Genomic DNA, 123218 nt, shown 5'->3' with positions numbered 1-123218 from the left:
GATCCTTCGAATCCAAGTGTCACCACCAACTTTTGGGCCACACGATCAAATGACTTACCGTCCCTGAGTCTCTCACCACCCTCGGGGCCGTGCTTTTTTCTCCGGGGCTCCTTGTTGCCAATTTGTAGGGAGAATTGAGTGAGATATTTCTGTCTGTTGCCACCTTCCCTCCCACAACGTCCCCCCAACTAGATGGTGAACTCTTGGGGACAGGGAGCTACGTCAGTTTACCATACCCCCACCCCCACCTGCTCCTCTGCCCCCTGTTCTCCATCTCAGTCAAAGGACCTCCTTCTGGAGATGCACAGACAGAATCTTGGAGCCCCTTTACCTTCCTGGCCACCTCCCCTTCCCTGAATCCAGCCTGTCACCAGGTCCTGTGGACTCCTTCCCCAGCTGTCTCTACTCTCTCTGCCTCTCTCTGACCCCACAGCCCCTCTATTTTTTTTTGAGTGTCCCCAAAGTGCCAGGAACTGAGCTGGTCTCTGACCGCTGTCCCCTCTCAAGAGGACCAATACAGCAGCGTCTATAGCAACTGCCCCATCTCCAGGCTTGCCCCCCGCCCTCTCAGTACTTACTGTAATAGCTAAGGGATGGGGCAGTGGAGCGCGTGCCTGCAGATTCTGTTGCTAAGGAAACCACTTCCTTGGTTACCGGCCTGGGTAGCATTTGTCTCACTGGGTCTGGATCCCACTGAGTCGCCCCCACTCTCCAGGAAGATGAGGAGGAAGAGGTGGGAGAGAACAACAGGGGTGGGGAGGACGGGAGACAGGGAGCAAGAGACAGGCAGAGACACAGAGATTAAGAGAGACAGGGAGAGAGTTGCTTGCACAAAGAGAAGCAGAAATCAAGAAAGAGATTACGATGGAAGAGAGAGAGAGATTCAGGGGTGGGGGGAGGGAGAGAGAGAGGAGAAAGACAAGAAAGAAAAGAGGTTTAATGAGCAGCTGGAAGAAATAAAAGAGACCACAAAGAGAGAAATTGAGAGCAGGAGGCAGTGTAAAGAAAAACAGTGACGGGGGTGGGGATGGCCAGAAAACAAACCAATGCAAGAGTGATGGGGGAAGGGAAGAAAGCCTCTAGGAGGAGCTGGGTCCCTGTAGGACCTTGCCCCCCACCATCCCCTTTGCCTCCCCATCCTTTTCTCCCACCCACATTGTCTACCAGGGATATGTTTGCAGCGGCCTCCAGGGTTCCTGGAGAAATCGGGAGGAAATCCCAGCCGTCAGCAGATGCTGGGCCCTGTTTGTTCTCCTTGAGTTCTGGAGGTGTACCGGAGGTGACAGCAGGATGAGAGCCTACGTGTCCCGGCTTGCAGGCCAGGCATGTCCCCTGCCCTGGGGACCACTGGAATGCAAAGCTTTCCTTCCTCCTCAAGTGCCAGGGTTGGGGTGGCACTTTTTGGAGAGGGCACACAGACACATCAGACACTGGGCGGTCATCACACCAGCCTGGGGGATGCATCACCACACAGAAGAGCAGCTGAACACAGAGGCAGAGACAATGTTACACACCAAGATACACAGTTCTCCACAGGCAGTTAGCCTTGCACAGACATCAAAGCAATGATGCTCCCAGAACATTCTCTGTCTCTGTCTCTTACACACACACACACACACACACACACACACACACACACACACACACACACACACACCAGAAAAACATTCCATTTGTGACCTCGCCTTACATGACAGTCTATCACGTGGTAGAATTATCAACAAAACTTCTTTTTAATGATGGTGTTGACCTGAGGAATCTTCAGACAGAGGCTGGTGGCCTGAGGTGACCACCAGCAAAGAACTGGCCCAGGTCTTGGACCCAGAGTCTCCCAGAGAGAGCTGACCTCTAAGAGGGAAGGGAGGCCAAGCCCTCTAACTGCTTCGTGAAAGAAGACTAGAAATTTGCCTGGGGGAAAGAAACACGGTACAAAATACATTCAGAGCCCCCTGGCTGGGCCCCGGGGTGGCCCGAATCCTACAGATGAGGGGCTCAGGGAAGAGAACCACAGGTCCAATCCCCTGGCCCTTCTCTTTGCATGGCCACGTTCAAAGGGATGGAATGTATTAGTCATATTCCTCTTAGAAAAATATATCTCTTTACACTCGCCTTCTCCACAGTCCCTTGGCTATCTGGGAATGAGCATTTATTTGCACCCCAAGGCTTCAGAGGTGGCTGCTTGGGGGGCTGCTCCAGACAGAATAGCAAAGAGCTGTGACCTATGGCTTTTGCACCTACATGGTGGGGGGATGGTGTAGGTGCACACATGTGGGCTGGATGCGAAATCACTGGTACCCAAGGTGGCGGGGAGAGATGGGCTCCTGGATCTCAATGCTTTCTGAGATAGATGATCAGTGATTCAGGTCCTCGGGAATCCTTTGGTTTGATGTCTCAGCATCAAAAGAGCAGCGTTTGTATGGACATGAACCACCACCCCACTCACCCCGTTCCTTAACCCCCTAAGAGAAGCTGGCCTATGACCAAAGGGAGGTCTATGGTCTGGGAAGGTAGTGGGGGTCCCTTTCGCTCAGGGTTCCACCTGATTTGGAGCACTCTTGTTCTCTCTCCTGGATAGCAAGGGACCTACTGGTAGGGGTCAGAAGGGCAGTGTCAGATCAACGTGTTGGACCCCACGGTGGGGAGGTGTGTTACCAGAGCTCTCATTCTCGCTCCGATTCTGCATGTGGCTTGGGGCCGTCCCGGTGAGATAATGGTTGGTTCCTGAGGACCCTGGAAGTGGGCCACCACCTGGATACAGCTGGGGAAGAAAGGGAAGAATTCCAGCCCTCGAGGTGGACAGGAACCGGGTCATTTCTCAGGAGCACTGTGACCTGGTAGGGGGGTGGATTGGGATGTCAGTGACCCCACGCGGTGGCCCCAGTTAACCTGTTCTGAGCACCATTGCTTCCCTGACCCACCCAGAATGTCAGAAACCTAAGGCCGCAGAGAAACTTCCCAGCAATCTTTCTTCAAACAGAAGTGGCTGGGATAAACCCTGGCGTCAGTGCTTCCTGGGCGGGGCAGAGACGGGGAAGCTATGAGTGCTCAGCTCAGCACGGAGGAGAGTCTGGGCCACATTTTTCCATGTCATTCTCTTTAGCTCTTGCACCAGGGTCCTCAACACCTGCGGTGGGGCACCCTTGTCTCTGGGACACCCATGAGCCCTCCTTCCCACAAGTGGAGCCCAGAGTGGTGGGCACAGGGACACGGGAGACAGAGAAGGGTCCACGTGGCTAGAGCTCCCTAACCCAGTTGCCCCCTCCACCTCTGGGGGCGCGGTGTGAGTAGGCGGGGCATGCCTGCACAGTCTCTTCGCCTGAGCCTCCTTTGTCATGCAGGAAACTCAACGAAAGGCAACAGCAGCCATGGGGATTGTCCCCAGATCGAAGAGGGGACTGATGGGTGTGGGCCCCCAGGGGTCCGGAGTCCCCAGGGCCTGCTCGGTCTGGACTGCCAGCTCCCCGCCCCGCTCCGACCCATCATCTGGGGCAGTAGTCGTCGGGAACGCCCGTGAGGTTCCTCCCTTTAAGGGCCGCATCCACCGTCTTGATGTAGGCAGAGATCGTCTTCTGCATGTCCGCCGTGTAGGGGTCGTACTCCAGCTTCCGGAGCCCCGAGCGCTTGAAGTTGCCGTCCTTCTGGCTCTCCACACACAGCAGTCGGTCCTCCCTGACAGCCACGCCCAGCAGCCCGACCATCCGGCCCAGCTGGACGAAGAGGTCCTGCTTCAGATCCTCAAAGTGCACCACCAGCACCTTCTTGCCGAACTTGAGCCAGTCCAGTGTGTGCGTGGCCCACCACGGGGCGTAGTTCCTTACGAACTCTGGCCACTCTGCGGACAGAGCAAGGAGGCCCAGGTCAGTGGGAGGACACAGGTCAGATGGCGTTGGCTATTCACAACAGCGCCACCACTGTTAACCCTCAGATCACCAAACTCGCCTCCCTCCTCCCACCTCGGGGCTGCTGCTTCTGCCTGGAATCATCTTAGCCCTTCCTTCTCTCTGGGGAGAATGACATCTGTCTGGTGCTTACTCCATGCCAGGCACAGACATCTATAAATCCTTGTTACTCTATTTTTATATTTTAATATATATTGATCTTAATATAGAGTGTAATAAATATACTAATAGAGCGATCAATTCACTTATTCCTCACAAGAACACTGTGAGGCAGGCATCATCGTTTTCTTCATTTACAGAAGGGGGAACTCAGGCACAGAGAGGTTAAGTAACTTGCCCAAGGTCACGCAGCTAATAACTGGCAGAGCCAGGATTTGAAACCAAACAGTCTGGCATCAAAGTCTGGGCTTTTAACTACCAAGTTATCCTGTGTAGGAACAGTTATCCTGTGTAGTAACAGTATCTTCTCACAGGATAGTAATAGGGCCTTTGTACAGAGAAGTGGAAAAAGCATACAAAATTTTCAGCATGGTGCCCTGTACCCAGTAGGTGCTCAGTAAACGTTGGCTATTATTACTGTGATTATTCTGTTCTCAGGTGAGATGTCATCTTCCCTGACTCCCCAGGCTCAGGCAGGTACCTCCTCTGGGCTGAGGGCAGTTTAAATCAGATTATTTACATTGTCATTTTGATACCTTCCTGTCCTATCTTTCTTTCTTTGCTTTCTATTGAAGTATCACACATTGTTTCTTTGTGCTGTTTGTTCCCTTGCCACGGTAAAAGGACTGGATGGATTTTCACCCAGATTGGGAGTGTGTGTTTGGGATCCCCTGACTCGAGAAAGAGACAGGCTACAACAGAATGTGGGAAATTCACCAGAGAGCCCTGGAGAAGACCTCAGAGAGACAGCCAGCCAGCCAGCCCCAGGAGCTGTTGAAACTCTGATAAAGGGGAACCCAGGAGGGGGGTCTTGGAGGATGTTGGGAACAGAGAGAGGGATTTGCAGCCTCAATTCTGAGCCCCAGCTGGAGAATCACAGGGCCTGTACTCCGGAACCCTGAAGCCATACCCCCTGCTTCTCACAGGGGCAGCACCACCCTGCACCCTCCAGATGGATATGTTTACTGAACGAGGCTCAGTGAGTCTCCCAAGCTGCGTTGGAGAGCCCAGCTGGTTCTTAATAACTAAATCCTCATCCTTTGCTGGATGATGGATACCCCTGATCTCATTTAATCATAGTAACTACCCTGAAAGGAAAAGACTACTGTTCATTTGTTACCAGTGAGGAAGCTGAGGCTCAGAGACGTGAAGTAATTTGCCCAAGGTCACACAGCCGGGAAGCATAATCCAGACCAGGCCTGCCTGATTCCAGGCCCCCATCTTTCCTAGGCACCAGCAGCCTCACCCCCACTCCCTCCCACTGCCTCACACCCAGCAGGGGCTTAATAAATGGTTGTTGAACTAAATTGAAATTCCCAGCCGCCAAGCTGTGATGTGATAAAGGGCTCCTCTTTCTTCGCAGAGCACATCAGAATCTGTGGTGAGGCTCCTGCTCCCCCAGTGACCCCCTGGAAACCACAGCCGCTTGGGAAATATTTATGCTGATGACAAAGATATATTTTCTTTTTGCGGTACGCCGGCCTCTCACTGTTGTGACCTCTCCCGTTGCGGAGCACAGGCTCCAGACGCGCAGGCTCAGCGGCCATGGCTCACGGGCCCAGCCGCTCCACGGCATGTGGGATCTTCCCGGACCGGGGCACGAACCCACGTCCCCTGCATCGGCAGGCGGACTCTCAAGCACTGCGCCACCAGGGAAGCCCCTGACAAAGATATTTTTTATCCTTCATATAGATTATTTACAATGTATCTAGCTAACTGGGCCGTACTGTTATAAGACCAGATGTATCTGTGTGATTAGGAAAAAATCTAGCATGTGTGTACTCTGCTTTACTTTTTGAGAAAGAATGTCCCCATTCCTGAGTCATCTCACAGCATCCCTGGTGATTCAGGACAACTGCCACTCCCATGGCAGAAAGCCAGATGGATGCAGAAGGCACTCAGTTACTCAGTCCATCTGGATGGACTTCCAGGCTTAGCCACTTGTGACCATCTCAAGAGGTTCCTGGAGGGTGGTCCTCAAGAAAAAGGAAGGGCCTGTCTGCATGATGGCCTGGATCCCCCAGGTGGTGCCCCTGGCCTTGGACACAGGTTGGGGGGAGATGACATGGCATCCCTGTGACTGCAAACTTCCCTGGGGTGGGAATGTATGTTGCCTGAGCACCTACTGTGTGCCAGGACTGTGCTGGGCACTTTGCACGCACTACCTCGTGCAGTGCCCCTTACAAGAAGCCTGGAGAGTAGGAATTACTCTAGCTCCATCTTACACACGGGAATGAGCCTGGCTCCTGCCCTCCTGGCAAACCCTTTAAGAGCACCTGATCTGACCATCTCCAGCACTCTTCTCGCCCCAGATCCTAGTCTACATCCGCTTACCTCACCTTCAGGTGTCATCTAAGACACGGGTCTGTTCACAGAAGACTTTGGAGTCAGACTGCCAGGGTTCAAAACCCAGCTCCTCTCCATATTGGCTGTGTGAACTTGGGGACGTCAGGAGGTCTCCTTGAACCTCAGTTTACCCATCTGCACAGTGGCAACTGTGCTAAGAACTCCATCCTAGACATGCCATACAGATGGAATGGAATAAGATTTGCAGACCCTGGCACCAGGCCTGGGACACAGGAGGCGCTGGATAAATGTTGGCCACAACTATTCTCGATGTTGGTCCCCAGCATCTCTGAGATGCCCCAAGTGGCCCACCATTTTGGGGCAGCAGATACTCGCCCCCTCCCCACCCCTTCCTAGAGCAAAGATCCCTCACTTGAAGCTCCTGAATGACTTCGCTGGAATGAAGAAGAACGAAAATGAAAATGAAAAACAAAAGCCCTCATTTAGCTCAGGATTCCCGGTAACTGATGGCTGCCTTCAAACTGGGTAATAAAGGCACACTGTGCCGTGGACCACTGGTAATGAGTGCTGGTTCTGCCAGAACCGTCCCCCACAAGGGCCCGGCGGGACACGCGCTGGCCACTCTCTGCTTCATCTTCTTGTCAAAGGGAGGAACCGGGGTCTGATTAATAGCTTAACTGTATTTAATTCTCCACGGAATCATTAAACACGGTCTCTGTTTCATTAAACAGATCTAGGACAATTCACCTTGTGTAATCGTATCACATAAAACTTTGCTTTGGGCCCACTCCAGGGATATCATAAAATCAATGTTATGGAAACAAAAGCCGGGGGGTGGGGTGGGTGGGTGGTGGTGACACGAGCCTCGACCCAGCTATAACTGGGAGGGGGACACGGGTGAGTGACCTCTCAGCAGGTGAGTGACCTCTGCTCTTAGGTGGGAGTAACCCTCACATTCCCGGCCGAGGGTGTCCTAAAGCAGTGATTCTCAAATTTGAAAGCTCACAAGAAGCTTCTGGAAGGAACCTTGTTAAAATGAGAATTCTGATCCAGTAAGCGTGAGGTGGGACCTGAGAATCTGCATTTCAAACTAATTCCCAAGTGATACTGACGCTGCTGGAGCAGGCAAGGGTCTCAAACTCAAGTGCCTACAGGGTCAGATGTTAATGCAAATGAGAGGAATGAGTGGGTGGGGTCCGTGGGGATGGGGTTCTTTGGGGAAGGCTCTCAGGCAGAGCACTTGAAGACCTGGGTCAGGCCTGGGAGGAAGCACTGGGAGAAGGTCCCTCCCAACCCAGACTAATGAGGGGGCCCCAGGCCCCCCATAGGAGGTGTGTGTCCTGAAATCTCCTCTTGCCCATCCCCTGCAGCCTCTGGGCTCAGCCTGTCCTGACACCTCCCTTATCTTTGGTTTTAAAGCTCCCAACTGTCTTGAATAAGGAAGAGGGAAGGTGGCTCCTAGGAATTAGGAAATTGCCTAAACCTGAGAGGAGGGGTTATGCCAGGAGGGGGGAGCCTCTGAATGTACCAGAATGTCAGCAACACCCCGAGGTGAGAGACAGCCTGGTAGCTAATGCCTGGGTTTGGATCTCAGCTTGCTCAACTCCTGGGGCCTCCGCCACATGACTCGCTCCCTTCCTGGGATGGTGACTGTGGCAGCCCTTCTTACCTCCTCGGGTAATTAGAAGATGTAAATGAGATAATTATTGCTAAGTGCCTGGTCCCATATGAGCTTCCCAAGTGAATTCCCTCCCTTTTTACTTGGGGCAGTAGGATGCCTGGGAGGTGGAGAGCTGGACTCTAGTCCTGCCATTATGTGCCCGAGTGACTCTGGCAGGCCCTGCCTCTCTTGGGCCTCATTTTCCCCATTAAGAGAGAATGAATCCGTGGTTCTCAGGCCTGCCTGCACACTGCTTTAAAAAATACCAGTGCCCAGGCTCCACTCCAGTGATCGTCTGGGGTGCAGCCTTGGAACTGGGACTTTCCCACATCCTGGGATTCTGATGTGCTGCTGGGGCTGAGGACGCCTGGGTTCAGCGATCTCCCAGGTCCTTTCCAGCTTGACAAGCAGAACATCTGCTCCTGGGACAGGATCCTGCCGTTGGCACCTGCAGACTTCTCAGCCTGGCCCCAAACAGTGGTCATTTTTGATTGTTCTACAAATAAATAATTCAGAGGTCTCTTTACCCCTGGGAACAAATGTCATCCCCTGTCCCAGCTTCCACCCCCTCACTGAGAGAGGAGGTGAAGTAGGGGAAGGGACAGACAGGCCCCTTGAGCAAACTGGGAACCCAGGGCACAGTTGGTCAGGCAGGCCCAAGAGTTTTCATCAATGACATCAGTGCTGAGAATGTGATTGGCTGAGTTAATGTTGTCCTGCCTGCTCCGGTTCTCTCTGGGGAGGGGCTGGAGCGTGGAGCAGCTGGGGGCCAGGGGGAGGGTTTGGAGGAGTGGGAAGCACCCCTGGGCCTAGAGGCTGCAGCAGCCTGGTTCCTTGAAGCTGGATGAGGTCGGCTGGGCTCACGTTCACAGAGTACTTACTTGGCATCAGGAGCTCTGAGCGGGGGGATCCGTAGCCACTGACGTTCAGTCTAACTCATTATCATAGCTCAGTGGTTAAGGGTGTGGGCTCAGGAGCAAGACTCCCTGGGTTCAAACCCCTGCCCCACCACTTCCTGGAAAAGTGCCTTCACCTCCCTGAAACTAGCTTGCACCATCCATGACACAGGGTGAACTGTGTGAACCTAACCCAGGCATTAGCTACCAGGCTGTCTCTCACCTTGGGGTGTTGCTGACATTCTGGTCACGCATGGAGGTGACTTTCATTATGGTAATGGAGATATGGGTGATAACTGACATGGGATTTTGAGGAGGTTGGGTCTGACTTCGGAGCTCTCCCCACTACTGTGGGCTGCTGCTCTGTACTGAGACGTTCTTCCATTCTGGAATCTACTAAGCACCAGAGGTGAACATCAAATTCAGATCATCTTAATGAAGTTTAGTGCTCAGAGACTGACACTGTCACTTCCCAGCTATACCTGGGGCGAGTCACTTAACCTCTCTGAGTTTTCCAATCCAGAGTAGTGGAGGGGGTTCATAGAATGATGATCTTAGGAGCTCATAGGTGACCTCATGGCCACTCAGCCACTGACCTTGGGCTGGATTCAGATCCCAGGAAAGGGCTCTTGAATACGAGGGTCCACTGAGTGTTTTTAAAGGGTGAAATTCTTGGATTTTACTACCTCCATTTTATAAACAGGACAATCTAAGTTCATGGAGGTGAAGGCGCTTTTCTAGGAAGTGGTGGAGTTGGGATCTGAACTCAGGGAGTCTTGGTCCAGAGCCCATGCCCTTAACCACTGTGCCAAGGTAACAACCTGGCTCACAGAGGGTGATGCTGGTGGGTATGGTGGGATGTGCAAAGCATACCTCCTCATCTGTAAGAAGGACCTGGACACTTACACACATGCCTTCAAGGATGCCCTCCTGGATTCCTGGCAGGAGACAGCACTAGCCCCTCGCACTGCCCTCTGCACCCTAGGGCTCCACCCCCCCACTCCAAAGCAGTACCTTTGCCCTTCCAATGGGCATGGGCAGCGAAGCCGATGTGTCCGCCGTACTTGCGGTTGAACTCCGCCATGAGGGCCTTGTAGGGGTTGCGGATGAGCAGGATGGCCGCGTCGAAGGCCTCGATCTCCTTCTGGCCACTCTCGTGCGTCTTGATGCAGATGGTCCTCCCGCTGCGCCAGTGGTCCCGCTCACCTTTAAACCCTTCCCACAACCAGGGGGTTAGGGAACGTGGCACTGAGCTGAGGGAGACAAGAGGTCCACCCCACCCCCTCCTGGACCCCTTCAGGAATCCTCAGACGTTCATTTGTCTACTCATTCATTTACTCACGTACTTACAGAGCACCTACTACATGCCAGGCACTGTGCAGGGAGAAAATGATTTACAGAAACATCCATGGGTCTTAGTTTTTGAGAGATAATTTGAATAGTGACATAGATGAATGTAAAGTCACTGCCGTGGTTAGAGCTACAGAAGAGGAGTCATCATGCCTACGTGCCACAGGAGGGGCCTGACAGTGATGTGCTGGAGGATTCCTCTTTGGGTGGAGTCTACATCTCTACCCCACTGATGCTGGGCACGCCGTATGACTTGCTTTGGCCAGCGGATAGGGCGGAAATGGGTCTCTGCCAAAGTCTTAGGATGCATCACATTTCTGTTCACTCTGTGTGTTTCTGCTGTCACTGTGAGAAGGACATGCCCTGGAAGCCTGTTGGCCCCAGATGGTGAGAGACCCATGGAACAGACACGGGTCCAACCTGCAGTCTGCAGCTGAGCAGCCCAGCCAGCCTGGCCAAGATCACTGACCTAGTCAGGCAGCATCCAGAAAGACTTCCTGGGAGAAGAGGTGCTTAGGCTGAGAACTGAAGGACGAGGAAGAATTTACCAATCCAAGTGAGGAGGGAAAGGTGGTGGGAACAGCAGGTGCAAAGGTCCTGTGGTGGGTGGGAAGAAATGTGTCGCACATGAGCGACTGGTACAGGAGAGCAGAGGGCAAGAGGGGGTTGTGATGAAGAGTTTTAGTACTGGACCAGAAAGACTACACAGCCCTTAAAAGGAATTAAGCAAAAGGAAGGAGGGACCGGATCAGATTCTCATTTCAAAAGCTGAGGAACTGAAAGACATTCTGGGTAGCTGGAGGATGCTTCTATAGCACTGACTCCATGCTGAACACTGCTCTGAGCCCTTTTCATGTAGTAGACAACTGATCCTTTCAATAATCCTTTGTGGGTTTTATCTGATAGATGACGAAACTGAGTCCCAGGGAGAGCAAATAACTTGCCCAAGTTACAGAGCTAGCGAGAGGTCCTTCCAATGGGCATGGGCAGCAAAGCCGATGTGTCCGCCATACTTGCGGTTGAACTCTGCCATGAGGGTCTTGTAGGGGTTGCGAATAAGGTTCAAAGCTAAGCCATCCTGCTGCCCAAGACTGTGCTCTTCTCCATTTTGGCCTCCCATGCCCATGAGAGTTAAGGCATTTGGATGGGCTCTTCTAAGCCAGTTAGAATGCTAATGTATCAATACTAGACCTTCAAGACACTGGCTGTGTGTCCAACTCAAATGAGTGATCTGGGACATCGTGTCACGTCTTTGGGCTTCAGTTTCCTGTATGAGGTGCCCAGCATACAGTAAGTGCTGAAGGAATGACTTAAATGGAGGGAAGGTCCCAGGCACATAGTAGGTGCTCAATAAGTGTCTAATGTTGACGGAAGCAGGTGAGGTACCCAGGACATGATACTCAGGAAATGTTTGTGGGATGTAAGTGAAGGGAAGGTACCAAGCATATAGTAGGTCTCGATAAACATGCCTAGGTGAGCTGAGCAGCACACAGTAGGTGCTCAGGAAGGGGTATTCCCATGCCCTCCCAGGGGGTCCTTCCCGAGCTCCTGCCCCCGTTCCCTGTTCGCCTCCGCCTCCTCACCTTTGTTGTAGAGAGAACCGTCGAAGTAGTAGCTGCCGGTGTAGAAGCCGGTGGCCAGCTCAATGAGGTGGCGAGCCCACGTGTTGCCGGCACCTGGGAAGCTGGCCAGAGCGATGAGCTGCTTGGACTTGGCTGGAAGGAACCTTCTGTCCATGCAGCGGTTGTCTGCAAAGGGCAGGGCACAGACAGGGGTCAGTGGCAGGGGCACAGCAGAAGGAGCCTGTTTAGAAGGGACCAGGGTGTGAGTCCCATCCCTGCCACCTCCCAGCTGTGCGACCCGGTGCTTTCTGGGCCTGTCTCCTCATTTGGAAACGGGAAAATGGTTATATGAGATAATATATGAAAAAGGATAAGCACATGGTAGGGATTCAATAAAAGTCAGCCAGGAGGATGAGCCTTCTCTCCAGCCTCAGTTTCTCCCCTGTCCCACTGAGTCTCTTATCACCCCCACACCTGCCTCCAGATTAAAACTCACAAATGCCGTCCATCTGCATGGGACTGAGTCCAAGGTTTTTATCTTGACCTTCAAGCCCCGTGTGGCCTGGCCCTTGCATCCTCCCAGGCTCACGCCACCCACATGCTCTCCCCTCAAACTCCCCCACCTGCCAGCCACTTGGTTCACTGTCTCATCCGTGCTCTGCTCCTTCCTGACTTGGCAGCTTCAGGTGCACTGGTCCCTCCGCCTTCACTGCCTCCTACCTGCCTTTGACTGCTTATTATCCTGCTCTCTGCTGAACTGGACCCTTCCTTGCTCCCTTCCTTCCTTCTTTCCTCCCTCCCTCCCTTCCTTCCTTCCTTCCCTCCCTCCCTGGGCTATCATTAGTGTACTATGTCCATCTCTCTTGTATTACTTTCTGCTACTGTAATTCAAATAATTATTTGTTTAGTCAGAAACCCTGCCCATATTGTCCTTTGCTGATTTCCTGGCACTTTCCATACTATCTGGCATCCACCTAACCATCCATCTACCCATCCATCCATCCAAGAAACATTTATTATCCTTACTTGCTTTCTCACAATAGCCCTTCAAGGGAAAAGTCTGAAGTCCTAAATTTAAATTCCAATTCTGCCATCTCCTTGCTGGGTAACCTTGGAAAAATGATGGATCTGAATAAACCTCAGTTTCCTCACCTGTAAAATGGGAATGCTGATAATGATGACATCCTGGGGGTTGGTTAGGAGGGTTAGAAGAGAGAATGGGTGTGAGTGTTAACACAGGGCTCACATGCTGTGAGCTCTTAGTATTGATGCTGCTAGCCAGAGACCACGTCTCTTCCCCGTCATGCAGGTTTAATCTGTTTGTTCAGAGGAGAGCAGATTTTGGAAAAAAACAAACCAAAAAGCATCTTTATCAAGCCAAGTAGGTGTCTGGGAATGGTTTTCACGGGAACACATTGCAAAAAGGAGCCTAGATGCAAAACTTTCTGGAGAGTGGTTATGTTTTACATTTTGACAGGGGTGTGGATTTCATAGGACTCAGTTGGCATCAAATAGTACACTTAAAATTTGTGCATTTCACTCTATGTAAATGCTACTTCAAAAAATCATAAGTGGGGCTTCCCTGGTGGCGCAGTGGTTGAGAGTCCGCCTGCTGATGCAGGGGACATGGGTTCGTGCCCTGGTCCGGGAAGATCCCACATGCCGCGGAGCAGCTGGGACCGTGAGCTATGGCCGCTGAGCCTGCGCGTCCGGAGCCTGTGCTCCGCAACGGGAGAGGCCACAGCAGTGAGAGGCCCGCGTACTGCAAAAAAAAAAAAAAAAAATCATAAGTAAATATTGAATTATAATTAGTGATATGCAGACTGAAGTGTAATGATGTTTGCAACTTACTCCGAAATGCAACCAAAAATAAAAATTGAGGGATGGAGAAATGGAGAGATGTATGATAAAGTAAACAGAACAAAATGTTGACAGATATAAAATCTGTAGGATAAGTCTAGCAGGTTCACTGTGTAATTCTTTCCATTTTTTTCTGGAGGTTTGACATTTTTTCATAATAAAATGTTGGGAGAGAGAAAGAACCTGGCCCCTCAATTTCCCCTGAAAACAGAATTCTCCATTCAAATACTGCCTGGGCGGCGAGGATAAAGCTGGTTATTTTCAACACTAAAAAGGAAGTTGATTTGGTTCTTAAGCTCCACAAATCGAAACAGATGCTGGAGGCAGTGTTGTATATAGTTTTGGAATCAGACAGACCTGTGTTTCGATCTAGGATGATCATGGCCTAGTTGTGTGACACTGAACAAGGCTCTTCACCTCTCTGAGCCCCAGTTTCCTCACCTGTAAAGTGGGGCTAATAAACCTTATAGGATTAGATGGATAATGCATGTGAAGTATTTGCAGTATATGTTGAGAAGCTGAGATTAAGAGTGCAGGCTCAGGACCCAGATTGCCTTGGTCTGAATCCCAACTCTGTTCTGTCCTAGCTGTGTGACTCTGGCCAAGCTCCTCAACCTCTCTGTGCCGAGTTGCCATATTTGTAAAACGGTAATAGTAACAGCCCCTATGTCATTGGACTGTTATGAGGATTAGATGAGTTAATTCAGTCTAAAGAGCTTAGACAGTGCCCGGCACACAGTAGGTACTCAATAAATGGCAGCTATCGTGGACCAGATTCTTGGCGGCCTCATGAACCACATGACTCTCAAGCCACCCCAGTGTGTACGGACTGCAAGTGTGACATGGGAAATTGAACACCAGTAATGGCCTGGGGCCAGGCACTGGGAATGAGCAAACCCATCAATCAGGGGCTATTGAAAAGGCTCCAGTGTCGGTTGTGTCCACATCAAAGCTGCTCATGGTCACAGGATAATTAAGCTGTGTATGACCCTTCCCCCAAGCTGGGGTAACACAGCTCTGCACAGAGTAACCAACACTTCCTGGAAACTAACAAACACTCATCCTTCCTCACCAGAGTGTAAATAAAGCCAAGGGCCACACTGGCTAAAGACATTTCTGCTCACTGGGCTCTTAGCAATATTCAGCTGCCATGGAAGCAGCCGCAGTTGGCCACCACCGGTACCCCCAGCAGGCCAAACAGGGGACAGGCTGTTGGTGAAGCTGCCACTAGCTCTTACAGCACCTTTGTAAAAATCAGATAAAGGTTCCCTCCCCTTCCTCTGGGCAGATGTGCTGCCATCCAGAGTGCACGGCATGACAGGCAGAGCACAGGCTGGCTTTCAGGCATTACTTTTCTTCTAGGTTATGCCTGTGCAGTGCTCAACCTGCCCGACCGTATATGGCAGCCTAGTTCCTGGGAGATGAAGAGGAGGTCTAGCCCAGTGGTGTTTTGTTAGCTCTCCAGGCTTCAGAGGGTGCGGGGAGTGTCCTTGGCACTGTGGGTAGAGGTTTCTAGCAGGGACTTTGGAGTCAGAGACCTGAAAGCAAATCACTCTTGTAGATGTGTGATTATGGCCAGTTCTCAATCTCTCTGAGTCTTGGTTCTCCCATCTGTAAAATGGGGATGGTATCATCCTGATCATAGGCTTACTGTGGGCTTCCCATCATTAAATGAGATGAAGCTTGGCATAGGACTGCACATCGCAGGTGGACAGTTTTTTCAGATATTGGGGTAATCCTTCACGGGTTTCCTTTGGGCTGAGCATCCCAGCAAGGCACCTTTCCAAGTGCCACCACCTTTCATGATGCCTCCAGCAGGAGAAAAGATTTTCATCTAGAAATATTATAAACACCATGACCTCAGGCAAGTCCTTTACCTGTGCTGAGTCTCAGTTTCCCTACCTGTAAAGACGGCATAATGACTATTCCTGCCTCACAGGAAAGCTGAGGGGAATCAGTGAGAAAATGCATACGAAGGACTCAACACTGAGTCTGGCACAAAGAAAGTCCCTAAGTGCCACCGTCACCACCACCACCACCACCACCATCGTCATCACAGTCCGGTGCCCCAACAGGTGGAAGAGGAGATAAACATTGAGTGTGGGTTCCACTAGCAAAGGAAGAAGGATAAAAGCGGAAAGGATGAGTGAGACAGAGAAAGAGAAGAAAAAGTTATAGGTAAATTTGCAGAATCCTAGAATTGGAAGGGTAACAATCTACAGCTTCATTTTACAGATGGAGAAACTGAGGCCCAGAAAGGGGACATGACTCACCCAGGATCATGCAGTGGGTCTGTGTTGAAGACCCAAGTCTCCTACTCCCAGATCAGATGTTTTCCCATTCAAGCTCACAGCCCCCATTACAGGAAGAGCCACCAAGGGGGTCTTCAGTATAAGGGATAGAGAAGAAGGTTTTCAGAACCATCCCCCCCCGGGGGCCCTCCCTCCATTGCCCATGCAGGATCTCTAAGCCTGGCTATGCTCACCAGCCCTGCCTCTGCCCTCTGCCCTCTGCTCTCTGGCCTGCACAGTCCTCTTGCTGACAGGCTGGCTGGAATGGACTGGCTGGAGCATCTCTGGGAGGGAGGCCGCTGGGAGAGCTTCTGGGGGTCTGCTGGGTCGGGGCGGACCTGGCTTACCTTGGACCTGCGTCTGATACACAATGAAGTAACTGGGTGTCCCGCAGCTCTCAAACTCCTCCGCGCTGCACTTCTGGGCACAGAGCTGTTCGTCCTCTCTCTCGTGGAGGGGAAATCGCGTAGTGGGGAAGCCACAGTGGCAGGCGGTGCCCGCAAGGGCTGCCAGTGGGTACTCCTGGGGATGAAGCAGGAGAGGAAAGGGAAGAAAGTCACCAAATCCCTGGACAGCCCAGACTCTGGGTGCAGAACAGGATTTGCGTTCCAATCGTCCCCTTCTCCATCACTCTCCCCAGCTCAAGGGTCCCCAAGCTTCAGCAGCAAGATTTTGCCCTACCTGCGTACCTCCTGTACTATTATATTTTCCAGCTTTTTTGAGGTATAATTAAGTAAAAAATTGCATCTATTTAAGATGTGCGACTTGACGTTTCAATGTATGTATACATTGTGAAATAATCACCACAATCAAGCTAGTCAACACACCCATCACCTCACATAGTTACCATTTTCTTTTTTGCTTTCCTGTACTATTATTCATTTATTTGTTTCCTTTATGTGTCAAGTCACTTTTTAAAATTAATTTTTATATATATATATATATATAAAATTTTTGGCTGTGTTGGGTCTTCGTTGCTGCGCACGGGCTTTCTCTATTCAAAGGAACTATTTATTACTCCTGAAAGTAGCACTGGTTGAGAAGTATCATTTCCATACATTTCCATACTGTAAACCCCAATACTGCAGAAAGAAAACCACATGATTAAATTCTAACTAGGCACTCTGCCTGCCAAGAACTTGAGCCTGGGGTCGACTCTGTTTTTCCTGCAAAAGGGAGATTAGTTGAGGGGAGAGAGGTGTTAAAGATACTTTAGCACTGAAAAGCAGCTTTCTCCTGGAGGTCTTGAAAGAAAACTGAAAAAGAAAAGTTTTTCTTATGGCCATGCATTATGCCAGAGTAAATCCTCTGTGTCTGACAGTGATATGAAGCCCATGCTTTGGGAAAAGCTGTCTGAATCCTTCCTTTTAAGCCAAAGAGGATGTTGATACCTACCCGTAGCCGCAGTCTTTGCTGGGAGAGCTGCTCCTAATTGTTTTATTTGTTCTATGAAAGAGCTAAGTGGGAGCAGGCTGGGCCTGAGATCTGGAGGGCAATGGACCGTCCTTGGTCCAACTTGCTTCTGCTCAGACGCATGAAGCTGAATTCTCCCTGGCAGCTGGTCCAGGAATAATGTGGTAACAAACCAAGGTCATACCGCCGTGGCTGGTTCCGGTGAGCTTTGCCATGGTAGGTAGGTTTGGTTTATTTCTCACAGGTGTTAAATATGAGCTACAGCACGTAGCCAAAGATCAGAGAGATGCTGATACAGGTGGGTGGACCTGGGCTGGGACTGATGGTGTTTTCTAGCCGGTGACCCATGTTGAAGCCTCCTCTGACACCCTAAGTCTTTCAGACCCTCCACCACTTGACACAAGCAGCTCTGGACCCCTGTCCACTTAATCCCCTCAATTTTCCTCCTGTGACGCCCTAAGGAGATTAGAAGAAACTAGAAGAGGGAGGTTTGCAGCGGGGTCTTCCTGTCGCCCCCCACCCCGCCCACGCAACCTGCCCACACCTTTGCTTCCCTCCAGTCCTATGTGCAGCTGGACCCTCTTCCATCCTGGTTTGCCCTGTGACCTCACTGTCTTGTGTTTGTCCTCCACCTCTGGCTGATCTGTAGGTTCCTCCAGAGCCCTCAGGACAGAGGAATGTCCACCTGGAGGGGATGCCATGGGAGGGGGATTCCTGCCCAAGAGAGAAAGCTGGACAAAAAGATGGTCAAACCTTCTTCATTCTTATGAACATCGCCCCTGACCTTCCAGGATGCCTCTTGGGAGCAGAGCAAGCACTCAGGAAATGCTTGGTGACTTGAAGTGGCCTGGCTGCCCTTGAATGGTTCCTGGAAGCCTCTCTGTGGGGTCTCTAGGGTAGCTCAGAAGTCAAGAGAATAGATTTGGTGTCAGTCCCAGTTCTGCCACTTGCTTGCGCTGTGAGCTTGGGCAAGTGACTTCATCTGTCTGAGCCTTGGTTTTGTCATCTGTGAAATGGGGATGAAAATTCCCAACACCTAACTTTGTTGTGAGAGGTAAACTGTGTGACCCGTGGGGCAGAGGGCTGCATGGAGGAGGTGCTCGGTAAGTGGCAGTTTCTATGATGATCCTTTCAGTCTTCCTGAGACATGCTTTGTGAATTAGGAGACCTGATGAAAGAAAAGCCAAGCAGGATGCGTCAGAGCAGGTGGGGGCATTCAGCAGTTGGGGCGCACGCTGAGCACCCAGGAAGAGCCACAAAGTTGGCCCCCAGCAAATGTCAGCATCATGGAGGATAAAGACCATATCTTGTTGACTTTGCACCCCCAGCACTGAGCACAGGGGCCTGGCACAAAGCAGGTTCTCATCAAATATTAGCTGAGTGAATGAATGAAATGGGCAACCACCTTCTTGTGGTTGGGGAGGGGTGGTTCTCCTTTGGACCCTCGTGTAATTAACTCACCTTGAGTGAAGGAGGGAGCTCCTCAGACATCACTGAATGCCAGCGATGAGCCTAGCTCTGTGCTGGGTATTGGGAGTGGTCACAAAATATTTTAGGCCACAGTTTCTGCTCTTGTGTTGTTCCCTGTCTGGTTTGGGAGGAAGGATAAACAGTCACCCATCAAGGATCTCAGGCTGAGAAAGGATCAGCCAGTTGGATCATCCAGTCCAACTGATATCCAATGTCCAAAGCTCCGTATGCCACACCTGCTCTGCCTCTGCTTGCATACCTCCAGTGACGGGGAACTCACTCTGTCCCAAGGTGGGATAGTCCTTGCCTTTACCTGGCAATCTTCTACTTATGCTTCTCGGCCCAGTTCACATGTGGCCCTCATTCCTGAGCAATCCTCACTATTAGAACAAACACACTTCTTTGGAGGGAAAGAAATGGGCCCCATGTAACTCCTACCCTCTGGATCCACATGAAACAGTCACATTCCCCCCATGTCACAGATCACAGTAATGACCTCTCTCATCCCAGCTGGGCTGCTGCTCCTCCAGCCAAGCATCCCGTTCCTCCAGCTGCTCCACACCACCCTCCCCAGGGTGCACCCTCCGTGCACAGAACCAGGCTCACCTTCTCTGTGCAAAGGTCCACACACTTGTCCACAGACATGTTGGGCATGGCAGCCGTCACGGGCAAGGCCAGGGAGAGGTTGTCGGGCCTGCGGAAGCAGCCTCGGAAGACTGCACTTCCATCTGGAGAGACAGAGGGAAAAGAACTAGTCAGATGTAGGCTGGGAGAGCCACCTTCTAGGCAAGAGTCTCGCCCAAGGTCACGCAGTGAGCCACAGTGGAGACTCATGAGCTAGAAAATTCAAAGAATGTCCTCAACCCTGGCATCTCTGTCAACAACACAGGTCACTGAGATGTTCTTGCTGGGCCATATAATCCCTTTTCTTTGTCACCACTCCTATGTCTCGCTTTCTCATTCTTGGTGGTGGCAACTTTTCATTTAGGGAAATGACAGACGCCATGGAGGATTTTCGTGATCTCATCAGGAGGGGGTTGGGCATTTGAGGACGGAGGGAAGCAAAGGGTCCAGAGCTCTCCTGCCCCTCCTTCCAGCACTGGGGTGCCCCCTCTCCCTCCCATTGTCCTGGGCTTTAGGGGAAAAACCGGGGCCTCGGGAGCCTCTGCCGCATCAGTGCTCTAAGGGACTGATTTGTTGGAGATATTCCCCTTCAGATAACCTAATCTGGAAACATCCCAGCTACGCAACAGAAAATTCAGAAGATGTTGCTATCTCTTTAATAGAAGTCATCCTCAAAACAATACTCAGAGATGTTGTCTTCAGCTGGGTTTACTTGAAGCCGAACCTGAGACAATGTTTTATGGCTTTTCAGGAGAAGCAGGACAGGGCAGAGGAGGAGCTAAGTAAGCATGTGATCTTGGCTGGGTCCCACTTCCAGCCCGGAGGGTAAACTGTACCACAGAGTTGGTCCCACTTTAAGGAAAGGGGCCGACCTTGGCCCTATGTGCCCCCCTCCCCAACGTCTGTCATTTGGAAGGCTGCTGGGGCAAGGGGGCAGATGTGAGCCATTGGTGGTAAAGAGGATTTGGGTGGGTACCCTTTGCATCCATTACAGGTGTACACAAAGACATCAATAAGGATGCTCACTGCAGCATTTATTTAAATTAACAGGTGAAAGACTGGAAGCAACCTTGCTGTCCAACAATGAAGTACTGGACAAATAAAGTAGGGAATGACAACACAATGGGATTCTATGCCCCATCAAAAATAATGGTGTTAAAGGTTACTTTAAAGAGATGAAGATGTGTTCAAGATAGAACGTTAAATAAAAACTGAGACCATGAAACTCCACATATTATAAAATATCAATTGTGTCCGCAAATTCTCTCTCAGTGTAAATCTCTGGAGGGACATAGACTAATACGTTAACAACCATGGTTATCTCTTAATAGCAGACGTGATGGTTAAGTTTTGTGTCAACCTGGTGAGGCTATGGTGCCCAGTTGTTTGGTCAGGCATTGGTCTAGGTGTTGCTGTGAAGGTTTTTTGAAGATAGGATTAATATCTACAGTTCATTGACTTTAAGGAGACTTAACAGAGATTTCCCTCTAAAACGTCGGTGGGCCACATCCAATCAGTTGAAGGGATGAGGGGAAAAAACGAGGTTTCCCAGAGAAGAAGGAATTCAGCCTCTGGATGTCAGGCTTGCCAGCCTCTACAGCTGCATGAGCCAATTCCTTAAATCAATCTCTTGATTTATATATTTGCATATATCTTACTGGTTCTGTTTCTCTGGGGAACTCTGATAGGATATAGGCAATTTTTATTTCCACCTTTTTGTAAAACGCTTTTCTAACTTCTTCGACAGTGCATAGTTATTTTTTAATGTAATAAAGACAAATTTTAAAAATTATAAGTGGCCCCTGTCAAATTTATCTAAAGACTCATGGTGCCCATTTTCAATTGGGTTCCACTGTTCTCAAATCTGAGCTGTATACACTTTTCTAGAAGCACAGCTTTCACATGAAATAAAGGACACTGTTGATGCAGTGAATCAAAATCAGGAGCACAGAAGTAGGTGCCATTTACTGAGCACCTACCATGTGTGATCCACTCTTCTGAGAACTTTGCGAATGCCGTCTCATTTTACCTTCCTGGGAACTCTGCAGGGTCCATAGTAAACTCTCATTTTACGGATGAGAGACGCAGGGCTTAGAGAGGGGAGGTTATGTGACAATACTAGGGACCCACTGTTAGCGAAAACGTGCTAAGGATTATCTCAGAAAGACAATGCTAATCCTTGGGGAAAAGTGAAGCAAGCTACAAAAATCAACAACTCTGATACAACTCTGTCTTCCCCTGCACAGTCCTGGGCTGGGGAGGGTCTCAGATCCCCCAGGAAGGAGCCCTCTTTTTTTAGCATATACGTATATATCTATATTTAAGTGCAGAGAAAAGGATATGAAATTACTCCCCGGGCAGAAGGATGGTGGAGGAGCAGGGAGGGAGTCTAGGAATGAAAATTTTAAATCTCAGCTGTCAAAGGCACCCTAGTGATTACCTCTACCACCTGGCACCCTGTAGCCTGAAATTGCTCATCGTGGAGGCAAATCTAGCAAGCTGAGAAGACATCTGGAATTGGGTTAAATGACTGATTTCCAGAGCATGCTGCAGGCTCCCGCCACCCAGCACCATCTCCTCCACTCCCCACCTCTCACTCCAGGCTGCTGCGAGAGGCTGGTGAGAAGTGACGGTGGTGGACGCTGTGGTCCAGGCCTCAGTTTCCCCACATGTAAATGATAGGGAGGGGGTTAGACTATGCAGTCTCTTCTGTGCAGGACAGCCCTCCATCCCCCAAATGAGGAACTGCCAGACCCCAAATGGCACTAGTGTCCCGTGGGGGAACACGGGACAGTCTCCCATCCCGTGGCCCAGGATGCACCGAGGGACGCGCCATTTCATCGGTCACCCTGAGGAAGAGTTAACGATGCTCAGAGAATGTGCCGTACGAGGTGAGGATGCGGAGGGGAGTCAGGCGCTTAAGCTAAAGATTTACAGCAATGAGATGAGAAGCCGGAAGCAGTGTGGACGAAACCTCACGTAACCAGAAAACTTAGTTAGCTGGACGCCCATCAGGTCCCGGGGCAGAGACGCTGGACTTACTCTCAGCAATAAGGGGACTCGCCTTTTCTCTTTGGACTCCACCAGTGTTTACTGAGCCCGCACGGATGCCAGGCTCCAAGCTGGGCGCGTTGGCTCCACTGAATCTTCGCAGCAGCCACGAGCAGTAGCTGCCACGGCTGGCTCAAGGAGGCGCTCTGGCTTCCAGGGCCACAAAGCTGTCTAAGGACAGAGTAAGATCAAAGCCAAGTTGCTCTGTCTCCCAAGTCTACGCTTCTTCCAATAATAATAATGCTACTATGATGATTAGATGCTTATAGTCATATCACAGTATCATTGTTATCATCACAGCCACCATATACGGGTCACGTGCTATCAGCCAGGAACTAGGTTAAACTGTTCACACATGTGGCCCCGTTGAACCCTTGCATCATTCTGGTGGTATAAGGATCCCCATTTTTACAGATGGAGAAACTCAAGCCTCAGAGGGCTGAAACCGCTTGACACAAGTCACCCAGCTTATAAGAGGCAGAGCTGAGACTGGAATCTAAGTCTGAGATGCTTCCATTCTTGACGATCTTATCGAATGCTCTCGCCGTACCAGGCACTGTGTAAGCACTTGATATACTTTATCCTCCTAATTCCTATAAAGAAAGTCTCACTCTCCCCATTATACAGAAGGGGAAACAGAGGTTCAGAGGGGTAAGTGGCTTGCCTAAGGTCACACAGCTGACAACTAGCAGCATCTGGATTCTAACCTGGGAACATCTGAGCTCAGAGTCCTCACACTCTGGGCTGTCCCTCTTTAAGGAACCACCCCCAGGCCCTGTTTGAGCATTTTCAAAACACTGTGACATATATTCACTCCCCTTTGACCACTAATCATTCACAAAGGCTGTCACTCTGGGGTCTCTCAACTCTGGAGTTGGATTCTGTTTAAGCACCTAAAAATGCCTAGAACTTGACACTGAGTCTCTAGAACCATATTCAAGTTGTTAACCTGCCCCTTCCCCACCAGGACCCTATTCGAGGGACCACCTTATAATCCTCCTGGGCCCCAGCTGGGGCAACGGTTTTGGGGTTGAGGCCAAGGGAGGCCCCTTCAGGACTGGTGTGGTCCTGGGTACACTGTAGGGGTGCAAAGCCCACCACCTTTTATCCTATAGGGTGGATCCTTCCTGGAGCCCTCTTCCACCACCCTGGGGGGTCTGAGACCCTCCCCGACCCAGGACTGTGCAGGGGAAGACAGAGTTGTATCAGAAGGCATTGGGGGTTTGGGGGTATGTGTGGGTGTGAGGGAACCAATGGGGCAGGAGATGCAGACCATGAGGGTAGCTTGGGCCTGGTTGTAGTGAGGGTGTGTCTGGGAGGTGGGACACTTGTGCACAGTGTGTGTGACAGGGAGGCAGTGTGTGCATCTTGTGTGTGTGTGCGCGTGTGTGTGTGACTGGGTTTGTGATGGTGTGAGTAGAGATCTACCTATTTGGGTGCGTGGATACTGAGCTCTGAGACCACAAATGGGCCCCCGTGGACCTGGTTCATCTGAGCGCATCTGGGTCTGTCCACGTGGGAGTCTAGGACCCTGTATGAGCAGGTGTACGTCCACCTGCCTGCCTGGTCTCCTGACAGTGGGCACCTGGCTGTGGCTGTGTGCTTCGGGCTGTGACTGTATGGTTGTGCACTGGACCTCTACGGGATGAGTCTTATCAAGGGGAGGAGACATAATCTTGGAGGCTCTCTCTGGGTTGCCTGGCAACCATGTACCAGAGAGAAGAGCTCCCCCTCTTCTACCAGAAGGCCTGGCTGAGCCTCAGCCAGCCTCCCACCGGACTGGCCCAATGCCACCAGGGTTGGGCATTTCCCAACAACCCCTGAACAGCCAGCACCCAGATTCGAACAAAAACTTTCGTCTCCTCAGTGCAAGGCCACTTCATGCTTGAGCCACACGAGAGAGCAGAACAGGAGGGTGGGCCCCTCTGCTGGAGTCCAGCCCAGACTGAGTCTCTCCCCAGGGTGTCAAGACCACAGAGACCCTTCCACCTGGAGCCCACAGACAGGGGCACTGTTGGTATCGGTCCAGCTCCTGCATATCCCAGAACACCTTGCATATGGGTCTCTGTACAGGAGTGTGTGTGTCTGACCGTAGGCATGTGAGAGCAGGAGTCCACCCATGGTAGTCTTTGCAGTCACCTGCTATTAGGGGCTCACCCTTGGATCCTCTTGCAGATGTGACCTTGAGTAACTGAGGGCACTGGGGTATCACTCAGGGCCCTGTGAGCCCACAGGCTCTTCATCTAGGCCTCTGGCCAAATGCTCTGCCCTCCTATCACCCCCAGCTGGATGCCCGTCTCTTGGGCCAGATCAGCACGCATCTCCAGATGGCCCCGAGGGCCCAACTCTGACCCAGGGGCTCCAGAAGAGGCCATCCAGCCTGGCACCACACTGGAAGGCCACCGTACTTCCCAGGACCATGGCACTTTTCTGGATGAGCTGCCTTGGCCAAGGAGCAGAAGACCAGTGGCTCAGAGACACGAGTTCTAATCCCGACTTTGCTTCTCCTCCCTGAAAGGTGGCGTCTTCACCTGTCAAACGGGCAGCTCTCCTCCACACAGTGCACACTGGCAGCTCCACCCTTCTTCACTGACCTTGGCATGTTTCCTCTCCTTTTGGAGGCTCAGTATTCTCATCTCTAAAATGGAGGCATAAATACTGGGTAGATCGTTCAGAGCCGGACATGAATGAGATTTGTCAGTACAGCGGAAGGGACAGGCAAAGGGCTGTGAATCCGTCTCCTTACAGGAAGTAGAATTCCTACCCTGGCTTCTCCCCAGATGATTTTCTCCTGCCTTCCTGGATGCCAGGAGGCCAGATTGCAAGTGTGGGAAGAGGAAGGAAGACTCTGTAAGCCCAGCTCTGCTGAGACAGGTCTCCCTTTGACATTTAAGCATCCGCTAATGAGTCCCTGACCCTCCCACCTTAGAAAGCAGAGCTGAGCTGAATGCCCTGAATACCAAGTAAGGTGACGTTTTCAGAGGCCTTAAAGGGCCAGACAGGGATCAGAAGCTGCTGCTGTGAGTCTCTCTTTGGTCAAGGTGTGCACTGGGGTGGTGGGGGGAGGGGAACAGGTTTGGGAAGTTAGTTCTAGGAGCAGTAAACCTGCTGGATGTGGGGTCTTCCTACAGTCTTGCCCATTCTGCTTTTGGAGGGAAACCACACGGATTCACAGAGAATTCTGTGATGTCTAACGGGAAGGTCGGACTCCCAGGGATCTGGGGAACAGTTTGCAGGCCACCTCTCTCTGCAGGTTGCTCTCCATTATGGCTTGGTGATTGGAACACTGAGAACATGCACGGTGGCCAACACGTTGAATCCTCCTGCTACCCTCATTTCCTCCATCTGTAAAATGGGTTGCGTCACCGGTTCTCCACACCAGTGGTGAGAGGTTTTCTTTTCTCTTACGTCTGAAAACAAAAGAGAAGCGGCCAGCCTGGGTCCCTTGACCTTCCTAACACTCTTCCTGTGATACAAAGAATTTTGGACTTCTACAGCAGTAGGTAGATGCCTTCCTGTTTGCAAAAAAGCTCTCGTGCCCAGCAGAAAGGGCCTTGGTTTTGAATTCAGACAGACCTGGGTCAGCAACTTACTTAGCTGTGTGTCCTTGGACTGAGCCTCGGTTTCCTCATCTGTATATGGGGATGATTATCTCTACCCTGCACAGGTGGGACAGAAGGCGATGCAGTGACATTCACAGTGCCTGAGACCTACCAGGATTCAGTCAATGTGTCTTCCTGCTCCTTCTTCATTGCTCGTTCATGATATGTGAAGGGTGGCTAGATCGCAGGTAGGAGACACTATCAGTGCCCCATTAATACACTCCCGGCACTCACCATCCCAGTACAGGCTGACAGTGACCTACTGTAAACACCTAGGGTATGTGAGGGACAGACTGCACTTGCCAGGGAGTTAATCTCCCTGGGAGCCACCCTCAGCCAATGATGGGTGAACGCTGGAGGATAAATACTGCAGCTTCCTGCTCCTCCAATGGGACATCTCTGAAGCACGCTCTCCACCACCTCCCACAGCTCCCCGGTGGGATTAAGCCTCAGCTGTCCTCAGCAGTGACCTGCTTTGTAAAGGGCAAGTATTGGCTCCTTCCCTTCCCTTTCTCACGTCTCCACTCCCCTGGAGGTGCATCCTGGGGTCATGATTCAAGTAAACCAGAGCTCACATCCTTGTCTCTGGGGGAACCCAACTTAAAATATCTTGGATCTTTGAGCATTCTTAATTCACAAGGGAAATCCTGCACAGAGTTCAGAGCCACTGCTCTTCACAGCCTGTAGCCTGTGAGAAGGGCGCTCCCTGGAGTTGTGCAGTACAGAGTCCGTGGACAGTAGCAGCAACCCTGAGTAGTGTCTTCCTAACGACCAACCCTTGCTGAAGAATAGCAACAAAGGTAATAATAACAGCTGTTTACTGTATGTCGTTAGTGCTAAGTATGTTACACATATCACACCTCAATTAATCCTCCCAACAACTTAAGAGGTAGAGGATGCTATTATCCTGTTTTGCAGGTGGAGACCCTGAGACGTAACAAGATTTGGTCACTTTTCCAGCTCATACAGCTAGTAGGGAGCAGAGTAGGGATTTGACCCTGATCTTATTTGACATCACATCCTAGGTTCCCACCTCTCTGCTATTCTGCAGGAGGCCTGCCGAATTCCAATGTGGTTGGGCTCCAGAGACCCCATGCCAGCCACCTGAATTTCCCAGAAACGCTCTGAGGCTCCACAGTAGGGGTCCAAGGATCACAAAAGCCCATGCCCCACATTCTGATAATGTCAGCTCTTCATCGCCAGGCCAGCTGGGATGGTGCATGACCTCGGAAGCTTGGAGTTTCTACTAGCAAGAGGCGAGCAGAGCAACTGTTCATCAACTCCCTTTACTGGGGGCAGATGAAGAACATCCTGGAACCAGCTGCAAGTATCTCTGAAGTCCATCATCTCTTTGTTCTGGGGCTTCACAAAGATGAGGTAAATCCCACCAGGCATCAGCTTAAAGGCAGGCGTGGAAGAGTTCTCCTTGGTTTGAAAGAGGCCATCACCCCCCGGGTAATTAGGCCAAGCTCTACTGCATTAAAGATGCTGGTGAGGAGGAAAGGCAGTGAGCTGGGAGCTGTTAATGGCTACCTATAATCAGAGAGGGATTGAATTACACAAAGAGCCTAACTGTCCGAGGAGAATTCAAACCAGCTATTTTTAGGCATCACCAGCGGCTCCTGTGAGCTGTTGGAAATTCAAATAGCTTGAGTTGGGTGCTACTCGGAGTGAGTTGAGGAATTTTCATTTCAGGAAGGAGGGTGCATCACCACTACTTCATAACAGGCACTGTGCTATGTGCTTTCTCAACTTTATCTCACTTGGTGGTCAGAGCACTCTTTCAAGGTTGGAATTGTCCCCATTTTACAGATGAGGCATTTGAGGCTCAGACAGAATGAGTGGCTTGACCAAAATCAACACAGCAAGTAAGTGAAGGAGTTGGGATAGAAACAATGTCTGCCTGATTCCAAAATCTGCAATCATTGCTCCCATAGCCTTCCTGGATTACGGTTCACGGAGAAGAGCAAACCAATTCTCCCCCATCATGATGCAGAAGGAGAAAAAATTTTCTAGCTAACATCTCCTTGGCCCTACACAGCAGAACACATGAAGACCCATATGAATTATAAAATTCAGGGGTCCCAGGCATATATCAAGGGAAAGGAGAGGCCTCCAGGCCCGGCAAAGAAGGAGCTAGACATAGCCCATCCATCCAATATGACTTTCCATGGTCATCTGAGGCTCCTCTCAGCAGAACTGGTTAAAACGGAGTATCAGTGAACAAAAACTACAAGCATTGCACAACGTTTCCCTTCTAACCTTCAAAGACAAAAAATCGCCAGAACTAGCAACAGTACACAAGAGTCATCAGGTACAGTGTGACCCACGAGTCAAGATCTACTGTTTCGGTGATAACATGAGCTTCATAATACTTTCACCAAGACAGAAAAGAAAAAACAAGAGGGAAAAGTGCCGAGTCCTGGGAGAGGCTAGTCTGCAGTCATGGGGGTTTTAGGCAGCACCAAAGGATTGTCAGCACCACGGACAGCCACCCACGGGACCCACATACATATTGTATATTTTGTGTAATTCTAATGAACCTTGCAATGCGAATCTTGCAAGAATCTTTCAGGCAAATGAAATCTCTTGCAACACCCTATAAAGCCATAATACTCTCGAATCACCAGCAGGTCTCTGCCCCTGGGAGGAGAAGCTACACTTGCTGACACAGTTAGCAAACTGCTGTGAAAAAATGTAAGCCAACCAAGAAGGAAGTCCATTTCTCGGTTCTTTTCTAACAAGGGCAAAGAGTCCGTGTGCCCGAGTGTCTGTGGCAAGAAAGAATAGCAGGATGCCTGCAGACATTTGCTCTGCCAACCTTCTAATGCTCTCACTACCGTAGGAGCATTCCGTCACCTCGGAAACACGCAGGCTGGCTCCCCACGCAAGGTGGACACCCCACCAGAGTGGTGCCTGGGCGATAATAAGCCTCCTCTGGATCTTCACAATCATGAAGAGTTCTGTGCCACTGCTCAGGGAAACACAATTAGCACACGGTGTTAATACAAACTAATGACTCTACAAATGGAATCTGGTTTCCACCATACCTGTTTCCTGGAGTGTTTGCTCATTGCCCTCCCTAATGTAATACGTGCTAGTGTCGTGTGCCAGTGGAAGGCCTCCCTTTCTGACTTATTTGCGTATAAATCAGATCTCAGGAATGGGAAGCCACTGAGTCAGAACAAAGGCACTGGATATTCTGTATGGTGTAGAGTCAGGACGCAGGGCAGAAGGAGAGGTCAGGGGTCAAGGAAGAAAGGAGGTAAGTTAAATCCAAGGAACACTCCCAAAAGAGAGGCAATGGGGTCCAAAATCCAATACAAGAGGTCAAGGTGTCCACAGCACTATATAGAGTTAGCACTCAAACTAGGAGTCAGAGACCTGGGTTCCAGCCTATGCTCAGTCCCTAAGCAGCACTGTGGCCTTGGAAAGATCATGCCTGCCCGTCACGTCTAGAAATTACCGCTCAGCTTTTGCACACTCTATTCCCTCTGCCTAGATTTCTCCCCCACCCTCTGGCAATTCCTTGAGTCTGGATATCCTCCTCTTTTACACATCTTTCAAGGCCTTAATCAGTCAGCCCTCTTCTGTGGAGCCTCCCGCAGGGCTGTTCAATTTAGCCACTTGTGCTGTCTGGGCCTCAGTTTCTAAAGCCGTAAAATGAAGCATCAGTGAGGAAGGTGCTTCCAACAGGTCATTCAAAACATCACCTTTGAGGATCCTTTTGTTCATGGCTGAATACACGACTCTCCCTTTCACCTGGAAATCTGAGAATGAGATTCAGCTCAAATGTTGCTCCCGTGGCTCCTATATATACCCGCCATGCTTGAACAGATCCCACTCGTCTTGGGTCTGTCTCTCCACTAGACGGTGGTCTCCTTGAGGGCAGGGACTGTGCTTTACTCCCCATTGTCCTCTCCATGCCTAATACACATGGGAGCAATCACGTGTTTAATGAACAGTCCCCACGCTCTCTCCAAATACCATGTTGCCAACGGGGAGCCCACCAGGAGTCCCAATGTGACAAACCATCTGTCTCCTTATCCAAGCCACTTCCATTCCCATCTCAGCCACAGTAGCCTTGAGATTAGTAAGGCTTAGCTTTCCTTCTGGAGTTTCCAGCTGAAGGTGCCCAAGCTTCCAACCTTGTACAGCGACGATTCAGAACAGCTGGGCTGGACTTACAGAATCCAGGACTCCCCTCTCAGTAGAAATGAATGGGTTCCCCGTCTTCGACATAAATACAAAGATTCCTTTCTCAGATGGAACAAAACACCACTGCAGAGGTGGGCAAGCTGAGGGGCACAGCAGCATTTCCATCAGCCTCAGGGGTTTCTCACCAGCCACCACCCAGACAGCCCTCCCACTGCTACCAGGGCAAAACACACCCAATTGTAGCGGGCTCTAGTGGTCTCGGTGTGTCAAGGTTTATATATTTCACCTGATGACTGAAAATCTTTGTTGGTCCATGAGAGTGTTATTATACCAGGTGATCTCAATAGTGTGTGTGTGTGTGTGTGTGTGTGTGTGTGTGTGTGTGTGTGTGAGAGAGAGAGAGAGAGAGAGAGAGAGAGAGAGAGAGAGAGAGAGACAGAGACAGAGACAGAGACAGAGAGAGAAAGACAGGAGAATGTTCGTATTACCCAGCCAATCTGAACATTAACCAAAAGGAGGTCTAGCTGATAGTGGCTGATGACATACGCAGCCCAATTCTTGTTATCTAGCTCAGCATCATCCACTAGAATGTTCTAGTGGCATCAGCTTTCCCTCTAAATACACACAACTTTAAGGCCATCTCTTCATATGGTCAACGTCACCATCAAAATAATGTAAACATTGGCATAAAGAAATCAGTATTGGGGATGATAAATCTGCTATCAAATTAAAACCTCATTACACTAATGGCCAAACCAGAGACTTGCTGTATGGACACCATCCAGCCTGGATTTCACACCCCCTCCCCGCCCTCTGCCAGCCAGACCTGCAGAGCTGGAGGAACTGAGGCAACGATGGGGGGGCAGAGGGTGCCTCTGTTTCTAGAAATCAGCCACTTTGTAAACTGGCGGCACGCGGGACCCCGTTGTAAAGCAAAGCTTGAACAGGGCTTCAGAAACACGGGGTTTGGAAAACAGAACACAGTGTCAAGCACACCAGCAAGGAATTCTTATAAACAATGACATTCATACGGAAAAGGCCTTTCTCTGCATGCAGACAGGCATTAAGGTTCTGCCAAATCCACCTGGGTGGGCAGGCTGACATTCTGGGCGGAACTTGTCAGCTCCATGGAGGTCTAAGGCCTTATTATTCAAAGTGTGGTCCATGGACCAGCAACCTAGCATCACCTGGGAACTCCTTAGAAATGCAGAATCTCACCGGCTGAATCAGAATCTGCATTTTAACAAGATCTCCCTAGGGTTCATTGGAGCATTCAAATTTGGGATTCTTAGTTCTGGATTCCTATTCCTACCTCAGGACTGCATCAGAAGAGTAACCAGGACAAACCTCAGCCCTCTGTCTTTCGTCAAGGCCATTAGCTCTTCGTATAGGTCTGAAGGTCACCTTTGAGGTCACAAGACTGTGTGACCTTGGGCAGGCTTACTTAAATTCATCAAGCCTCGGTTTCCTCACGGTAAAATGGAGACAATTAACCATGGTAACTGCCTGAAAAGTCTGTAGGGAAGGGAAACAAAATCAGGCTTGCAGTGGGCTCAGCACGTGCCTGGCACACGGCAGATGCTTGATAAATAGACATTAACTGCTATTAAACACCCAGAGAGGGGACAACGGGACAATATCCACAGAAGAAGGGGTGGCTCTTGTCCTCGGCTATTCATCCCCTTCCCTCCCTCAGTTTGGAAACTGGAGAGTTTTTCCAAAAAGACTGAAGCACTGGCAGGCGAGGGATACATTCTCTCTACAGGAGCATTAAAGACATAAGCTCTGGAGTTGGTTTCAATCCTCTGCTGTTTGTGTGACATCGAGCCTCAGTCTCTTCATCTGTAAAATGGGAGTGGGTGAATAACAGTGCGATTTCAAGGGTCATCGTGGGGATTAGATGTGCTCTCCCGTAGAAGGCACTTGGAAAACGATGAAGTGTTTGCTGTCGTCATTGTCACCATCGTTAGACACAATCTGCTTTCAGAAAATGAGGAAGGACAGGCCAGCTCAGGCTCTAGCTGTTTGTTAAGGAGGAAGAGGGGCGTGGCTGGAGGTGAGGCTGGGGCAGGATGGTGGCAGCCTTGGAGGGCAGCCGAGGGCTCAGGAGCGGGGGGGAGCCGTGGAAGGTACAGGTGGGCGCTCAGGTGGGCGAGGGCAGAGAGGGGAGGGGCCGACTCACGTACACCTGCGGGCTGACTCCTGGGCCAGCTGCAGCCGGTAGACGGAGAGGCGGTTGGCGCCACCGCACACGCTGCCCCGCTCGCCCTTGCAGTCCATGTCACACTCCGCCTCGCTCACGTTTGTCGCCTGGATCTTGTGGCCACAGTAGCACTCGGCGCCGAACTCCAGCCCAGCATACAGGTAACCCCTGGGGGAGGCTGCTGTCAGGCCAGGGTAACTGCCACCATGGAGACCCCAGGGACAGGGTGACTCACCTAGTGAGGAGGCCTGGGGGACGGGAGGGCTCTGGGGACCAGGAGGTCCCAGGGGAAATGGAGAGACAGAAGATGGAAGGGGGACAGGGGAGACCTCACGGGACAGGAGACAGAGGCTTCCAGGAGACAGGGGGATCCCAGAGGAGTAAGGAGACTGAGGTGGGGGTCTCCCTATCTCCCTGGAAGAGGGGAAACAAGGAAGACTTTGGGCGTCAGGGAGACCCAAGGAGATCTGAGGTACAGGGATACTCCAAGGGACAGGGGGATCGGGACTGAGAATAAGGAGACCCTGAGAGGGTCAGGGAGGCTAAGGGGTTAGAAAGTCTTGGAGGTGGGATGGGCAGGAAGCCAAGAAGGAATACAAAGAGGTCCCTGGGGGACAGGGAGACTCTGGAAGGGGACAAGACCCCAGGGACCACCTGCTTCCATCCCTGCCTCATGTCTCACATCCCCATACACTTACCCACATAGACACACAACGTCATATTCACACCCATCTACATATACCTTCAACACACAGGACACTTGACACACACACCCCTCTGGTCCTGTGGTCCCTCTGCCCCACCCACTCTCTTGCTCTTCCCTGTCTAGAGCCACAAGCCAATCATATCTGCAAAGTCCAGCCTCTTTATTCCAGGAAACATCCCCCAGGAATGATGCCTCTATGTCCCCTGAGAGGAGCTGGACCCAGGGGAGGGGGCAGGGACTCTCGTATGTCTTTGGAAGGTGGCAAAACCAAGGTCACGTATCCAGCCAAGTAAAAAATTCCTTTCCTTAAAACAACAAAAAAAATATCCAGGCACTGCAAGATTGTCAATTTTTTTTCATAGCTCTGGAATCATTTCCTAAAAAGGACTTTTAGTGAGGACCTGTTCTGTAAACAGATGAAAAGGGAAGTGCTTGCTCTGCCTCACAGGGTAGGTATGAAGTGGTGGGGGAGAGGGGAGTAGGACGACCCCTGCTCAGTCCTTTTGCCCACTGTGGCCTCTGAGGCACTTTCCAGAATCGTGAAAGCTCCTTGGGGGAGCAGCCTGCAAAATACTGGTCATGCAAGGCTGGACCTATGGGAGGTGTCAGCTCACGCCATCACTCGGGACTTCCGGGGGCTGGCTGGAGGGACAGACCCACCCAGACTCATGTCTCCAAACACCCCTACTACTCGGGTAGCGTGTGATCACACGGTCACCTGGGCAGACGCAGGAAGAGCAGCTTAAACTATCTGGGCATCTTGGAGCTGGGCCAGCCTCCTTCTTCCACCTGTCTGTCGCTGTCTCTCTCAAGCCTTGGTTCTCAGGTGCCCTTGGGGCCCGTCTCATATAAATGGACCCACTGATAGAAGGAACAGTGGACAGCAGGAGTTTCTAAAATTTCCCAGCTGGGTGTGAAAATCAGAGCAGTGGTGCTCCAAACATAGTTCCAGGACCAACAGCATCCAGTGTCACCTGGGAACTTGTTAAAAATGCAGATTCTTGGGCCCTACCTCAAACCCACCAAATCAAAAGCTGCGGGTGGGGCCCGGCAATCCTGAGAGATTCCAGGTGATGCTGACGTGTGCGTCACAGCCCAGATGGAGTGACAAGCGCTTAACCAGAAAACGCCGGCATAGTGAGATGAGGGTTGAGATGGGGTAAGTCTCAGCTTGTGGAAATGCAGAAGAGGCCCCCAACCTGCCTGGGGTGTCAGGAGAGACTTCTCAGAGGAGGTGACAGCCAAGGTGGAGCTTCAGAAGACGAGTCAGATCAACTCGCGTAATTCACTCTGGTTCAGCGCTGCCCACATGGGTTTCCAGGTGGATGCAGAGATGAGCCAGCTGCAGCCCTGCCCCCAAGGGGCTCCCCAGCTAGTTGGGGAGGCAGAAGCAAGAACGGGGTTTGGGCCACAGAATGCCAATAGCTTACACTTCCTCTCTTCCAGGCACTCAAATATTTGCTTTGCAAATATTAACTCTTCAACTCCCACAAGACCTCTCTGAGGGCATGGACTCTGAAATTCACTTCTGTCTCCCCACCGTTCAATAAATAAATTAAAGAATCAACATCCTCAAGAGCTTGGAGTCTTTCCCAAGCTGGAGATGGTCCTGGGCTCAGGATTTCAATGGTGAACTGTTATGGAAGCTGATTATAAAGGGGACAGTGTGTTCTAGTCAGGAACTGAGGGAAGAGTCCCTTGGCCACCCACTTGCCCATTTCCACTCCAGCCATGCAGTGGAGCTCCTTCAGAGCTTGTGATCAGGCTAGAGCCTGAAGATGAGCATGTTAGAGGCCTCTCACAAGCCATCACACATCAGGGGACCCAGGGCACAGGGGAGGAGAAGGTCAGCTCACTCCACAGTGCCTCTAGGGCAGCAGTGCTGGTTCCCAGGCCTGGACTGAGGGTCCCAACTCGCCAGTCCTCTGGGGCCTCATCCACTCTTGGAAAGTGAGCGCCCTCCCCGCAGTGCATGTTCTAATCAAGAACATCATTTTATTCTTAGATTGGAAAACACTGTCTGGACAGGTGAGTGTTTCTCTCTGGTAGAGAAACAAATAGTTTCTTGGCTGGTAAACCATTAAATAGCCCTGATCCCGGGCTCCCACCTCACCCTTCCCACGGGCACCACACAAGCCTCACGCTCACAGACTCACACTTGCCTGCGTGTAAACACCCACTTGTGCTTTCCCCACAATTCGGGACCCTTGCAAACATATCCACAGAGACTCCTGCACTCACAGCTACTGTTATTTAAAGACAGTTAGGTACTGGCATTAAGCTTACAAACATATGACCCTGCATACCGTACACTGCAAACTCACTCCTAGGCAGTCTCACAAATTCCCACAGACCAACTCCCTGCTCAGTTGCATGCACGTATGCATATGCACACACACGCACACACACACACACACACACACACACACACATCACCCTTTCCTTGTCCACATGTTCATCCTCCATCATGCCCTCCCATGGAAAAAGAAAGACCACCACAGGTAGGAATCTGAGAAGGAAGGGATCTGAATGCCTGGGACACTGGTGGGGCCCTACCGTTCTGCACAGTTGTCCTGGCAACGGAAGACGGTCATCTTTTTGTAGTCGAAAAAGGACACGCCTCGAAGGGCCCGGCTCTGGGTGTCATCCAGGTAGCAGCCGATGTACTTAGCTTTGGGGAGATGAGAAAAGTCAGATTTGGCAGGGGGGACAAAGCTGAAAGGGTTTCAGGAGTAACCAGTGTGCCTCTGGCTATGTGGCCTTGTTGACCTTTTGGTACCAATTCCTTCCTCTGAGCAGTAAAGTAGAAACAAGAGAGACTGAAACTCATGTGCATTGGCAGAACATGATCTATAAGGGCAGTGGTGTCCCATGGGTGAGGCTGTGGGCCCTGGAGGTCAACAGAGAGGAGGGAGGGACCTTTCCAAGGCCAGGGTTAAGGTCATGCCCCTGGGCTCTACTGGTGACAACTGGGCACCCAGTAACCCAAGCCAGCATCATTCCCTAAGCACCAAGCAGATGAGACCTGTATTAGGACAGCTCTGAAGAGCCTGATAAGTTGACAGCCTGTTATCATTTCTGCAAGATGGCTTAAGGTGTTATTTTCCCTTGGAAGGAACACTGGCCTGGGATATCTCAAGATCTAGGTTGTCGTATCACTTTGGTAACATTCTCGTGCTGACCTAGTGCATTTAGGCCAGTTACCTCCCTGAGGCCTACTTTTCTTCATTGTGGGGATGAAAATGTCAGCCCAATGAGATTAACATGGACTTATTTGTATAAACGTCTCTACCACAGTGTCTTGAATATAACAGGCACAAAGTTAAGGTGAGTGGAATAAAAAACCAGCCATTCACAGTGCTGTATAAGTACTTTACAGTTTGCCCACCTTGTGGGCCAAGGTGAATGCTTTCATCCAAAAGGAAAATTTTAAATAATGTAAAACAACTATCCAAGTACAAACCATTCACTTAGTTTTCTTAAAGTAGTACACGTGTTCCTGTACTTCCTGGTAAATATTACACAAAGATGGTACTTTACAGTTTATAAAGTCTTTTCCCATATGTTCTTATAATCATTAATTTGGACATGCACTTTGCTAACTGCTTTACACATATTGTCTCAGCGAATCCTTAGAATGACCCCTATGAGGTAAGTATTAATATTCCCACTCAATGTAGAAGAGGAAACTGAGGCCCAGAGAGGCTAAGTCACCTGCCCAAGGAAACACAGCTTATACCTGTGGAGTTAGGTTTGGACCCAAGCAATCTGGCTGCAGAGCCCATGTTCTGAACTACCGCTTGTTTCTCTTTGAATCCGAGGATCTTTGCAATGACCCAGGTGCAATGACCCTTGGCATGCTTAAACTGTTTTCTTAGATGATTGAACAGAGGCCCAGAAAGGTGAAGTGAGCTGTCTGAGACCTGAAACTAATTGATGGTAGAACAAAGACTTAAATCTAGATCTATGGGACCCCAAACCAGTGCTCTTTCCACCCTTGCACTTGGAAATAACTGAAGGTTAGACCGAGGACCCAGCCAGCCCTTGGAATTAAACGGCCCTCATAGGGAACGACTGAGGGAAATATTACATGCCACTTGATCTGGTTCATGGGTGGGCTGCTATCTATTTAAACTGTGGGCTTCTTGTCCCCCTCACTCATGGTGGAGAGCAGGGTCTAGCAGAGGATACAGGCTCATTATGGAGCAATTGTTTCCCTCAACACCACCCTGGTAAGTGCAGAATTTGTTAGCCTCGCTGGAGATGCGTCTCATCCCTGATCACCTTGAATTTCTTTCATAAGACAGAGGTGATTTGGTCAACTAAGAACAGTCCATCCATCTTTAAAAGAAACATTGCCTCCCTGGAGCGGGCGCATCAGATGGTGACAGCTCTGGAAAAGCCTACATCTTGTCACTGCTTGTTCAACAATGTATGTCCCTCCTGTGTCACAGAAGGAACCACGGCCCTGGGGCATGGATGCTTGCTTACATCTGGGCTGGGAGTGAGAACTTCCATGGGCCATGGTGGTGACAGCTTCACACCAACTTCAGCTCAATAGGTCACTAGAGGACAGAGTGTCCAAGGATGGGCAGGAGGAGAAAAAAAAGGAGGAAGGAGAGGGAGGGAGAGGGGAAGGGGGGAAGTGGTTGTTTTACTTTGTCAGCATGAGGTCACTGTCATCAGATCAAAAACTGTGTCTGTGTGTGTGTGTGTGTGTGTGTGTGAGAGAGAGAGAGAGAGAGAGCGTGAGCGAGCAAGAGAGAGCGAGAGCGAGAGAGAGAGAGAGAGAGAGAGAGAGGAGAGAATATGTATTGAGTGTCTACTATGTGCTATCTACTTTACTAAGTGCCATGCCTTATTTAAAAAAATTCAGTCCTCACACCCTTCTTATTAACCCATTTTATAGATGAAGAGGCTGATCCTAATGACTATTACATCTCTCTGTCTTAGATGCAAACCTTTCTTTTGGCATATGGTATATGTTCTGACTGGTAACCACTCATGTTACTCCATGTTACTCGTTTTTATGTAGAATTCGAAACTATGTCGTCTGCCTATGTTACCACAGCTTGGAAGTGTCTCACTTAAAATTTAAGCCCAGATCTGTCCTCCGTCCATTTTACATTTGGGGGGGGGGCTTCACTTCCATTTGGCCCACAGACTTCAGGATCACAAGGGGCCACACTGAGTTCTGATGGAGAGTAACACTCGTGACCCAGAAATGCCAGGCTTGGAGTTGGGTGTACTATGACCATGGGTGGTCTCACCTTAGGGTGAGGGTAGGTGCATTTGGCCATATATGGGATAGTGGATTGTGTTAGATGAGATTTTTATAATCAAATTAATAGGAGTGCGAGTGTATGTACACATACGTCCTCTGCGGGGTTAAGGGGTAGACTGTAATGGTACTGTTTGTACCTTCAAAGCACCCCCTCTTCCTATTTTTCTGTTAACAGATCTTAGCTGCCCCGACCATGAGGAGACACTGACCTTGAAAGAGCCAATCATGTTGCACCTGCCACCAGCCAGTGATTGATGGCTACAGGGAAGGGCACATGACCCATTCTTTGGATTTTTATAGATTAAAGCTGGGAGAAAGAAATCTGTTTCCCTTGGGTTATGACACTGGCATTCTCTAAGCCCAGAGCTACCAACAGCCACAATCCCTGACATCAAAGTCAGTCTGTACAGGAGAAGAACCACACTAAGTCAGAGGTGAGCAGAGATGAGAGTTAGGAAGAGAAGGGCACAAATCACTCATTTGAAAATCTAGCCCCTTTGGTAGTTTGGAGACAAGACACAATACATTTTCTTCTTTAGCTTAAGCTGATTCAAGATGGGTTTTCGTCCCTTGCCACCAAAGGTGCACTGACTAATATGCTGATTGTCAAGCTAAGTTGCTTAAGTCCACCCAGCTTGGAGGGTCTAGACTATACCATGTCTAGGCTGCTTTTTCCCATGTACCACATTCAGTCTCAGCTTGGGAGAAGGGCTTCTCCATCCTCCAAGAGAGGCCTTCCTGGAGGGATGATGGGAGAGGGAGAGTCTTTTGGGAGAAGAGTTGAGATTTGACCATAGGTCCAACTGCCCCTAAGCCTGGGCTTTTAAATGTTATACCACCCCTTCCCTAACCCTTCCGCAGGCCAGGCATCAGACTGAGATGTCCTACATAACAGGTGCTCAAAGACTTGTTGGGTGAACAGATGACTTTCCATTTCCTCATCTGTCAACAGGAGGAAAAAAGAGATACATGGTACCTTCACTGATGCTCTGGAGAAGAATGGGTGTGTTACATACTGTGACCTGATGGACGGGCTGAGCTCTTTGGGTCAGGAAATGGATATTGAATCTGTTTCCTCCTTGTCCTGGGCAAGTGCTGGTGACTCTTTCCCCACTGACCCTTCAGTGCAGGCTGTGGCCAATGTAACCGGTGACCCTGTCCCTGGAGTTCTATCACCCTGCTAGCAATGAGCTCATCAGCAAGGGTACTGTCCAACCCACTTCCACCATTTTCCAAAGGCCCGCCTCAAGTTCTGCTGTGGTGGCAGAATCTCCCGGAGATGAGGTGGAGATCGAATATGTAACACAGGGACAAAAATCACAGGTCACTCGAGGGTGAATCAATGGCCGAGTTCACATAATCTATCAGTTTATCTCTGCAGCCATCTAAATATTGCTGAAATGGCCAAGTCCTGTCCCAGTCCGCCTATTTATCTCAAGCACAGAAACCAGTGAGGGGTGAGCCCGGGAGAGCACAGGCATCTGGAAAGGAGCTCTCCTGACTGTGTTTCTTCCCCTTTCGTTTACTTTTTTTTTTCTTTTGCTTCAATTAATCTTCCTTTTCAAGAAATTTTGCTCTCTTCAATGAAAGTAATTCGTTAAAAAGATAGCTACACATATGCTAATTTGTATTCCTCTCATTTACCGTCTGTGAGTAGATTCACAGACAGGAGGCACTACAGTGTCCTACAAGAACAGTTTTGGAGTCCACCAGATCGGGGTTCTAATCCTGACACTGCAGTAGCCTTGTAGAATTACTCAAGCTCCTGCCTGAAAAGTGGGAATAGTTATCGGTTGAATTGTGCCCCTCATCAAAAAAAAAAAAAAAAAAAAAAAAAGATAGGTTGAAGTCCTAAGCCCAGTACCTCAGAATGTGACCTTATTTGGAAATAAGGTCATTGGTGATGTAATCACCTATGAGGTGATACTGGAGCAGGTGGGTCCCAATCCAATGTGAATGGTGTCCCTGTAAGAAAGTGGCTCTCTGAAGACCCAGAGACACAAGGAGAAGGCCATGGGAAAACAGAGGTAATGACTGGCGTTATACAGCTGCAAGGAATGCCAAGGGCGCCTGCTGATGCTAGAAGCTGGGAGAAAGGCTTGGGACAGATTTCCTCTTAGAGCCTTTGAGAGCCCATCTTGATTCTGGACTTCTGGCCTCCAGAACTTCAAGGTAATACATTTCCATTGTTCAAGACACCCAGTTCATGGTATTTTGCTATAGCAGCCCTCAGACTCTAATACAAGGGTAATTTTAAGATTGATTGTAAGATTGATCTCTTCATGGAGAAGAGAAACTGTATATTCCTGCTGAGGATTCTCCGCCATCTTGGAAAGTTGTCCTTCAAGAGGATCACTCCAGTGCTGTCTGGGTTTCCTTGCAGAGAGAATGGAATTTCCTGCTCATATCTAGGCTTCCCTGGGGTAGAAGGGATGCATCTTTCACTTTGGTCAAGGCCCATGGATCTTGCAGGCTCAGCTCAACTATCACCTCCCCCAGGAAGGCAGCCATGATACAGCCCCATGACCGAACAGGATCCCTCCTTTGGGATCCCAGAGTCCCCTGGCTTACCCCACCTTAACACTTTTCTGAAACAATTTTCCAAGTATTGTCCATTATTTTTTCAAATTAGAAATAATTTAGGCCCATTGGGGAAGAATTTTTAATAAAATGAAAAAGTGCTATCGTAGGGGAAAGCAGGATATGATGCTATATATACACCATTCTATTCTTTAGAAATACACACATAGAGGAAAAAGACAGGAAGGTAAAGGTGATACACCAACAGTGTTGACTGGGACTGTTGCTGGATGGTGGGACTCTGGGCTATTTTTATTTTCATCTCTTTTTTGCTATGTATTCTAATTTTTCTACTTTGATAATCAAGAAAAAAGTTATTTTTGAAAACATAATTTATCTTTTACTTGCCTGTCTTCCCCCAGGAGGGTGTGAATACTCCTCAGAGGAAAAAAAAAACACTGCTTGAATCATTCTCGTGTCTCCACCTCCCAGCACAGGGTGGGGCATACAGACGTGCAGTAAATATGGAATGAATGAATGAATGATTGCAGTTGGGGATTCTATAGCTCAGTGGTTAAGAATAAGAGCTTTGGATTCAGACAGAATTGGGTTGGAGTCTGCTCTGCCTCTTAGCAGCTGTGTGACATGGGGGGCAAGTCATTTACTCTCTCTGAGCCTCTGTTTCTTAATGTATGAAAAGAGTTTAATACTTCCTACCTGATGTGAGGCTGAGTATGAGCACACAGTCTCCGACACAGAGCAGACCCTCCGTAATCTGCAGAGATTGCATCTTCAGCTGGAGGAGATGGGGAGTGGGTCCCCTGCTGCCCCTTCCAAAAATGCTGACTAAATATCCCCGTGTCCTTCTTTACACCCAGCCCACCCTTTCTGTAATCTGGGGGGAACAGAAACAGCACAGACTTTGAAATCAAACTGGATTTGGCTCCTGGCTCTGGTCCCAACAACTGGGTTACCTAAGGTAAGTCAAATCATCTCTGTTTTGTCCTACAGAATTACAATATTAATAATAATAACCAGCACATACTAACTGCTTACTGTGTGCCACACTCTGTGCTGAGTACTTGTGTGCTGAGAAGGGAGATGATGTAGTGCTTAAGGTTCAGGTGTAAGATTCAAACCACCTGGGTTCAAATATTGGTTTACCCACTCCTCCAGCTGGATAACCTTGGGCAGGTTACTTAGCCTCTCTGTGCCTTAGTTTCTTCCCTGTATGGGGGAGTTAATAACAGTGTCTACTTAACTGAGTTGCTACGAAGATTACATGAAGTAATAGATGCAAAGGGTTTAGAACAGTGCCTGGCATTCAGAGAGCATGCTATTGATTTATCTTATATAATCATCACATCAGTCATCTGATGTTAAGTACTTTTTATCTCCCAAAGGAAACTGAGGCTCAGAGAGGTGAAGTGACCTGCCCAAAGGTGCACAGCCAGCAAGCTGCAGAACTGGGATTTGAACCCTCATTTGGCTGCTCAGAGCACAGGATTTCGCAAGCCTAGCAAGGTGACTGGCACATTGTAGGTGCCAGCTCCACCCAGGAAGTCAGACTTCCTGCCCAGCCCCAGCCCAGCCTGGGAGCAGCTCCACCCTCACCAACTACGCCATGATGGGCTCCGAATCCTTTACAGCTTAAGTCTTGCATCACTGAATCAAGCAGAGCCCTTGCCAGCTTCAGAGAAAAGTCAAATGGGTGTAGCATCAGGTCAAAGAAGTGTCTCGTTTTTATTAGCGTTAATCTAATATGTTGTATTTCCTTGCTGAACTTGGAATAAGTTAATCAAGGACAGTCTGAATTTGTGTTTTCTTACTAAGACCACCTGATTCTAAAGCTGCCTGATGAGAGCTCTGGGGTCCAGGCTTCTTTCTTATTTTCTCTTCCTTCTGTCTTTATATTTTATAAAATACATAAGATTTCCAGAGGCAGCGGGGATAGTGTGGTAGAGAAGAAGGCTCACAAGCTTTGGAGTTAAATGGACCTTGTTTCAAACCTCAGTTCTTCCACTCACTATCTGTGTAACCTGGGGTAAGTGACCTCTCCCTGAGTTTTAAATTTTCCCATTTGTAAAATAGGATAATAGTCTCTAACTTTTTGAGTTGCTGTGATAATTACATAAGGCAATGAAGCACTTATAACATGGTCTAGCCAATAATGACCATTCAACAGATGTTTAGCTATTATTTCTACTACTAACAGCAGAAACTATTAAGTGACCTATTATTATAAACCAGGAGGTGTAATAAGCATTTTACATATATCATTCCATGCAAATAACATATGAAAAGCAAGTGGGACAGTGACTGGCATGAAGCAGGTGCTCAAGAAATGGTAATAATTACTCGTGATAGTGGCAGTGGGATTTCATTCTCATAACAAATGGGGGGATGTTGTTATTGTCGTTGGATAGATCAACTGTGCCACTAGGGAATCATATTCTACCAAAGGACCTTGATAAACACAGGCAATTACCATTTACATAAGGGCCATGACAGGGAGTAGAGAAGAGGAACCTTCGATCAAGCCTGGAGGTGGGGTCAGGGACAATTTTCTGGAGGTGAGCTAAGCTGAGATCTGGAGGAAGAGTAGAGCTAAGCCTGTGGAGACACTCCAGGCAGAGGGCTGGCCATTCATTCATTTGTCCATCCAATCACTCATTCATTCAACCCGTAGGTATTGAGTGCCATCTTTGTTCCTGGTGCTGTCCCAGGTGCTGATAGAATGAGGTGACAGGACAGGCACTATCCCTGCCTTCTTGGAGCTGACGGTCTAGTAGTAGAGACAGACTATAAACAAGAAAGCGAGTAAAAACGAGATACTTTCAGAGAGCGGTAAGTACTGTGACAAAAATAGAGCTGGGGCATCTGGTCCTGACCAGGCACAAAGTGGTGCTACTTTGGGACAGTCCAGGAAGACCTCTACAGGGTGGCCAGGTTTGACTGAGGTCCAGGAGGAAGGGAGGAAGGGAGCCATGCAAAGATATGGGGAAGAACACCCCAGATGGACAGGACTATCTATACAAAGATTCCAAAGTAGATAAGACTTGGTGTGTTCAATGACCAGCAAGGACAATGGAGGGGAGTGTGTGGTGAGGAGGGGTAGGAAATGTTATAACATGAGGCTGGATTGGTGGGCCATGGTGGGGACTCTGGAATTTATCCTAAGTACGATGGGAGCATATCCTAAGGCACAGGCTTGTGGCAAACTTTGGGGTTTGCAAAGTAGCAGAAGGAGTTTGGTGTGGCTGGGGTGAGACGAAGCTTACTGATTGGAGAAGGTAGAGAGGGAACCCACATCATGATTTCTCCATCAGTGTAGCACCTCACACCTCAACTGTGCCTACAAGATGGGGTCCCTTACCCAGGTAGATTACAAGAATTTCCTGATCATCCCTAAGGATTTACTGTGTGCAGGCAGTGTGCTAAGTGTTTCCATAACCATGTCTCATTGAACTCTCCGGAGAAACCTGGCGGGGAGGGGGTCATTATTCCCATTTTACAGATGACAAGACTGAGGCATGAGAAGGTAAAGCCACTTGCCTGGACCACACGGCTGGTTGGAGTGGACCTGGACTATGAATCCAAGTCCTCCAATCCATTCTGCCACCTCCCACAATCCCCTTCACCTCCCTGTGAAGTTTTCGAAGAGGCAGAATTCTAGGAAATTCCTGAGGGTGAGACGGTAGGGTCTTCTGGAGGCTCCTGAGCCAGGTGCAGGGTGGGACTGAAGCAGGGAAATGTGCTCCCCGGGATGAGTCCCCTCCAGTAGTCCTGCTTCCTTCCGCGGTGGGAGAAGGGGTTTTTCATAGGTTGAATCACAGCAAAAGCGTGACACGTGGCAGGGAACACAAGGGCCAGGGAGGGTTTCCTTCTGTCCTGATTGGATGTAGATCCTCCCAAACCATCTGTCCCAGATTCTGGAAACATCCATTCGTGTTAATCTCATGAACTGCAGGGGTTGTGGGGTCCTCCCCAGAATGCGGGTTAGATGGGGAGACATCGGCTGACTCTGGGAGGTAGTCATAGAGCCAGCATCCAGGCCAGATGGGTCTGATTTGAACTTACCACTTACCAGTTATGTGGCCCTGGAGAAGAGTCTTCACTTCTTCAAGCCTGTTTCCACGTCTGTTAAATGGGCATAAGTTCATATTCCTTGTTTAAGTCCGTGGAGTGTAGTGAAAATCAAATGAGGTAATGCATTTACGAAGAAAAGCCTTTTTTTTTTTTCTTTTTTTTGCGGTACGCGGGCCTCTCACTGTTGTGGCCTCTCCCGTTGCGGAGCACAGGCTCCAGACACGCAGGCTCAGCGGCCATGGCTCACGGGCCCAGCCGCTCCGCGGCATGTGGGATCTTCCCGGACCGGGGCACGAACCCGTGTCCCCTTCATCGGGCAGGCGGACTCTCAACCACTGCGCCACCAGGGAAGCCCAAGAAAAGCCCTTTTGGATTGTGACAGGCTAAGAAAATGCAACGAAATATGCCCAGGGCGATGAGGTTCCCCAAGTGCCATCACTGAGAGATCCAGCAAAGTGAACTGAGAAGCAATGCAGTGGAGCAGAAGCTCTGTCACTAGCTAACTGTGTAAACTTGGGCTCTCGGTGCCTCAGTTTCCTCACCTTTAAAATGGGAATAACAGCACCTATCACATAGAGTTGTGGTGATAATTCAATGCATGTCAAGTGCTTAGAAAAGTACTTGGCCCTTAGTAAGTGCTCAGTAGATGCTAGGTGTTTTGATTTTCAAGTGTATGTAACAAGGGCTAAAAACGCCTGCAGGGGAGGGTCAGACTTTGGACTCTGACAGATTCAGGGTTCAAATCTAAGCTTGGCTGTTTACAAGCTGTGTGACCTTGGGCAAGCTACTTAATGTCTCTGAGCTTCAATTTTCTCCTCTGTGAAACCTCTTGCATGTATGATGACTGGTTCCTATTAAACACTGAACACTGGCAGCTGTTATTACGTTATTATCATCATCATCCCCCTTCCCTTCTCCTCAGCCACCTTCCAAGCCCAGATGCTTACCCCTCTTACCTCGCTCCTCCTCCTTCTCCCGAATGACCCTCCCCTTGAGGGCCCGGCTCCAGGCTCCCCCGTAGTCCACCAGCTTGGCTCTCTCATTTCCGTCCTTGCCCTTGAACCAGGGTCCATACCTGCGGGCGATGCTCGAGGTTTCACCTGTATCCCGGAAGGCTCTGCCCAGATTTAAGTCACCCAAAAAGGGCAGCTCAGCGCCCTCCACTGGGGCCCCCGCAGCGGGGTTGGCCTGGTTCTGGGAGACAGCAGGCTGACCCACAAAACCAGAGTGAAGGAAGACGAGGCTTCCAGCTGTCAGGTAGAGCACCAGGAAGGTAAAGAAACGTACAGGTTTCCTGCGGAAGTACCGCTGGAATTTGAACCAGAGCTTGGCCATAGCGGGATCATTCCGGACTGGATCGTTTCGGCTCCACTGGGGGCTGAGGGCTGTGATCCAGGGAGGGAATGGAGGCAGGGCTCTGCTTCTCAAGCTTCCCTTAGGGATGGAGCCCCTGGGGGTCTTCAGGCTTAATCCGTCTGCGAAGGTGACTGCCAAGATCAGAGCAGGAGGGCAAGTCCAATGCCTGGCTGAAGCCAGGAGAATAGAGGACAGAGTTCACCAGCCCTCCCGGAGCCAAGGAGAGCTTCTTTGGGCCATGAAAGGGGTTCTGAGGCTGGGGACACGCAGGAGTTGGTCCCATTTTCCTACATCTTGTTCTTTGCCTCAGCGTTCCCGAAGAACTTTGAAAACAGCCATCGGAGGAGGATTTTGGGAGGCTTCACCAGCAGCTGGAGTTCGCTTCTCGCCCTTTCTCAGCTGCTCAGGCCTATAGGGGCTGGATTATTTCACTGAGGGCCGTGTCTGGCCTCTTCCCCAGCTGGGGACCAAGCTCAGCGTGTCCACCTGGCAGAAACAGAAGCTAGCGGGCTTTCATCCGGTCAAGCATTCGGGCTCAGGGCTGTCACCTGCAAAACAGCACAGGTACAGGCATAAGAAATCTCCTCATAGAGGCCAGAACTCGAAGCGTTCTTGAACATTCTCAAGGGGGGATGCAGAGTCAGAGAGGGGAGGAAACCAGCGGCTCAAAGCACCCAGCAGTGCTGGGTAGAAGCGAATCCTACTGGGTCCTGGTTTGAGGGCAAGCTTTATCTTGGACAAGCACAGGTTCTTATGCCCCACACGTCTGCATATTTGTCAAATATACACTGATTCGTGGGTTACTTCAAGGCCAAAAAGTACTTCCTAGGTCCTTGCTGAACTGTCTGCTGGACCTGGCTGGTACTGAACCAGATCAAATTCATTCATTTTTTTCCCCAATAAATGTTTAGCGAGCACCTACTGTGTAGCAGGCACTGTCCTAGGTGCTGGAAATAAAGCTGTAAACCAGAGAGACACAGTCCCATCCCTCACAGGGCTCACATTGTAATGGGAGAGATCAAATCCATAGCCCCCCTCTTCTATCCAAGGAAGAAAAGAAGGAAGGAAAGCAGAATTATTTAGCAACATACGCATTCACTCAGTATTTATTGAGTGTCTCTGGTATGCCCTGCTTTGTGCCAAGCCTTCTATGTGTATTAATGATTCTTCCCCATGTTCCTGTGGGAAGTAACTATTTCCCATTTTACAGATGAGGAAACTGAGGACACACAGCTGGTGAGTGGTGGAGGTGGGATTTGAACCCAGGATGGTCCAAACACAAAACCGCAGCTCTGAACCCCTGCCTTTTTGACGCTCTTTCTCCAAGTGATGGTCTGGGCATCACTTGGGAATCCAGAGACAGCCCCTGAAGCAGCAGCCCATCTCCACTGCCTCCCAATGACCAGCAGTGGCTCATCCTTTGAGGGTCCCTCAGAGTGTGGTCTGAGGAGCATCTGATTCAGAAACACTTGGCAGCCTGGTTAAACATGAAGTTTCCTGACCTCTCTAACCAGAATCTCTGGTTGAAGAGGACACCTACAGGTGTGACAAGGTGCCCTCAGGTGATGGTAATGAGCACAAAGGTTTGAGAACCACGGCTTTATGAGTCAACATTCAGAATCATCAGCCAGGAGGAAAATAGAATCTAAATTAGAAAATAGAAGACTCCACTTGGCCTATGTTGTTTCATTTTACCACCAGCAGGGGGCCTCATGACAATCTTGGCCAGCGCAAAGAATTGAGCTGTCAGCCAATGGGTGATTTGAATGGTAACAGCCCCTACCAATCCAGACAGCAGCATGGGAGTTTAACTGTGGTTCAAGGTAGAGTCCAGTGTCCCTCCATATGCCATCCTATTAATTCAGGAACTAAGTACTGAGCACCTACATGCACCAGCTACTGTTGCAGGCACTTGGAAAAATTAAATGAACAAAACAGCCCCAAATCCATGCTCTCGCGGGGTCAGACTATCTGTTCATCCATCCATCCATCCATCCATCCATCCATCCATCATCCTTTAATCTATCCAGCAGTCCACCTACCCATCTGTCAAGTCACAATCTATTCACCCATCCATCATCCATTCTTTAATCTACCCATCAATTCACCTACCCCTCCATCCATTCATCATTCATCTATTCATTAATCCATCCACCCATCCATCCATCTATCCATTCATCTGAACTGTAGCAGCCCACTCATCCATCCGACTCTCCACCCATCCATTCATCCACCCATTCTTCCATTCATTTAACAACATGTGTTGCTTGCCTACTGTATGTGTGCTTGGAATGCAGAAATAAATAATTCAGAGTTGCTGCTTTCAGAGAATTCAGAGTCTACCGAGGGAGCCAGCAATTTAAACAATCACTATACTAAATCACTATACTACACAGACAATGATAAATCCCATAGTAGATGTATATATGATATAGAGCAGCAATTAATATTAATAGCTAATGTTTACCAAGCACTTATTATGTGCCAGATACTGCTCTAAATGCTTACATACTCTGATTTAATCCTCATAACAATTCAGTGAGGGAGATCTGTATCTACTTTACAGAGGCGAGGAACGAGGCTCAGAATTATTAAGCAACTTGTCCAGGGCCACACAGCTATGAAGTTGCAGCTGGATTGTGAACCGAGGCCCATCTGATTTCACAGCTTGTATTCCTAACCACACGCCTATTCCGGACTTATATCCCTTTGAGAATATGGCGAAAACTACAGACATATGCCCAGAAAAGAGCCCTTGCACATAAGCTCCCAGATTTTGGCTTACAATGTCAAGGGGTTTCTGGACCCCGGGGTAAGAAGCCCTGGAATGCAGGAGCCCAGAGAAGTGAGGGACTGTAGCTGCCCTGAAGGGCTTCTCCCAGGAGGGGTCTTTAAGCTGGCAGGTCTTGCAAGGGGAGTCAGCTTTCTGTGTGAAGGGACAGCAGAAGGACACCTTAGGGAGGAGGAACAGCACACGCGGCCGGCCGGCAGGGCACAGGGGTGGAGGCAGCCAAGGAGCTTAGGCCATGGTGAGAATGCAGGGAAGCGTTGGGTGGGGTCAGACCATGGGGAGCCTTGAATGCCAAGCTCAGAAGTCTGGACTGTGCTCTAAATGAAGTTTCACCAGTCTCCTATCAGCTAGAAAACCTCCAGGCAGTGGGTTGTGCCCCACGGTATTTCATGTAGATCACACACATGGCAGAGATTTCTGCAGCTGGGACAGGATGAAAAAAGGCCAGCAGCCCTCAAGGGAATGCGCAGGGGACACCAGCCCTTCCAGAGACAGGCAAGCAAGAGCATGGACTCTGGAGGCAGACCGACCTGGGGTCAAACCCTCCCTCTTCCGCCCGCCACCTATGTGATTGGGGCAAGACACCTCTTCTCACTGACTGAGGCTCCTTTCCTGGGGAGTGGACAATAAGAAACTTGACACCACCCCCGCCCCGCAAATACTGCCGGCAGGATTGCATTAAAAATTGTAGGAAGACTGCCTGGCACATAGTAGGTGCTCAAGAAAAGCCTCCGGCCACTGTCCCTCTCGTGAGCACATGTGAGCTGCCATCAGAGTCACTAGCTACAGCAGCACATTTGCTGCGGGCATGAAGACAGCAAAGATTTCAGCTGTTCTGTTCCCTGTGGCTTTTTGTCTTTCTGAGGATATTTCTGGGTGTAGTTCTTTTTTGTTGTTCCCTTCTCATTCTTTTATATTTCAACACATCTTTCCTCTAAGTGGGTGCCAAATGGGTTTTAAGAGGATAATGAGCTCATTAGAAGCTGGCAGGGAACAGAAAGAGACTGAGGCAGCAGTGGTGGGAAGAGCGAGCGGGGGAAGGGGGGTTCTGACTTGAGTCACCCACACCATCCTGCCAGTGCCAGGAGGTGGGGGGGGTCACCTGGACGGAGAACACTCTGGAATCTGAGCCCTATGTAAGTGGGACCTGACCTGTGCTCTCACAGTGTCAGCCCCAGCCTCTGGGACACAGTAGGTCCCCAAGAAACACTAGTGCAGAAAATGAGTGAGAAGACTCAGAGGACTGACCTCTCCCTGGGGCTTAAATCTACACCAATGGGTCCATGCCATGTGCCAAACGCCCCGTGTGACAGCCTAAGGGAGCCGTAAATTCAGGGCGCTGTGGAGGCAGCTCTGTGTGGTCCTGGGGTGCAGGGGCCCCCGCTGAGCCACAGTCCCACTTCCCCCAGGGAACCTTCTCTCTCATGCCCATCCATCATCCTTTCTCTCCTGTCTCTCCCTCTCTCTCTCTCCAAGTCTCTCTCAATCTCTCTTTGCCTCTGTCTGTCCAGACAGAACTGGGGAATGAAGCTGACTGCCATTGGCTGAAAACCTACCATAGGCTGAACACTGTGTTTAAAGGTTTTACAAACATCTTCTCACAAACTCCTCCCTCCTGGCAACCTGCAAGGCAGGTGTGATGGTTCCCCGTACTCCACAGCTTGTGTCTGTCCAACCCTGGGCAGGGGGCATGGCTTGGCCTCCAGAAAGCCCCTTCACCTCTCAGTTTCTGTTTGTTCATGACATGCTGGAAGCCAGAATCACATTAACATCCTCTCCCGTCACCTATGGGTGTGAGAGTCGGGAAGGTGTCTTCACCTCTCTGAGCTGCCGATTTCTCTCTGCAGAGTGGGCGGCCCATAGAATCTCCCTCCCGGGGTTTAGGGAGGATTGAGGAGATAACCCATAGGGGCGGAGTTGACACTCGCTAAAAGCTGGCTGTCATTGCTTCATATCTCTGTGTTTTACATGAGACCGCCCTCTGAGCCTCAGTTTCCCCATCTGTTGAAAGTGGTGGATGCCCCCTACCCTGCCTCCAGGGTAGTGTGAGCTGCCACGAGGGTGAGGCTGAGAGGCCCCCTTTTGCGGGCATGACAGTATTTGGTTACCGTAGTCTGTGTTTCCAGCCGGAGCCCTGGAATGTCTAAACACAGCCTATTTTTAGCACCAGAATGAACCTCGGGTGCTGAGTTGCCAAGAGAATGATGGACAGGGCAGAGCTGCCCTGTGGGAAGGGAGACCGGGAGGTGCAACCTGCCCCATGGCTCCCTCCCTGGGAGGGGCCGGAGATTCTGGGGAGCAGGTAAGTCTGGCTAGAAGCCCAGAAGGCTGGGCAGGAGCCGGCTCTCCCTCCACAACTCCCTGAACTTGACTTGAGGGCATAAACCCAGGCACCAGCTGACCCCTTGACCATCTAAACTTGCCGAGAAATAGCTGCTGAGAAACCAGGTTTGTGACAGTTCAGTTTCTTCAGTTTTTCTCCAAGAAACTGAGAGCCCAGGCCAAATAATAACAACATCAGAAATCACTGGTATTTGTTAAGCATTTACTATGTGCCAGGCACTGTGCTGAGCATCTTATTTCCATCGCACCACTTGATCCTCACGAGAACCCTTTGAGATGGTTATTAATCTCACTTTCCCCATCCATAAAATGAGGGAAATAATAGTACTTATCTCATAGTGTTGGTGTGAGGACTAAATATTAAATTGAATTATTAGGTACAAGTGTCACCTGTTACCTCTTATTATAATTTGTAGAGGATATATGTGGTTTTGCCTCCCAATGCCCCTTTTTTCCTGGTATAAGGATCCCATTTTCCTTCACAGGGCTTCCTCATCATTAATTCTCAGCTCACATGGCTTGGGCAGAACGGAATCCCCTCCCTGGTTGCTGCAAACACTCTCGTCCTTATCTCCTGATATATGTGTACAAGAATTAATGTAGGGTGTGTATATACCTGGGAGTGAAATTGCTGGGCCCTACTGTGAGAGCATCTTATGACTACCCCAAGAAATGCTGATTTGTTTTCTAAAGTGGCTGTAGTGACAGCTCCCCCCAGTAGTGTATGAACATGCCTATGGCTACAATTCCCATCAGCACTTAATGTCGTCACCCTTTTTCACTTCTGCCAGTCTGGTAGATCTGTAATAGATGCTGTATGTGCCCTACCTATAGACTTGGCTTCCAAATGCCATTTGGAAGCAGCCTCAATGAATGACTGATGGGAGTTGGTGTATAAATGCCCCAGCTCCCTAACCCCACTGATAGAATAACTCTGAGGCTGTGTTTGCACAGGCTCCTTGAGTTTCCCCAGCCTCAGTCACCCTGAGTGGTAACTGAGTTGACAGCACCACACTCTATTTGGTGTTTTCCCTTCCCTGTCTTCCTTGCCCACTCAGGGAAGGAAAGGGGTTAGCGTGCTCTTCACCTAAATAAACTACTTACTCATGCAATCCATTACTTGGAATATATCTTCAGTCATCCAATCTTTTCCTTATCATTAGATGTGTAAAATATTTCCAGTTTTCCTTCCTTGTAAATAAGTCGTGCTATGCTAAACCTCCCAAATGTAGATCTTAACCAGACTCCTGGAAGGCAATATAGGACCTCTCATGAATGTGAAGTGTAGGCACGATTATAACCATCTTACAGATGAGGAAGCTAAGGCTCACAGAGATTAAGTTACTTGCCCACACATACAGAGAGCAAGAAGTGGGGCATGAATTCAAGTGCAGGACTAAGTCTCCACGTCATGCTGTAATGGCACGCACGGTGCAGGCCTCCAGGAGAGCTGGTCCTTTCTCGCACACTCTGCATCTCTCAGTTGAATCCCAGCCTCAAAGGAAGGAAGCTTCCTGAGCTTGGAGACATCCCTCAAACACTTCTTCTCCAGGCAAATGAACCCCCCACTCCTTTAAATCCTTCTCATCCTTCTTGCTCCTGGACCAGTCACTTGGCCAGTGAAAGAGGTAATGAAATAGTCTGAGAAATACCATTATAATTGTCAGTCTTGTGGCTTTCACTCATGGTCTTCAGGAATCCAGAAATTAATTACCCCAACAAACCCTGGGGAAGAATTTCGCACCCCTACCTGGTGTGTGAACCCCCTCCAGGACACACCCTCCCACTCATGGGTGCGCTATAGTGTAATGAGCCCATCGTGCCCAGGATGGACATATTGTGTTCTTTTCTCCAGTTTTTGGCCACTCTGTGCAAAGCTGCAATGGGCACTTCTGTACATATAGACTTACTTCCTGGGTAAAAAAAAGGGGATTGCTTTCATCCAAGATTCCACATATTTGTGTGTGCACACAGGGGGAACCTTGCTCTGGGCTCCTGATCACAGGATGTGTTGCCTCCTGCATCCTCACCCATCTCCCAGGAAGAGTCTCCAGAGCCCCTACACTCCCTTCCCTTGGTTTCCAGGGCAGAGACTCACCTGCCACCGCCCAGCACTCACAGCTCACCATCCATGTCCATTTTCATCTGTCTTTCCCAAAACTCGAGAAAATAAATGAGAAGGCAAATTGCCATTAGCTTAAAGTCCTTTAACATCCAGCCATCTGCCATGATGTAATTAAATAAAAAAATCAGAGGGAACATATGGTGCCCATTATAAATAAATATTAAAATTTTGTTTCCCTGGGTAATGACTTCAGTGCCTCTTGCTCCATGGGCAAACTTTATGGCCATCATCACTTGTTACAGGGAATCAGGCTGAGCCATAGTGAGAAACATGGAAAGAGGTCATATCTAGTGTCAGACGTTTCTGGCTTGAACCTGCCTCAGCCACATGGTGGCTGTGTGATCTTCAGCAAGTGGCCTCTCTGAGACTCAGTTTCCTCGCTTGTAAAACAGGACCAATCTACTCTGCCTCACTGGGAATGTATAAGGGTTAAATGAGCGAATGTGTTTAAAATACATAGCACGTGCTAATATTTATTGAGCACCTACTATGTGACAGGCACTGTTCTACATATTACGTTGTTTAATCCTTAGAACAATCCTATACGAAAGGTCTCATTGGTTAGCCTCATTTTGCAGATGAGAAAACTGAGGTTCAGAGAGGTTAAGTCACCTGTGCAAGGTCACACAGCTAGGAATGGTGGAGCAGAGTTCAAACCCAGGCAATCTGGCTCCAGAACCTGCACTCTTAACCAAGGGGACTCAATAAGAGTTAGCTACAGTTAGTCCTCAAAGGTACACTACACAAAAACTAGACATCGTCTAACCAGATGATCCAGCAATCACGCTCCTTGGTATTTATCCAAGGGAGTCGAAAACTTATGCCCACACAGAAATCTGCACATAGCTGTTTATAGCAGTTTTACTCATAATTGACAAAACCTGCAAGCAACCAAGATGTCCTTCAGTAGGTGAATGGATAAATAAACTGTGGTATATCCAGACAATGGAATATTATTCAGTTTTAGAAGGAAATGAGCTCTCAAGCCGTGAAAATACATGAAGGAAACTTCAATGCATATTCCTAAGTGAAAGAAGCCAATCTGAAGAGGCTACATGCTGTGTGATTCCAAATATATGACATTCTGGAAAAGGCAAAACTATGGAGACAGCAAAAAGATCAGTGGTCGCCGGGAGTTAGGAGGGGAGGGATGAATGGGTGGAGCACAGATGATCTTTAGGGTCGGGAACCTCTTATGATACTACAATGGTAGATGCATATTATATATTTGTCAAAATCTATAGAATGTACAACACCAAGAATGAACCCTAATGTAAACTATCAACTTTGTGTGATAATGATGTGTCAGGGTAGGTTCATCAATTGTAACAAATGTCCCCTCTGCTGGGGGACACTGATAGCGGGGGAGGCTGTCTGTGGTGGGGGGCAGCAGGATGTCCGGGAAATTTCTGTACTTGCTGATCAATTGTGCTGTGAACGTAAAACTGCTCTAAAAAGTAAAGTCAATTTTTAAAAAGGGGAGGCAATTATATACTTGAAAAGGCACGGACCCAATGGAGTAGATGTCAGGGAGCCATCTAAACTCTGAGCTGGGGAGAAGGGAAAGAGTTGCAGGAAGGAACAGGGGTGGGGCAGGGGATAAAGGTCATGATAAAATGACAGTTCCCCTTGTCCAGTGGTTTGATGAAAGGGTCACCCGATCCACTGGTCTTCCCTGTCAGGCAGCTGGCAGCCCTTCTCTGAGCCCAGATCACTTTCCTCCCCAACAGGGACTTCTAAAGAAAGGCCCTAAATCCCTATCATTAAGTCATCTGGAGTCCTCCTCCTCCAGGAGATGCTGTCTTGTGGGTCAATTAGTGCACATTTGCATAGAGGTCCTTAATAGGCTGCTAATTGTCTGGGGGAGATAATGGATGACTCTACTGGTTCTGGGCAGAATGTTTACCTACGGGGCAGACCTACAGGAGGTGGCAGAGAACAGAGAAGAAGGAAGGAGGGAGGGGAAGGAATGGGATGGAAGGGAATGAACAGAGTGAATCATTCCTGACTCACATGCAGTAAGGAGTACGATTTTGTGAACCTTTTGCTTTAGTTGTGTGCGTATATACTGGATCCTAATGTAAAGTGCATTTCTCCCTGTAGGTCCATAAAAATCATTTGAGAGAGAATAGTAGGGAAGAGCTACTTTGGGTAGAGTGGTCACAGAAGGACCTACTGAGAAGAAGGCATTTGAGCCAAGACCTGAAAAATGAGAGAGAGACAGCCATGGGAAGATCTGGGGCAAGACTCTTGCAGGCCGGGAAGACACAATGCAGACTGCGAGGTGGGAAAGCGCCCCAAGCATCCCAGGAACCTGAATCAGGGGCGGGATCAGAGTGGAGAGAGTAGGGGCTGGGGAGCAGGACCCCATCCTGCGGGGGCCATGCATTCTGCTCAGGACTGTTTCTGAACTGCAGTGTGACCCACACCTGTTTCTTCTGGCACACAACGTGGAGGGTGGGGGAGGAGTCCCCTAAGGACCCTCCCTGCCCCAGTGGGCTATGGCCATGCCTCAGTGGCTCAGAGAGGCTGAGAGAGTTGCCCAGGGTCACACAGCCAGGCCAAGGCTGAGTTGGTTCCAGGTTTCTTCCCAGTGCCCATGCCTCTCCCTGACAGCCCCCATCACCTCCCACCCTACCATGACGGGTGACTTGCCGCTTGCAGGCTCCACGCTGGCCATGGAGGTTTAAGCTCTAATTTAGGAATAGTGATAGCTCTCATTAGCAACTCCTCCCAGAGAGGAATTTTCCACCAGGGGTTTCACCAGCAAGAACCACTGTCCCTACCCTCCAATCAAGCAAGCCTAGTTTTTCTGTCTAAGCCAGTGTGTAGGTGTGTATGTGTGTGTATGTGTGTGTATATGTGTGTTGGGGGAGGGGTCTCTGCCCACAGCCCACTTGTACGGGTTCAAGTTCTCTTCCAGCATGGAGCACCCAGTGCCCTTGGAGGGGGTCACCGGCCCCCTGCAGCTGACTCAGAGGAGGACTAACAGGTAGGCTCAGAGCCCATCAGAGCTGGAGGGAGGACCCTTCACAGTCCCCAGGCCAGCTTCTTTACTGACAGATGCGGAAACTGAGGCTTAAAGGGTAAGGCGGAGGGACTCCCCACAGGCATCCAGTGACTTACCCAGACCCAGACCTTAAGCCTTGGTACCTTACCTGGGGAGGAAGGAAAGTGGATGGACCACTATTTATTGCACACCTACTATGTGCCAGGCCCTTCCATCTAAACGGTGTCATTGACTGTCCCCAGTGACTCTGCTCGGTAGGTTGGTTTTGTTCTCACTGTACAGATGAGGCAGTCGAGGTAGGGAAGGTCAGCCAACTCACCAGAAGGCAGAGCTGGGGAGTGGCAGAGTGAGACTCAAACCCAGGCCTGTCTGACTCCAGGATGTTAATCATAACCTTCTGCAACAGTGCCCTCCTCTGACCTCTGCAGGGTGAGTGGTTTGATTAGGAAGCCCTCACGTCCAGGGGCCTTTCTCCAGGGAGTCTGCTCGGTAAGCTGGCACCCTTCTTGGGGCTCCTCAGCTGGGAATGAGGGAAGTGAACCTCTTCTAGAAGGCATAGGGGTCCCCAGACCCCTGGGGTATCTTCACCATGTCCTTCTGTGGCCCAAGGAGTTCTGGCATCCAACAGAAAGATGTCCCATCCCACGCGGGCAACCACTGCCAGAAACTGACCAACACGGCAGCCTCTTGGATCACCATCTGGACACCACTGAGGGGGCACACGACCACACAGGTGCATGTGCCAACCGAGACACGCGTGTGTGAACATGTGCATCCCCCACGTCCCTCACAGCACATATGCATACGTACCCATCCCTACTGGTCCATCCCCATTTACAGCACGTGGCAGGAATCCTTCAGCCCACTTCACAGATGAGACACAGAGGGCGCTCTGTGACTTGCCCAAGAAACATGTTTAGTGTTGAAGGTAAAACAAGAAGCTGAAGCTTCTCGCTTTGACCAAACATAGTTTCTTAGCCCCTGGGATTGTCAAAAGCATAAGCCAGCACATGTCTTCAAAAGTCTAGGCCAGAGTTCCTCAACCTCAGCACCACTGTTCTGAATATTGGATAATTCCTTGCTGGCAGGGGTGTGGGAGGCCATCCTGTGTACTGTAGGATGTTAAAGCAGCATCCCTGGCCTCCATCCGTTAGATGCCGCTGTTGTCCTCCCACAGCTCCCCAACCCCCCAGTTATGACAACGCAAAATGTCCCTAGACATTGTTCTAGGTCTTGCCCTTGTGAATAAACAAAGAGTGGACCAGAACACCACTCTTGGACCCATCTGACTCCAGCTTTTCAACGTTGCAGTCTCCAATTCTAAAGCTCAATTCTAGATTTTATCCTAGTACTCTTTCAAAAGATGCTATTAGAAGTTTCCATACTAGGAGCCCCGACTTCTAGCATTCTGTGCTGGGATTCCAGGGTCAGTTTCAACGTTGGCAGGTTCTCTGATTCTGAAATTGTGTTCTAAGCCCCTAAGATCCCATCTCCTCCCATGTCCAGCTTGCAACTCTCCCTGGGAGATAGCCATGCCTCGCTGCCTTCCAGCAACCAGGATGAAAGATACACCCATGAATTATATACTTCCTGTCATCTCTAAGTTGCTCAGCAATTACAGAACACCAAGGGTCATGTGCTGGGAGCAAGAACCTCCCCTTCCGCAGAGAAAAACAGCTGGATGGAAACTCACCAATGTACATAAAGATGTTACCTCTTGCAGGGTAGGTGTAGGAGTAGATTTTTTTTTTTTTCACTTGGCTTATCTGCATTTTCTCTTTTCACAATCAGCTGGGGTTTAGAGAAAGAGATGGAGAGTGCATGTGCACTTTGATGTCCGTTAGACTTGGGCTGGAATTGGCTTCATCACTTACTAGCACTGAGAACGTGAAGAAGCCACTCACCTTTTCTAAGCTGCAGGTTCCTCACTCATAAAATGGGATGAGGATGACAGTACCCACTGCATGGGTTGTTTAGAGGGTTAGTTCAAGTAACGCGTGTAAAATGCTTAGCTCGGGGTCAGGCGTGCTTGTGGGTCTCAGCATAATCACAATTAGAGTTAACTTCATTTTTGAATCAACCCAGGCAGCTACAGCACGGCTGAAGGCACATGGGTTCTGGAATATGTTAGTAGTTCAGCTCTGTCACCTTATAAGTCAAGACCTTGGGAGGGCACGTCCCTTCTCTGAGCCTCCCTTTTCCTGAGGTGTAAAATGGGCAGGAACACGCCACTTCTCAAGGTCGCCCACAGGCATCTGGCGCCAGTCAGTGCCTGACTGTTATTACCCCATTCCAGAGGGCTGGCGGGCACAGAGCCAGGCGGGGTGGGCCTGGGGCAGAAGTTGGAACAGGAGGAGGCACCTTATCTCTCAACTTATTTCTGATTCTTCTACAAGAGAGGCCTCCTCAGCCCCAACATTAATAGGTCGCTGCTGTCATGATGTCTTTAAATTTAGAATATCCCCCCACAAACACACATCCACCCACACACCCCCAGGAATAAATCTGCCAGGGTGGTAGAGAGGAAGGTCTGTCTCATTACCGACCTTCCTCATTCCAGGAGGAAGAGGGAGGCAGGCGAGCTGGCTTGACGCTGGAGGCTTCAGCAGCCAGGGCCCTGCGGGGAGGGAAGCTCCCCTCTTCCCCGCCCAGAGTGCTGGATGGAAAGCCAGGGTGCTCGGATGCTCGATCCATGGGGCTCACCAGCAAGGCTAGTTCAGTGAAGGGGTGGACTAGATGATCACTAAGGTCTGTGGCTTTGAATGTGGATACCCCTGCAGACAGGCTGGGTGTCCTGGGTGAGATGTGCAGCCTCTCTGAGCTGGGGTTTCCTCATCTATAATTGAAATTGTTGCAGGGTCATTTTCAAGGGCATGTGACCTGTGTGGTCCCACAGGGCTCTGCACTTGGTTTTAATTGTCTTCTGTCACTGTCTTGAATTTCGTGATAATTTTTGGACAAGGGGCATTTTCATTCTGTAGTGGGCCCTGCAGAGTAGGTAGCTGGTTTGGGGTAGTTGTGAAAATGGAAGGAGGCTCGTAACTGAAATTCCTAGCCCCGTGCAGGGCACCGGGTGGAGATGCAAGCCTGGTCTCTCCCTTCCCTTCCTCTTCCTGCCCCATCTTTCAAGCTCATTCTATGACTGTGTGGCCCAGGGCAAGTGGATTACCCTCTCTGTGCCTTCAGTTTCTCCTTCGTAAAACACAAAAACAAAAACTACCTTAAATTTTCTTCTGGTTCCTACTTATTGTTCCCTCTCACCCCGGCAGTTCTAATTACAATTCACTCACTCACTCACTCATTCATTCATTCAACAAACATTCACTGAGTGCCAGCCATCTGCCAAGCCAAGGTTTGCTGCACGGGCCTGGCCTGAACCAGCAGATCCACCCATGGGGAGAGGTTATCGTGCAAAAGCTTCACAAATGCATCATCTGTGGGGGAAAATGTCTCTTTCCTCATCTCATCCACAGGATCCCAGGATTCTCCCCACAACTCCAGTCTGGTGCATCTATACGAGGGAGCACTACTCAGCCATAAAAAGGGAATAACTACTTGTAGGTATTTGCGACAGCACTGATGACTCTCCCAGGCATTATGCGGAGCGCAAGAAGCCAGACTCAAAGGCTATATGGTTCATCCACATGACGTTTTAGAAAAGGCCAAGGGAGAACAGATTGGTGGTCGCCAGGGGCTAGGATTAGGGGAGGGACTGACTACAAAGGGCCACAGAGGAATTTTTGAGGGTGAAGGACCTGTTGTATATCTTGATTCTGGTGGTTTGTTACATGGTTGAATGTATTTGTTAAAAACTCACAGAGCTATAAACGACAATGGGTGAATTTTACTGTAGGCAAATGATACTCAGTAAGAAACGTTAAAAAAAATATCCCAACCCACTGTGCTTTTTCCTACAATGCTGGCTGAGTCCCGAAGGGAAGGGATGCTTCCAAGAGAATCAACACCTGCTCACTTCTCATCCCAGGGTCCTGGGATGCTCACCTGGAGGGAAGGGATGGCTCAGCCAGGGCAGGGACAGCTCCCATGAGCACCTGGGTTCCCGCCGTGACTGTCATCTCATTGTCTGCTCTGCTCCGAGAACAGGAACACATTCAGGGTTATTTTTGCTCTGAGAAGTACCAGCCACAGGGTACTTTCTCTGCAGGCAGCCGCCACCCCCTGCTGGGTTTACAAAAAAACACATTTGCACGGAGTTTTGTTTTTACATTTGCTTCAGCAGCCTGGATTCTATTAAACGTGGGAAGGGCTGATTATCTGGCTGGAAGCAGCTGATGGGAGAGGGCAGGCTGAAGGAGGATGCTTTAGGTAGGCATGCATTTCCTCCCACTCCAAGGGAGCCCTGGGGTCTCTGTGCAAAGGCGATAAAAGTGCTCACCGAAATCACTTGTGCGTGCACCAGCATTTCCCAGCCTCAGCCCCACTGACATTTGGGGCTGGATGATTCGTTGTTGAGGGGGGCTGCCCTGTACATTGCAGGCTGTTCAGAAGCATCCCCGGCTTCTGCCTACCAGCATCCCTCCACCAGACGTGACGATCAAAAATATCTCCAGACGTTGCCAAATCGCCTCTGCTTGAGAACCACTGGCACACGCGTGAAGATACACACAGGCAAGCTCAACTCAGCATCCCTCTGCCTTCCAAGACCCACCTAAAGAGAGCACTGACACTCTCCCTTGCACCTCTGCACCCCTGGCTCTTTCCGTAGTGCCTAGAATGCACATGTTGGAGGCTCAAAGGCATTTTGTGGGATGAGCAAACCATGGCAGCACGAGTGATACTGACGGCCACCAGCTGCCTTGCTTTGGAGGACAGTGTCCCGCAATCAGACTCTGGCCACCATGCGGGTTTGCACCATGAGTCAGGTTGTTCCCACATCACCTCACCTGGCCCCGGGATCGAGGTCCATGATTATCCCCATTTTCCAGATAAGGAAACTGAGGCACTGAGCTAGTGGGTGGTAGAGCTGGGATTTGAGCCTAGAGATGTCCGATGCCAGGGCCCAGTCTCTGATTATCACACTCCATTTAAGGCAGCTGCAGCCTTAAATATTTTTTAAGGATGAGATGGGGAACAAATAGTGACAGTGATTCCCTCCTTAACCAAACTCTACTCAGGCTTCCCTGAATTCTTTTACACATAGGTGTCTCTGCATTGTCCAATTTTATTAAGAATCCTGCTAAGCCAGTTTAGCAGAATTCCCATCCTCCACATCTGATCACCTGCTAAATCTAATAGGTTTTCTCACCCTTCACCAATCCCAGGTAATGTCAGGTCACCTGGTCTGCCTTCAGCACTAATCCTGTTAGGTTGGTTTAGTCAGAATCCTCCCCTATTCCTGATGTTTGCTTTTCATAATTTTCCATCCACTGATCCCCCCACCCCACCTTGCCTTTTAGCTATAAATGCCCATTTGCCCACGCTGTATTCAGAGTTGAGCTGGTTCTGTCCAGATGTCTCTTTTCTCCCATTGCAATAGTCCTGAATAAAATCTGCTTTTCCACTTCAACTGCTATCCAGCTCTGGTTGTTTTTTAACAATAGATGCAGATACATGCATCTATTGTTAGATGCATGGGGGAGGGAATGTGGTTGAAAAGCATAAAATCTGCTAAGATTTATAGAGTAAGGAGTGTGGACTTAGGTGCAAGACCTACCAGCATCCAAATGCCACTTGGCCACTTACCAGCTCTGTGAGCTCAGGCAAGTGGGGGGGGGGGGCTCATTTTGGCATTTGTAAAGTGGGGACAATGACAATAATACAGGACAGGATTTTTGTAAAGATTAAACGAAATAATGTTGTAAAGTGCTTACTGGAGCCTAGAAAATGGCCTGAGCTCAATAAATATTAGTTGGATAGATACATTCAATAGGCTATGGGGAGAATGGACCCAGATAAGGTGGAAACCAGAGGGAGAGGTGAGTTTACATCAAAACACCCAGCAAAGCAAGGGTGTTTGAATCCCAGACAGTCCCCACCACACACACACACACACACACACACACACACACACACACACACACACACACGAGCCAGAGCTGGTTATTCCTCAATGCCCTCCTGCCCGATTGGACCAAATAGAGGTCCACTGTGTGTGTGCTGACCAATGACAGGCTGCCAATTAGGTAAGTGGCCCATGCAGGCCCTTCTACCATAGGAGTCAGAAGCCTGCTAACCCCTGGAAAGTGCAGAGCCTAATTCAGCATCCCTTGACCCCTTCTCAACAGACATGCTGAACACAGGCAACTCTGCGTTCAGAGTCTCAACAGAGACTGCCTTTGTGGGAGACACCGAGAGGCACCACTGTCCCTCCAGGCCTGACCGAGGGACAGGACAAAGGGGGACCCCCTGGGCCATCAGCCATAGAAGGTTCTGCTTCTCCATGTTAATTCAAGAGCATCCACGGCTCCTGCTGAGCAGCTGAAGAGCTCCGTGGAGCCTCTTTTCAACTGAAAACAGTAATTTGCAAGAGCTCACAATGCAAGGAGCAGACGGAATGGCACAGTTGCACCACAGCCAGCCTTTCTCACAGCCCAGAGCCTGTGGAGCCACTTTGAGGACCAGCAGCTGCTGCAGGCTGGTGGGAGGGTCTGGGGACAGGAGGAGGGCACATCTCGACAGCTCCCAGGAACAAGATGGGGCTTTCACAGTAAAGGGGCAGCCAGCATGTCATGCCTGGTGGATGTTTCCTAGGGTTGCTATAACAAATTACCAAAACTGGGGGGCTTAAAACAATAGAAATTTAGGCTCTCATAGTTCTGGAGACCAGAAGTTCCAAATCAAGGTGTCAGCAGGAAGCAGGATTGGTTCCTTCTGGAGGTTCTGAGGGAGAATCTGTTCCTTGCCTCTCTCAGAGCTCCTGGTGGTTGCTGGCAACCTCTGGCATTCTTTGGCTGGTAGATACATCACTCCAATCTCTGTCACCATCTTCACGTGCATTCATTCTTTCTGTGTGTCTGTGTCTCTGTTTTCGCTTCTTATAAGGACACCACTCATTGAATTAGGGCCCACTTGAATCCACTGTGGCCTCATCTTAATGAATGACACTTACTTCCAAATAAGGTCCAATTCTGAGGTTCCATATGGATATGAATTTGGGGGAGGGGGCACACTCTTCAACCCAACATATCAGGTACTGAATTTTACTTCTGCCACTTGCAGCTGTGTGTTGGTAGACAAATGACTTAACCTCTCTGGTCCTTTCCCCTCATCTTTAAAAAGAAATCATTATAGTATTTTTGTGATGATTGGGTATGATGATGCAGTATAGCAAGTGGCTCCAGGCACAGACTCTGGAGCCAGATGACCTGCCACCAACTTGCTGTGTGACATTGAACAGGTTGCTTAACCTCTCTGCTCATCTGTTCCTCTGTCCATAAGGATGAGGAGATTGAAAGATATCATGCTCCTCCTCTCCCTCTCATAGCTCTTAAAGGTCCCCAATGGTACCACAGGGGTCCATGGGACCTCTTAGGATTTCCAAAACCCTAGAAATTATACTTTAATCCTCAAAAATGGTACAACTCTGTGCTTTTTTTGGCTGGAAATGGATTGACTCAGTGTTAGAGTCCATTCTTAAGACAAGCAGAATTCCTCATCAGTAAATATCAGTGTCTCTGATAGTTTTTTTTAATTTAGTGAAAAAAATATTATTTAAAATCATGAAGTTTGTTTGAGAAACAAAAATATTTCCAAACACAGAAGGGAGGAATAATAAGTCAGTTCTTAGGTCTGGAGAGGTTTGAGCTCTGTGGGGTTAGCTGATATCCGCTAAAGGAACAATAACAGCTCTTAGTTATGAAATGCTCACCTCGTGCCAGGCATCTTATTCACTACTGTCCACATCACCTCTCATTTACCCACAAAACAACCCTATGAGGCAGATATTCTTATTACCCTTCCTTTATAGGTGAGGAAACTGAGGCGCAGAGAGGGGCAGTGACTTACCCAAGGTCACACAGCTGTTTAGGGGCTAACTGAAGATTTGAATTCAGGTTTGTTTGACTCTAGGGCTGAAACTCTTAACCAAGCTGTTAAGTCGCCCCAGTTGACTATAAGCTTCAGAGCAGAGAAACACAATATGAGCCATACGCATAACTTAAAATGCTCTAGTAGCCACATTAAAAAATGTAAAAAGACACAGGTGAAATTAGCTTAACAATATACTTAATTTAACCCAATATATCTAAAATATTGTCATTTCAACATGACAGAAATATAAAATAACATTATCAATGAGATATTTTATATTCCTTTTCTTCATATGAAGACTGCAAAATCTGGTGTGCATTTTACACATACTGCACATCTCAGAGTTCAGTGGCCACCATAGTGGATGGTGTAGCTCAGGAGAGCTGGATACCTGTTGTGGATTTGCAGAGCTGGAAAAACTATCTAGACTCATCAGACTCCAAGTCAAGAAGCATCAGTGCTGCTGCCCCATGGCCTCCTTATGTGGGAGGGAGGGGAGCTGAACAATTTGTTTCTCTGGCATCCAGACTAGTCTAGGTACTAGGTGACTCATTCCATGTGCCCAAGACCTCCAGCCCGACCCCCACCCTCTGGGCAGCTCCAGGCCACCCCCTCTGAGGGCCCTGCTGGGGGCTGACTGAGTCCAGATTGTTCTTGAGCCAATCTGGGCTCTTGTGGACCTCGGAACCCAGCCTAAGCCTGTGGATCAGAAACAGCCCTGCAGAAACAACTTCTGCAAGCCAACAAGACTGAGAGTCTACGCCTGGCTTTGAACCGCAGCTCAGACACTCCTAACTGGGAGAACTTGCCCACTGTTCTGTAACATTGGTATCATCTAATACCTCCTTCTTCACAGGGTTGGCAGGAGTGTCAAATGAGGAACTATAAGTGTCACTTTTATCTCCTGTACACTTATGTCAACCATTGACTATGTTACAGAGAAATGCTATTTTTCTCCCCATTTTACAGATGGGGAAACTGAGGCTCTGAGAGATGAAATACCTTGCCCAGCACCACACAACTAGCAAATGATGGATTCAATGATAATAGACCCTTTCTCATAAGGTGGTTGTGAGGACTAAATGAATTAGTAAAGTAAATGAAAGCACTTCGAAGAGTGCTGGGCGCATAGTACATGCTCAGTAGACTCTGTCCCATCACCACCACCATCATCATCACCATCATCACCATCGTTATCACCACCCTCACCATCACGGTCATCATCAGTTACATCATCATCATCATCCATGTTATCACGGTTATCCTCACCCTCATCTTCTACCTCCCCATGTGTATTGTGAGCACGAAGCACAGTGTTGGGCACAGAGTTGCCAAGCCTACCTTGAGCAAGTTTCTTAAGCAGGTTAAGCAATAAATTAGGTTAAATCCAACCAAAAAAAGGTAAGGCTGAAAGATAATTCTTGTTTGAAACACACACACACACACACACACACACACACACACTCTCCCAGGAGTATTTTCTTTGGCCAAAGAACACTGCACCACACAGCTTTGAAAATGCCTTTGGGGAGAGAAAAAGTCACCCGCCACAGGTCCTGTGGAATTTATTCTCTCCTTCCCAGTACAAGAAGGCTCAGGAGCCTGTGCTCTAGAGTCCGTGAGCCGCAACTGCTGAGCCTGAGAGCCACAACTACCAAGCCTGCGTGCCACAACTACTGAAGTCCACACACCTAGAGCCCGTGCTCTGCAACAAGAGAAGCCACCGCAATGAGAAGCCCGTGCACCGCAACAAAGAGCAGCCCCTGCTCGCCACAACTAGAGAAAGCTGGCACGCAGCAACAAAGACCCAACACAGTCAAAAATAAATAAAATTAATTAATTAATTAAAAATATTCGGGGGTTTTAGTATTTACTTAGCATCAAAAAACCATTGTCTCTCTCTTTTTTTTGACATCTTTATTGGAGTGTGGTTGCTTTACATTGTTGTGTTGGTTTCTGCTGTGTAACAGAGTGAGTCAGCTATGCATGTGCATGTGTCCCCATGCCTCCTCCCTCTTGTGTCTCCCTCCCGTCCTCCCTATCCCACCCCTCTAGATGGTCACAGGGCACCGAGCTGATCTCCCTGTGCTGTGCAGCTGCTTCCCACTGGCTATCTATTTTACGTTTGGTGGTGTATATGCGTCCATGCCACTCTCTCGCTTCGTCCCGGCTTGCCCTTCCCCCTCCCCGTGTCAAGTCCATTCTTGATAACTGCGTCTTTGTTCCTGTCCTGCCCCTAGGTTCTTCAGAACCACTTTTTTTTTTTTTTTTTTTGGATTCCGTACATATGTGTTGGCATGCAGTGTTTGTCTTTCTCTTTCTGACTTACTTCACTCTGTGTGACAGCCTCTGGGTCCATCCACCTCACTGCAAATAACTCAATCTCATTTCTTTCATTGTCTCTTTATATAGCATTATGTTTTTGAGATTTACTGTATTGATAAATATAGATGGAATTTGCTCATTAAAAAAAAAAGAAGGCTCAGGAAAAACAGCCTCCAACTTTGGCTTCTTGGCCCCTCATGGGGGAAGATGCCAAGTGAAATAACCTCCCTTGGGTCTTTAATGGGCCACTCAAACAGAGGGGGCCTTGTATGGGGTATTTTATTTATTTATTGTTAGCACTACTGCCAACCAAGTTTATATAGAGTTGCTATAGGTCAAGGTCTGGGCAGAACCAAAGATGCCCTCTCTGGCTGCCTTTCCTCTCACCCAGGGAGGTAGCCTCTTGATGACTTCTTCATTCTTCCACCCCTGACTCCATAAAGTTTATCAGCCCAGTGTCTTGATCCCCTCCCCAGGCTGCTCTTCTAATTAATTCTTTAAAGCCAGTGACACCAAGGTGATAATGAATTTATGCACAGGTATTTGCATGTTAGCAGGATCTTCCTGAATTTCAAGGCTCTGGGTGGGTGGGAACTGGAGAGAGTAGAAAATGGAATTTCAAAGAAGGGAAGTAACTTAAGCACTGCTCAAACTGTCATACAGGAAGCCTCCCACTCCCAGTTCACGCTGGCCTTGCAAACTTGACATTTCTGGTGAGACCTGAGATAACTTAATCATGCAATTCTGGGCTCTCAAAACTTAATCATGCAATTCTGGGCTCTCAACAGAACTAGGGGGATTCCCTAGAACATGCTGAACTGGGACATTTGTTCAACATATTCTATTGAGCACCTGCTATACACCAGGCACATTTCTAGATAGTGAGATAGAGGAGAGAATGAAACGAAACCCCAGTTTTGTGTATTTTACATGATAAGAGAGCAGAAGCTTGATTTCACTAGCTTAATATTCTGCCTGAATTTCAGTCATCATTGTTTTAAGCTAGCATTTACTGAACCTAGCCCTGTGTTAAATGCTCACAAAAATCACCCAATGTAATTACTGCAACAACCCCATGAGACAGGTACTACCTACATTATCCCCATTTGACAGATGAGAAAACTGAGGCACAGTGAGGCTGACAAACTTGGCCCAAGTCATTCACTGAGAAACTGGAAGAACTGGGACTTGAACCCAGGAACCTGGGGCTAAGAATTACATGGAGGGGCATCCAATCTAGTTTTGAAGTGAGAAATCAGGCTGTGACCTGAGAGATGTGTAGGGGGTGCCTGGTGAAGGAGGTGGGGCAGGAGGAAAGGACACTTGGGGGAGATGGGGAGATAGTGGCCTGGGGGAGGGTAAGTGACCTACTTGAAGACTCTAGGTTCAAAGTGGTAGAGCATGATCTGGCCCCAGGACTCTGCCTCCAGGCCCATGTTTCTGCTCCTTTTTTATACCCTTGACCTTGTGAGCCCTGCTCTCTAACCAGCTAAGCTAAACCAGGGCTCAGTAAGAGCCCAAAATAGCTATGGCTTCCAGGCAAAATTAGTGCGGAGTCAATCTTGCCCCATTCATCACTCTGACTCCAACCTTGTTATTTTCAGGCAACACAGCACTGGGAATAAGTTGAGAGAGAGAGGTGGTGGGGGCGGGGGAGGGGGGAGAAGCGCCTTCAATCTTGTTACATCACTAGGTTTCTAATGGAAAATTTGTTTCTTTGAGAAAGTTTTCAAGACACTGGTTAATGCAACTGCAGCATCCTTTGACCCTTGCCCCCCTTCTTCTGGCTTCAACACCCTACGGAACCCACATCTCCTCCAGCCAGCGTGGTTTGAGTAGGGTTAACCCCACATTCAGCTCCAAAGATGAGTCCTGACTAGACTAAGCCAATCAGTGTAGCCGTCTCCCTCTCCCAACACAGTGATGGGCTCAGGAACAGGCAGATAATCTAATTAGAACCAATGAGACTGGCTGGGAGAAAGAGGTTCTGGTTTCTTATGGATTAGGGCATATAGGAGAAATGAGCTTGGGCTCCTGGGGACATCTTGCTATTATCGGGGCAGCCAAAGACCAGGGTAAGGTGGAGATGCAGAGAAACCAAGATATGATGGTTTTCCTTTGAGCCTGGATCAAGCCACACCTAAAGCAAGATACTTACAGATTTTGATGGTTTGGAGCCAAAATAAATTATTCTCATTTTAGAAAGTCCATCCGAGTTGTGTTATTGACACTTTGAATATAAAAACAGTTTTACTTGTGTCAGAGCTATTACAGGATTCTCACCCAGATTTGTGAACACCTGCGGTCTGGGCCGTGGGGAAAGCAGAAATCTGGGATGGAATTGAAGTTGGATGGTGAGGGGCTTTCTGAGACAAAGATTTGGGACGATTATGAGTCTCCAAGAGGCAGAATCAGTTCTGCAGAGAATTTAAATACAGCCTATGGCTTCCTCAAGAAAGAAGAACCGTAATAATGGTTTTTGTCTACTAAGTATCTGGCTATTGTATTTTGTGCATTACCTAATCTGATCATTCTTACCATCCGATGAGGTAGGGGTGAGTATTCCCACTTATAGATAAGCAAATTGAGATCCAGAGAGGAGAAGTGGTATACCCACTGTACTCAAGGCGCACAGTGAGGAGAGAGCAGAACTGGGCTTGGCACTCAGGTGGGTCTGTCATGGAAACCCCCGACCCTAACATGTCACCACCTCTCTAATAGCAGGTGCCCTGGGTAGATCCTGTTTACCCTCCAGTGGACGGGTTTACTTGGAGCGTCTGTGAGCAAATGACAAAGCGAGTGAGTTTCACCAGGACCATTTTCTCCACTTAACCTTGGCAGGATTCCAAGGGCAATAAACACTCCCCCAGAATGGCAGAGGACTGTGCTGAAGCTAACAGATGGCTCTGCTGAGGAGTGGAAGCCCTAACAGAATCACAATGCAGGCGCATCCTGGGCATTCATTCCTACTGCCAGCCATAAGATTCATGAGATGTCCCCATCATGATCATACCAAGATCAGAGTCATGGAATGAGTACCTTACAGGTACAAGAAGGTCTCAGGCTCATAGTCCCCAGCCACTAACAGCGTCTGGCTGGAATTGATCAACCTTGTTTTGTTTTGTTTTTTAGCATTTATAGTGATTAACCTCTATTTAGGGGAAGTCATATTGATTTTACATTCTAAGGTAAGTTCCCTTCTTAAGTAAACGGTTTTCATTTTTTAAAAAGTAAGTCAATTCAAATGAGCAAATGCGGCAAAAATCACAAAGGTGGTGTGCTGATGAGTTAAGTCTGGGAGATGTCTCTACCACACCGTCGTATGAACCCCAAACTTCTGTCTCATCAACTCAGCAAACGGGAGGGTCTAACAAAGAATGAACGAGGCCCAAGTGGAAAGGAGAGTGGGCCCCTCTTTCCTCTCCATCCTCTCCCATGTCCCACCCACCCCAAACCTCTGAGTCAGAAGATGCTCTGCTGGGCTGGGTTGTCTCGTAATTCCAGTTACCACTGCAGTATGGAGATGGAAGATGGGTCTTCTGGAGAGAAAGTGGATTTGGGCAGGGAAGGCATTTCTAAGATGAGCTCCAGGTTGGAGAACCAGCAGGGTCTATTAAGGCTAAGCATCTGGCTGGCCCATGACCCTGCGATTCCGTCCTCAGGCACACATCTAAAAGCAATGAGTGTTCTATCTACCAAGATGCTTGTACAAGAACATTCCTAGCAGCTCCCTACGGCCCCAAGCTGGAGAAACAACCCACGTGTTCTTCAACAGGAGAGTGGGTGAAAATGAAACAAAAAAAGAAATGAACTGCTGTGGATGGAATAAATATAGAGGGCAAAAAAAGAGGAAGGACTTGTGTATGATGACTTGGGCAGGGGACAAGATATTGGTGCTGTGGGGAGGAGATACAGAGGACCCCCTGGGATATGACAACCCCATTTATTCTCTTGCGAGACAAGCATTATTACTACCTTCATTGTGTGTGTGTGTGTGTGTGTGTGTGTGTGTGTGTGTGTATGTGTGTGTGTGTGTGTGAGTCTCCATGCCAGAGGTGGAAATGGAGACTCAGAGAGACAAAGCAACTTGCCCAAGACCACACAGCACTGAAGGGGCGGATACTGCACTCTGCCTCTAGTGCTCTTTTGACTACTCAGTCTGTCCCGGAGGCCCTGGGCAGAAGGACCATCCAGGGGCTTTGCTGTAGGCAGAAGGCTGGGGGCACCCTCACAACATTCTGGTTCGCATTTCGTTGCTTGGAGACTCGGGTTCTTCCCCAAAGTGAAACCCTGCAGCCACGTTAAAGGGCTGTCTTCATTTCTGGCTGTGTCTTGGCAGGTGATGCTCTGGTCTTGAACCTCCTACTGTCTCCCCGTGCACTCGTCACCACCCACTCCATTCCACCCCCCCCCCCACCCACTCCAGGGGCAATTTAATCTCTGGGTGTCCAGTTCCCTGACACGGTCCAGGAAGGAGGTCAGTAGGGTCAATTGCATCATTAGCATAAATTATTGACCCATGCTGTGGCGGCCACTGAAGGACACTGCATGTAACCCATGCCGGGGCCCACAACCTCAGACAACTGGTAGGTTCAGGTTGTGCAGAGAACGCAGAAGAAACTTGCCAAGTGTAGGATGTTGGCTGACCTCGTTCCAGCCTCAGACATCCCTACAGCTGGGTGTTTGCATGACCTCAGATGAGCCTCCCACGGATGACGGGACAATTTTCAGAGGGTTTAATTTGTGCGTGATTTCCCTGTATGTTTCTCTCTTCCCCACTTCAAGCAGGTATCTGATCTTGTTGTGACACTGGGCCTCAGGGATATATTTGCAGGGCAGGAAATAGAAGCAGCCCATGAGTCAAAGGCTGTTCTGCTCTTTGCAGGGGGCCAGAGGGTGGTCGCAAACTCAAATGCCTACAGGGGCCAAGGAAGAGAATGGGGGTCACATGTCAGTTGACGCAGAAGAAGGAATGGGAGACCCCACACCCCTCTGAGAGGGCAGCACCTGGTACTCAGCTCCAGCCCAGAGTTACCTGGGCTATTCCAATTTTTGGAGAGATATTGAACATCTGGGTTTTTATAGAAAATATTTCACTTTTTAAATCTTGGAAGCTAAATTATTAATTTAAAAAACACAGAAAAGGCAAAATTATGGAGATAGTAAAAAGATTAGTGGTTGCCAGGGGTTGGAGGGAGGGAGGGATGGAGCACAGGGATTTTTTAGGGCAATGAAGTTATTCTGCATGATTCAGGAATGGTGGACACATGTCATTATACATCTGTCGAAACCCATAGAATGTACAACACAGAGTGAACTCTGATGTAAACTATGGATTTTAGGTAATAATAATAATGTACCGCTACTGGCTCATCAGTTGTACAAATAACCACACTAATACAAGATGGTAATCATAGGGGAAACTGGGCAGAGGGGGCATGGGGGTGGGTTGAAAGGCTATATAGGACCTCTTTGCACTTTCTGTTCAATTTTTCTGTACGTTTAAAAATAAAGTCTATTAATTAAATAAACAAACATCACAAGCCAGAGTGAAACATCTGGGGGCCTCGTTCAGTCTTACAACTATTAGCAAATCCTATTGAAAGCTCATTGATGGGCCTACAGAGGGGTCTTGGGGAGGAGGCTGGGGGAGAGGAAACAATTTCTCTGTGACAGAGAACCAGGCCAGAGGTCGCAAATAAGTCCTGGCAGAGCCCCAAGGGGAGTGGGTGGACCCCTGATGCCAGAAATACCGATCTAGGCACAGATTCCCCCGTTCCAAGCTTGGCCCAGAAGTAGCAGTTTTCAGACTTGGAGGAAACAGGATAGGTGAATGGGTTTTGATGGTGACCAGGTAGACCCGGTAATGATGAAAATTAAGCTTCTTGCAACCCAGCAGAGACTCCAAGTCTAATTTGAATTCACTTAGAGATTTAAGAAAGTGGATGCTTCTGGCACACCTGAATTTGTGGCCTTAAATAGATTCCTTGATACCCACCACCCACACCTTCCCACCTCAATGGCATTCAGCAATCTGTCAAACCAAATTCTTAAATGTGCTGGCTCCTCAAATACACAGACAGGGCTGGATTGCAACCCATTCTTAGAAAGGCTCTGCTCAAATCCATCCAAAATTCATCCACTGATCCCTCTACTACTGGGTCCAGCTTGTGACGAAACTAACATCTACGAAGGTCACTTCATAAGTATCCTTTTAAACAGTTTTAGCAGCGACTACTGGTTGGGCTTACAAGGTACTGAGCCAACCCGATCGGTTAACCTATGAGTAACCCATCGTGCAGGGGAGGAAACATCTCTGAGATACTAAATGACTGTTCTGAGGTTACCTGGGCGAACGTGGCAGAGCCAGGTGTGCACCCAGCACATCTTCGCCTCCTCTTTGTGATGAATTGAATCAACTGCCTTCGTGGTATCTCCGTCTGACAATCCATTCCCACAATGCAAAGCCAATGAACAATTATATTTTTGGTTCACGTGGGATTGTTAGAGTTTTGGTAAGCATTTAGGAAGCATCTTAACAATAGTTTCAAAAATATTACATTTGAACAATATTTGAACAGCACAGATGGCTCATTGATGCAGAACGATGGGGTAGGGTGCCCTGTATTGGGGAGGGTGGTCAGTGTACATTTCAAAGAACCTAACGTGCCTTCTTATATATGGGGTCAACAACAGTCCCCTACATCCCCTGCATGGCCTGGGAAAGGCATGGGCTTTTAATGGATCATCTACATCTTCCCCAGACAATGTGCAAGGCAGGATGATAGCAACATTAATAGTTGTCATTTTTAATATTTATGGAGCACGAACTATGTGCCAGGCACTGGGCTGTGCCCTTTGCATAGATTATCTCATTTCAATCTCATCACAAACTTATGAGTTCAGTTCTATTATTATCCCCATTGAACCGATAAGAACATTGAGGCTCAGACAGGTGAAGTACCTTGCTCAAGGTCACGTAGCTCCTATGCAGTGGCTCTGGGATTTGAACCCAGGTTTGCAGGACTCAAAGAGCCCATATACTCACCACTAATTTTATGGGGGTTTCCAGTCTATGAGGGACCTTTCAGCACACGTGGACCTGTTGACACTATCCCACACATCACACTGACTTTTATTCTATCAGTCAATCAGTCATTCAACAACCAGAGAATATACTGAGTCCTTTTTCCAGGCCTGGTGTGATGGCTACAAGACTGAATAAAATAGTCTCCCCACTAAGAGCCACAATCTATGTGTGCACATGGTGCTAGGTGAGGTCCAGGAAGAATGAGTAATGCTGGTCCTGGGTTGGACGGATCCCTACGATGCCGCCAACTGTACGCCATATTCCACGGAATCCATGTCAAAACTGGCCTTTGTCATCTTCCAGTGTCTGATTACTAACATAGCAATGGGCGTAGAGCAAATCCATATCACGTCTGAGCTAGAGGGAACCTTAGGGATCGGATTGTCCCCACCATACAGATTTGGAAACCAAGGCCCCAGGAAAGAATGAGACTTGGCTAATGTCACAGACAGATCCAGATCCCAAACCCAGGTCTCTTCATTCCCCTCTGAGTTCCTTCCACAAGAGCATTGTGACAGTTAAAGTTATGTGTCCACTTGACTGGGTCACTGGGTGCCCAGATATTTGGTCAAACATGACTCTGGGTGTGCCCGAGAGGGTGTTTCTGGATGAGATGAACATTTGAACTGGTAGCTCAGGAAAGCAGATTGCCCTCTCCAATATGGGTGGTCCCCACTCTTGGGCATGGCAGTAGGAAGATTGTTTTCCCTGTGAGAAGCTTCCTAGATCCCTTTCGTGGTGGGCAGAATTAAGACCCCCAAAGATGTCCATGTCCTAATCCCCAGAACTAGTGACTGTTATCTTACACGTAAAAGGGACTCTGCAGCTATGATTAAGTTAAAGGTCTCAAGATGGGGAGATTATCCCAGATTATCCAGCGGGTACAACGTCATCACCAGGGTCCTTAGAAGAGGGAGGTGGAAGGGTCAGAGTCCAAGAAGGAGATGTGACATGAGAAGGTGGACTAAGGGAGAATTCACTCTCTGCCTGACTGTCTTCAAGCTGGGACATGGGTCTTCTGCCTTCAGACTCAGACTCAGACCGGACCTTACACCATCAGCTCTCCTGGGTGTCCAGCCTGCTGACTGCAGATCTTGAGACTTCAAAGCTTCTGAAATTGAGTAAGCCAACTCCTTACAATAAATCTCTGTCTCTTTCTGTCTCTGTTTCTGTCTCTCTCGGTTCTGTTTCTCTGCAGAACCCTGACTAATGCAATCACTGTGCAGGCAGTAGGCTGGGGTTCAGGGCATATTTGCCATCTAGGAAACCTATTTGCCCTTTCCTGTGGCAATCCAGAGTTCTCTGCCATGTGGGATACACACACTCATAGTATTCCATGAGGCACTTTAGGTGGCTCACGTATCAAGTTTCCTTACAATGTCAATAGTTATGCAATTGTTTTAATGGGAATACTTAGACAATTTGTAAGTGAACATCGAACCTTGATTTTTCCATGTATTATTACTTAGGATGAAGCTGAATAAAATAGTGAGTCGATGGAAGATTCATTTAAAGAGAAACATGCAGCTCTGGGAAAACCCCTGAAGGTAGGTCAAGAAATGCTGGAGTTGGGGAACATCATTCGTCTGAAAACGAGATGTTAATGGAGGGGATTTTGAATTCTTGGGCATGGCAGTGGGAAGGTATTTTCCCTCTGAGAAGCTTCCTAGATCCCTTTCATGGTGGGCAGAATTAAGACCCCCGAAGATGTCTACGTCCTCATCCCCAGAACCTGTGACTCTGCTCCCTTACATGCAAAGGCGACTTGGCAGATACGATTAAGTTAAGGGTCTTGAGATGGGGATTATCCAAGAGGCACAATGTCATCACGCGAGTCTTTAGAAGAGGGAGGCCGGAGGTCAGAGTCAGAGAAGGAAATGGGACATTAGAAGCCGAGACCCGAGTGATGTGATTTCCGGCTTTGACGATGGAAGGGGGTCATGAGCCAAGGAATGTGGGCAACTTCTAGAAGCTGGAAAAGGCAAGGAAACCATTTCCTCTAGTGCCTCCAGAAGGAACAGAGCCCTGCCCATAGCCTGATTTTAGCCTAGCGAGACCCACTTTGGACTTCTGAGCTTCAGAGCTATCAGAATAAATGTGTGCTATTTTAAGCCATCAAATTGGTGGTAATTTGTTACAGCAGCAATAGGAAACACATACATCCTTCAACATCTCTAAGGGGCCGCTTACATACTCTGAGGACACCCAGAGGGATCCTTCAGTCTCCCTTCCAGTGCCCCTGCCTTCCCTCCTTCAGTAACAGTGAGAACACCGTCGGCCTATTGCCACATCTGTGTGTTGAGCGTCACACGTTTGCTAGCTGAGGAAAGCCTTCCAGAATCGAGGCAGGTGGTAGCATCACCTGTCTTTCATACGCCCCTCCACACTGACTCCTCCCCTTCTCCACACTGCTCTCTGCCTTAGTTGCGGTGGTCTGCGTGGACCACATCAACGGGCTCTCTGACTTCCACTTGGGTTTGGCCAATACGAGGGCAGGAGATGAGAAGGTGGGTAGAAAATGGTCAAGGCATTCCCTCCCCCAGCACCACTCTCTCCCTGTGGGGCCACCAGGCTTGGCTGAGTCCCTCTACCAAAGACCACGGTCCCTCAGGTGGCCCTCTCCACACACTTTTCTCCAGGTTTCTGTCACTTCTCTCGCCCTCTGCCTTTTCAGGACTAGAGGTGGTAACAGCTCCCCTCTGGCACAAACCCTGACGTGCTGCACCATCCCTTGCGACTTCCCCACTTCATGATAGTGAGTCATCGCTTCCCCCTGGCTTCTGCTGCGACCATAGATGATGCAAACATGACACAGACAAGTTAAGTCACTTGTCCAGGATCCAGAACCAGTCAGTGGGAGAGACAGCACTGGAGCCCAGTTCTGTCCAAAGCCCTTGGCCAGAGGTTGCCAGGGCAGCCCATGGGCTGTGGGCTGCAGAGAGCCAGGGAACAGGTTGTATTTCATTTTCCAATCTGAGTTCACGGCTAACAGCTAATGATTTGGAGCTCTGGAATACAAACCCACAGGTCCGCTTCTCTTGAACGATAAAACGAACCAGCACAGTTTGTTCTAAGTGCTTTTGTGTGTTAGCTCATTTCATCCTCTCAATGACCCCAACGAGGTAAGTACTAGCAGTAACTCAATTTTCTATATGGGGAAACGAAGATTTCCCCATATAGAAATGGGGAGGCACGAAGATTAAATGGGGAGGCACGAAGATTAAAATCACTTGTCCAAGGTTACTCGGCTAAGCAAGCAGAAGAGCTGGGAGCTGAACCTAGCTCAGCGGTCAACTATGGTAAACTGAGCCCCACGTGACCTGCGTTAGGTCACCTGCCTGGCCCCTGAGGACATCTGAGTTTGCAACCCCTTCCCTGGGTTCTTCTTCCCAGGGCAAGAAGACCGAAGACCTCCCCTCAGCCTCCTGGGACGGGCTGGGCTCATTCCTGGCAGTCATTTTCATCCCAAGCAGTCTTGGCCACCGAGAGGGGGAATTCGTCATCATCTCAAATGCAGCTCACTTGAAAGAGCTCTGCTCACGGCTGTCTCAATTGCCCAGCACCAGTGCCGCCTGACCCAGTATTTGTCCAGCCTCGTGCATTTCTGATGGCATCCAGCGCCTCGCTGGAGCCAGTGGGAGCCCGTGGTTCCCATCCCTGTGCCCACGAACACACAGAACCCTTGTTCTCCTGGCCCCCACCCTTCCCAGCACAGGCTGGACCCTTGCCTCGCTTGTCTGAGTGGGGCCTCTAACTTTGTCCTGTCTTGGGCGCCATCCCCTATGAGCCTGCCAATGGGGAAAACAAGCCACGCAGAGGCGCTTCCTAAAAAAATCTCAGAAATCAGAGCTGGCTGGGCCTCATTCTCCCAGCGCATTGCCTTCGGAATGGGCGGTTTTCCTGGGTTTTGTTTCCTCTCTTTCTCTTCTCACTCTTCCTCCAGTTTCTGCTTCTGTGCATCCCAGGGGAGGAGGGTCTGGCTAAATGTCCTCATTGTGAGAGTAACTGAAGTACCCCAGACACCTTGAGATGGGTCCAGGAGGCCAGAAAGGGGATCGATGGCCCTCTTATCACAGAGCAGCCCTCCTGATGTCTGGCCCCAGCGTGGGCAGGGGGAGGGCAGGGAGAGAGTAAAGAGAGCTGTTGGAAAGAACAGGTAGGACCTTGGGTGGAGGGTAAGGCAATTTCTAGAAAAAAAGATGAGACGTGTCATCTGGCCAAAGAAAGCAATTAATTGGCCATTAGCCTCTGGAGTAGGTTTTCATCTCCCAAACTCCCAGAGATTAGAGAGGGAACTGGATTAGTCCCAGGGGGCACCCCGGTGGAGTCCCTGGCCAGCACGGTCACTAAATATCTATGTGGTGACTTTGTGTGTGAGGCATTCTGGGAGATGCCTGGGAGGGCCACATGGAAGGGGACACCGAGCAGACTGAGCCCTACATTCTAATCCTGACTTTGATTCTAACTGGCAGTGTCTCCTGGCAAGTCCCTTTCCCTCTGGGCATCATCAATTTCCCCAGATATAAACTAAGAGCGTGGGTCTAGGTGATCCTGGCTCATCCACCTCTGACCGAGCAGAGTTCTGGAACGGGAGGGTGGTGATGGGAGCACAACAGTATGAATGTACTGAATACACTGAACTGTACACTTCAAAGTGGTCAAGACGGCAAATTTTATGTGTATTTTACTGCGATTTAAAAATTGGGGGAAAAAGGTAAAAAATTTAAAAAGAATGGATTTACCATCTATTAAGTAGATAACACTATACAAAGAAGGCGGCAAATATGACAGTGCCTGCCTTAAAGGGGACACTTCACCTCAACGAAGAGAGGTTTTTTTGTTTTTTGTTTGTTTGTTTTATTCCAAAAGTCTGTAAACTGCACCCACAGGGTCAAATCCCAGGTCCAGCTGCCTGTGTTTGTAAATGATGTAAAGAAGTTTTTGTTGGAATGTGAAAGAAAGGAAGGCGGGGGTGGGAGGCGGGGTGGTGAGGAAGGAAAAGAAAGAAACTCTCTACAGCAGTGTGTGTAGCATACACTCTTATGTACCTTATATATATCCCCTTCCTTCTACTTGGCTAACAGAACCCCTATCTTTCGAAGGGGGTAGCGATTTGCTAATTCTCAAGGAACGCATTATGACTGATCTAAACCAGTGGTCTTAACTGGGAGCGATTTTGTCCCCAGGGGACATGTGGCAATGCCTGGAGACATTGGTTGTCACAGTCAAAGGGGAAGGTGTCCTTGGCGTTGGACAGTGCTCCAATTCTACAGTGCACACAGGACTGCACCCACAACCAAGAATTCTCCAGCCCCAAATGCCAACAGGGCCGAGGTGGAGAAACGCTGCTGTAGATGGCAGGTCAGTAGTTAGACCAGTAAACCAATAAGTGGGACCTCATCGGAGCAAGAATCCTAGGAGATGGTGTGTGATACGGTGAAGAACAGTCAGAGGAGCCCCAGCGGAGCAGCGGCTGAGCCCTGGGGGCGGGATGAGAAGGAACAGCACCGTGGAGGGGCCAGGAGCCCCGATCTCAGGAGAAACTCAGGTCAAAGGAGGGTTTATGAGGCGAGGACCCAGGGTCAGACGTCAGACCTTCCTGCCGCTGCAGCAGGAGGCTAGTTCATGACTCCAACAACGGGCTTTTCTTAAGAGCTTCTCACGGAGGTCTGCCCAGCGTGCCCACTCGGCCTGGCCACAGCTAGACACACTGGGCTCGGGGCCTGACTTCCAAGAGGGGGCTGTCTGTGTTGCTTCTGGACCCAGGATGGGTCAGGATGGGATGGGCAGAGAGCCTGCCGAAGGGAAGGCCAAAGTGAGGACCAGGACCCGTTCCCAAGCACGCACCTACTGCACCCAGGGCCCGCCCACTCCTGTCTGCATCACCTCCTCCCTCTTCTGCTTCGGAGCTACAGGCGGACCGGGTGCAGGATGCAGGATGCGACACTCCATCTCCTTGTCTGAAGAAGCCTTCCCTTGAACAGATTCCCACACATCCTTCCCATCCCCATATCCACACCTCTTCCTTGGAGAGCCCCTCTTGAACCCCTGAAATAAACTGAGTCTCCTTCCTTTAGGTTCCCATAATACGCCAGCCTTTCCCCTCGGAAACGTTCATGATGCTTCCCTGAAATTATTTATTTGAAATCTGTCTGATCAGAGGGGAAGGAGAGCAGAGTGGTTAAGAGCACAGCCTTCCACATCAGGCCAGTGCAGCCGGGCCAGGAGATCTAGGTTAAGGAGGAAGAGGTTTCACATGGCCCGGGGGCTTTGTGAAATTTACGAAGTCTCCTTGTAGGGCACTTTGAAATGCAGCCTTGATACTTAACACGTCAGTGGGAATCCTTTGATCATTTCTCCTTCGCAGACAAGAGGGAAAGGAAAAGCACTTTGGGGTGATGCCATTACCTAAAGTGTAAGGGGGGAGGGGTTGTGCATCCTTGACTCCTGCTTGGGAGTCAGCCTCAGACTCCTGTGTCAGACAGGTCTGCTCTATTCCTGGCTGTGTGACTCTGGGGAACTCACTCCACCTCCCTGATCCTCACAATCCCCACTTGTAAAAACAGGATGACGTAGTCATCTCAGGATGTTGTAGAGGCTTTAACGAGGCGATCCACCCAAAGCACAGTGCCTGGCATGTAACAAGTGCTCAATAAACAGCAGTTGTTATTATATAACAGTATCTGACACTTGAAAAGACTCTGAACTTGATTCCTAAAGACCTGGATTCAAACTTGGTTCCACCACTCATTCCTGCAGGGTTTTTACTCACATCACTTAACCTTTCTGACCCTCCTCTGTCATATGATGAAAGGAATATGAGCTCCGGAGAGGATAAACAAAAGGGCTGGGATCATCGCCATAATAAATACAATGGTAGTTCTATTTATTGATCCATTCACTTCACTATTTCCCAAACCCTTCCCTTGCTCAGGCCCCCATCATCTCACACTCACTCATTCATTCAACGAACGTTCAGTGAGCATCACTATGAACGAGCCAAGCTTCACATTCTAGGCATGGGGAAACAATGATGAAGGACACAGAAATCCCAGCACTCACAGAACGGAAATTCTTGTGCAGTAGTTCTCAACTTGGGGTGGTGTTGCCCCCTTCCCCTGCCAGGGACACTGGCTAATATCTGGAGACGTTTCTTTTGGTTGTCACCTCCTGGGGAGGAGATGCTACTGGCATCTAGTGGGTAGGGAGGCCAGGGATGCTCCAAAAACTTCCCAGAATGCCCAGGACAGCACCAACAAGGATTATCTGATCCAAAATGTCAGCAGCTCCGATGCTGAGAAACCTTGCTCTTGAGAGAAGAAGCAGAGCGTAAACAAATAAATATGTCAGTCATATGGTAGATTAGAAGGTGATAGGAGCTGTGGAGAAAAAGCAGAAAAAGGGTGCGGGATGCCAGGAATGGGGATGGAGGTGGTGAGAAGGGGCTGCATTTATTGAAAGTCGTATGTGGCGCAGGAGATGAAGCACAGAGTCAAAGATGACTCCGAGGCTTTTGGTCTGAGCATGTGGAAGGATTAATGAACAGCCCTGCCCAACAGTCTCTTTATAGCCATGCTTAACCCCTCCCTACCTGCACCTCCCACTACCAGTTCCCCCTCCATACAGCAGCCCGGGCAACCTTTACATAGAAATTTGATCCACCCCCACCCAGGTTTCCCAAATGCCCGGTGTACCACCCAGACCCAAAAGGTCATCCATGACCTACCCCTCCAGGTCCCCTAGCCCTCTCCCCAGCCCTACTCTTCTCCACCTCCAGCCACAGTTCACCTGATTCACCTCCTTAAACACAGCAGCCTCTCGCCTCTCTCTCCCATCGGGAAAACTGCCTTCCACCCTCCCCCATCCTTCAGCCCTGCCTGACCCTACTCCTCTTGAAGGGCTTGGTTCAGATGTCACCTCCTCCAGGAAGCCCTCTTGGAAACCCTCCACTGGATGAGAGACCTCCTCTGGGCTTTCACAGCCCCCATGCGTCCTCCACCAAAACACTGATGTGCTGGTTTGTAATTCCCTGCCTCCTGCACTGGGCTGTGAGCTCTGTGAGGTCAGGCGTCAGAAGAATCTTGCTCACCAGGGACCAACAATCCAGGTTTGCCTGGGACTGAGGGGTTCCCAGGACACTTAGATGTTTAGTGCTTAAACTGGGAAAATCCCGGGCAATCCAAAACCAGCTGGTCACTCTAATTCTATCCCTGATGCTTAGCAGAGTCCAGCCCAAGGTAAGCACAATTCATCTTAAGTAGGAGACTTACAAATGTTTCCTAAATGGATGGAGAAAGTTCATTGTCAAGGAGTTAATAATCCAAAACCATCAGCCAGACTTCTAGAAGCCCCTGGCAGACCTGGTATATCCTGCCTCAAGCTCCAAGGACCATTACCAATCACGGTGTTTCTGCTCTCCAGCTAGGGCCCAGGTTCAAGAGTAGGGTCCAGGCCCACCCTCCTGTCTGCACAGAAATGGAGGTCAGGGTGGTAGGAAAATATCTGGAGCAGTGAGTCCACCAACCTAATTCTCCTGGATTGGAGGCCAGCCCACCCTGGGTCTGGCACTCAGCTGCCCCACCTCGGAGCTCCACGTCCTCATTCTTTTTCCTGGCCCAGCCCTGTTATCTGACCCTCCATCCAGGACAGCTGATCCCCCATCTTTTGGTAGCCTGAAAAGCTAGAAACTTGAAAATGCTTCTCAGGTTTTATTTTTCTCTTTCTTTCGTAGTTTCTTTTTTATTTTCTTCTGGGGCCATCAACCCCCCTGCCCCCCAGCCCCCATGCTTATCACAGTCTGAGAAAAAGGGGCTAACTGTGTCCTCTGGCCTGGTGGCCTCTGTGTTAAGACAAAAAGTTACTGGGTTGTTTTTGCACATGTAAATTTGGACCCCTGTGGCCTTATAGGACAGAGAGGGGCACACCCCACACCACATACGATTTTTTTGCGCTGAAAGTAGAAAAAAACTTGCTTAAACAGGATAGCAGAGATGTTCTCTGTGCATAAGCCAAAGCGGGGTGGTCCAGATGGAGTCCCCCCAGAGGTAATTATCTGTGGTGGGGGGGACATAGGGGGTCGGTCTTTCCATGGAACCCATGACCCACAGACAAAAGAAAACATAAAACAAAGATGTACAATTTGATGAATTATTGCACAGTGAACACACACCCATGTAACCACCTTCCAGGGCAAGAAACAGAACCTGGCCAGCGCCCCAGAGCCCCTTCTGTGCTCTTTTTTTTTGTGGTACGCGGGCCTCTCATTGTTGTGGCCTCTCCCGTTGCGGAGCACAGGCTCCGGACGTGCAGGCTCAGCGGCCATGGCTCACAGGCCCAGCCGCTCTGCAGCATGTGGGATCCTCCCGGACCAGAGCACGAACCCGTGTCCCCTGCATCAGCAGGCGGACTCTGAACCACTGAGCCACCAGGGAAGCCCTGTGCTCTTTTAAAATCACCCCCCTCCCTTCCTCACCCAAGATCACAACCATCCTATTTCTTCCCTGTTTTTCTTTATAATGTGTTCACCAAGCACGCATGCATTCCTAAACTCTGCTTCTGTTTTGAGCTTTCTGTAATTAATACTGTATAGTATATGCCCTTTTGTGTCTGGCTTCCTTTGCTAGGCATTACTTTTGCATGACCCATCCCTCTGTGGCATGCAGCTATAGCCTGCCCATTTTTACTGCTGTGTACTATTCCACGTTATGATGGAAGCTCATTTTACTTGTCTATTCTACCATAATGGACATTTGGGTAGTTTCTGGTTTCCCACACTTATGACTACAACATATATAAAAAGAACATATGTACTCATTTCTATTGAGTCTATATCTCAAAGTAGAATAGCAGATTAGAGGATGTATCATGCCATTTAAGAAAATACGGTCAAGCAGTTTTCCAAAGCAGGTGTACTAATTCACACTCCTATCAGCAGCATCTGAGGGTCCTAAGAGCTCTTTTTAAATTTCAGTTAATAACCACAGCTTTTTGCTGTATGTGTGTGGCAGGCTTGGAGTGTGAGCATAGGAACGGTGCTAAATGGCTTCCAGACCCCCCTCAAGTGGGCAGTCTGGCAGAGGTGACACAGGTTAGTTAAATCATCACACAGCACTGTAATCACAAACCCTGAAGGAAAGAGATGAATCTTGTAAAGTACACAGCAGGGGAGGTCTGACCTGGCCCAGGGGAGCCCCAGAGGAATTCTCAGAAATCATGCTTCACCCAAGACCCTAAGGAGGAGTTGCAATTAACCAGGTAAAGAGGGGTGGAGGCGGAGAGGGATGTATGCTGGGCGGATGGCACGGCATGTGCAAAGGCCCTGAGGTGGAAGGGAGCAATGTGAGTTTAAGGAGCTGAGAAAACAAAGGCCCAGAGAGATCAAGAAAGTCTCCTGAGGTGACACAGCAAGTTAATAGCAGAGTTGGGTCTAGATTCCACTACTAAGGGGTCCTTGGGGCCCACGGGTTAGTGTGAATGCAGCTGGCTGCCTTAGAAGGGTAGGGCCCCTCTCAAGAGGCAGGACTGCTGGATTCAGGCACACTGAAGTCCAAGTCTCAGCTCCACCGTGTCCTAGCTGTGTGACCTTGGGCAGATCCCTTCACCTCTCAGAGCCTCAGTTTCCTCATCTGTAAAAAAGGAGAGTGATGTAAAGCCACAAGCTTCAGAGCTGCTGTGAGTAAAAGAAGGGGACTATGCTTTGAAAGGGTCTGCCATAGAGAGGGTGCTAAGTACATACAAGGAGCATGAGCCTCTATCTCCCTTTCACCAGACTGCTGGGGCTGGAGTTTTACAGGAGGAGCTAAGGTTGGTGAGTACCTGCTATGTGCCCGACACCTTCTCAGGAGGCAGGAGCTATGATGACCTCCTCAGGTTGCAGATGAGAAAACCAAGGCTCAGAGAGGTGGAGTGATTTGCCCTCCGTCACACAGCAGGAAGTGGGATGGGAGAGCCAGGATCCAACCCTCCCTCACATGGAGGGATGGCAGCTGAATTACCTTCGCAGCCTCTGCAGAGGAAGTTTTATCCCAGGAAATCAATAGAGTGAAGCAGGAAATCAGAGAGAACCTTAATAATCTCAGGCAGCAAAATGAACTGCTTCTAAGCAGCCGTTCTCACTGAATCCGATCCACGGAGCCTATTACAAAGGGTGCAGCTCAGAATAAAAAGGTCTTCCAGTGGTCATCCAAGGGGATGCTGACGGCATGCAGCATACAAACTGATTCAAACCAATGGGCTGGTGTGTTTTCCAAGGGCATCCCCAACATGTGCTCACTGTGGTTCAGAAAGAACAGGCTCCGTGTCCCCCAGATGGGGGAGACCTGGCTCTACAGCAGAGGTCCAGCTGAGCCCACAGACATGCTTGTTTGGTCTGTGCTGTGTTTCAAAACTGCCTGAATTGGTGACCAACATTTACAACCACAGAGATTTTGTGTAATACCTTGGAGTCTTCTTGGAAAAAAATCCTTGAGAGATGTGGCCACCTGGGCTCTGTTCTTGTGGGGAGACGGTGGGCTGGGGTGGGAGTGGATGCTCCCAGTAGAGGGTCCACTTGGTTTCTGGTTCACCACTGACCCTCTGTTCTGTCTCGCTCCTAAGGGACCCACCTACCCCTGGAGGCATCTGGATTTGTGTCCACTCCCTGCATCCTTTGAGCCATCACGGCTTTTAGCCAGTGAAGTGATCCATGAGGTGTGGTTTGTTAGGGGATGATGGCTTTTGGCAACCAAAATTGGAAGGAAAGTGACAGGTCCAAGGTTCATAGGGGCCAATGGGATGTCCAGGTTGAGTCTTCTGGTCATGGGTGTCTCCCATAGCCCTGAACACTTGAAGAGCCCCTCCCTGGCCTATATTATCACCATGCTAATAATAACATCGTAGTAGTAGCAGGAGCAGGAGCAGGAGCCGTAGTAGTCGTAGTAATAACATTTACTGAGTACACTGCATGCCGGGGTCAGTGTGAAGTACCTGGCATGATCAATATCATTTAATCTTCACCTCACAACAACCCTCTGAGATGAGGACTGCCAATAGGTCATTTTAGTGTGACCAGCATTTACTTCCTCTTCTTAGGTTAACTGGGTCCTGATTTTCCTTTGGGGACCCATCCTACTCCCACTTTTGGTCTTTGTGGTTCAGGAAACCACAAAGGTTGATTCACACCCTCCCCACCAGGAGGATCCAAGGTGGTCCATATGACCCCCATCTGACTGAACAGCATAGTCCGTTTCTCTGATTCCAGGAGACCTACAAGGTCTCAATTCCAGGACTTGTGGGAACAGGGCTTGCAGCCGACACCATGTAATCATGGAGTTACTGGTAGGCATCTGTGCACAGATGAAGATAGCCAGAGCCAGCTGGAGAAGGAAGCCCACTACAGAGAAAAAGGAGAGTCAAGAGACTGGGAAGGACGGAGAGAGAGAGAGAAAAAGTGAGAGAATGCCCTGAGGCTCTGTCAGAGTCCTGGATCCTGCCAAACCTGAAGCTAGTTGCCAGTTACATGAACCAATACAGTCCCTTTTATGCCTGAGAATAAGAGTGTAATGATGTTTACACTGGATTTTCTGTCACTTACAACTAGAAGAATCCCACGAATATAAATACTATCATTATTTTCATTTTACATATGAGTAATTGGAAGCTAAGGAGATTGAAATAAATTATCCAAAGCCACACAGCTGTGAATTGGTAGCGCTTGGATGTGAGCAAGCTTTCCCCTAAACCTAAAGCTGTTAGGTCAGAAATCTTGGTTTCTTACAGGGCTGTCCCTCTGCCTCTAGGAGCCAAGAGTTGGGGATTTTAGAAACAGCCTGTGTTCAGAGCTACTGGTACACTGTGGTGTGTTGGGGGAGGCCAGGAAGGGCTGAGGAGAAGCTGCATCAAAATAAAATATACAAGTATTATATAAATCAGTTCAGATGCCATAAGGAGAAAACTCAAAGCTTTCTGTGGCATTTCCCCCATGCCATCTTTAATTCTATCTTATCAAAACACAGCTGGGACTTGCTTTTCAAAAGGAAAAAACTCCCTCAAATAAAAAAGAATTCTCTGATTAAAGTTAAAATAGCCCACGGGCCATCAGGTGACAATGGAAGGAAGACAAAGGCATTCCAGCAACTTAAAGCAGATTAAAAAACTAATTTGTTGACTCTTTTTGCCAAAGCTCACCTCTCCCCTGGAAAGCTGTGTATTTTGCGTAATGAAGCTAAAATCCTGAAATCACTGCTGTCCACCCAGCTCCTTCTTTGTGGGGATTTCAACGGGCTCCCACCTCACGTGGGGGTGTGGTTTCTTCTTATTGTTCTGGTCAGGGTTTAATAGACTCATTTCACTCACTGTACTTCAAACCTTTACAAGGCTCCCCACTGCTGGAAGGATAAAGAGCAAAACACTTATGGGGCTGGCAAGGCCCTGAGAACTGTCTGCTTGACAGTGTACCAGCTCTTCTACAATCTAGAAGCCTTTGGTTCATGCCACTTTCCTCACCTCAGGACCTTTGCACACGCTGGTTCTGCTATCTTCCCAACCTTTTCACCTGATGGATCCTATTCATCCTTCAGAGCCCAGCACATTTTTCTCTCTCGAGGAAGTCTTCCTTTCAAAGGCCCTAATTTGTGCACCCCCAGTGTCAGAGACCTTCCTTCCTGGCAGTTACTTCAAGGAATTATATGCAGGTTAGTATCTTGTTTTTCTCTCCACCATCTCCACAGGGTCTGGCACACAGTAGGTGCTCAATAGAAATTTGTCCAATAGATCAATGGGTAAACCCTGGTGAAAGGGAGTGCATGGTACCAGCGTATCATGGGCTCATCGACACTGGGGGTCTTCCCTTTGCTGCATCCAAAGCCCCATCCCATATTCTCCCAGGTTGTTTCAAAATCTGCTTGCACACCCACCTTTGGGTGTGCATGGTGCTTCGGGGCTGAGACCATACTGTACGGAGAAAGGAACACAGGCTCTAGGGTCAGACCCGGGTTCAAATCCCAGCCTCTCTAGACTTTTAACTTATTTATTTATTTTTATTCTGGTAAAATATACGTAAAATAAAAATTTCTACATTAACCATTTTTAAGCATACAGTTTAGTGGCACTAATTACATTCACATTGTTGTACAACCGTCACCACCGTCCATCTCCAGAACGTTGTCATCTTCCCAAATGGAAACTCTACCCCATTAAACACGAACTCCCCATTTCCCCCTCCCCCAACCCCTGGCGACGACCATTCTACTTCCTGTCTCTATGAATTTGACTACTTTAAGAATGTTGTATAGAGAGGGCAGACAGCAGAAGCAACAAGAACTACAATCCTGCAGGCTGTGGAATGAAAACCACATTCACAGAAAGATACACAAAATGAAAAGGCAGAGGGCTATGTACCAGATGAAGGAAAAGATAAAACCCCAGAAAATCAATTAAATGAAGTGGAGATAGGCAACCTTCCAGGAAAAGAATTCAGAATAACGATACTGAAGATGATCGAGGACCTCGAAAAAAGAATGGAGGCGAAGACTGAGAAGATGCAAGAAATGTTTAACAAAGACCTAGAAGAATTAAAGAACAAACACCTAGGAGAACTATAGAACAAACAAACAGAGATGAACAATACAATAATTGAAATGAAAAATAAACTAGAAGGAATCAATAGCAGAATAACTGAGGCAGAAGAACGGATAAGTGACCTGGAAGACAGAATGGTGGAATTTACTGCCACGGAACAGAATAAAGAAAAAAGGATGAAAAGAAATGAAGACAGCCTAAGAGGTCTCTGGGACAACATTAAACACACCACCATTCTCATTATAGGGGTCCCAGAAGGAGAAGAGAGAGAGAAAGGACCTGAGAAAATATTTGAAGACATTATAGTTGAAAACTTCCCTAATATGGGAAAGGAAACAGCCACTCAAGTCCAGGAAGTGCAGAGAGTCTCCCACAGGATAAACCCAAGGAGATATACGTTGAGATACATAGTAATCAAATTGACAAAAATTAAAGAAAAGAAAAATTATTAAAAGCAACAAGGGAAAAATGACAAACAACATACACGGGAACTCCCATAATATGAATAGCTGATTTCTCAGCAGAAACTCTACAAGCCAGAAGGGAGTGGCATGATATATTTAGAGTGATGAAAGGGAAGAACCTACAACCAACATTACTCTACCTGGCAAGGATCTCGTTCAGATTCGACAGAGAAATCAAAAGCTTTACAGACAAGCAAAAGCTAAGAGAATTTAGCACCACCAAACCAGCTCTACAACAAACGTTAAAGGAACTTCTCTAAGTGGGAAACATAAGAGAAGAAAAAGACCTACAAAAACAAACCCAAAACAATTAAGAAAATGGTAATAGGAACATACATATCAATAATTACCTTGAATGTGAACAGATTAAATGCTCCAACCAAAAGACACAGGCTTTCTGAATGGATAAAAAAACAAGACCCATATATATGCTGTCTATAAGAGACCCACTTCAGACCTAGGGACACATACAGACTGAAAGTGAGGGGATGGAAAAAGATATTCCACACAAATGGAAATCAAAAGAAAGCTGGAGTAGCAATACTCATATCAGATAAAACAGACTTTAAAATAAAGAATGCTACAAGAGACAAGGAAGGACACTACCTAATGATCCAGGGATCAATCCAAGAGGAAGATATAACAATTTCAAATATATATGCACCCAACACAGGAGCACCTCAATACATAAGGCAAATGCTAACAGCATAAAAGAAGAAATCTACATTAACACAATAATAGTGGGGGGCTTTAACACCTCACTTACACCAATGGACAGATCATCCAGACAGAAAATTAATAAGGAACACAAGCTTTAAATGACGCAATAGACCAGATAGATTTAATTGATATTTATAGGACATTCCATCCAAAAACAGCAGATTACACTTTCTTCTCAAGTGCACACGAACATTCTCCAGGATAGATTAGATCACATCTTGGGTCACAAATCAAGCCTCAGTAAATTTAAGAAAATTGAAATCATATCAAGCATCTTTTCCAACCACAGCACTATGAGATTAGAAATAAATTACAGGGAAAAAAATGTAAAAACACAACCGCATGGAGGCTAAACACTACGTTACTAAATAACCAAGAGATCACTGAAGAAATCAAAGAGGAAATCAAAAAATACCTATGGACAAATGACAATGAAAACACGATGATCCAAAACCTATGGGATGCAGCAAAAGCAGTTCTAAGAGGGAAGTTTATAGCAATACAACCCTACCTCAAGAAACAAGAAAAATCGCAAATAAACAATCTAACCTTACACCTAAAGGAACTAGAGAAAGAAGAACAAACAAAACCCAAAGTTAGCAGAAGGAAAGAAATCATAAAGATCAGAGCAGAAACAAATGAAATAGAAACAAAGAAAACAATAGCAAAGATCAATAAAACTAAAAGCTGGTTCTTTGAGAAGATAAACAAAATTGATAAAGCTTTAGCCAGACTCATCAAGAAAAAGAGGGAGATCAATAAAATTAGAAATGAAAAAGGAGAAGTTACAACAGATACCGCAGAAATACAAAGCATGCTGAGAGACTACTACAAGCAAACCCATGCCAATAAAATGGACAACCAGGAAGAAATGGACAAATTCTTAGAAAAGCACAACCTTCCAAGACTGAACCAGGAAGAAATAGAAAATATGAACAGACCAATCACAAGTAATGAAATTGAAACTGTGATTAAACATCTTCTAACAGACGAAAGTCCAGGACCAGAGGGCTTCACAGGTGAATTCTATCAAACATTTAGAGAAGAGCTAACACCCATCCTTCTCAGACTCTTCCAAAAAATTGCAGAGGATGGAATACTCCCAAACTCATTCTGAGTCCAACATCACCCTGATACCAAAACCAGACAAAGGTACTACAAAAAAAGAAAATTACAGACCAATATCACTGATTAATATAGATGCAAAAATCCTCAACAAAATACTAGCAAACAGAATCCAACAACATATTAAAAGGATCAAGTGGGATTTATCCCAGTGATGCAAGGATTCTTCAATATACGCAAATCAATCAGTGTGACACACCATATTAACAAATTGAAGGAGAAAAATTATATGGTCATCTCAATAGATGCAGAAAAAGCTTTTGACAAAATTCAACACCCATTTATGATAAAAACTCTCCAGAAAGTGGGCATAGAGGGAACCTACCTCAACATAATAAAGGCCATATACGACAAGTCCACAGCAAACATCATTCTCAATGGAAGTATTTCCTCTAAGATCAGGAACAAGACAAGCCTGTCCACTCTTACCACTATTATTCAACATAGTTTTGGAAGTCCTAGCCATGGCAATCAGAGAAGGAAAAGAAATAAAAGGAATACAAATTGGAAAAGAAGAAGTAAAACTATCACTGTTTGCAGATGACATGATACCACACATAGAGAATCCTAAAGATGCTACCAGAAAACTACTAGAGCTAATCAATGAATTTGGTAAATTGCAGGATACAAAATTAATGCACAGAAATCTGTTGCATTCCTATACACTAATGACAAAAGATCAGAAGGAGAAATTAAGGAAACAATCTCATTCACCATTGCAACAAAAAGAATAAAATACCTAGGAATAAACCTACCTAAGGAGGTAAAAGACCTGCACTCAGAAAACTATAAGACACTGATGAAAGAAATCAAAGATGACACAAACAGATGGAGAGATATACCATGTTCTTGGATTGAAAGAATCAACATTTTGAAAATTACTATATACTCAAAGCAATCTACAGATTCAATGCAATCCCTATCAAATTACCAATGGCATTTTTTACAGAACTACAACAAAAAATCTTAAAATTTGTATAGAGACACAAAAGACCCCAAATAGCCAAAGCAATCTTGAGGGAAAAAAACGGAGCTGGAGGAATCAGACTCCTTGACTTCAGACTATACTACAAAGCTACAGTAATCAAGACAGTATGGTAGTGGCACAGAAATAGAAACATAGATCAATGGAACAGGATAGAAAGCCCAGAGATAAACCCACGCACCTGTGGTCAACTAATCTATGACAAAGGAGGCAAGGATATACAATGTAGAAAAGACAGTCTCTTCAATAAGTGGTGATGGGAAAACTGGACAGCTACATGTAAAAGAATGAAATTAGAACCCTCCCTACCTCCATACACAAAAACAAACTCCAAATGGATTAAAGACCTAAATGTAACCCCAGACAGTATAAAGCTCTTAGAGCAAAATATAGGAAGAACACTCTTTGACATAAATCACAGCAAGATCTTTTTTGACCCACCTCCTAGAGTAATGGAAATAAAAACAAAAATAAACAAATGGGACCTAATGAAACTTAAAAGCTTTTGCACAGCAAAGGAAACTATAAACAGACGAAAAGACAACCGTCAGAATGGGAGAAAATATTTGCAAACGAATCTATGGACAAAGGATTAATCTACAAAATATATAAACAGCCCATGCAGCTTGATATTAAATAAACAAACAACCCAATCCAAAAATGGGCAGAAGACGTAAATAGACATTTCTCCAAAGAAGACATACAGATGGCCAAGAGGCAGATGAAAAGCTGGTCAACATCACTAATTATTAGAGAAATGCAAATCAAAACTACAATGAGGGGGCTTCCCTGGTGGCGCAGTGGTTGAGAGTCCACCTGCCGATGCAGGGGATACGGGTTCGTGCCCCGGTCCGGGAAGATCCCACATGGCACGGAGCAGCTAGGCCTGTGAGCCATGGCCGCTGAGCCTGCGCGTCCAGAGCCTGTGCTCTGCAATGGGAGAGGCCACAACAGTGAGAGGCCCGCGTACCCCCCCCCCAAAAAAAAACTACAATGAGGTATCACCTCACACTGGTTAGAATGGGCATCATCAGAAAATCTACAAACAACAAATGCTGGAGAGGGTGTGGAGAAAAGGGAACCCTCTTGCACTGTTAGTGGGAATGTAAACTGATACAGCAACTATGGAGAACAGTACGGAGGTTCCTTAAAAAACTAAAAATAGAATTACCATATGATCCAGCAATCCCACTACTGGGCATATACCCAGAGAAAACCACAATTCAAAAAGGCACACGCACCCCAATGTTCATTGCCGCACTATTTACAATAGCCAGGTCATGGAAGCAACCTAAATGCTCATTGACAGATGAATGGATAAAGAAGATGTGGTAGATATATACAATGGAATATTACTCAGCCATAAAAAGGAACAAAACTGGGTCATTTGTAGAGACGTGGATGGACCTAGAGGCTGTCATACAGAGTGAAGCAAGTCAGAAAGAGCAAAACAAATATCGTATATTAATGCATATATGTGGAATCTAGAAAAATGGTACAGATGAACTGGTTTGCAAGGCAGAAATAGAGACAGACATAGAGAACAAACATATGGACAGCAAGGGAGGAAAGTGGGATGGGTGGTGGGATGAACTGGGAGATTGGGATTGACATATATACACTAATATGTATAAAATAGATAACTAATAAGAACCTGCTGTATAAAAAATTAAAAAAAAAGAATGTTGTACACGTGGAATGATACAGTATTTGTCCTTTTGTGTCTGGTGTTTCACTTAGCATAATATCCTTAAGGTTCATCCTTGTTGTAGTGTGTTAGAATTTTGTTCCTTTTTAAGGCTGAATAATATTCCACTTGTGGATGGACCACATTTTGTTTATCCCATGCCGATGACACTTGGGTTGCTTACACTTTTCCACCATTGTGAATAACGGTGCTATGAACATAGCTATATTACCTGAGAAAGGGATAATAGAGCATCTTCCTCGGAGGGATGTTATAAAGATCAATGAGTGGGACTTCTCTGGTAGTGCAGTGGTTAAGAATCCACCTGCCAATGCAGGAGACATGGGTTCGATCCCTGGTCCGGGAAGATCCCACATGCCGTGGAGCAACAAAGCCTGTGCGCAACTACTGAGCCTGCGCTCTAGAGCCCACTAGCCGCGACTACTGAGGCCACATGCCACAGCTACTGAAGCCTGTGCACCTAGAGCCCATGCTCCGCAACAAGAGAAGCCACCGCAATGAGAAGCCTGCACACCACAATGAAGAGTAGCCCCCTCGCCGCAACTAGAGGAAGCGCGCGCGCAGCAATGAAGACCCAACGCAGCCAAAAATAAATGTATATTAAAAAAAAAAAAGATCAATGAATGGAAACACAAAAAGGGCAGAGCACACGTCCCAGCACGTAAAAGCACCTGTATCAGTCAGGGACCATCAGGTAATAACAGACGGCTCACCCCAACGGTGTGACCAAGGACAGTTATGATGGGAGGGCAGAGTGTGGGGAAGCCACTAGGGGTGGGTAGTGCATCCCCTGGGGCCTGGCAACAGAGAGGGGCCGTGACCACTCCCAGACCAGAAGGGGCAGGGGAGGGAGTTTCCTGAATGCAGAGGACCGCAACAGGGGCTATCAGAAGACACCACCGCCATCACCTGTTGTGCTTTCCTCACTGCACTCATCACTATTTAAATTGAAGCTATTCAGTTATTTATTTATGCATTTTTGTTCTAACTCCCATTCCTGGAATCACCCCTAGGACAGCAGGGCCTCTCTTTGCTCAACACTTTATCCCCAGGGCCTAGACAGACCTTGGTACATGGTAGGTGCCCAGTAAATATTCATGCCTGGTGCATCTAAGCACTCAGTAAATATGTGTTGAATCAACGAATGTGGAATAATTCATTCACTTTTTTCACTGTGGTAGCCAAATAGCTACCCTCCAAAGATATCCATGTCCTAATTCCTGGAACCTAGGACAATGTTACCCAGCATGGTAAACGGGACTTTGCAGATGTGAGTAAGTTAAAGATCTTGAGATGGGGAGATTATCTTGGATTATCCAAGGGGCCCAATGTCATCATGTGTCCTTATTACAGGGAGGCAGGGGATTCAGAAGTCAGAGATGGAAATATGACAATGGAAGCAGAGGTCAGAGTGATGTTGGGCTATGAGCCAAGGAATGTGGGCAGCCTCCAGATGCTGGAAAAGGCATGGAAGTGGATTCTCCCCTAGAGAGTCCAGAAAAAACAGAGTCCTGCTGACTCATTTTAGATTTCTGATCTCTAGAACTGTAAGAGAATAAGTTTGTATTGTTTTACATCTCTGTGCTTGTGGTCATTTGTTACAGCAGCAACAGGAAACTAATATGCTCACATGTCAAAGTAGCATGGGATCTAAGGGGCTGTGGACCTGTCATGGGTTGGGATGTAGAAGGCTCAGGTTCTAACCTCAGGTCTGCCACCAACCCTCTGCAACCTCGGGCAAATCCCACTTTTACAGTGTCCAGGGGGGTGGGTGAGAGGGCAGATGGGCTGAATTTACTTAGTAAATACTCATAGCAACCCTAGAAGAAGGCACTATTATTATCATTCCCATATTACAGATGAGCAAACTAAGGCACATGCCTTCCTTATTTTATTTCCTAAGGTGGTAAACTAAGGCTGTGTCAACACTGTTGACATGTGTTCATTCTGGGGCCAGGCTGAGGAGGCAGCAGCTACCCCAGGGGAGCCCTTCTCCCAGCCATTGCAGAAACATGCAAGGCCCCTGAGGCCTAAGCTTGGAATGGACACGCTGTCACTTCCACCAGTGACCAAAGGTAGACACATGGCCAAACCCAAAGTGAAGGATCAGGAGCATAAACCCTGCCTGCCCCTTGAGTGGGAAGAACAGCAACGCTGCATGGCTGAGGGCGTGGATACAGGGAAGAGGGAGGAACTGGGGCCAGTGATGTATTTACCCCAATAACCAAACACTAGGCAAACCTCGGAAAGGGTTCCCACACTGTACTGCCGCGCTCTCCTCACCAGCTTCTGCAGCCCCTGCCTCATCAGCTCCTGGTCAAAATCTGGAAGACCCTGAGCAGTAACATTTGCAGTCTGTGGGGACCCCATCCCCATCTTCCCAACATCTGGACCTGCTCCGGGGAGCCGTTCATCTCTGGCAATTTCTTTCCTCACTTGATTTGTTTATTTAAGGAAAACAAGTTGCTCCTAATTAGAAACTGCTGTCGAAATGTTTGGTGCAGCCTAGGCTGCCTATGTTCAGACCTTCTGCCTAAAATTATACCTGTGCTCTGAACATCTGTGAGTCTGTTCAGCGACTGGCCTAAGTGCAGGCTTCTGGTGAGGGAGACGTGGGCTATTGTGGGGGCCAAAGGAGCCAGAGGCAGAGGAAGGCACGGGCTTCAGAGCAAAGGCACTCGGGAAAATGAACATCCGACATCCCAACGCTCTGCTCAGACCTGGCACCACCGATCGCTGAATCAACACTCGGAAGGTACACGCATGAGCACAGTTCAGAGGTGCAGAGCAGACAGAAGAGGAGCTTTAAAGGTTCGGAGATGTGTTCTGTTTGGACGCTCTTGGCTGTGTTTACAGCTCCGCCACCCCACACCTTTATAGCCCTGCGGACACTCAGACACACCTGCAGAGATGCACACGCTCAGAAACGCACACGTACACATGAGACACGCACAAAAGTTACACTGCCCCACGGACAGGCAAACACACGCAGAAACACACATCATACACCCAGGGACTCATAAGAAGATGCAATGCAACACCCCAGGTACACACATTCAGAAACTTCTGCACGGAGACATGCACAAAAGTCACACTGCAACATCCAGGAAGACACGTTCAGAGACACTCACGTGCACACCGAGACACACTCAAATGGACACGGGAACGAACTCACCCAGAGAAACACATGCATATACACAGAGATACAACCAAGCACGCAACGCTTCACATAGGTACACACACTCAGAAACACGTGTGTACACGCAAAGATACACAAGTTAACACTGCAAGACACACAGGTACACACCCACAGGAACACACACATACGCAGACACAATCAAATGTACCCTCTACCGCTCAGATGCACATGCTCAGAAACTCACACGTACACATAGAGACACTCACAGGGGCTGCACCATGGCAAACAGTCACACACACATACACAGAGAGAAGTGTGCAGTGCTATGCACATATATGCATTCAGAGACACAAAGGTACATTGAAAAGCATGTAGATAGATACGCGCGTAAGTTTACACTTACATCATTGAACACACATGTGTACATGCACACACATGCAGGCGCTCACAGATGCCCACACAGATGTGCAGACAGCACATACAGCTACCAAAGCATGCGCCCAGGCCAACCCGCACTGCTCCTCAAACACAGGGCTCAGCACACAGACCCTCACAACACACAGCTGCATCTGTGCAGCTAATCACATACATACAACTGCTTAACGCTCACAAGTGCATACGCGTACCCACACTCACACTGACTCACATAGGCACGCGCACACGCACACACACACACACCCATAAATCCATGGACATGCAATCTCATGAGTACACTCTCATATTGACAATAGTCTCACATGTGCCCACACACACTTAAGGCTTTTATGTAAGTCATACTCACATGCGCACATGTACACATACCTACATGAGAATGCATACATATGCACACGTTCACACACATGTGTCTACACAGACACACACATCCTACTCGGCCAGGAAAGCAAAGTGTTCATTTTCTGCATCCTGAAAGGCGAGCCCGCAGATCGAGCTAACACATGGTGGAGTTCCTCCTGCCCCAGTCCTGACTGCATGCCTGTTAACTCACTCCGTGTTGGCCAAGATGAGGTCTGCCTTCCCCGTCGAGGTTTTAGCATGGTCCCAGAGAAACCCTAGTCTGGGGAGGGCAGACATACTGAACTTCTCTGTCCTGGGTCCCTACGCAGCTGCAAAGTTGAAGCCGCGGGGACAGCTTACCTCTATCTCCTGTTGTTCTGGCAATGCAACAGCTGGATGCATCCAGTCCTCTCAGACCGCCTGGGGCTCCCCACTAGGAGCTGCTGGTCCAGAAGCGCTTTTATGAGGAAGCAGTGAGGGGGCGGGGACTGCAGGTGTCAGGTGATTGGAGAGAAAAGGACCCTGCTCCTCAGTCAAGGATCACCTGGTGCTCAGATAGGACAGGCCAGCCTCCCCGGGGATAACAGCACCCAGACGCCCGCGCACAAGACCCCAAAGCAGACAGCCTTGCTGCTGCATCTGAGTAGCTCACTAGATGCACTAAGCACTTTGCATGCACCATCTCAGTTTGTCCTCCCAACACCCTTCTGAAGTAGGAACTATGAACTCCTCATTTTACAATGGAGGGACCGAGGTTTGGAGGGTTAAGTGACTGGTCACACTCAGATGGATCTGAGTCCTAGATCTCTTAAACACTAAATTACATTGCCTCCTGGGATTCTGAAAATTGCATCTGTGACAATCACTCAGGGCCACAAGAGTGTCTGAACGGGGACTTCTGAGGATACGTGAAATCTCTTCATTTTACAGAAGCAGTAATGGGCCCAGAGAGGTCTAGTGATTTGCCCAAAGTCACATAGCAAATTGAGGGCAGACTTGAAGTTCAACCTCCTGACCCAAAGATGGGGTTTCCCCAGAACATCAAGTACTGGCCTCTGACACCCTGGAGGAATCCATGGGTCCCAGCAGCCTAGAGAAGCAGCTCCTAGCCTGGCCCCAGGTCAGAATGCCAAGCAAGGGCAGGAGGTCTTCAGACTCCCACCTCATGCCTCAAGTACTGTCCAGGAACCACACAGCAATGCTATTCCCTAGAGGCAAACGCCAAGAGTGACCACAGGGCCAGGGAAATACATCTAGCTGTCAGGTCATGGCCAGAAGCACCTCCACTGCCTGCCTCACTGACCAACTAGTCCATCGATATGACCCCAGCCCTAGGCTGGAACCCTAGGGAGGAAGCATGATGCCATCTAGGGGGCTGTGACCACAGGGGTGGCTCCAAAATGATCCTTGGAGACCAGGTGGCCTCTTTGGAGCATGTTTTTCATTAGAAGGAAGGATAATCTGGCCAAACTCATGAGCTATGTGCTGGGCTCAGCAGAGCCTCAAGGGGCCTGGATTGGGTGGGGGGTACCCACACCCTCAGAGCTGGGGATGCGAGTGCCAGGAGCCTCCACCCAAAATGTCAATTCCAACCTCTTTTCTGTAAAAGTCTGTACCTCCCCCAGGCTCCAGTCTGAATGGTCTCATTGAGCAGCTCAGGAAACTTCCCCCAAATCTTTTGCTCATCTAAGGAGCTGCAAGGAACGGGAGGTGATTCCCTACCACTCCTAGTATCTCTGCCAAGGAGGTGATTCTGCTCCTGTGATGACGCTTGGGGCTGCTGGAAGGGCTTGGATAGGGGCGATCTGGCTGAACGGGCCCCCGCCCCCAGTTCTTTCTCCTCCTCCTTACACACACACACACACACACACACACACACACACACACACACACGCCAGAATGGACGTAAGCAAGACTGCAAAGGACTCTACACAGAGCCCATCACCCAGGCAGCCCTGGCTGCTGGCTCCAAATGACAGGGAATCTCATTCATCAGAGTATCACCCCCGACAAGCACCTTGTAAAGTCAACTTGAAAACACGTCCAGCTCCTTCTCCCTCAGAACTCTGAACTGGCCAAGAAGGCGGTGATTCATGAACCAAATGAAAGGGGCCCACTGCCTTCCCCCTGGCCCAGCTCATCCTGAGAAGCCCTGGACGTGCCTGCCTTGGGGACCCAGTGAGATGCCTGGAGGAAGGACGCCTGGATGAGCCGGAACGTCCAACCCTCTGCCAGAGGAGAGAAAGTTTGTCATCTACCCAGAGCTGGGCTGTCACCACTCAGGGTTCTTTACTCACCTGGCTCTGGGCACTGAACCCCAGCCTCCAGGAAGTGGCTGGAACAGGCAGCCCAGATGGGGGACAGGAATCCTTTCACAGCAGCTCTGCACCCCCTCCATTATGGTGCCCTCCTAACAGGTCCAGGCCCCTCAGCCCTTACCTGAGGGTCTCAGCCACTTGCAAACTCTGCCAGCGGAGCCCAGCAGGCGCCTGGGGTCTCTCTCTCTGTGACTCCCGCGTCCCGCTTCGTGCGCCCGCTCTGGGGGCACCTTCCCAGCTGCCAGCTGCTGCAGTGGCATCAAGGAAAGCAGAGACTGGATTTTCTTTCTCGCCACCAAGGCGCTTCCTGGCGGGCCCGGGGGTCTATTTCTCCGGGTGTGGTGCAAGGGACATCCTCCGCGCCTCCAGCGGGAAAGTGGAAGAGTGTACGTCCTGGGTTGCAGCGGCGACAGCGGTGGCCTGGGACGAGGAGGCGGTTGGCGACGCCAGCTGGAGAGCCGGGGAGGCGGGCGGAGGCGAGAGGAAGTGAAAACCGGGCTCCTGCGAGCCTGGCGCTCGGGCGGGCTGGCGGGCGGCACTGCGGGTGCCCCGCGCCAAGGCGAGGCCCCGCGCAGGCACCCGCCCGGGGATGCCCGGGCCCGCTGTGCGCCGAGCAAGGGCTGCGGCTGGGCGCGGGGCTCCCGCCGCCTCGCTTCTCTCTCTCGCTGCCTCCCTCGCTGCCTCGCTCGCTCCCCCGCTCGCTCCCCCGGACTTCACGTCTGGAGCCCGAGCTCCCCGCGCCGCCGCCGCCGCCGCCGCCAGCAGCGCGCCTCAGCCCGGCGCGCTCCTCCGCGCGGAGCCACAGCACTGCCTACCGCTTAACTCCTTGCGTGCCACCTGGCCCTCCCGCAGCCTCCCGGGGAGCTGGGCAGACCCGGTGCCAGGCCTGTTGCGGAGCTGGGGCAAGGGCCTCAGCCTCCGAGCCTCAGTATCCTCGTCTGTAAAATGGGCTCTAGAGACCCACGTCATAGGGTTGTCTGGAGAATTAACTGAGACGATTGTGGGAAGTGCCAAGCTGCCTGGCATTGAGTAAGCACTCGATAAACGGCAGAGTATTTGTTATTGTTGCTGCTGGTTTTGTTCAAGAGGCTTAACACGGTGCCTCACAATGGTAAACCCCCAATAAATGGCACTCTGGGTTTTTTTTTGGGGGGTGGTGGTGTTAGTTTGTTGTTTTACAAACTACACAGGCAGTAAGTTTAAGCTGTGTGACCTCTGGCTGATCACTTAGGCTCTCTGAGCCTGTTTCAGAAGATTCCTTCCGAGTTCTGTGATGTTGGACAGGTCCCCCCTCTGAACCTCTGTATCTTCCTCTGTAGAGTGGGATGGTAGATAATGCCGGCCTTCAAAGGATCTCCAGTGAAACTCTGGGAAAGGAGCCCATCTCATGGAAGAGCGACCACTGAGTGAGAGCCTCCTAAATGCCAGACACCTGGCTATGTATTTTCAAACACATCTCCTTAAGTCATCAAAACAACCCTAGGAGGCAGCTAGTTCCATTTTCATCTTTCAGATGAGAGAACTGGGGCTCAGAGAGGTTCAGAGACCCACCTGGCTTAGCACAGCTAGAAAGTAGCAGAGCTGGGATTTGTACCCTGGACTTTCTGACTCCAAAACCATTATCTGTTAAGCTTGGGACTCAAGGAGAGGCTTTAAAGTGGCCCTCTGCAGACTACTCCTCATTGAGACTAGCAAGAAGAATTCATATCTGCATTTCTTTTATCAGAGCGATTGTTTTCCCAATTATAAAATTAATTATTGTTTAATGCAGATAATTCAGAAAACACTAAAAATATGAAGAAAAGCAAATCAACCTCACTCCCATCACCCAGAGATAATGATTATTAACATCTGGATGTAGTTCCTTCCAGTCTTTCTTCTATACCTACGTGTAAAAGTGGTTGGCACAAAGAGAATCATCCACTCTGTATCAGGAGATGGAGAGGGCTTGGCAAATGCAACTCATAAATCCTTTGCTAAGGCTGAGCTCCCAGTTTTACGTGAGAAAAAGACACGTAAATGCTCACTCAATGGCGGCCATTGCTTTTTATCAGAAAGAAGTGATCTGAATAATACTAATATCGATTGCCAAGAATTGCTGAGTCCTTGCTAAGCAACAGGCACAATTACTGTTAATTCTTTACAAACATCTTAGGTGGTAAATATTGGAATTGGTTCATTGAAAGATGAAGTCACAGAAAACTGAGGCCCAGAAGGGTGAAGTCATTTGTCCAAAGGCACACAGCAAGTTCATGGCAGAGCTTGAATTAGAACCCCAGCTTTTCTGCCCACCCCACCACTGGGTGCCAGCAATATTCCAAATGGCAGACCCTCTGCACCTTTCCCATGCCCTCCTCTTCCCACCACAACTCACAACCCTCTTGCTCTATCCTGGAGACACACCTCCTCTGGGGAAATGTCCGGGGACTGGCACCTGGTCAAGGAGCCCACTGTAGGATAGTAGGGGGTCTGAGAAGGGTGTGATTAACCTCCAGCCACTCCCAGTCCACCTCTGCCAAAGCCCACTTCTTCCTGTGCCTCCCTAATCTCCCTTAGGAATGGGAATTGGGCTCCTCACAAAGTGGAAAGAGCCGCAGGCTTGAAATCCAGCAGGTGAGGCTCAAGTGCTAGGCAAGTGTCCTTGGGTTGGTCACTCACCCCTTGGAGTCTCTGCTTCATCACCCATGAAAGGACTAATAATGTCTTTCCTGCCTGCTTCTTAGGGTTCTGGGAAAATAATAGATTGGAAAGCACCTTGAGAGTGGCAAAATCATAAATATATAATGGCGATGTTATAATCATTACTGTCATCATCATATGAGCATATAAGAACAGAGTGCCATGGCACTGTGAAGTGCTGAGGAGTGGGAGCGCTGGAGACAAGTTTGTTCTTCCCCATATGGATGACCCGTCACAATGTACTGAAAGAAATGTCTTTCCCCCACTGATCTGTGGGTCCACCTTTGTTGGATATAGCATATATCCCCATGCGCATGTAGACTGGTTCAGGGCTCTCTATTTGGTTCCATTGGTCGATGTGGTTATCTTTACGTTAATATCGCATGGTCTCAATTACTATAGCTTTATAATAGTCTTGACATCAATAAAACATGTTCTTTCATCATTCTCTCTGCAAGATTATCTTGGATAGTCTTGGCCTTTTGAATTTGCCTATTAATTTTAGAAGCAGTTTATCAGGTCCCTCATACAACAACAACAAATTCCTGTTGGGTTTGGATTGGGATGACATTGAGTCTACATATCACTTTGAAGAGATTTGCCATCATTACAGTACTGAGTTTTCCAATCCCCCTACCTCACACCATATACAGAAATAAATCCCAATTGCACTGTAGATCTAAATATGAAAGGCAAAACAACGAAGTTTCCAGAAGCCTATAGCAGAGGCAGTCTTTATAACCTTGAGGGTAGGAAAAGACTTAAACAAGGGAAAAAGAGCCATTCATAAAGGAAAACACTGATATATTTCATATATTAAAATCATAAGAGCTTCTCTTCACTAAAAGACACCATTTAAGAGAGTGAAAACTCAAGGCATAGAGTGGGAGCAGACATTTCCAACACCCAGAACTATGGGCTCCTATTCAGAACTTATAAAAAAACTTTCCACAAATCAATAAGTAAAAGACAGAAAACCAAATCAAATGCTCAAGAAACTGGGACAGAGGCTTCACAAAAGAAGATGTTCGGAGAGCCAATGAACTCATTAAAAGGTGTTCAACCTAATTAGAAATCAGGGGCATGCCTATTAAAACTGCAAGGAGATACCATTACACTAAAATTACAAAAATTGACAATCCCAAGTGCTGCTGTTAGGAGTGTAAATTGCTACAAACGCTTTGAAAAATTGTGTGGCACATCTACCAAAGCTGACTATATACCCACCTCTGACCAGCATTTCCACTTTTAGGTATATATCCAACAGAAATGAATGCTTATGTCCACCAAAAGACATTTACAAGAATGTTCGCAGACAGCAATCTTTGTTGCTCACAACAGCACGTTTTAACGACACACATGAACATATCTATGAAACACAAATGGACTCACAGACATGGAGAACAGACTTGTGGTTGACAAGGTGGGGTGGGGGAGGGAAGGATTGGGAGTTTGGGATTAGCAGATGCAAACTATTATATATAGGATGGATAAATAACAAGGTCATATTATATAGCACAGAGAAGTATATTCAATATTCTGTGATAAATCATAATGGAAAATAATATGAAAAAGAATATATGTATAACTGAATCACTTTGCTGTACGGCAGAAATTAACACAGCATTGTAAATCAACTATACTTCAATAATTTTTTTTTAAAACAATCACATTTTAAACTAATCTCAAATAACTCAAATGTTCACCAAAAACAGGTTGGATTCACTGTGTATAATAGCTGGTGGAATACTATACAGCAACGAAAAGGCCCAGATTCCAGATATACACCACAGGGTAAATCCAACAAGCATAGCGTTGAGTGATAGAAACTAGACACCAAGGAATACCCCTATAGGATTTCACTTACATAATGTTTGGATGAAGGCAAACTCAACTGGAGGTTGGAAGCCAGAATGATGGCATCTCTGAGGAGGATGAGCGGTGTAACTGGGAGGGAGCGCATGGGTTTTCTGGAGTGCTGGACATCTTTTCTTCCTTGATCCAGTTGGTACCTACACAAATGTTTGTGATAAGTCATTGAAAGTTATGTTTGTATATTGAGTATTTTTCTGCATGTGTGTTAATTCCACTTTTGAAAAAGCTGTTTTTTAAGTGACAATTCTTAGGCAAAACAGAAACAGGTTCAAATCTGTGCTCTGGTACCTTCTGCCCATGTGACCATGGTCAAGTTATTGTATCTCACTGAGCCTTGGTTTCCTCATCCAGAAAATAGGAACAATAATTGTACCTACTTGATGGGGTGCTGTGAGAATGATAGGGGTTCAAGTGAAATAACAGATGCAAAGCACTGCATTCAACTAATATTGGCTGACAATGATCGTGAATCATATTCTGCGGTAATATATATAAAAGTATTATGTATAAAGTAAAGGAGTGCCTGAGAAATAATGGAAAGAACTGAGCTTGAACCTCAGCGAGGGTTGCCAGGTAAAAGACAGGATGCCCAGTTAAATTTTTAGGATAAGTCTATAAGTTTACATGGGACGTACTTAAATCTTTTTTCATTGTTTATCTGGAATTCAAATTCAATTGGGTGTCCTGTATTTTTATTTTGCAAACCTTGCAATCCTAACCTCATAGTTACCAGCAGTGTGCCCTGAAGTAAGTTGCTTGACCACTCTGGCCTCGGTTGCCTAATCTGTAAAATGGGAATAAAGGTCCCTTCCACTATTGACAAGAGAATGAAACCGATTAAATTAGATTTGTTGCCGGCATGCATCGAACACTCTGTATTTGTTCCTTTCACTTCCCATCATCTCCATCCCTCTTCTTCTGTTCTTTTCTTTCCTTGCCTAAGTCTTAGGGTTACCAGAGCTCCCCACAAACATAGTTTAGCCCCCTTGCTGGCCTTTGAAACTAAGAGATGGTGATTAGCTATAAAAAGTAAGTAGCAAAGTTGTAGGGTTTTTTGGACTAAAACACACAGTTTTGGCAGGAAGGGCCAGTCTGCTGCTTCTAGGCTCAAACACTGGGCAAAGTCTAATTTGAGGGGAGGACTTGCTCCACTCTCTGCTTATCCCTGCCATCATCTGTGCTTCAGGTTTCTGAGAAGAGTCTCATCCTCTCTCCATGCCATCTATTTCAGCTCAGAATGTTATTGTTTCTGGCTAAAGTCTGTTGCAGGACTCAGAGAAGAGAGGCAAGAAACAAAGCGATCTTTGAAATAAACTATAAAGATCAAAACGGTGATGTAAGAGAGTTTCTGAGCATAAGAAGAGGTAACACCTCTGAGCTACTTTCATAAAAATGAGCCACTAACCCATACATCACTGTCATTTGGACCCCAGCATCTAAAAATAGGATTTGCTCTCATTTCCTGAGTAGCTGATGCAAATGGAGAGACTATGAGAGTAGAGAACGGGCTGTGTCAGGCGGTAAGTAACCCCCCACTTGATGGCATTTTTCTCAAGTGGAAAGGAGGAGAACTTGCCTCCAGAAATGCTAGGCAAATCCTGGCAGAAGTCAGAAGGTTAAGATGAAGGATGCTGGAGTTAGCCCGACCTGGGATGCAGTCCCAACTCTGCCACCTCCTAGCTGTGTGGCCTTAGGTAAATTAATTAACATCTCTGGGCTTCATCTTTTAAAAAATAGAGAATGAGGATTTTGTGTGGATTAAATGATAGGCATATATAGACTGTTTCCCACAGTACATGTATTATGCACATAAACCATGACCTTTTTATTATCATGTTTCCAGATGGAGAGGACAAAGCTAAGGCGATGTGAGGATGCCATTCATTTAGGGCTCTGAACAGAATTCCAATTCAAGCATGTGGGTTTCCCAGAGTCAGACTTTTTTTTTTATGCATTAAGCAACTGACTCACACATCACTGTTAATGTGAGGGAAAGAGACTAAGGTTGAGAAGGGGGAATTGCAAAGGTTGCTGTGATTTTGTCCTGGTGCAGATACACAATGGAGGAGGTCTTCTAACTGCAAGGAGTTTGGGCACGACGTCCAGGGTGGGCTGGTCACTCCCTCTAACACCCTGCATTTCTGCTTCTTCCGTGGAATCTCTCTCTGCTCCTTGACCCCACCATTCAGAGCCCTACTGTGAGTTCCCAGCATCTCCCATCTCATCTGACAGCAACTGGTGCTTGGTCAACCATGCAAACTCCCAGAGATCAAGAGTTGTGTCTTTTAACCACTTCTCTTCGCCTAGCACCCAACACAGTGCTTGGTACATGGTAGGTTGTCTTAGACCATTTGGGCTTCTATAGCAAAAATATCATAGGCAAGCTGACTTATAAACAACAAAAATGTATGTCACAGTTCTGGAGGCTGGGAAGTCCAAGATTAAGGCACTGGTAGATTCAGTGTCCAGTGAGAGCTCATGTCCTGGTTTATAGATGGCCATCTTCTTGCTGTGCTCTCATATGGTGGAAGGGGGCAAGGGTTTTTTTGGGGGTCTCTTTGATAAGGGCACTAATCCCATTCCTGAGGGCTCAATTCTCATAACCAAATCACCTGCCAAAGGGTCCCACTTCCTGATACTATCACATTGGGGATTAGCTTTCAACATGTGAGTTTTAGAGGGACAAAAACATTCAATCTGTAACACAGGTGCTCAGGAAGACATAGATGAATGAATGAAACTGTCCAGTATTCCCACAGATATATACAGATTAAAAGAAAACCTGGTGTGATTAAGAAAATTCACCCATTAAAATTTCAGTAAAAGAGGGAAAGAGACATAAATGTAGAAGAATGTATACTGAGGCACCTTTTAATGGCAGAGCAGTGGGAAGAATCTAAATGCTAATCAACAGGAGAATGGATGGATCATTTCTGGTATATCCTTGAAGGGAGGCACTATGCAGCAGTGAAATGAATGAACTAGAACTCTACGTATCATCATGAATAAACCTCAAAAATTAGTATTGAGTGAAAAGAAAAAGCTAGTTGCAAAAGGACACAGACAGAATAATACTATTTAATAAAGCTCAAAAGTCTGAAAAACAATTCAGAATATTTTTATGAGTGCATACATGTAAAAGCATAGAAACACATGCGGGGCTGATGAACATCAAATTCAGGGGATAGGTTACCACTGCTTAGGGGGAGGGAGTGGGACTGGGAGGATTCCAGAGAGTTTTAACCATGTTTTTAATGTTCTATTTCTGAGATTGTTTGGTGGATGCACAGAAAATGTTCTCTGCAGTTTTTGGTGTGCCTGAAATATTTCATTAAAGAAAAAAAAAGAAAACTGAAGCAGCAGTTGAGAGTGAAGGCTAGAATAGAACTGGCTTAATTCCTATCCCCGTTCTGATATTTGCTGTGTGTCTTGAGTAAGGAATTTAGCCTCTCTGAGCTTCAGTTTCCTCAACATTACAATGGGGATAATAAACCTTGGAAGTATTCAATGAGATAATGTATACAAACGCTGAAAACCAGGCAAGCACTCAGCAAATAACTGTTCATATCATAATTAATTGTCAACAGCAGTCAATTTCAAATCATTTGAGAACTGGAAACATCTAACAAGATCACTCATTTCTAATCTGCCTTTGCAGATAAAATGGTTGAGACTGAGAGGTTGAGCAAGTCATCTGAGTTGGTGGGGTACGTGGGAGGCAGATTTGAGGAGCATCTGTGTGAGGAGGACCCCCTCTGGGTTAGGTATGGGGTCTCTGCTCCAAAGCTCTTCCTATGAAACCTGTAGAATCCCTCACTTCCTTCCAAGGGACCGATGATGGTCATATGTGAGACCTGCTAAAACTGAGACATAGACCCCAGAGGCAGGGGGGTCTGTCCTGGTGTGGCTTCACCCCTTCCTCTCCCAATCCCAAAGTATATCGATATCATCATGAACGAGATCGAGAAGAAGAATGTTTACGAGCTCATTCCTTTCTACTTTATATTTTTTTAAACAGTAAAAAACCTGATACCTAACACAGACATGCATCACTCTTCACAAAAATACACTTACTGTAACTAGATGGCACTATTTGTAATAGCCCCAAACTGGAAACAACTCAAATGTCTGTCAACGAAGAACAGACAAATATTGTTGTATTCATTCAAAGGAATATGATCCAGCAGTGAGAATGAACAAACTACAGCTGCTACCACTGCACGGATGAATGTCACAAACATAATGTGAACAAAAGAAGTCAGCCCCAGAGATATCGTCTGCTGCCATTTATATAAAGTTCAAAAACTGCAAAACTAACCAGGTTGCTAGTAGTCAGAAGAGTGGTTACACTTGGGTGGGAGGCTGCTGATGGAAGTGGGCTGGGAGGTGCTTCCAGGGGCTGATAATGTTCCTTTTGTTGATCTGAGTGCTGGTGACATGGGTGTGTTCTTTGTGAAATGCATGAGCTGTACACTTACTATTTGTACACTTCTGGACATATATTACACTTCAATTAAAATGTTCCTTGGGCTTCCCTGGTGGCGCCGTGGTTGAGAATCTGCCTGCTAATGCAGGGGACACGGGTTCGAGCCCTGGTGTGGGAAGATCCCACATGCCGCGGAGCAACTAGGCCCGTGAGCCACAACTACTGAGCCTGTGCGTCTGGAGCCTGTGCTCCGCAACAAGAGAGGCCACGACAGTGAGAGGCCCGCGCACCGCGATGAAGAGTGGCCCCCGCTTGCCACAACTAGAGAAAGCCCTTGCACAGAAACGAAGACCCAACACAGCCAAAAATAAAAATAAATAAATTAAAAGAAGGCTCAACATTAAAAAAAAAAAAAAAGTTCCTTAATGTAAAAACTTGCCAATTCCAGTCTTTCAACCTTTATTAGTTACTGAAGCCTATGTTCCATCACGGATCAAGTCACATAATGAAGGAGGTAAATGTAGGCCTCTAAATTAGCATCCTCTCTTAAGCCTTGACCTTGAACATACCAGCTGAAACCAGCTTTCCTTTCTGGCTCACTGAAAAGGGGGATTGTCTACCCAGGACCTGGCCAGGTGGAGACAAGGGCCATTACTCAGGACACCCGATCCAGAGAGACAGGCAAACCACCCAAATTATCTGATTTGGCAGCTTCCTGGGATCAAATAACCCAGATAATGGTCAAACTGCCACGGTGACACCACACGTCCCAGCCAAAACACCCACGAGGTAGACTCTTTCCCTGGGGCCATATTTGTGGGCAGAGAGTCCTATGCCAGCCCCGGGTCTAATTTCTGCAAGAGGAGCTTCGGGGGCTCTTTGAGACTCTGCAGAGGCCACAGAAAGGTAAGCTAGTCTGGATCCCTGTGGGGCTCCAGGCAGGCCTCCTTCCTGGTCCTATGCTGAGGCTCTCCCACGGCCTCCCCCGGACACAGCTCTGAGCCACAGAGTAAGGATTATCTCATTTAATCCAACAGCCCTAAGAAGGAAGTAATACCCATATTATTATTCCCATTTTGCAGGGGATGAAACTGATGCACAGAGAGGTTAAATGAGTCACCATATAGTGAACACCAGAAAGGAATGGAATCATTTATTTTTTAACCGATTCCCTCACCAGCCATGCCTTCTGCTGCCATTACTTCCTCTTCCTTCCTCCAAGGATGCTCTTCTAGCTACTCATGCATCAGGCCTCAGGGAGAACCTCATTTCGGCGGACAGTCAGGGAGCCCGGGTCCTCTGTGAAGCAGACACCAAGATGGAAGGAGATATACGTGGGATTTATTGAAGCAAACTTCCATACAGGTTAAAGAGAGACGGAGCAGGATTCAGCAGAGAAAGGCTTCAGACTATGATGCAAGTCTGACATCAGGAAGGGAGAGGGAGAAGGAAGAAAGACTGTGCAGGAAGAGCCTCAGACACAGCACAACTGTGAGAAAGGCTTAGGCAGCCCAACTGGAGCCCCAGAGCAAAGACTACCCATTGGTGGAGCCCAGGTTGGGCAGGGATGGCCCAGGCTGCTAGTCTTCAGACCAGCAGACCCTGGGATATGTCGGCACATTTTACAGAAGGCTAAATGAGCATCGGTTTACTCAGCGCATTGGTTATGAGCCGGGGTACAGAGCGCCTCTTAAGAGCACCCATTTTAATTATTTATTGGATGGCTGTCTTACCCACTGGGCTGTAAGCTCCACAAGGGCAGGAATTAACCTGTGCATAGAGCAAGGCTGGCGTGTCGTAGATGCTCACTTAATATCTGTGGACTGACAAACTCTCCTGACCAGCTCCTCTGGGTTTGTTGATGGCCACACATTTCCTGAGGATGTTCCATGTGGCATCTTTGTGATAAGGATGAGGGATTAGGTGTTGGATCTGGGTTTAAGTTCTAGACCCGGCTCTTCTGATCTGTGTGACCTTAAGCAAGTCAACTCCCTTTTTTTGAACTTTTGTTTATTCATCTATAGAATGGGGACAATAATATCTACCCATTAGATATTATTGATATTCATCTGTTTCAAAGATCAAATGAGATACTGCTATCACAGTATTTTTACCATTATTGTTACACCAAGGAGACATTTATAGACGGTTACTTTTAGTGTTCGTGCTTAGTTAAACAAATTAGAATAAGCCTCAGTCTCCAAGACATGAATGTTATCTCAGAGTATATCATTATTTCCATGGAAAAATCATATTCAACATACACTGACACACCTTTCATAGAGAGGAACAGTGCCAAGCAGAGACTGTCACATCATCATTTGTGGTATATTCAGTTATATGTATCCGAAGCTTGCCCTTGAAGCCGGGATCCATATCTTCCTTGTCTGTGTATTGTTCACACTCAGCAAGGAGCTTACACATCAAAGAGACTCAGTAAATGCACAGTCCTCATCCCCATCTGGAGGCACAGCCATGTGACCACATGCCGCCTATATTGGTTGATTTAATCCTCATAACAGCTTCCCTGTGCACAGTACTGTTCCCATCCTCCAAACAGAGAAACTGAGTCCCATCGAGGCAAAGCTACTTTGCTAAACTTGAAGAACTTCCAGGTTTCAGGCCTGGGACAGCCTGGCTCCACACTGGGGTTTTTCCACCGGGACACATGGCTGTCAGCCTGGCAAAAAGGTCAGTCCAAGATGCAGTCTAAAATGCAGTACGGCACCCTCACTGTCCCTGGAAACTCCAGCCTGGCCTCCAGGGAAATGTTCTTGGAAACCAGCCTTTCTGGCATCTTCCAATTTGGACACACGAGTCTCCTGGGAGGAGAGAGAGCCATGGGCTTGTGGGTTGGTGGATTTTTACCTTGGGGTTCAGGAGAAGCCAGTGTGACCTGGTTGCAGAGTTGCTCTAAGAAGCTTCAGTAATTTGAACGTCTTCACTGAGCTTTTCCCAAGCAAACACACTCAGGAGCAACCATCCGTTAATAACAACAGCAACATTTGCAGAGCTCCTGCTACGTGCAGGTCTGAGGTCTACAGGTCTCAGGCCATCACATCCATTTGACTTTGCAGCTTCTCAACTACCATGCAAGGTGGGTATCCCTACTCCCATTTTCCAGATGGGGAAAATGAGGCTCGGGAAATAAGGTAAGCTACCCATCACAGAGATGGGAAGTGGTGCTGCTGAAACCCGGGCCCAGCCCGGCCAAGGCCTGAGCATGAGACGGGGAGAAAGGACACCAGCAGGCAGAATGGAGCCTGGAGTTCCACCACCCATCTCTGAGGCAGCTGCTCCTTAAGGACCTATTGGGACAGCCTCATCCTTGGCACCCTGCCTTGCATCACCAGCTTGTCCACCCTCCAAACCCAGCCACAGCAATATCTTAGAACACACACAGCTCTGACTACACCACTCCCCTGCTAAAGACCTCCAAACGGCTTCCTGTTTCTTACAGCTGAAAGCCCAGACTCCTTCATCCAGCACTCAAGGCCTCCTGAAGTCTTGCCTCAAGCCCACTTCCTGCACCCCTTCCCTCTGCTCCCGTCCACCCTCCACAGCAGACTCTTCATCCCTCTCCCACATGCCCTGCTCATTCCCCACTTCACCTTTGTATGGGCTATTTTTCCTCCCCAAAATCTCATCTCCTTCCTTCCGCTTCTCCATCCAACAAGCTCCTGGTCATCTTTCAATTTCAAATGGTGTCTTCCCTTGGGATGCCTTGCTTTCTAGAATCCCATTGTCTCACTTACGTAGCAGGGTCAGGGAGAGTGGAAGGATACCAGTTTGGCCAAAGGAATCTTATTATTCTCATTATGCCTTTTGCCATAACCAGAGGAGGCAATTCCATAGCCTGAGTTTAGCTCAAAGAAATACCTTTCAACAACCATTTACAGAAGCTGGGAACCCTCCTTCCACCCTCCTCCCCACATTTACCGTTCTATTTGCTCAGAAGAGCATTCCCCATCTTTGTGAGAACTGCTCCTCCCCACTCCAACCTCTTGTGTCAAGAAGAAGCCATCCCTGAATATGGAGGGGCACCTTTGAGTCTAGCTGGGCCAGTCTTAGAATCCTATTGCCCTGGCCACAGTGATAGGTCCAGAAATTGGCACATGACCCAAGCTCAGCCAATCAGAAAACTTTCCTGGGAGCTTCTGCTTGATGTTGGTGGGAAATAGCCCTATTTCATGCGGTCAGAGGAAGGCTCTAGATTTGGAGGTCCAGAGCTACTTGTGAAATTGGTTTGAGCCCAGTGAGGATGACTAGCTTGAAGGAATGAACCAGAATGCAGACAAAAGGCTAGAGAAGAAGTATGTTGCTAAACTAGTTCCTGGCTCCAATCCTCCCCAAGATCAGCCATTAGGTCATAAGAGCCAATAAAATCTTTGGTAGGTTCAAGTTCAAGGTGAGTTTTGGTCACTTACAACCATAGCGTTCTAACAAACATGGTTTAAAACTCCTTCTCCACTTATATTATGTAATAAGGTAGTCAACAAATATGTATTAAGGATCTGGTGTGGACCAGACATTCTGCTAAGTGATGAGGATACAAAAGTGAAATAAAAATATGGTCCCAACCTAAATGTCCATCAACAGAGGAATGGATAAAGAAGACGTGGTACATATATACAATAGAATATTACTCAGCCATAAAAGGAACAAAATTGTGTCTTTTGCAGAGACTTGGATGGACCTAGAGACTGTCATACAGAGTGAAGTAAGTCAGGAAAAGAAAAACAAATAACATATATTAACACATATATGTGGAATCTAGAAAAATGGTAGAGATGATCTTATTTGAAAGCAGAAATAGAGACACAGACATAGAGAACAAACGTATGGACACCAAGGGGGAGGGGGGGATGTTGGGATGAATCGGGAGATTGGAATTGGCATATATACACTATTGATACTACGTATAAAATAGATAACTAATGAGAACCTCCTGTATAGCACAGGGAACTCTACTCGGTGCTCTGTGGGTGACCTAAATGGGAAGGAAATCCACAAAAGAGGGGATATGTGCATATGTAGAGCTGATTCATTTTCCTGTACAGCAGAAACTGACACAGCAGTGTGAAGCAACTATATTCCAATTAAAAAAATATATATATGGTCCCTGCTGATACAGAGCTCACTGTGCTAGCCACATGTGGCTATTTAAATTGAAAAATACTTAAAATTAGGTAAAATTTAAAATTCAGGTTTTGAATCTCACTTGCCGTATCTCAAGTACTCAAGAGCCATAGGAGGCTGTTGGCTACAATAAAGGGCAGCACAGATGGAGAACACCGCCATTGGCCCAGAATGCTCTATCCAACGGTGCCGGTCCAGAGGCTTGCTGGTGAAAGGGTTATTCCTACAACTAGCAGCATCAGCCTCACGCGAGGCTCCTTGGAAATGCAGAGTCTCAAACTCCATCCAAGACCTACTCAGTCATAACCTGCCTTTCAATGAGACTGTTGTGACTTTGTTAAACTAACGTTTGTTGTAGAGCCCTGGGGGGTTGGATGTCGAGCCACAGTTTTTAAAAGAGTCACCGGGGAAATAGAGACGTTTGTTACTCACAGGTCCCAGAGGCCACAGGCAGCCACTTCAAGGGGCCATGAGAGGAGGGCAAGGCAGAGTGCACATGCCTTTAGTAGGGTCCACAGATAGAGCGCTTTGGGGTTCCCAGACTGAAGCCAGATTTGTCAATTCAAACCAGAAAGAGTGGAGTTTGGGGGAGCTTCATGGTCCCGGGAGGAAGGGGAGGATGTTTACCACAAGGGCCTTTGGGGGAGTCATATTAGGAACTTAACGTTTACTCATGACTCTTCAGACTGTTGTCTAGGACATGCACTTGTGGAAGGGGCTAGTGTGAGTTCAACGTCCCTGTAGGTTACTTGGCCATGTAGAATGGAGGCTGAGGCAGTGATGCTAGGAAGTCGTTTACCTAAACCTCAAAGATGCCCGAGTGATTCATGTGCACATGACAGTTTAAGAGACCCTGTCCTGACAGCCACTCCTAATTCAGTCTCCCTCTGACTAACTCTGTCACAGCCCCCCTCCCATGAATGGCAGAAAGGGTCCCAACCTTGAGAAGGACATGCAGGCTCACTGGCTATCGGCTCACTGAGCCCTGCCCAAGCCACAAAATAACCTCTGTCGGGTGTCTGTCCACAGAGCAAAGGCTCAAAGGACTGACACCAATCTTCAGCTGAAGAGATTCCCTCCCATCGCCCTCGCCATGTCGCTAAATAGGACGCGAGTTAATAACCACCATAGGGCTGGGTGGGCAATGCCACCCCAGGGGTGATTTCACAGTGATTCATTTCTTCAGGGTAAAACCCCTGCAGAGAGCTGCACTGATCCAGGGTGTAGGTTATGTTTTTATTTTTTCAGAATGAGGAAGAAAGCCCTCACCGTGTAGCATGAGGGTCCTGCGTGTTCTCATGCAGTAAAGGATTTGCCCACCCCTGTGTGGGCTTCAGGCTTAGGGGCTGTCAACTAACCCAGCCTGATTCCCAGTGCGCTCTTTGAAAAACCTTTACACACACACACACACTTCAACTAATTGGTGGCACCCAACCATAACCAAGAAAAAAGGCAACCAGCTATCCATTTAAATTGCAGATCGTGATCTTTATGCTTGAAATGGTTTCAGACATCCTGTTTATAGCTTTGGGGTTCTGGCACTCAATAATCTCCAAATTATTTTCTTCAGTTTTTTTTGGAATGGTTGCTATTATGCATTGCATTTCCACAATTTCTGGGCCTCACCCCCAGTTGGTGTCTCCCGAGAGTCTAGGTAATTTGAAGATGCCTATAGCCTGACTCCCTTTCTGTAATATCATTTTTTTTTTTTTTTTTTTTGCGGTACGCGGGCCTCTCACTGCTGTGGCCTCTCCCATTGCGGAGCACAGGCTCCGGACACGCAGGCTCAGCGGCCATGGCTCACCGTCCCAGCCGCTCCGCGGCATGTGGGATCCTCCCGGACCGGGGCACGAACCCACGTCCCCTGCATCGGCAGGCGGACTCTCAACCACTGCGCCACCAGGGAAGCCCCTGTAATATCATTTTAATTCTGTTCAGGTGAACGGCTGTAGACGCTGGTTTGCCAAGGTTGGCCCTACCCCATTCACAGAGGAGGGAGGTTTTAAAAAGACTGGGGGTGTGTAGGGTGTCAGGGGGAGAAACAAGGGCTTTTTCTCCAAGCTGTAAAACTCCTCTGCCCCAAAGATCTTTAATGCGGGCGTCTAGGCTAGCATTCCCTAAAGCGTTAGTAAGTTACAAGGGAAGATGTTAGAAGGTGTCACAAGGTAACTCTGGGTTCACTGGAGATGAAAGGATTCCTTAATGTGGGACTTCTCAGGGCTAAATGCTAAAGTGCATGGGGGGAACTCCCTTTGTGTGCGGTGGGAAGGCAGGTCTACTGGGTCAAGTGTATTTAATCAGAGTGTATCAACTTTCCTGGATGGTCTCATAAAAAGCGGTCCACAGCCCTCCTGGGAGTCGCTGCTTGTTCTGGTTACTACTTCAGCAAGGCTCCATACGAACCCAGGCTCGGGTGGCCCAGGACATCACTTCTGCCACATTCTACCGGTCCAGCGACTCACCATGGCCCAGATTCACAGAACAGGAAATAGCCTCTGCCTCTTACTAGGATGTGTGGCCTCATCAATCTGCCACCTGGCTCCTGACTTCCCAGACAGCTCAGGAAAGACTCCGAGTCAGAAAGAAGAGCGTGTGAGCCCTGCTTCTGGCATCCTTAACATGCCCAACTCACCCACCACTCCGCCCACAATTGCACCCGAAGACCTAGGAGTCGGAATGGACATTGTTTTTCCTGCTTCCTTGCTTCTCCTCTCCCCCCCGACCCCCCCGCCCCCGAGCATCCCGAGAGGACACACAGAGACTTAGAATTAACCTGTTGAGGGTAACAGCACATTTGATTCCTCTCTGAGAGGTGATACCTGAAGAAGAAGGGTTTGATGACTGATGAATAACTCTAGCAAAAATAAATAACAGATAATAATAAAACAAATAAAGTATCGTGCGCTTACTGTGTCCCAGGCACTGCGTTATTCATTGAGTGATACACTTACTCATTTAATTCTCGTTATAGCTCTATGAAGCGGCTACTACGATTATTCCCATTTTACCTATAAGGAAGCTGAGTCATTTGCTAACGGCTAATAAGGAGTGGATCAGAGATTCCAGGCAAGATCTGTCTTCCTTCACATCTGGTATTCTGACACACTCTCTACAACAGACTGGATGGATGGAAGGAAAATCAGCCTGTATCTATGATGGTTACTCTTTTTTGAGATTTTTTGATGTGGACCATCTTTAAAGTCCTTATTGAATTTGTTACAACATTGCTTCTGTTCTATGTTTTGGTATTTTTGCCCCCGAGGCATGTGGGATCTTAGCTCCCCGATCAGGGATTGAACCCGCACCTCCTGTATTTGAAGGCGAAGTCTTAACCACTGGACCTCCAGGGAAGTCCTATGATGGTTACTCTTTATGTACGGAATACCTTCTGTATGCCAGGCCCATGGGTTACTATTTATTGTGTACTTTCTCTATACCAAGCTCTGTTCTAAGAACTGTGTTTACTCATTTAACCCTCATAGCAACCCCGTCATGTAGGGATTATTGATGAGAAAAACTCAGTTGAGGAAACTGAGGCACAGAAATGTTAAATAACCTGTCCCGTGCCACACAGCTTGTTACTGACCGAGTCAGGATTTGAACCCAGGACTCCAAGTCCAGAGCCTGGGTTCTTACCCACTCTGTTGCCCTAGAAAAGGGCCTTTGTTCAGTGGTGTATGGTAACAGTTTGGATCAAAATGCCAAGTCTCAGTTGCATTCAGCTCTTCCGGAACCTTCAAAAGCCAGAGCTTCAGCAAAGCGGCAGCAGTGTCCTGCCTGCCTCCTGCCTTGGCTTTGAGGACACTACCTTTCAGCTCCTCTTGCCCTCCTTGGGCCAGCCCCTGCGTGAATCAAAGCACTCGGGCAGGCGAAGGAAAACTACAGCCGGGCTAGGAGCCCAGACTCAGGGGTCCTGCTTGCCAGGCCTGGCTCTTTGAACAGCCCCCGTTACGCCAGCCCACTGCTCTGACACCAGAGATGAGAAATTTCAGCTAAGGGGCTCTGAAGGCCCTCAGCAGGCCCACCCCACATTCCTCACATTCCCCACTGCCTGGGGCGGAAAGAATTTCCGACCAAACTTGGCAAGCCAGGAAAGACTGTGGTCGAGCTGCTCCCTCTGGAAGGTGCTATGTAGCCCTGGCAGCCCAAAGAAACTTCTTCCTCCCTAAATTCACTGCTAAGAATAACCAGGCTACCTCCACACCCATCCATGAAGGCTGCAGTCTTTTCTGAGCTCTCCCTGTGCTCAGATTAAATCCTCTCTGGCAGGAGAGGAAGCAGACAGTGAGCCCGAGAGCTGGGGTTTGAATCAATCTGGTTTGCGTGTGTCCAAAGCACACTCTCTTGTTTTGGGGGAACCACCCACGTCTAGGGCATTTCTGGAGATGAGAACTGTTTTCCACTAGGACCGCATCCCTGGTGCAGGGAGCAGACCCTCAGACCGTCCACGATAGGTGCCGTCAGCGCCCTGCTCGGATTCCCACACAGTCATTGTTCCCATGCAGGGCAGCAGCTTCTCAGTGCAAACCTGAAGGTCTCTCTGCCTGGGGGTTTTCCCCGAGCCAGGCTGATTTTGCCCCCAGGAAATATTTGGCAATGTATGGAGACACTTTTTAAAAAAATTTTATTTTATTGACATATAGTTGGTTTACAATGTTGTGTTAGTTTCTACTGTCTGTTACCCTTGCAGACCATCTCAGAGTGGACTTTACACATTTCAGGGGCTCCCTAGACACACGTGGCTCGTGAGCCGGGGCCCCTGTACTAGACAACACTAATGTCAGACTAAGACTTTTCCACTCACAGATGCTTGGTGATGAACAGGTCTGGCTGGGAGAGAAAGAAGATGAGGAGAAACAGGAAGGGAATTTTCCAGAACATACAAACATCTCCTAAAAAGGTCTGGAGCCCCGTCCTCTGCCTCTTCCCGCTGGGGGGTGGGAGACAGCATCTGGATGCTGTCCCTTTTCTCCAAGTTAACTTTGCTTCCGGGCACCAGTGGTCAAGGAGGCTCGAGGGTGGTGGACAATGGCCACCAAGCTCAGGGAGCTCAAGGTCCCTGGGGAGGGCCACAAGACCCCTCAATCAAATCAAAGGGACTGTTCGCATGAGCCTCACCCAAGGCTGGCTCTTGCAATAGTTTCAAATCTCCTTTGGCTTAGGGAGGTTGAGTGCCTGCTCGTTTTATCAAGTGACGACTCCCTGGACGAGACGAAGTCCGTTTCCACGGCTAATACGACAGAGCATTTGGAGAGTATTGAATCCATTAGGAACCAAAGTGGTTTCCCACTGTCATCAGCTGAAATCTGCATGACGATACAGCTCAGGGCCCAGGGTGGAGGTCCCGGGATCCGTGCACAGATGTCCGGACTGACTGCTAAGTCAGGGCATCTGTTAAGGGCACATAAGACAACTATGAAGTAGTTAAGGGCACAGGTGCTGGGGTCAGGTTGCCTGGGTCTGGAAAACTGGTCCAAGTTCCAGCTCTGCCGCTTGCCATCTAACAGGGAAGCAATTTAATCTCTCCAAGTTCCTTTCTTCATCCATAAAATGGATTAATAATTCTTATTCTCTCTGGACGACCTTCCCCCAGACATTCCCTTGACTCTCACACTCATCTTTTTCAAGTCTTTGTTCAGGTGCTACCTCCTCCAAGAAACCTTCCCTCCCCTCCTTGTTAGAAATCACAACTCCACCCGTGGCACTCTTTTCATCTCCATTCCTGGCTTTATCATGGATTTATACATTTTGTTTGTTATCTGTCTCTCACCAGTGGAATTTCAGTTCTCACAGTGGCTGGGCCAGATTCCAACAGAGAGCAGAAGTGTTCCAGTCCTTGTGACCCACAAGTTGGGAACCATCACAGTCACGTCCTCCCTATTCTATAGGCTGAAACAAGGGACAGGGCCAGCCCAGATTCAAGGGCTTTTAGGGAGCAGCTGCAAAGTCACATTAGGAAAAGAATGAACAGAGGGAAGGGTAGAGCAATGCAGTCGTTTTTGCATCCGTCTATTACACATAACTTTCAAGTCAGGAGTTATGAATGCCCCCCTTAGGTTTTGGGTAAGAGTCCCCAGTCAGCAAACATCCAGGAAAGGCCTTGGCCCTCTCTGAAGGTGTCCGCAGCCTCTTCCTCAGCTGTATTTGCATATTGTGATTGGCTCCCCTACTTCTCATCTGTCCCAGCAGGAAGAGCCTTTTCTTGTCTCCGGCCCCCAGGAGAATGACGAAAATCCCACACTCGGCCAGAACTTAATATGCGATTCCTAGAGGCGGAAACCTGACTTGCCCTAATTTTCCATAATTAATTCATCAAGACACCTGGTGTGGTTGCTGCTCTCTGCAGGGACTCCCTGGCGTCCTCCCAAACCGCCCAGTGAGTCCCTGCTCTCCTCATTTCCTGGGGGAAGGGAAGCTATGGTGATGGAAGACCTACTGTGAGTCCAGCCCTAGAGTGGGTGTTTTATACGTGCAAATTCCTTGACCCTCTTAACAGCCCTGCCACGTGGATGGTATGAGTCCCATGTCACAGATGAGCTGACTGAGGTCACTCGCCCAAAGACACACTGTTGGCAAGTTCCAGAACCCGGGTAATGGTTACCTGGTTACTTAGGGGTCCATACCCGGGCAGATGCCAGAGAAATTGTGGCTTAAAGGCGGGATCCTCTCTCTGGTCAAGGCTGACCTCCTTGGGTGATATGATTTGTCTCCCCTACTGCTTGTCACAATGTCTGGAACCCTTCCGTTAAGCATTTCTTTCACTGGGTATTTCTTTCTTTTTCCACCACTGCCACCAAAAATTAGCACCAGGCAAGGAGACCCTGTTAAATGACAAATTCTGGGGATCTACAGTTAGTTAAATACACAGGTTTCCTGAACCTCCCTTCAGACCTGTGAAAACGGACTCTTCGGGAATAAGGCCCAGGGATCTGCATTTTGAGGTCCTCCTCCCTATGATTCTGATGCTGGCTACACCCTGCACAGAAAAACGTCCACCTTGTTGACGCTAAATTTAAAAAAAGTATGTTGAGTAAAGCATGACCCTGTACTTGACAAAGAGAAGAGATCTCAAAGGGGTACAAGAAAGAAGTGTGGAAGAATATGCTAACAGTGGATAGTTTCCACTCAGGGTGGGGTGGTAAGAGCTCGATGGCAGTTGTCTGCCTGGCGAGAGCACTGGGCACTGAGGGTGTGCTCCCTTTTAATCTGAAAAAGGAAGAAGGATCCTTGAAGGCAGCTATCCTTGAAAGAGCCGCATTAGCAGCTGGAAGGCAATATTGAAAAGAGATTTTTGGCCATGGCAGCTAGCTGAGGACAAAGCCTTGTGGGAAAACAGCTTTGGGGTAGGCACCTGGGGGAGTAACGGGAGAGGTGTGCAAATCCCAGCGTGAGGGCACCGAAAGCCAAGTCTTTCTGCTTCCATAACTAATCTCGATCTCTATGCCAGGCCATGTGTCTGATTGCAGTGATGGCCCCAATTCTCCACCCCTCCCTGTGCCCACGTCCTTGACCATGTGACTGCAGCGCTCCCCCTCCATGACTCAGTTTAACCATGTGACTTGCTTTGAACAATGGGATTTTAGCTCACACACAGTCACATAACTCTGGAACCCTATACCCACACCAAACCTTGTAAATGTTAGAAATAATTGATTGAACTATATACTAGGAATCCTGTTCGGTGCTTTAATCGCCACAAGACAGTGCAGTGGTAATCATTACTATGAGATTTTTTTAAGAACAAAAGATAGTTCTAGAAAAAGATGGTAATTCAGGTAAAAGATAAAATCCATACTATATTAGGATAATGTCCGTACTATAGTAAAGAGCTCTCACAAATTGACAAGAAAAATAACAAATGACCCAACAGAAAAATGAGCAAAGGATAAGAATTCATGGAAGAAATCTGAGTGGCCAACCTATAAATACAGGAAAAGATGCTTAAATTGTCTAAAAGTTAGGGGACTGCAAATTAAAGTAAAAATATAATACCACTTTATACCCATTGAACTGGCAAAAATTAAAAAGAGCTATGACACCTCCTGCTGGCAGAGATGAGGGGAAAGGAAACTCTCATGAATGGCTGGTAGATGACTGGAAACTGGTCCAGGAAGTTATCTGCTCCCCTGAATTAACTAAGATAGTTAATGTCAGAATCATCATTTAAGTCTGGGTGGTTGAGCCCCAAAGCTTATGCTATCAACCACTGAATAAATGGAAAGAATTTAGTGATCTAATCTAGAGGTTTTCAAGCCTTCTCTCTCTTTTTTTTTTAATTAAAGGAGCAGAAGCATCTCTTCCAAGAACATCTTACAGAAAACCCCAATCCCATGAAAGAAATAATAAAAAAAACTGCCATGCTTGAAGCTGGCTGTGAGGGTCCCAGTCCCTGGCTCTGTCCCTTTCTCATTACAGAGCCAATGAGTCTCTAGAGCTCCATGGAGCAGAGTTTGAAAACAACTGGTCAAGCTCAACCCCATCATTTTACAGATGGGGCAACTAAACGGCCCAGAGAGGGTAGGAATTGCTTGAGGTCATACAGCTCATCATGGCAGAGCTGGGACTAGGACCTGGGTCTTCTTGCCATGAGAACAGCACTCTTTCTGCTATGGAACTCTCAAAGTTCTTAACAATTCTGTCATAATCATCCTCAGAGTTATCATTCACTGAGCATCTCCTAAGTGTCCAGCAATATGCATACATCATGTCCAATCCTGAACAACAAACGTAAGGTAACTGAGACAGGACATACCCAATGTCACATACCTAGGAAGAGACAGGATTTAAGCCCATGTCTCTCTAAATTAAAAATGGGAGTGCTTTCCACTGTACCAGACTGCCCCAGGGAAAGCAGCTGGTGACTATGGAGACGGTGGGGGATGTGAGAGGGGCTTTAGCCTGGCACCAGCATGGATGGTTTCCCCCCTCCTCCCATCAGGATCTTTGCCACCTTCTGTTGCTCTGGGTATCAGCTCCCCACTCCCTCAGTACCCAGCACTGCCCGTGGGAGGTGTTCAACATCTGTTTGCTAACTGCTTATTCTCAGAGGTCAGCGATAAGTCACCTATGGGGAGAGGAGGCTGGGGGCAGAGAGTCCTGGGTCCGTAATCAAATTCAGACATTTCCTAGCTTTGTGACCCCAGACAAGTTAACCCACTTCTCTGTGCCTGCTCCTTT

At 48.3% G+C, this 123218-nt stretch overlaps 1 protein-coding gene across 3 annotated transcripts; it reads right to left on the bottom strand.

The window, feature by feature from the left end:
* Window positions 1-1709: 1709 nt before the first annotated feature.
* WSCD2 (WSC domain containing 2) lies at window positions 1710-100432 on the bottom strand. Of its 3 annotated transcripts, none has more exons than XM_004281364.3 (9): window positions 100044-100423; window positions 46061-47008; window positions 35768-35882; window positions 32489-32673; window positions 19474-19595; window positions 16332-16506; window positions 11855-12019; window positions 9936-10136; window positions 1710-3832 (listed from the first exon to the last, which is right to left on the bottom strand). In XM_004281364.3, exons 2-9 carry the CDS (start codon window positions 46437-46439, stop codon window positions 3480-3482), a joined length of 1695 nt encoding a protein of 564 aa, XP_004281412.1. In that variant the 5' UTR covers window positions 46440-47008; window positions 100044-100423; the 3' UTR covers window positions 1710-3479. The 3 variants fall into 3 exon arrangements, with proteins under 3 accessions (XP_004281412.1, XP_049554528.1, XP_049554529.1); XM_049698571.1 differs by lacking the exon at window positions 100044-100423 and adding an exon at window positions 97965-98080; XM_049698572.1 differs by lacking the exons at window positions 32489-32673; window positions 35768-35882 and having other exon boundaries at window positions 100044-100432.
* Window positions 100433-123218: the final 22786 nt, after the last annotated feature.

This window comes from Orcinus orca, chromosome 15, assembly GCF_937001465.1.
Source record: "Orcinus orca chromosome 15, mOrcOrc1.1, whole genome shotgun sequence".
NCBI classification, from domain to species: Eukaryota; Metazoa; Chordata; class Mammalia; order Artiodactyla; family Delphinidae; genus Orcinus; species Orcinus orca.
Note: the sequence above shows the minus strand (reverse complement) of the source record. Positions and strands in the feature narration are given on the sequence as shown.

Excerpts from the sequence above, each read along its gene's own strand:
- WSCD2 (XM_004281364.3), bottom strand. The coding sequence starts at position 46,439 with ATGGCCAAGCTCTGGTTCAAATTCCAGCGGTACTTCCGCAGGAAACCT. Across the intron at positions 19,596-32,488 it reads CCAGGAGTCAGCCCGCAGGT|ATGGAAGTGCAGTCTTCCGA; the intron begins GTACGTGAGTCG and ends CTGTCTCTCCAG. Across the intron at positions 10,137-11,854 it reads CGGTTCTCTCTACAACAAAG|GGTTTAAAGGTGAGCGGGAC; the intron begins GTGAGGAGGCGG and ends GGTTGTGGGAAG.